The following is a 140,139-nucleotide window of genomic DNA, read 5'->3' as shown; positions in this document are numbered from 1 at the left end:
CTATCAACATCTGTCTCTCCCTCTAGACCTTAAGCCGGTCGTAGGCAAGGGACGTGCCTACCGGCTCTGTGGTACCGGGCTCTCCCAAGTGCTTGGTAGAATTCAGACAGATGATCGCTCTCCTCCCCCTTCAAAACCTTATTGAAAGTACATCTCTGCCCAGAAGCCTTCCCTAAGCCCTCCTCTCCCCTCCTCTCACTCATCTGAAGCTTGAGTTCCGCTATCCTCCTCGTCTGGACCCAGACGCTTCGGTCTCCGGAAGCATCGGACCTCACGACTGGAGACAGAGAGGTAAAAGATTGCAGACCATCTCGGTTTTTGGGTTGGTTTTTTTTTTTGGTGGGGTTAGGGACAGACACCGTTTCCACCTCCCCACGGGGCCGTGAGTCATTGATCGCCATAGCTAAGATGACTACAATGCTCCGCCCGTTGGAAGCTTAGCTGCCCCCTTCTCCGAATCCCGTGAGGGGGCTCATCCTCCAGTGACCGGACACCTGGACGATGTCCACGTCAAAACCCGCCCTCTGCTCCTCCCCGACTCACCCCTGTTTAAACGGTCTCGGACGGGAATCCGCACGACTCTTCTGCTTCTTGGGAGAGGAACGGTGGGTACGCGTGGAAGCCACCCTTTTCTGCTCCTGACCCTAGACTCCCAGAATCCTCCACTGACAGCCTCAGAATCTTCCCTTCTCCGAAAGTTAAGCACTCACCGCTCCATTCCGCATATGTGATCGTGAGCACACGGAGCTCTGAAGCGCCGACGGAATCGAGGGCCCTGGCTCTTCTCGCTCCTGTCATCGACCCAAACGGGACCGGCTCCCCGCGCGGAGCCTCGGGCGGAGCAGAGCCCTTTACCTAGAGCGGCGGCCCTGTCTTCTCTCCCCTTCCCTGGCAGCCGACCCCTCTGATGGACTCGCACTCCTCGACGCCACGTGGTCCGGGATGCCATCTCTCAATAATGAGGATGGTATTCGTTAACCGCTTACTACGTTCCAAGCACTATTCTACGTGCTGGGGTAGACAGAGTAAACAGCTTGTCCCACGTGGGGCTCACAGTCGTCACCCCCATTGCACAGATGAGGTAATAACTGAGGCACAGAGAAGTGAAGTGATTCGCCCAAAGTCACACACCTGACAAGTGGCAGAGTGGAGATTAGAACCCATGACCTCTGACTCCCAAACCCGGGCTCTCTCCACTTAGCCGAGCTGCATCTCAATCTCCGGGCAGGTGGAAGAATGGATTCAACTGGACCCATGCTGCATGGGGATGATTCTCCTCCAGGCCACGGGAAATAACTGAGTGGCCTCTGCAGGGAAGGTAATAGTCTATCACGTTCTTTCTTCCTCCAGCCATTCTACCCTGACCTGTGCACTACGGAGATCGGGGCTCCTTTCGGCATCTGATCCGACAGAACCGACTCACGCTGCCCTGTCTCCCTTTCCGGCCCCGCCCTCTCTGAAACCCAAGACTCGCTGTAGAAACCCTCACCGGGTAGGAGGCGGCAGAGTTCGGATATGAAGGAAGGAAGGTGGGACGGGAGCTTCTCGATCGACCCGACCCGAAGCCCACCTAGAGTTATAAAACATGAAGTTGAGAGACATGTGGAGATCGAGAAGCCCGAGGGGCCGGTTTCCCTCACCTTGCCCTCTGAGGTCCATCTCTGGGCTCCGGCACACCCTGTCGTCTCATAGCTGGAGAGGGACAGGTAACGGAGGGTAGGAAACATAGGCTTCCTTTGCAGAAACCACTTTCCCTCTCCCCCACCAAACATCAAACCTACTGTCGGGGGACGTGATGCGTGCAGACAGACCATCCCGCCTAACCTGATGGTGACTCTCTGGCCTCTTGACATTTAGGGGCTCTCTTACTCCGCGAGGGGTTCATTCTCCGCGGGTCCCGTACAAATGCACGACTCGATTTCTGCTACCGAGCCTGACTACTCGGCTCCTCCCGGTCCGCACCCTGCCAACTTGGCCTCAGACGCGAGTCTTTCAGATTCTGCTTCTCGACGACGGATGGACTGGATGTATTGATGCTGCCCTATCATGCTTCCGACCCTATACTTCCAAAAAGATACCTCTGTCACACTCTGCAGGGTCCCTTCTCCGGGAACTGAGGATCGACACGGGGAGATTGGACCTGGCTATAGAATTGAGGGCCCCGGCCCTCCTCCTGTCCGACGGAACCGGTTCCACGCGCGGAGGCTTGGCTTCCAAAACCCTTTTGTGCGGGCAGTGGACGCCACCCAGATATCCTTTCCCGATTTTAATGAATGAATGTCCATATCTTTCTGCGATGAGAAGGTCAGAGTGTTCATCGGAGGGGGAGATAGGGTGGAGAGATGACAGATGAATCACGCCATGCCACCCGGAGAAGGTGTCATCTCATCAGATCCTTAAAGATGGAAGCCAAGGGTCTGCCGCACAAGAAAGCTGGGGGTGGGGGGAGGGGGGCTCAGAGATAAAAGGATGAGCAAGGGAACACTGAGAGATGAGAGAGAGACAGATGAAAGGATGAGGTGCAGACACAAGGAGTAGCTCACCTCAACTGTGAAGCGTAAGGGCTGAGTTGTAGATGGAGCAGTGAGGCTAGGGACTGAGAAGCTAGAAGACCATCTGAAATCTAAAAGAGTGGGGATAGCATAAGAATTGAAGAGTATTCATTTGATCGTTTTTATTAATTACTGTGTGCAGAGCACGATACCGACTGGTCGGAAGAGTACGGTACGACTAGACGGGTACACGTTCCCTGCTCACGGCGGCCTATCGCCCTACCCGCCACGCCCTCCCCCCACCCCATATCCCTGTCATGCACCACGTAGTTGTCCCAGCCACTGCCTCGGTCCTCACCCTTGCTCTCTGGCCCGACCCATCATTTCTGCTCAATTCTCACACCGTACATGGTGGCACTTCCCCTCTCGGGATCACACCCGAAGGGTTTACGATTACAATCTCTACTGCGAGACAGAGTCAAGTGGAGGCATATCCATTCCAACCCCAGCTTCAGCGGTGGCGACAAGAGCGGAAGGGGAGATACCATACGTCATAACTCCCCCGAGCCGGGCAGCAAGGCAGAGCGTCGAAAGCAGAGACTCGAGTTTATCGTGCGGAAGGTGGTGACGGTAAACCTCTTCCCTATTTACTACCGAGAAAACTCCACGGATATGCTACCGGAATCAATGCAGGTGAAGGCGGGGCGTTCTGGGAGAGATGTGTCCGTGGCGCCACTGTGGGATGCACAGACGACTCGACGGCATAAAATGAGACGAGACACGGCACTTGAGAGAATACAAAACAACGGATTGACAGCCACACTGTTGCCCATTGCGGGCTACGGTGGGAGACGGACATTGTCACGCGCAAACAAATTCCAGAGCCACATGGCATTGGAGCGGGAAGGTAAACAGTTCTATTTTAGACATATTAAACCACGAGGGACACCGGAGATCTTCATCGCACGCTGACAATCTTCGCGGCCGTGGTGACTCCTCACGGTCTGTGCCGAGTGGAACGGTCGGTAGCGGTCAGTCACGACCTCGTCCGCACTCTGGGCGCCTTCCCTCTCATCGCGGCTCCCCTGGGAACGCAAGTGTTGTTTGGTCAAAAAGGAAGGCTCAAATGACAAGCGCGGTTAGAGGGTGGCCCGGATAGGACTCTCTATCCTGCCTCCTCTGGGTCAACCAACAAAGACAAGACCAGCCCTTTGGGGAGCAATACTGTTCATCCCACATATGTCTCGGTACTCACCAGCACACACTGGGCCTCCTCAGCGTGCACAGACACACGCACCCACATGCCCTCTGCCCCCCACCCCCAACAGCTTCGCTTTGAGATAGCACTACAGACCATGGCTCTCAATAGCAGTGCAAGTCAGAGAATTGGCCTGACAGTCTACAGTGTGGAGGGATTACAGTGTGGAGGGATAGTCCTCAAAGCTGGAGAAATACTTAGGGCAGCCTCTGTATTCATTCAGTCGTATTTCTTAAGCACTTACTGTGTGGAAAATACAGTATTAAGCGCTCGGGTAGTACAGTACAACAACAAACATATACCCTGCCACGGACCTCACAGTCTAGAGGGGGAGGCAGACATTCATCTACACAAACAAATTATATATATATGTATATATATATGTGTGTATATATATGTATATACATATATATACACACACACACATATATATATATATATATAGGTGCTGTGGGGATGGGACAAAGGATGAATGAAGGCAGTAAGTCAGGGTGATGCAGAAGGGAGGGGGAGAAGAGGGTTTAGTCAGGGAAGGCTTCTTAGAGGAGATGTGCCTTCAGTGAGGCTTTGAAGTGGGGGAGAACAATTATCTGCCTGATATGAAGAGGGAGGGAGGATGTGTGTAACAGGTCAGTGGTGAGATAGACAAGATTGAGGTACAGTGAGAAGGTTAGCATTAGAGGAACAAAGTGTGTGGGCTGGGTTGTTCTTGGAGGATAGCACAGTGAGATAGGGGTGGTGAGGAGCTTTTCTTTGTTGTGGAGGTATACGGTAAACCGCTGGAATTTTATGAGGAGTGGGGAAACGTGGTCTGAACATTTCTGTAGGAAAACGATCCAAGCACACATACTGGAGTATGGTCTGGATGGGAGGTCAGAGAGGAGGCTCACACAATCATCAAGGCGGGAAAGGTTAAGTGCTTGCATTAATGTGGTACCAGTTTGGATGGAGTGGAATTTTAGCCAGGTCAAGAGAGAGGACAGTCCTCTCTGTAGAGAAAGTAATAGCTAATCAGGGTTTTCCCCTCAGGCATTCCACCCCAGCCCGTGGACTGTCAGGATCCGAGGCCGCGGGACCGCCCCCCGTGTATCGGAGCCGTTTGGAAACGCGACTCGGGGGACTTGCCGCCGAGGCCTCCTCCGGTGACACGATACCGGAACCCGGAGCGTCAGACCGACAAAGGTGGGGGACGGGCGGAGCCGCTCCGCCGGTCCTGGACGACGCGCGACTGAGATCTTGGCAGGCACGTCGCCTGGATTCATGATCTCGAAGGCTTGGCTTTCTCGCCCTCCACTCTGTCCATAGCTGAGGACCGCATCCAAATCGCTGGATGTTAACGTCTCTGGGAGGATCGCCGGTCTCGAAGCTGGGGAGAGAAGGGAAGGGGTTTCGGATGACTTTTTTTCTAAGCAAGCATTTGATTCTCCTGCCTCCCAAAGACCTCAACACCGTGAGAGGTGAGGTCTCCAAAAAACAGATCAAACACAAATAAGCTGAATGCAAAACTCTGCCCAACTAATACTAGAACCACCCACTCCAAATCTCTTAGTCCAGAAATTGCTTGTACTCCAGAGACCGGAGGTCCTACCTAAACCGGATTTATTTCAGTTGTGAGTACATGCCCGTCTTCTATACTCCCTGTTCACACTTGTGACAGCTCCATTGTGGAACTCTGCTTTTCAGAAAAGAAGAAAATGGATACAGTAATACTCTTCCTGATGCACTATGGACACTGGACTCATTCATTCAATCTAAGCCATCCCTGGCAGTCCCAGACAGGTCTCTTCTCCAGGGCCTGACAACCTGAGAGTTCACCTGAAGACAGGACTGTGGGTGAAGGGAGGTTCAACCCACCTCTAGAATTAAGAACCCCACAGCTTCTCACTCCAACGGTCAGGTCAAATAGACCAGTTCCCAGGACAGAGTCCCAGGTCCTCTTTCCTCCTTACCAAGAGTGGTAACCTCCTCCTAATTATCCTTCCCCAAAATCTAACCCCATCACACACACACACACACACACACACACACACACACACACACACTAAATAAATAAATGAATAAATCCTTCCCTTTGTGGTGGCAACATGTCCATACAGTTCAATCCCTCATAGATGGGGCAAGCCTGGAGATTGACTTGACTGTGCCCACACTGTAAGGGGATGGTCCTCAGGGCCAGGGTAATTCATTCAGCAGCATCTGTTTGAAGAGGAATAGCTGCTCAGATTCCTCCCTTGGTCAGCCTACCCCAACTTGGACTTCGCCGGGCTTGTTTCTGTGTCTGATTTGGCAAGTTGTGGAGCCGGTAGGGATGTGCGCAGAAACTTGGGACTCGCCGAGAAGCAGGGAGCACCCTTCCGATCAAAATCGATTGTTACTGGAGCTTCTCCTCTGGTCCTGTCTGAAACCTACTTGGGGTGGAGGAAGCTGACCCTGGGAGAGACAGGTGGATTACTGAGCCTTCTGAGGTTCTCATCTGTTACCACAACACCTCAGTCTTCAACAGCAACAATTCTCACAGGTGGAGAAGGAGGAGAAGGAGACTGCAAACAACCTAGGCTTTTTGTTCATTTTCTTTGTGGTGGGGCGGGGGTGGGGGGGTGGGGAGGCAGGGCAAGCATTGTTTTCCCCTTCCCCGCAAAAAAACAGTCACCACTCCAGCTAAGCTGACAACTGCACAAGTCAACTTCTAGTCCCAAGCCTCACGGCTCTTCTCCTCCCATCTTCCTGCTGAACTGGACTTGGTCAGTAGTCCTCATGGCTCTGCTTCTCAGGGGTGAATGGAATGGACGCGATGATGCCACCCTTTCGGGCTCTGGAGACTAGAGCCCCAGAAGCTACCTCTTTCAGACACAGAGAGATCCCTTTCTCCAGGGGCTGAGGATATGCTGGGTAAACCCGCATACAAGATTGTCAACATAGGGAGATTTGAACTGTCTACAGAATTAAGGGTCCCGACTCTTCTTTGTTATGTCCAACAGAATCAGATTCCGGCACAGAGTCTCAGCTTTCAGAACCAGCCTCTGTACCAAGAGTGGCAGCCCCTGCCTCACTTTCCTAGCCCTAAAGCTAACCCCATCACACACACACACACACATTCATTCATTCATTCCATCGCATTTATTGAGTGCTTACTATGTGCAGAGCACTGTACTAAGCACGCTCGCACGCACACACACACGCACGCACACACACACACACACACACCCTTCCTTTCGTGGGAGCAATGTGACCCTCCACTCCATCGCTCATTGGTGAGTGAAAATTGAAAATTGATTTGATTGTACCCACACAGCAAGGGGATGATCCTCAATGCCAGGATGAAGTGTTGAGTGGCCTCTGTTTAGGAAGTAATGGCCGGTCTGCTTCTCCCCTCAAGTCACTGTATCCCGAGCTGTGCATCGCTGGGGGTCAGTGCCGCGGGATTTCCATCTGCGTCCGAGCCGATGGGGCGCGGGCCCGATGCAGCGGGGGCCGGGGGGGGGCGCGGGGTAGCCGGAGACGAGGGAGACGTCGGAGCCGAGAGAGATGAGAAGATGGAGCCGGAGCCGACTGAGGCGAAGGCGACGCTGATGACGGAGACTTCGGACATCCGATATATCTGCCGTGAGAAGTGACATACGCATGTGGGTCTGAAACCACCCCCCTTAGCCTATTATAACATCCAGCTCACAGGCCCCTAAAGGTCACACACCAGACTCAAGCTCACCATCATTTCATTTCAGCGTATGCCAAAGTCAAACTTATTTCACATAGAGAACACATCGGTGGCTCTGCGTTGGAGGCAGGGGAGGGTGGAACCTGTTAATAACATGACGAGAAGCAGCATGGCCCAGTGGATAGATCGAGCACAGACCTGGGAGTCAGAAGGACCTGGGTTTCAAGTCTGGCCATGCCACCTATCGGCTGTGTAACCTTTGGCGTATCACTTAACTTCTCTGGGCTCCAGTTGCTTCAACTGTAAAATGAGGATTAACGTTGTGAACCCCATGCTGGAAAATGACCCTATCCAACCTAATTTGCTTGTATCTACCCCCACGCCTAGCACAGTGTCTGGCACATAGTAAGTGCTGAAATGCTGTTATTATTATCATTATTATGAGCTTCACAGAACCCTGAAACACAGAGCTTAGGAGCAACCTATTCTGCAGCCCTGGGTGGAGTGGAGGGGTTAGGAGATCCTTTTGGTTCTCAGTTGACAAAAACACTTGACACCAAAAGGACCCTGAATCCCACATGAGTCTCCTTCTAACCATCGCTCCAATGCTTTCAGGTGAGGAAACCATTTGCACTGACAAGGCAAATTCCAGGAACCACTGGGATTCTTCCAGCCCCCGACTGATTTGGACTCAGCCCGGATTCCCTAAAATGCTCCTTCTTCTCCACAACTCATGTGCCACATACAGTCCCAGAAAACCTGGCATTGCAAATTTAACCATTCCTAATGCTGGGTCCCCTTTTTCCCCCCAGACCTCCCCCCGCCGCCCCAGAAACACCAAAGAGCTCCTTTTGCTGGGGGCCAGAGTTCTGTGTGGGACAATGCTGAACACTGGACCGTGGAATCCGGTAGGTTTGACCCATCTATAGATGTAAGGGCCCCGGGTCTTCTCCGACCCACGGTCCAGTCGGCAGAATCTATTCCCGGTACAGATCCCCTGCTCCTGGATCCAGGGCCATCCTTGATGTTGAGAGAGCGGAAGACTCCCTCTAGCACCTTCACCCCCAAAAGTCAGCCCCATGACGCACACACATACCCCACACAAGTCCATCGCTTTCTGGAGGAGGCAACAGAGAGCCCCTGGTGATACAATATTTAGCCCCAAAGAAATGGCACTGTTGGGTTGAGAGCAAGGGATGGTTCTTTAACTCAGTCTCTGGAGAGGCCCGGGGAGCCATCCAGTTGGTATCCACACTGCACGGTGAAGATCGTCCTCGTGTGGAGACCCCGGGCAGTCCGCACCCGGTGGAACGATCGGTGGGTCGTTGTCGTTGGCCTTGACGCAGTGGATTCTTCGGACACCATCCCACTCAGCTACCCTGTGAACAGTGGGGCAAAGGACAGTTTGGTTTTTTTCTCTAAAACTAGGGAAAGAGCGGGCCTGTTGGAAAGCAGTGGAGAAGGAATGAATTTGGCACAGAAGGGCTGCTTGGTGATGGTAATCAGAAAGGGAAGAAAAGTGGGTGCGAGTGTTAAGGCAATGCGAAGGAAGGGAAATCAAAGGCAAATTTGAAGGGACTGATTTTGAAACCGCACAGACGTGAGATGGCTAGGAAGGATGAGGAGTGCGGGAGGAGGATTTGGGGACAGAATAAATCCAGTGGCTCCAGAGTCTTTGGTAGTAGTGATGTACATCTTAAGTGCACAGCACAATATTAAGCACTGACAGTTGCTTCTGTAACAAGGAGGGAGTTGGAGGTTACTGGGGGGTTAAGGCAGCAGTTAAAAAAAAATCTAGAAAAAATGGTGAAGGCTTTAGGCATGGGAGTCAATGAGGGAGGGGAGGCATTGTTGCTGAGCAGAAGAGAAAGCCAATTTAAATTCATTCTCACTGGCTAAGAGAGGGTTGAGGGGGTCCTAGTGCCTGGAGTCTCCACAACAGCCCTCCGTGGAGTGAGTGGTCTGATGGTGCTCCTGCAAGTTGAGAAGGAAATGGGAGGAGATTCAAACAATGCAGTTTCCTCAAAACAGACATTCCTCCATGCCCCACCCTCTCATATCAACCTATTGCTCAACAGACATGAGAGGACAGCCTCAGGCACCCTGGATTCTCCACCCTTCCCTACCCCTGCCATTCAATCTCCACATTCCCAGGCTTTGAGAGGCCTGGCCTCAAAGGGCAAGAGGTCTCTGGTGTGCAATGGCAGACTGAACAGGGGAGTGGTAAGGCCGGTAGTCTTTGTATGCTCCCTGCAAAGACTCAGGTTGGAGGCTATGGCAATCAAGAAAAGAAAGGAGTTCTCTTTCACTCACTCACACACACACAGACCACCTTAACACAAACCCCCCACCACTCTGCTGGGATAAACCCCTTGCCGATACGGAAAGTTCCCTTCTGTGAATTCTAGAGATGTGCAAGGCAGTTCTACTCTTCATCCTGGAACCGTCTCCCTCCCGCCGATCCCCCGCCATCCACACAACTATCAGGCCTGCACGGCTGGTATAACTGAGTCCAAAGATAACCAGCATATTGCTAAAATGGACAGAAGTCAGCTTCTATAGTACAGTGCCTGCATTTTCAGCTCCCCAGCCGGTATGCTTGACCGTCATCACACCTTATTCCATTGTGCCTCACTGTGACTCGGACTACTAACATCCATCTCCTACAAAAATGCCCCTAACTCAATTTCTCAGAAGTCAATGACATAGACAGAGACAATCCCCGCCTTGCTCCTGACAGACCACCACCTACCTGGATTCCCCAGAAACCACTGTCAGACATAGAGGAGTCCCTTCTTTGGGGACTGAGGATGTGCCGGGAGACTCTGAAGGCAGGACTTCTATCCCTCTACAGAGTTCAGGACTTCGTATCTTCAGTCCCACAACCAAATCTAATGGAACCAGTGTCCCCCACAGAGTCCCATTTCCGGGACCAGCTTCTGTTTCAACAGTGGCATCCACTTGCTCACTCTTCTATCCCCGCACTTAGCTAACCGGCCCCACCGTCATTCATGCACGCACACAACCAACACTTTCCCTGTGTGGTAGTAGTACAGCCCATGGCTCCATCTCAATTGCAGGGCAAGGCTAAGAATTAACCTGACAGTCCAAACTGTGGAAGAATGGTCCTCAAGGCTGGGGAAATGAATTGGGCAGCCTCTGGAGAGACTGTAATAGCTAGTCCAAGTTTTCCCACCCCAACCTGTGCACTGCCAGGCACTCAGGCTGTGGGACTTCCTGCCAGGACCATCGGTCCGATGGAACTGGGTTATAATTGGAGCTTGTCCGCCGGTCCCAGCTGACGCAATTACGTTACCTTGGCGGGGGGGGGGGGGGGAGGGGGGGACGGGGCAGGGGAGGTGACGGCCGCGCTAGTGGTACTGAAGGATTGTGTTTCTCACCGTGCCCTCTGTCCACAGCTGGGGACCACAGCTAAATCGCCGGAGTCTCATGTCTCAAAGAATCGACGGTCTCAAACCTGGAAAGAGAAGGGAAGGAATGTCAGATAACTTTTGTGTGGCAAATATTCCATTCTCCCTCCTCCCAGTTACCACAACACCAGAAAAGGTGAGATCAGTTCTACAGACACAATCGGTCATACCTAAGCCAAATGAAAAACTCCACCCTACAAATTCTTAACCACCCCCTCCAAATCTGTTAGTCCAGGAGGGGCTTCTACTCCAGGGACTTCAGGTCCAACCCAAACGAGACAAAATTCAGTGTTATGATGCCGGCACTCCACATACCCTGTCCGCACCTGTGACGACTCAGTCTCATAACTCTGCTTTTCAGAGAGGAATGAGGTAGATTGTCAATTGTCAGCTGTGTGACTTTGGGCAAGTCACTTAACTTCTCTGTGCCTCAGTTCCCTCATCTGTAAAATGGGGATTAAGACTACAGGGACGACTTTAGGGAAATTACCTGGCCCAGAAGAGCAAGCCAGAAAGCTCATTCAAAGTTACCCAAAACTCAACACCTCCTCCCAAACCCTCTTTTTTCCCTAAACTCACCAGACACTTACATGGAAGTAAACACACTCAGCATGGAGCAGGGTGAGGCCCAGGAAGCTTATATAGGGCAGCGAGGGGCCAGCCTGGACATCACTAATACCCCTGGGTGGAAATAGCTGGGAAAGAGATTTGAGAAGCAGCATGGCTTAGTGGAAAGAGCACAGACTTGGGAGTCAAAAGACATGGGTTCTAATCTTATTCTATTCTGCCTTGATTATCGTATCAGCCTCCTTGCTAACCTCCCTGCCTCCTGTCTCGTCCCACTTCACTTGATACTTCACTCTGCTGCCTGGATCATTTTTCTTCAAAACCACTCAGGCCATGTTTCCCCTTTCCTCAAGGACCTCCAGTGGACGCCTATCTGCCTCTGCATCAAAAGGAATCTCCTTACCATCAGCTTCTCCCGGCTCTGCCACTTGTCTGCTCTGTGACCTCAGGCAAGTCACTTAATCAATCAATCGTATTTATTGAGCACTTACTGTGTGCAGAGCATTGTACTAAGCACTTGGGAAGTACAAGTTGGCAACATATAGAGACAGTCCCTACCCAACAGTGGGCTCACAGTCCAGAAGGGGGAGACGGAGAACAAAACCAAACATATTAACAAAATAAAATAAATAGAATGGATATGTACAAGTAAAATAAATAGAGTAATAAATATGTACAAACATATATACGTATATACAGGTGCTGTGGGGAAGGGAAGGAGGTAAGGGGGGGGGATGGAGAGGGAGACGAGGGGGAGAGGAAGGAGGGGGCTCCCCCTTCTAGACCGTGAGCCCACCGTTGGGTAGGGACCGTCTCTGGATGTTGCCAACTTGGACTTCCCAGGCGCTTAGTACAGTGTTCTGCACACAGTAAGTGCTCAATAAATACGATTGAATGAATGCATGAAAAAATGAATGATTCAGCAGCAGTATTGCTCAGTGGAATGAGCACGGGCTTTGGAGTTCAAATGGGTTCAAATCCCGGCCCCGCCACTTGCCAGCTGTGTGACTTTGGGCAAGTCACTTTACTTCTCTGTGCCTCAGTACCCTCATCTGTACAATGGTGATGAAGACTGTGAGCCCCACGTGGGACAACCTGATCACCTTGTAACCTCCCCAGCGCTTAGAACGTGCTTTGCATATAGTAAGCGCTTAATAAATACCATTATTATTATTCTCAGGGGAAGTGAAATGACTTACCCAAGGTCACCTCGCAGAGAAGTGGGCGACGCTGGATTTGGAGCCAGGTCCTTCCGGGATGTGGCCACCAGGCGGCGCTGCTTCCCTTCCAGATGATGCTGGGCCTCCGCGCTTCTCTATCGCCACCTGGTGGCACTTTGCTCCAACAGCGCCGGCTTCTCCGGCTCCTTTCTCCCCGCCTCCCCCTGGCCTGGATCGCCCTCCCCGTTCCACATTGGCCAGACCGCCACTCTCCAGGTCTTCAAAACAATATTAAGGTCGCAACTCCGCCAAGATGCCTTCTCTGATTAAGCCCTCTTCCCCCACCCGCCCCCGGGCTTCTTTATCCTTCTGCATCCTCGACGTCAGTGACCAGTGGACGTTCCCTATTTCCCCTGCAGAACTTATATGTATACCTGTAAACTACGCATTTGGTGTACAGAAATGCAGTGGTTGTGAGCACGGAGGGGACAGTTAATAATAATGTTATTATTATTAATTAGTAGTGGTAATGTGGCATTGCTTTAGCACTTAAAATATACCAGGCACTGTACTAAGTAATGGGGTAGATACAAGAAAATTGCTTTGAACACAGTCTCTGTCCCAAATGGGGCTCACAGTCTTCATCCCCATTTTACAGATGAGGTAACTGAGATAGAGGGAAGTGAAGTGACTTCCCCAAGGTCACACAGCAGACAAGCGGCAGAGCAAGGATTAGAACACAGGTCCCTCTGACGTCCGGGCCGAGGTTCTCTCCACTAGGCCACACTGCTTAGCGCTTAAATGCCATAATAATAATAATAATAACAACAATAACACGGCTTCAGCTACCACATCAACATGAATGACTCCCATATCCATCTCTCCAACAATATGCCGTGTGAGGGTGGCATATTTCTGAGTTTCTTTCAGGACAGTGTCATCAAATCATCAATTAAACTTCCACTCAACTATTTCCCCTCTCTGCAATTTATATTAATGTCTGTCTTCCCCTCTAGACGTGGTGGCAGCTCGTGTCTTCCAACTTCGATGTACTGGACTCCCCCAAACGCTTCATATAATGCTCTGCACCCAGCAAGCACTAGATACTATGGATTGATTAATGAGCTCATCATGATTATATAACAATTACACCACTTCCACAAAGATTTGGGTAGACTCACTGCAGCATCCAGAACTACCAGCACCCAATAATAATAATAATAATGGCATTTATTAAGCGCTTACTATGTGCAGAGCACTGTTCTAAGCGCTGGGGAATTTACAAGGTGATCAGGTTGTCCCACGTGGGGCTCACAGTCTTCATCCCCATTTTACAGATGAGGGAACTGAGGCCCAGGGAAGTTAAGTGACTTGCCCAAAGTCACACAGTTGACAAGTGGTGGAGCCAGGTTTTGAACCCATGACCTCTGACTTCAAAGCCCATGCTTTTTCCACTGAGCCACGCTGCTTCTCTAAAAAAAGTGATTAGAAGAGGGAGATTTTGCCATTTGGAATTGGAAAAACAAAAGTAATCGGAAGTCATGGTATTAGCTCCACGTGGGAGAGGGACTGTATCCAACTGGATTTGTTTGGGTCCACCCCAGCTCCTGGTACAGTGTGTGGTACATAGCTAAGTGCTTAAAACATACCATTATTAATAATGACAATAATAATAAGATGGGGATTCAATACCTCTTCCCCCACCTTCTTATACTGTGAGTTCCATGTGGGACGGTGACTGAATCTGACCCGATAATCTTGAATTTACCCAGTGCTCGGTACAGTGTTTGGCACAAACTGGACACTTAAAATGCCACCACAATTATTATTAGACAGGAAGGGGTTAGGGGCCAACTCGTTTCTAACCAGATTTCTGTCCTCTCTCTCTCTCTCCTTTCCCTGCCTTGTTAACTAAAGGAGAAGGGTTTGGCTCAGCAGATTGGACATTGCTTAAGAGGCCACATGGGAGATTAATCAATGGTGTTTATTTTATGCAGACCACCATTCTAAGTGCTTGGGAGTCTTCAACAGAGCTGGGAGACAGGATCCCTGCCTTCAAGTGTCTTCCATTCTACCAGGGGAGGCGGACCCTAAACTAAAAGTACAGGTAGGTGGGATATCTGGGGCACAACTGTGTGTGTTAGTGTGTGCACCCTACCAGTTGGGCTATGCATAAGTGTGAAGTTATTGGAGTTGTCTGCTTGTGCGTGCTTGCATGTGCCACCTATGATGTCTCCGTTCTGTGTGTGTCTAGTTACAACTTCTTGTCACGGGCCTTGGAATCAAGTCACAAGTGTATTTGTCTCTGCGTGTGTGTGTATGCACGGAATTGAAATATGCACGAAGCAGCATGGCTCAGTGGAAAGAGCCTGGGCTTTGGAGTCAGAGGACAGGGGTTCAAATCCTGGCTCTGCAAATTGTCAGCTGTGTGACTTTGGGCAAGTCACTTAACTTCTCTGTGCCTCAGTTAATGCATCTGTAAAATGGGGATTAAGACTGTGAGCCCCCCGTGGGACAACTTGATCACCTTGTAACCACCCCAGCGCTGAGAATAGTGCTTTGCACAGAGTAAGCGCTTAATAAATGCCATCATTATTATTACACCCACCCAGGTGGGCTATTTACACGTGAATAGGTATTATTTGAGTTGTCTGCTTGGGGATGCTTGCATATAGTTACCTATGATGTCACCATTCTGAATGTGTCTGGTTACAATTCCCTGTCTTGGGGCACAGAATCAGAGGGTCGTGGGTTCTAATCCCAGTTCCATCACTTGTCTGCTGTGTGACCTCACACAGGTCACTTCCCTTCTCTGTGCCTTAACTACCTCAGCTGTAAACTGGAGAAAATAATAATAATTTTGGTATTTGTTAAGCGCTTACTATGTGCAAAGCACTGCTCTAAGCACTGGGGAGGATACAAGGTGATCAGGTTGTCCCATGTGGGGCTCACAATCTTCATCCCCATTTTACAGAAGAGGGAACTGAGGCACAGAGAAGTTAAGTGACTTGCCCAAGGTCACACAGCTGGCAAGTGGCAGAGGTGGGATTAAGAAGTGAACCCAAGGTGGGACAGGGAGGATGTCCAAACTGCTTTGCTTTTGCTCCCCCAGCATTTAGTACGGTGCCTGCCACTTTTTGGGTACTTAAATACCACAAGTGATTCATTCCAGCTCTGCTCCTTGTCTGCTGTGTGACCTTAGGCACGTCCCTTCACCTCTTTGGGCCTCAGTTACCTCATGTGTACAATGGGGATGGAGACTGTAGGCCTTGTGCGGGACAGGGACTGTATCCAATCTGATGGCCTGTGTCTAACCGAGCTCTTGCTGCAGTGCCCAACCTATGCCAAGCACTTAACACATACCACAGTTATTAGTATCATCACTACTATTACAACAGGGTTAGTAGACACATTCCCCCTCTAGACTGTGAGCCCATTGTCGGGTAGGGACCATCTCTATACATTGCCAACTTGTACTTCCCAAGTGCTCAGTACAGTGCTCTGCACACAGTAAGCGCTCAATAAATATGACAATGAATGAACAAGGTGTTCACAAACTAGATGGGGAGACATACATGAATATAAATACATAAGTGATGTGTATTCTGGCATTTAAGCAATGAATACCCCAAGGATTGTATTTATTATTAGAAAAGGGGAGGGGAAAGCAGAAACCCAGAGAGATGGAGGGACACCGCTAAAGTCACGCTGCAAGTCACTTAAGTCACTTCAATATGACTGATTGATTCCCAAGTAGTAGAACCTGGGACAACCTCCAGTCTGAGCCACTGCCCTCCTCCAACTCACGCCGCCGCCTTCCTGTCTCTTGGGCCTAAGCAGGTCATGTCATCCGGCCTAGCCCTGCACAACAAGTCGATAGGGGCAGAGAGAAATCTGAGACTCTCCCACCGATGGGAGCCACATTCTTCTCGAGACACTCAGGGTGGGTATGGGGGGAGAGAGAAGGAGAAAAAGAGGGTGTCATCACCCCCTCTGCTGGCCCTCTCACATCTCCATCCCCCTTACATGCGTGGGTGAGACTGAAGGAATGAAAGGTGGAGGTGGGGAGGGAGGAGGGAGGGTGAGAGCTTGTCAATCTACAAATTAGAAGCTGGTGACATCCTCCTGCTTTGAGTACACCGCTCATACCCCCAAATTATAACCCTTCTGGGGAGCAGAGCCAGCTGCCAGTGGATCGAGGGACACAGGAAAGACAGAAAAAAATATCCATTTTATTCCATACAGATGTAGATGGGCTTACAGAGCCCAGGCAGCCAAGGGGATAGAGAGGGGAGGACGAGAGGAGGGGGCCAGACCGTGCCATTTCTGTTGGTAGGATTGGGGGGGGAAAACCATTCTGCATCTTCCCACTTTAGAATTTGCTGCTAGTCCTCTCCCCCACTATTGTGCTCAGCCAGGAGGGATGGAGGACATAGAGTAGTGACGCATGCATACAGATAGACACACACACACACCCCACTACTTCTGTCCCTGTACCCCACTCCCCCACGGGCACGCCCCTCGGTGGGAAAGAGAGTCTGTACTCTTGAAGCCAGAGCAGGCCCGAGAACTCCCAACGGACCAGAGCGGGAGTAAGTCGCACTGACTATAGAATTAAGGGCCCCGGCACGACTTCACACCCGGTCTTGAGGTCCACGGAGTACAGGCACAGGACTCTAGACCCCTGTTTCCAGAAACCTTTACCCCTCCGAAGTAGGGCAGCCCCTCTCGCCCTGCTCATGTCCCAGCCCTCGCTCTCACACAAGAAACAGACACACACACACACACACCTCCATCACCTCCTAGAGTTGCAAGAGACTGATTTGGCACCCATGATGCGGGGTTTGACCCTTGACTCCTAAAAGAAATGGCATTGTCTGGAAGGAGGGGATACAGTTGTGGGTTGGGGGGCCAGGGGGGTGGGGGGCCAGGGCGTGGGGGAGCGGTGACCAGGGGGCAGCAGCCCAGTGCCAACCGATTCCCTCATGGTGGGGCCGGCGCAATCAATCTATGAGTGTCCATAACACCAGGTGAGTAGCTGGTCAGTCCTCCACTGTCCACAGGGTCGGGTGGTCCGGTTCGGGGCTGTGCTGTGGCTTTCCTGGGGACAGATGTGACCGTTGGTTGGCCGACAAGGTATGCCGCAGCCCGGCCAGGGGGAGAGAGCCAGTCAAGCACAGTTGGGCGTGGGGAAGGCTTGGATGGGTCTCCAGTGGGGAGCCAATTCCTCCAGCCTGGGAGCAGGAAGTTGGATGTTGGGTAGCAGCCTGGTCAGGGGTCACTGCCGAGCCCAGAGGGACTCAGTCATTACTCCGGTTTGTGGACTATAAGGATGCAGTGGCGTGTGTGTGTGTGTGTGTGTGTGTGTGTAGTAGTAGTAGTAGTAGTAGTAGTAGTAGTAGTAGTGGGGGATATGGTTCCCCTTACTATACTCTCTCAAGCACTTCATGGCGTGCTCTAGACTTAAGTGCACTATAAAGCCCATCGATTCCTTCCACTTGCCCGAAACAGAACCCAGACAGCCCCAAGCTTAATGCATAAAACTCACTGTTCTGTCCAGTCCTGTCTGCACCAACACGTCCTTGGGAGGCGGGGTTGGACCAGGGGTCAGGGTCTTCCAGGATGCACCTGGGGCTCAGGCTCTTTCCTTGGCCCTAAGGAGAAATCTTGTCAGGTCTCAGATCGCGGGGGCTGCAGCCCCAGCCCCATCTGTGCCCCCATGCTGCAGCTGGACTGTCCCCTGCAGGCTCACTCACCCCAGAAGTGAGAGCGAGCACAAGAGGAAAAGAGGAAGCGAGTAAGAGAGAGAGAGAAAGAGCGAGAGCCCGAGTAAGAGCCAGAGATGAGGGGCGACCCCTCCGACACAACAGAGCAGCTGCCATTCACACACCCTGCAGGGGAGGCCCTGACTGGCTTTGTCACCCCAAGGCAGGACACCCCAGGCAGTCTGGGTTTCCCCCAGAGTCACGGCCCCTGCAGACCCCACCCACCAATTCCCCAGGGGCTTATCTTTGAACAGGATTGTCTAAGAGGCTTCTCCAGGGGGCAGAAACAAGCTGGGCTTCTGCCCTTTCTCTCAGGCAGCCAAATCCCTGAACACTTACCCAGTGCCAGGTCCTTCACCCCTGCTCCACAGGAGGCCGGATTGGGGCAGCTGACCCCAAATTTGGCCTAGCGCTAGACCACACCCCCTCAAGCACCCGATTTAGGAGACACAGTCCTTGCCCACTGGGAGCTCACAATCTAAGTCAGTCAGTCAGTTCATTGCATTGGAGTGCTTCCCATGTGCAGAACACTCTGCTAACCCGTTGGCACATACTACAATAGAACAATGCAACAAACATGCCACAACAAGCTCACAGCCTAGAGGGGTACACAATGACTTTGGAACAACATGGGGAGAATGCTTCAAAGAGGTCAGCGTTACATAGCACACATTGCCCCTGCTCTCAGGAAGTGTCCGATCTACATGACAGGCATTAAAATTGAGTTTTATGCAGGTGGAACGGCATAGACACTGTCAGTACATGAAGTTGTACATGCTGAACCCATGATAAGCTTGAATCGGCATGAAAAACAAGTAAATCAGTAGGTAGAGTGAAGGGTGGCAGTATTGCATTAAGACAGCAAGAGTGTTTATCGTACGCCATTTGACAGAGCACCGTACAAAGAGCCCGACGGGCGTGAGAGGCCTCAGTCAATCGTACCTGTCCAGCACTTACTGCAGAGCACAATATAACCATCGATAGATTCTCTGTCCACTGTGACCTTACCATCCAGAAGGGGAGACAGACTTTAATAGGAATAAATTACGTCCATTTATGTAGGAGCCGTGACAAGTGGGTGGAAGAGTCAATTGGAAATATTCTGTAGACTAGATGCCAACTCAAGGAGAGATGTGCACATCGTAACTCCATCTCCCAGGCGCGCATCTATTAAGTACTCAACGAATACTGTTGGAGACGCGGCCTCTGCTCTTACAACCGCGCTTGTGTCGGCGGTGCTCTGGGTCAGGCCGGTGTATATACTGAGCACGCAGTACTGTATTAAGCATTTTGGAGAGCACAGTGGAACAGACATTCCCCACCCACAACCAGTTTACAGTCTACTCCACATGGGTGGGGCCACTGAACCCCAACTCACTGCTGGGCTCTTGTGGGGCTCTCATGGAGTCCCACAGCGGCATAATGGGAGACTTGTATCTCAGGGTACAGGAATTGGGAAGCCCAAAAAGAGTCTCCCGACGGCGAGCTGCGGTCGGCGCAATCTGCCCTCGAGGGCTGCGTGATGGCGCTGCCACCCCACCCCTTCCCCATCGGTGGGTCTCGGTTCCCGTCCCCGGGGGGACTCACATTCTGACGCTCCAGGACCGACCCACGGTGCTGAATTCAGTGAGGAGAGTGGAGAACAGAGGGCAAGTTTTCCGTGGATGGGGGCTGGAGAGGCACCCCATTTTGGATAATGGGGTGGGGGGTTGCACAATCCCTGCAGAAACTGTGTCTGGAATCCAGCACATTCCAGGCACAAAGTCCTGTGTTGAGGTTGTGGAAGGTCACTCGCTTGGATGACTTTAGGGTCAAGTAGGCAACACTAGCTAACTGGGGCCTGGCGAGAGCACAGGAAGAGAGCTCAATGACAGAGACAAAGACACACAGAGACACTCAGACACAGTGAGCATGCACCCCCCTCATGCACCCCATGGTTTCAGCCCCATCAAAACCCTCACCTCTAGATCCAGAGCAGCAATCATCTCCCTAAAATACAAATGAACTTCATTGCATCACAACCCCTCAACTTCCTCCACTCCAGAGAACAAAATCAGAGGCCCGGCTACCAACACTGTTAACCGCACACATCAGTGTCCAATCTGACAGCACTTGGAACACATATTAAGTACCTACGAAACACCATCATCTCATCAACAGAATGGACAAGGAAATGCTATCCAACACATTATTCTCCTACCACCCTCAGCCCTCTCCACTACATACACATCATTAATCCAACTGACAATGACTATCCAGCCCTAGTCTCCTGCCTGCCCTGCTACACACGCAACTCCAGCTTTCTTCACCCCCCCTCCCCTTCCTTGGATAATTCAGTGCAGGTGATATCACTTATCCCAACCCTAGATTATCAACTCCATCGCTGTCACTACCTAGCTTGTATCTACTCCAGTGTTTAGTACAGTGCTTGGCATATAGTAAGTATTTAACAAGCACCATTATTTTTTATCAATAATACAAAATCAATCATATTTATGGAGCACTTACTGTAGGCAGAGCACTGTCTTAAGCACTGGGGTGAGTACAAACTCCTAACTGCAGCCCCCTTCACCAGGGTACCGCCGGCACCACCGTTATGTCAGTTATCCCCAGTGCGGGTCTCCTTTCTTCACCCCTTTCATTCTAACCCTGAGCCCAGCCCATTCCTCAACCCCCTCAATCACCATAATGAATTAAAAATCACTAATATCCCAAACCTAAGCATCCAACTCCCCTCACAAGCCACTCCCTAACATCAGTTAGCCCAGCATTAAGTTACCCCCAAAAAGCATCAGGTCAAGTCACTTCGGATCCATCAAAACCAAACCATTTGTCCTACCCGCCTCAGCACCACCAGGACCACTGGTGTATGAAGTAGGTAGAGAAAGCCAACTTTGGGGGACTCTTAATCCAATATATCAACTACCACAACTGAAAAAAAGATAAGCTAATCATAGGGCCATTACAGGCCCTCCTCACCAGAATGCCAGAGGAACACACTCTGTCTTCTCTCCTCAGCCTCCTTCTCTTCTCAACAGGTAAAACCCACAGGCCTTACCTCTGGGACATTAAAGGAGCAGTGCCCCTGCCCCCTTGACTGGAGAGACTAATGGAGAGACTGGGTTTTCAAGAGGCGGGGCTGTAGGAGCAAGGAAAAAAAAAGAGGCAGAAGGCTATTAAGGAGAAGGGCATTTGCAGCTGCTCAGTGTTAAAAGGATCTGGAAAACCGTCCTTAATTACAGACACCTGCAACCCATTCAAATGCTCTTCGAGGATAGGGTCTAATTCTCATCCAGGGCTTTTCCAGTGCCTAGTACAGTGCTTTGCACCAAGGAGGTTATTCAATAAACAAGAATAAACGAGCAAATGAATCAATGAAGCAGCGTGGCTCAGTGGAAAGAGCCCGGGCTTTGGAGTCAGAGGTCATGGGTTCAAATCCCAGCTCCCTCACTTGTCAGCTGTGTGACTTTGGGGAATTCACTTCATTTCTCTGTGCCTCAGTTACCTCATCGGTAAAATGGGGATGAAGAGCCCCACGTGGGACAACCTGAACACCTTGTAACCCCCCCCAGCGCTTAGAACAGTGCTTTGCACATAGTAACAGCTTAATAAATGTCATTAAAAAATTAAAAAAAAGGAATCAATCAATGACTCAAGCTCTAAAGCTCTTCCCTGAGGCCTCCCCAGCCCCCAGGCCCCACAATCCCCTCCACTCTGTCTCTCCTTTTTGCTTCCTTTTTAATGGCATGTGTTAAGCACTTTCTGTGTGCTAGGCACCACTGTGGATACAAGACAGGTTGCACACGGTCTCTATCCCACATAGGGCTCACACTTTTGTCCCTCCACTTTGTAGATGAGATGACTGAGGCCCAGAGAAGTGAAGCGAACTGCCCAGGGTCGCACAGCCGAGGGGTGGCAGAGCCGGGGTTGGGACCCAGATCCTCGGGCTCCCAGGCCTGGGCCCTTTCTGCTAGGCCGTGCTACTTCTCTCCTCCCTGCTTCTGTTCCTTTCAGCCTCTTGGGAAGGACTATTGGTGTAAGAAATAATTCGAGGAGGCCAGGTTTTGGGGGGCTCTTAATCCAAGAGCCTGGGGAGAGTGGAAGGAAAAGGCAGGGAAGGTGAAAAAGACAGGATGGAAGGGCGGGTCAGCTTTAAGGCTGGCCACTTGGGTGGCCGCTGATGGCCCTTGCAGATCTTGGATAATAATAATGGTATTTGTTAAGCGCTTACTTGGAAGCAAGCACCACTCTAAGCCCTGTTGCCCAGGGTGTCTCATGGAACACTTTTTTTATGCTATTTATTTATTCTATTTGAGCGCTTACTATGTGTTCAACACCGTTCTAAGCCCTGGGGTAGAAACAAGTGAATTAGTTCAGATACAGTCCCTGTCTCTTATGGGGCTCACTGTCTAAAAAGGAGGGAGAACAGGAGAACCGCGGCACAGAGAAGGAGAGTGACTTTGACAAGGTCACACAGCTGACGAGTGGCAGAGCCAAGATTAGAACCCTTAACCTTCTTACTCCCAGACCCGTGCATGACTGACTTTTTTGAACTTCACAACGTTGATCCTTTCCTTTCCACTCATTCTTCAGTGTGCCATTATTTTACTCAAATTCACCCTTCATCGGCACTCCTCATTTCAGGGAGGTAGAATTTAGGGAAAATGGGGGAATTTTATGGTTCTTTTAAAGGCATGTCTCCCCCGAGAGGCCTTCCCTGATTAAACGCTCGCCAAACCTGGGGAAATGGGGGAATTTTATGGCTCATTTAAGGCACACCTCCACCAAGAGGCCTTCCCTGAGTGAGCCCCCATACCCTTTTCTTCCACTTCCTTCTGCGTTGCTCTGACTTGCTCCCTTTATTCACCCCCGCCCTCAGCCCCCTAGCACTTTTGTCAAGCAGGATGTCTTGGTGGAAAGAGCTCGGGTTTGGGAGTCGGAGGTCATGGGTTCTAATACCAGCTCCGCCACTTGTCAGCTGGGTGACAGGGCAAGTCATTTAACATCTCTGAGCCTCAGTTACCTCATCTGTAAAATGGGGATTAAGACTGCGAGCCCCACGTGGGACAACCTGATCAGCTTGTATCCCCCCAGCACTTAAAACAGTGCTTTGCACGTAGTAAGTGCTTAACAAACGCCATTATCATTATTATTATTATTTCTATAATTTCTTTATTTATATCAATGTTGGTCTCCCCCTCTAGACTGTAAACTCGGTTTGGGAAAGGAATGTGTCCGCCAAGTCTGCTGTACCGTACTCTCCCAAGCGGTTAGTACAGTGCTGTGCATACAGTAGGTACTAAATAAATACCATTGGTTGATTGACTGATTGGTTGGCTTTTAGATCGAAAGCCTGGAGCCTGGATAAAGTCCCACGATGCTTTCTCATGCTACCGACCAACACCTCAATTGTGGGGAACAGTTACTGGGTCCCAAGTGGGACAGAACCTTTGAGTGAGGTGATTGTCTTCTGCTCTAAAAACTTCATATATTAGAGGCCACCCCATTTATCTCCTGTCTCATCAGGTGCACAGATGTTTGCAATTTGTGGTTAGGCTGCTATCTCTTTGAGGTGGCTTAACTAATTCCACAGAAAGTTGTTTTTTTCAGCCGGGAGAATTTGGTTAAGAGCCAAGCTGAAAAATTGCTAAGGGCTCTTAGCACTAAGCTGAAACCAATCCAGGAATTGTGAAACTGATAATTGACCTTTCAGATGTCAGTCCCAGCTCAAGCCCATGTGTATGCCTTGCTTGTCACTAATCAGTCTATCAGTCAATGGTATTTACTGAGCCCTTACTATATGCAGAGTAGTGTACTAAGTATTTGGGAGAGAACTATAGGACAGAGCTGGTAGATACCCTCAAATCGATCAATGAATATGTTATCGACAAGTAGGGTGCAAAATAGGTTAATCGGTGTAAATCGGCAGCAGGGTTCTTGTACCCAGGGTGGTGACGCAGATAGGAAAAATGACTCGGAGACATGAGTTCAGATAGAGCAGTAAAGAGGGAAAGTGGCTCCCTGCCCGTTCACCTCTCGGGAGAGGGACGAGTGACAAGCGGCCCCGATCCCATTCTCACTGTGTCTTTTATTGAGTTACAGCAACGTGGGAGCGGAGCAACTGGGAATTTCAGGAATCCAATTAGGACAGGATGTTATAAATTCTCATTATTCTCTGTTTTCACTGCCTTGTGCAGGTTGTTGTTATCTGCCCTATGGCCTTGCATAGATAGGTGTTACTGGCCTTGAAGATGTCTGTTGTTGAGCCTTGCATAAAATACAAAAAAAAAGGAGTTGTTCTCTTGGCCTGCACATAATGGAGGGTTACTGTTAGCATACACAAAATGGAGTCAGTCATGTCAAGTCCGCTAGTGGACAACAATATTAATGGTATTTATTACTCTATTTATTTATTACTCATTATTACTCCATTTTATTTGTACAAATTTATTCTATTTATTTTATTTTGTTAATATGTTTTGTTTTGTTTTCTGTCACCCCCTTCTAGACTGTGAGCCCACTGTTGGGTAGGGACCGTCTGTATGTTGCCAACTTGTACTTCCCAAGCACTTAGTACAGTGCTCTGCACACAGTAAGCTCTCAATAAATATGATTGATGATGACTGAATGAAAAATGAATGAATGGTACTTGTTAAGCACTATGTGCCAAGCACTCCTCTAAACTCTGGGGTAGATATAAAGTTAATCAGGTTGGACACAGTGTCTGTCCCACATGGGGCTCACAATCTGCATCCCCATTTAACAGATGAGGTAACTGAAGGCCAGAGAAATGAGGTGACTTGCCCAAGGTCACGCAGCAGACGTGTGGCAGGGGCAGGATTAGAACCCAGGTCCTTCTGACTCTCAGGCCTGTGCTCTATCCACTAAGCCTAGTACAGGTGGTGTCCCTTCAGCTTGAGAAGACAATAGAGCACAGACCTGAGAAGCTCAAGGACCCGGGTTCTAATCGCAGCTCTGCCACTCTTCCGCTGTGTGTCCTTAGGCAACTTGCTTCATTTCTCTGGGCTCCAGTTACTTCATCTGTAAAATGTGGATTAAAATGTGCCCCTCTTCCCCTTCTCCCCTTGCCTTCAGCCCCCCACAGCCCCCCACCCCCGTTGCCTTCACCAATTGAAAGGGTAAAAGCGAGTCAATTGAAAGGGTAAAAGCGAGTAAAGGCCAGGTCTATCCTCGTCATTCATTCATTCAATCGTATTTATTGAGCACTTAGTGTTGCGAGCCCCCAACAGGAACATGGACTGTGTCCAAACTGATTAGCTTGTATCTATCCCAGTGCTTAGCACAGTGTCTGGCACATAGTAAGCACTTGACAAATACCATAAAAAAAAAACAAAACGGTTTGATGCGAACGTCCTTTCTGCTCTCCGACCAGCACAATCTGTATTTGTTTTTCTCTCAGGGACAGCCTGCATTCAAATGGAAAAATCACTTGTCAGAGCTGGTCAGGGTGGGACCTCAAGTCACGATGTTCTGGAGTGATTTCCCTCCCTGCTGTTTCCTTCTGTGGAACAAGCTCTTACATTGCCATCCTCCCTGCTTAGAACGTAGCAGCAGGTCTACTAACGAGCCAGTACTACTAACGATGCCTCAAAATTCAATGTCCGGGACACGAGTAATTAAAATTAATGTGTGGTAGCAAGCGCGGTGTCCGCAGAGCAACAATTCACAAGCCAGGCTGCCCGGGGTTGGAGACAGAAAGAGTAACTTTTCCCCAGGCCAGCTCACTTTCTTATTGGCAGGTTATTATGTCGCCTACATCGGGTTTGTTCCATTTTGTCCCTTTTCCTCATGACAATTAGGCCAAAGAAAAGGCTGGTCATGATAAGGAGTTTGGGGAATTGGGGTGATGGCACCTCCCGTCATTCTTTGCCGTGGGTCTGCTTTTGGACACCTTTCCCGGGGGCGAATGTTAGAACGTGGCTGCAGTGCAGGACTGGCGAGGGGGACTGTGTGGCCAGCTTCCTTCCACAGAGTCCTATTTCCAGCTGGTCTGACCCCTGTCCGGGATGGAGAATGACCCTGGATGTGGAGACAGCGTGGCCTGGTGGAAAGAGCCCAGGCCCGGGCATCCCAAGACCTGAGTTCTAATCCGGGCTCTGCCCTTGGCCTGCGGGGTGACTCTGGTCAAACCACTTCACCCCTCTTCTTCAGTTTTCTTATCTGTAAAACATAAATAAGACACCTGTTCTCCCTCCTACTTCGACTCTAAGTCCCGTGTGGGACAGGGACTCTGTCTAATCCTTTTGTCTTGCATCATCCCCAGTACGTAGCACATAGTATAGAGCTTAAAAATACCCTGATTATTATTATTAAAGGGGCCGGGTTGCAGTGAACCACTCCATGTTTCAGTTTAACCCAAGCTGGTGCCCTCAGGCCCAGCCGAACCCTACAAATCCAGACTCCACATACGGAAAAAACTCAGTTATCCAGAGTTTCTGGGAGAGCCTACAGGCATGTTTCAGAGCCAAATTTTTCCACTGTCTATTTTTCTTTAAAATGGTAAATATCTCTATGAAACTCCAGGAGGACTATACTATGCAGAACGCTGTACAGTTAGGAGAACACAATAAGTGGACACAATCCCTAAGGTCAAGGAGCATACAATCTAGTGGAGGACGCATGCATTAAAATACAACACAGATAGGGGAACCGAGTATTAAGAAACACTTCAGAGTCGCCAAACTTTCCCTGCCGTCTCCCAGAGGACATATTGGCCTTATGATTTAGTTTGAGAGAAGGCAGATTGGAAGTAGTAGAAGCTTTAGCTTTCCACACCTCCTTCCTCTGTCCTTTCTCTCTTCCTCCTGATCCTCCTCCAGGAGTCCCTGCCCTCAAGCCTCCCTGGAAGAGGAGATTATTTGGGGGCCACAGGAGCAGGGGCGGTTTACAGGTGTTCCGAGCCCCAGCTCTTCACCCAGAAGAGATTAAATGCTGCGGCGCTGTCGGGAGGAATCACAGCAGATGGCTGGGGAAATTGGGACCTGACATTAAGGGATAAAAGAAACCGTAGGCGTAACTACCCGAGAAGTTAAAAACAAACTGTAAAGGTTGGGAGACGATGAGAGACATTATGTCGGTGGGAGAAAATGCCCTGGATGATGTGGTCGTTAGGTACGGTAATTGAGCTGGGATTTCTTTGTGGTGAACAGTGTGTCATCCTAAAGAGCTCAAGGAAACCAGACTGAGTCCCCTTTTTCCTCTCCTCCTCCCCATCCCCCCGGCCCTACCTCCTTCCCCTCCCCACAGCACCTGTATATATGTTTTTACAGATTTATTACTCTATTCACTTGAACATATTTACTATTCTATTTATTTTGTTAATGATGTACATCTAGCTTTATTTCCATTTGTTCTGATGACACCTGTCCACATGTTTTGTTTTATTATCTGTCTCCCCCTTCTAGATTGTGAGCCCATTGTTGGGTAGCGACCGTCTCTATGTGTTGCCAACTTGTACTTCCCAAGTGCTTATTACAGTGCTCTGCACAAAGTAAGCGCTCAATAAATACGATTGAACGGATGAATGAATGAATGAGAAACCAGATTCACCAGTGGCCATTTGGCACAAAAAATACTCTCAACGGCTAAGCAACCCTCACCTCACTGACTCCTCTCCCCGTGGATCTCAAACCAATTCATTCCCAGCTTTGTCCCAGCTGAAAGAAAAGAATAAAAATTGTGCTGTTCGTTAAAAAGCCTTACTATTTACTAAGCACTGGGGTAGATATAAGATAATCAGGTTAGGCACAGTCCTTGTGCTACATGGAGCTCGAAGTCTAAGCGGGGAGGGAGAACAGGTGTGTAATCGCCACTTTGTCTTGTCTTAGGCGGTTGTTTCTGACCCGTAGCGACTCCATGGACATATCTCTCCCAGAAAGCCCCACCTCCATCTGCAATCGTTCTGGTAGTGGATCCATAGAGTTTTCTTGGTAAAAAAATGGAAGTGGCTTACCATTGCCTTCTTCTGCACGATAAACCTGAGTCTCTGCCCTCGGCTCTCTCCCAGGCCGCTGCTGCCCAGCACGGGTGAGTTTTGAATTGTAGCAGATTGTTTTCCATTCACTAGCTACTGCCCAAGCTAGGAATGGAATGGGTAGGCCTCTGCTTGACTCTCCCTCCTGCAGCCGAGACTGGTAGAGTACTGGAAACTCTTCAGGTGTGATCGCGAGAGGGGAAATCCCCATTTTACAGATGAGAAAACAGAAGTACAGAGAAACCAAGTGACCTGCCCGAGGTCACACAACAGGTCGGGGCAGAGTTGGTATTGCAACTCGGGTCACTTGGCACCAAGTCCTGTGTTCTTTCCCCTAACCCACCACTTCTCCAGTTCCCACTCTCTTGGAGGAAAAGGAACAGCACAGATTATTGAAACCCGCAGTCCGATCAGTGGTATTTACTGAACGCTTATTGTATGCAGAACGCGGTACTAAGCGCTTGGGAGGGTACAGTACAAGAGAGTTGGTAGACACGATACCTGCCATAAGGAGCTCACACTCCAGAAGGGGATGATAGGCACAGACATTAAAATAAATTAAATTCAGGTGCATAGGTGTCCCCGAAGGGAGTGTGGGTAGGGCAGATGAGGGCTCAGTCAGGGAAGGCCTCTTGGAGGAGATGTGATAATAATAATAATTATCATCATCATCATCATCATCAATCGTATTTATTGAGCGCTTACTGTGTGCAGAGCACTGTACTAAGTGCTTGGGAAGTACAAGTTGGCAACATATAGAGACAGTCCCTACCCAACAGTGGGCTCACAGTCTAAAAGGGGGAGACAGAGAACAAAACCAAACATACTAACAAAATAAAATAAATAGATTATTATGGTACTTGTTAAGCACTTACTGAGGAGATGTGATAATAATAATAATTATGGTACTTGTTAAGCACTTACTGAGGAGATGTGATAATAATAATAATAATAATAATTATGGCACTTGTTAAGCACTTACTGTGTGCCAAGCACTGTTCTAAGCTCTGGGGAAGATACAAGGGAATCAGGTTGTCCCATGTGGGGTTCAGTTTTAATCCTCATTTTACAGATGAGGTAACTGAGGCCCAGAGAAGTGAAGTGACTTGCCCAAAGTCACACAGCTGACAAGTGGCAGAGCCAGCACTAGAACTCACGATCTCTGAATCCCAAGGCCTTGCTCTGTCCTCTATGCCACGCTGCTCCTCCAGGCCTATCCGGGCCATTCTAAGGAATTAGAGTGAATTACTTTACACGTGGACACTAGTAATCCAGAATTCTTTTTACCTCCCACTCCCACGCCTGCAAGGTACAAGTCTTTTTCCTGGTTCTTTAGCAGGCAGCAATATGAGAAATGACTGGTAAGTCATCCCGGGGAAGGTGAATTGTTATGGCACAGAAATAGCTCTGTCCCTGAGCACTTGTTTTTATCACTTGTTCCTGATAGAACAGTTTCATAAGTTCTCAGTGTGTCACCACAATACAAAAAAAAAAAATCATAAATCATCTGCGAGCCATACAGGCGATAGAGGAATCAGAGTCTTAATAAAAGGATGTGATCCAATCCTCTTGCCATGGAAAATGGTCCAAGACATCCTTTGGCTATTATGTTTACGGGGCTTGAAATAATTCAATCATATGGCTTGAAATCAATCAATCATATATATTGAGCACTTAGTATGTATAGAGCACTGTACTAAGTGCTCAATGATAATCATACTGGTATTTATTAAGTGCTTACTACGTCCTGGAGAAACAGAAAAGCATACTGGAAAGAGCACAGGCCTGGAAGGCTTTGTGAAAAGAGCACAGGCTTGGGAGTCGGAGTATGTTTGTTCTAATCCCGGCTCCGCCACTTGTCTTCTGTGTGACGTTGGGCAAGCCACTTAACTTCTCTGTGCCTCAGTTACCTCATCTGTAAAATGGGGGTTAAGAGTGTGAGCCCCATGTGGGACAACCTGATTACCTTGTATCTACCCCAGTGCTTAGAACAGTGCTTTGCACATAGTAAGCGCTTAACAAATACCATTATTATTATTATTATTCTCCCCAGTTGGCTCTGTTATCCTCAACCCTCCATTGCTTGCACCACAGACTGCCTCAGGGCCCTTACGTGCAAGTGGCCTGTTTCCCAGAGCCCCATCCTGCCCGGATCCTCTCTCCCAGATTCCCATTACAGGGGGGGCTACCAGGATTCCCAAATCACCAGGGGATCCCAAATTGGAGCAGAAACCGTGGGCACAAGCCTATTTCTCTCCTACAGTGTAAGCCAGGAAAGAGAAAGGAGCAACTGCTGGGTTTGAAATGAATTTCAAATCCAAAGGCCGGTCCCCATTTCAATGGGCACAGCCTGGTTTCTCCAAGCTTTGGATAATGAAGAAAGGAAAAGTCACGTCAGGCAGACAAACGTGGCCGGGACTTGTGATTCTCATCACCTACCCCACTGTGCCCACCAGCTCTGATGGGCCTGACAGCAAAACCTGGCTGAGAAGTCACTCTTAACCTCAAACGATCCTTTTTATTGAGCCCTTTCTCCTATCAAGTTTTAATGGGACTTGAATGATTTGAATTGAACAAATATTTTACAAATAAGTATCATCCAACCAAAAAAAACAAAAACAGTTTTACAAATCTCAGGTTCATAAAATGTTAGATGACAAGTTTTATACCCCCAAATATGTCTCTAGAGAGCCTTGCAGTAGTTGTTCCTGAGAGGAAAGAGCATGGGCTCAAGAGTCAGGAGACTTGGGTTCTAGTCCTGACACTGACCTGTTGTGAGACTCCGGGAGAGTCACGTACACTCTCTGTACTTCACTTTCCACATCTGTACAATGGAGACAAACGGGATCGTGAATCCCATGTGGGATAGGGACTGTGTCCGATCGTATAATAATTGTGGCATTTGTTAAGCGCTTACTATGTGCCAGGCACTGTACTAAGCACTGGGGTGGATACAAGCAAATCGGGTTGGACGCAATCCCTGTATCGCATGGGGCTCATAGTCTTAATCTCCATTTTATAGTTGAGGTGACTGAGGCACAGAGCAGTGAAGTGACTTGCCAAGGCCACACAGCAAAGTGGCAGAGGTGGAATTAGAACCCATGACCTTCTTACTCTAAGACCTGTGCTCCATCCACTATGCCAAACACCTCCTGTCCTGAGTCCCTCACCCTCACAGGAAGATCTAATCCTGAAAAGGCATCTCCCCGATCCCCTTATCTTTAACGGCTCCCATTTTTTTCTGACTTTACAAGACAAAACTCGCTTAGGCCTCTACTCACAGAAGGGAGGAAGTTTCCTGTCTTCCTGTCTGCTCAGAGCCCAGTTCTGTTCTCATTCCAGATAGTCCTCTGATTAGCGCTCTCCATGTCATCCGGATCTCCTCTAGCTTCCTGAAATACGAATTAGGATCATTCGGGATTATAAAGCGGAGTGAACGACGGAAAACCGTGGAAAGGTTTGGGCTTGCGGATGGTTTAGAGAGAAACCCCCCACTCAGCCTGTAGTGCCGACGGCTATACGTCTCCTACTCCTTCACCGCTCAGCAGGTCCGGAAAGCCAACTTCGGACCGACGAACACGCCTTCCTCCCTGGCAGCTTGGGACTCCCAGAACCCGCAGAAAGCAGTATAAACCTAACCCTCCCAGAGTGACCCCTCATCTTCAATGCCCAGCTTTGGGTGTGGAGGAAAACTGGGTTTTTGAGCCTCAAATCTGGCTGGGTTAGGTCGCCCGCCCCGGGGACCGGCACGTCTCTCCCGTGGGCAGGTGGCTTCCCACCTGGGGATTTGGGGATCTCATAAGGATTGTGCCTCACCCCTGGACGATCTTGGGGAATTCCTCCACCCACGCTGGGTCCCGTCCGGTGTAGGTTTGGGTGCCTCGCTGGACCGTCATACATCTCTGTCGCCCTCCGCCCCCATCCCCATTGCCCGGGGCAACTCCCTTCCTCCTCCGTCCATTTCCACGGGTCTCCTCCCTCTCCCTTAACTCACAGCCACTATAGGCTCCACGGAGGAGATGTCCGTCTTTCCCGAACGGACGTTTGAGGTGGACGGGAGATTATCAGAGACCTGGGACCGCTTGAAGTTGCCGTTCTCGGGCCAAGCCGCCCGGTACGACAGGAGGGGGGACGGGAGCCTGCACTCCCGGGGGCCGGGGGGCTTCTTGCACATGCTCAGGAGGGCTTTGAGCTCCGCCCTGAAGTTGTCATTGAGCCAGCAGTAGATGAAGGGGTTGTAGCAGGTGCTGCTCATGGCGAACCAGTGGAAGGCGAGGTACATGGCGTTGTTGGTGTTGGTAGTTTTGCTGGACAGGAGGATGACATAGCAGTTGAGGGGGAGCCAGCAGATGGCGAAGAGGACCACCACCAGTACCAGCATCTTGATGGTCTTCTTCTTCTTGCGGCGCAGGGCGTAGTATTGTTCCGTGGTCACGTCCCCGATGGCGTTACGCAGCCAGAGCTTCTTGGCCACCACGGCGTAGGCGACGGAGATGATGAGAAGGGGCAACAGGTAGAGCAGGACGAAGGTGGACAGGTCCAGGTACTTCCAGAAGAGGTCGGCCGGCTCGGGGAAATGGGGGATGCACGAGCTTCTGAACACGTGTCCTCTGCAGGCGCGGGGAAGAGAGACGGGAAAACGGAAGGGAGGGAAGGGTTCAGAATTTCACCCCAGAGATCCCTGGGACAATACCTTTTAGACTGTGAGCCCACTGTTGGGTAGAGACTGTCTCTATATGTTGCCAATTTGTACTTCCCAAGCGCTTAGTACAGTGCTCTGCACATAGTAAGCGCTCAATAAATACGATTGATGACGATTGATGAATACCTAATAATAGTACTAATGACTGTAGCATTTGCTAAGCCCTTACTATGCGCCAAGCACTGGGCTAAGAGTTGGGGCATAATCACATCAGACACAGTCCCTGTCCCACATGGGGCTCACGATCTGAGAGGAAAGGATTACAAGGATTGAATCCCCATTTTCCAGAAGAGGAAACTGAGGTTCAGAGAAGTTCAGGGACTTCCCAGGGTCTCACAGCAGACAAGTGGTGGTGCCAGGATTGGAATCCAGGTCTCCTAACGCCCAGGGCTGCGCTCTGTTGACTGGGCCACGCCACTTCCCCAAATGCACAAAGGGGTGCATTCTCCACCCCTGCATCTCCAGACCCGATTGGAACCCACCGATTTATAAGGTACGCATGAGGGAAGTGAAGACTGAGATGGCTCTGACCCAAGGCGGTTCTACCACAGCTAATGTTTATTGTTCTATTGTACTCTCCCAAGTGCTTAGGACAGTGCTCTGCACACAGTAAGTGCTCAATAAATACTATTGAATGAATGAATAATGAACAAAACACAGAGAAGCAGAGTGGCTCAGTGGAAAGAGCCCGGGCTTTGGAGTCAGAGGTCATGGGTTCAAATCCCGGCTCCGCCAATTGTCAGCTGTGTGACTTTGGGCAAGTCACTTAACTTCTCTGGGCCTCAGTTCCCTCATCTGCAAAATGAGGATTAATGTGAGCCCCCCGTGGGACAACCTGAGCACCTTGTAACCTCCCCAGCGCTTAGAACAGTGCTTTGCACATAGTAAGCGCTTAATAAATGCCATCATCATCATCATCAATCGTATTTATTGAGCGCTTACTGTGTGCAGAGCATTGTACTAAGCACTTGGGAAGTACAAATTGGCAACATATAGAGACAGTCCCTGCCGAACAGTGGGCTCACAGTCTAAAAGGACAGAGAACAAAACCAAACATACTAACAAAATAAAATAAATAGAATAGATATGTACAAGTAAAATAAATAAATAAATAGAGTAATAAATCTGTACAAACATATATACATATATACAGGTGCTGTGGGGAAGGGAAGGAGGTAAGATGGGGGGATGTAGAGGGGGACGAGGGGGAGAGGAAGGAAGGGGACTGCAAGACAGGAAGGGGACGTAGTAGTAATCACTCATTCCCAAACACGCATCTTTCGGGAATGGTGACTAGGACCGTCTGACTGTCCCCACTGATTGGGTCTCCTAGATTTTTGGGACATTTGTTCTCGAATCCCCTGGTTTCTCTCTGTGGTAGGTCAGATGGGAGAGCTCCGCACTGAGACATAGCTCTCGCTCCTCCTGATCTCTCCTGCCTGGAACTCTTTCCTGCTTCACACCCCGAAGACCACTGCTCTCCCCATCTTCAAAGCCCTTCTGAAATCCCCTCATGTCCAGGAGGCCTTCCCCACCCTATTTCACCCTCTACTGACACTTCAGTACTCACACATCACCCGAGCATTTGAGCACTCACTCCCTCTCTTCACACTAGCCCTGACATACAGCTCTTTCAACTGCTTTGCTTCCCCCCGTCCATCATTTATTTTAGCGTCTGTCTGCCCTGCTAGACTTTGAGCTCCTTGAGGGTAGCAGCCATGGCTCAGTGGAAAAAAGCCCGGGCTTTGGAGTTCTGACTCCAAATGGGTCATGGGTTCAAAACCCGGCTCCGCCACTTGGCAGCTGTGTGACTTTGGGCAAGTCACTTAACTTCTCTGTGCTTCAGTTGCCTCATCTGTAAAATGGGGCTTAAGACTGGGAGCCCCACGTGGGACAACCTGATCACCTTGTAACCTCCCCAGCGCTTAGAACAGTGCTTTGCACGTAGTCAGCGCTTAATAAATGTCATTATTATTATATTATATTAATAATTATGTTATTATGTCTGCTGCATCTATTATACAGTGCTCCATCATCATCATCAATTGTATTTATTGAGCGCTTACTGTGTGCAGAGCACTGTACTAAGCGCTTGGGAAGTACAAGTTGGCAACATATAGAGACAGTCCCTACCCAGCAGTGGGCTCACAGTCTAAAAGGGGGAGACAGAGAACAAAACCAAACATACTAACAAAATAAAATAAATAGAATAGATATGTACAAGTAAAATAAATAAAAAAATAAATAGAGTAATAAATATGTCCAGCGCTTAGTACAGTGGCCCAGTGCTTAGTAAAGTGCCTGGCACATGGTGAGCGCTTAACAAATACCATAATTATCATACTCCCCCAAATACTTAGTGCAGTGCTTTGCCTTGAGTCAAAGCTCAATAAATACTATTGACTGAGTGACTTATCAGGGCTTACCTTGGAACCCACTCCAGACCCTCACCCTTCCACTCTTTCCGAACTCTGGGTTTTGGTTAACGTGCCGGATGCTAATTAATTCTGATTGAATATTTTCTGGGGAAAATACCTTCTACAATGTAGGTTTTGTGAAGGAATTCAAAACTCTCTGCTGTAAGAGTCTTGAGAAGCAGCATGGCCTAGTGGATAAGCACGGGCCTCGGTGTCAGAAGATCCCCCTCTCCATCCCCCCCCATCTTACCTCCTTCCCTTCCCCACAGCACCTGTATATATGTATAGATGTTTGTACATATTTATTACTCTATTTATTTATTTATTTTACTTGTACATATCTATTCTATTTATTTTATTTTGTTAGTATGCTTGGTTTTGTTCTCCGTCTCCCCCTTTTAGACTGTGAGCCCACTGTTGGGTAGGGACTGTCTCTATATGTTGCCAACTTGTACTTCCCAAGCGCTTAGTACAGTGCTCTGCACACAGTAAGCGCTCAATAAATACGATTTATTGGTTGATTGATCCTGGGTTCTAGTCCCGGCTCCACCACTGGTCTGCTGGGGCAAGTCATTTCACTTCTCTGGGACTCAGTGACCTCATCTGTAAAATGTGGATTAAGACTATGAGCCCCATAGGGGACATGGAGTATGTCCAACCTGAGTAGCTTGGAGCTACTTAGTACAGAGCCTGGAAAATAGTAAGTGCTTAAATATCTTTGAATAAAGTCTTGTAATTCAGTTGCACCTATAAATTCACTTCTGGAATTTGTGGAGGGGGGGACACGGTGAAGAGGGTAAATGGGGAAGGGTTTGGTGCAGGGAATTATGTGGGTGATTAGAGAAGCAGCAAGGCTAAGTGGAAAGAGCCCGGGCTTGGGAGTCAGAGGTCATGGGTTCAAATCCCAGTTCCGCCACTTGTCAGCTGTGTGACTTTGGGCAACTCACTTCACTACTCTGTGCCTCAGTTACCTCATCTGTAAAATGGGGATTAAGACTGTAAGCCCCACGTGGGACAACCTGATCACCTTGTTTCCCCCCCAGCGCTTAGAACAGTGCCTGGCACATAGTAAGCACTTAACAAATACCATTATTATTAATATTATTATTATTGGGGATAAGGATGTACATATTCTAACACGGACTTGGCATTCCCAGATTGACCCACTCAAATCACTGAGAATAGAAGATGAGTCATTAGTGGCATTTCTGCCTGAAGATTTTAGAGCCCTGCTTGAAGTGGAAAATGCTGGAGTTCCATTCTACGATCTTGAACTGGCTATCACGTAATGTCGTTTGCATGAATCTTGTTTCAAAAAGTTTATTCCAATCGATGGTATTTATTGAGTGCTTACAATATAACAGAATTTGGGAGAGTACAACAGAACAGACTTGGTAGAGATGCTCCCTACCCACGGTGAGCTCACAGTCTTCAAGAAGAGTTAAAAGGGTTGCTCAGCAATAGTATTATCAGTGACTCATTAGCATTGCTGAGGGAACCAACTGCAAACATTGGTAGCATTGTTAACTGGAAACTGAACTTCAAGTTTGGTAGCAAACCAGGCCTAGTGGGAGTCAGGAGAGCCTGGTTCGGGTTAGGCTCACCCTCAGATCTGCTCTGTGGCCCTGAACAAATCACTTAGAGAAGCAGCGTGGCTCAGTGGAAAGAGCCCGGGCTTTGGAGTCAGAGGTCATGGGTTCAAATCCTGGCTCTGCCACTTAGCCGTGTGACTTTGGGCAAGTCACTTCACTTCGCTATGCCTCAGTTACCTCATCTGTAAAACGGGGATTAAGACTGTGAGCTTCATGTGGGACAACCTGATCACCTCGTAACCTCCCCAGCGCTTAGAACAGTGCTTTGCACATAGTAAACACTTAATAAATGCCATCATCATTATTATTATTATGAACCTCTCTAGGACTCAATTCCCTCATCTGCAAAATGGGGATATGACACTGTTCTTTCTCCTTAGATCATGAGTCCCATGGGGGACAGAAACTCTCTGATCTGATTGTCTTCTATCAACCCCAGCTCTTGGCACAAGGTAAATGCTTAATAAGTGCCATTATTATTTCCACCTATTCCCAAAAGCCCTAAAGAAGGGAGGAGGAAAAAGGTACAGAACAGAAAGGAGGTAGAGGAATGAGAAAAATGAAAAGAGAAGCAGTTGGGAAACGCCAAAGAGGGAGATGCTGTCAGAGACGGGCTCCCTGAGGCAGACAAGGAGGTGACCCTTGACCCCCGTGAGGACTGTTGTCTGCGACCATGCTGGTCAGTGGAATTGTCATGAGAAACGCGAAGTGGTCCCAGAGGCTGCCAGAACACACTGGGGGCTTCCTAGTTGGTAGTCGGCCCTTACCTGTTCTTGAGGAAAATTAATTTTTGATAGATAGCATGAGGGAGGGAGAAACAGGTTGCCATGATCCAAATGACTGCAATGTAGACAACGCCTTTGGCGGTGGACATCCGGGGTTTCAGCGGATGCATAATGACCTGCGAACCAAACAGAGATATGGGGCATTGGCCACAAGTTCCCAAGCAATGAGGCAGGCAATCAAAGTGGGCCAGTGCTGCAAGAAAATCTGCAGGGCCTGGGTTTCCCACCTGTCTTCTTGCAAGGGAAACCTGCAGGAGGGCCAGGTCATTCCCTGCCCAGGGAGGCTCCTCAGGGAGGTAGCATGGCCTAGTGCATAGAGCACGGCTTGGAAGTCAGCGGGACCTGGGTTCTAATGCTGACTCTGCCACTGGTCTGCGGTGCGACTTTGGGCAAGTCACTTCACTTCTCTGTGCCTCAGTTACCTCATCTGTCAAATGGGGATCGAGACTGGGAGCCCCACCGGGGACGGGGACTGCGTCCTTCGCGATTAGCTCGTATCCACCCCAGTGCTTAGTGCAGTGCCTGGCACATAGTAAGCACTTAACAAATACCACCACCATCATCATTGGCCTGGGGGGAAGAGGGACTAGGCTGCCATCTCTGTCTCCGGAGCTGGGAGCATGAGCTGACCGCTGTGGCCAGAGGCCTAACTCGTGGCCCTCTGCTGCTCCCTTATCCAGGCCCCTTCCATAGAAGCTAAATCCATCCCGGGTTTGCTGCTCCAACTCCATGGGTCTGGATCTCCCTGCTTGTGTCTACACCTCAATCACCAATATAATGTGGACCCCCTGTACATCTCTTCAGCCTGAAGGATCTGTATATTTCCACTTAACTTCTCCCCCTTCAAAAAACTCAATTTTCATTCATTCATTGTCGTAATTATTAAACACTTACTGTACTTAAAGCACTGCACTAAGCGCTAGAGTACAATATAACAATAAACAGACACATTCCCTACCCACAGTAAGCTTACAGTAGTCTATAGGGGGAGACAGGCATTAATAAATAAATTCCAGACATGCACATACGTGCTGTCTCACGTGCCCAACTCATTCAGCCTAGTGGAAAGAGTCTGGGCCTGGGAATCAGAGAGGATGTGGATTCTAATTCTGGCTTTGCCAATTGCTTGCTGTGTGACTTTGGGAAAGTTGCTTAAAATTATCTGTGCCTCAGTGACCTCATCTGTAAAACGGGGATTAAATCTTCCCCAAGTGGGACAGGGACTGTGTCCAACCTACCTTGTATCCACCCCTGTGCTTACAACAGTGCTTGACACATGCTTAACAAATAGCCATTATTATATATTTTTTTTAAAAAGACTGTAGTTTGGGAGCCTGAATGATGAGAAGCATTTGCATGTGCAGATACAGTTTATAGGGCTTTTCCAATGGACTGGAGCCCAGAGAAGAACCCAGGCTCCTAGGAGATGAGATTTCTCTCCTCCTAGGAAGTCCTGAAAAATCTTACGGCAGCATAAGACATCTTGGAAGCATGGCCTATTAAAAAGAGGATAGGCCTGGAAATCGGAGGACTTGGGTTCTCATCCCGGCTTCGCTGCGTACCTCCTGTGTGATCTTGGCCAACTCACGTCACTTCCTTGTGCCTTAGTTTTCTCATCTGTAAAATGGGGATAAAATGCCGGCTCTCCCTCCTCCTTAGATTATGAGCCTCATGTGGGATAGGAATTGAGTCCAATCTGCTCTATACTGTATCAACCCCAGTGCTTAGTACGGCACTTGGCACATAGTGAGCGCTTAACCAATTCCACAATTATTATAATTTCTCATTATACGTCAGCCGAGTGCCAGAGCGATGAATAAAGACAGGATGATCCTGCCAGCCAATACACTATTTCCTCGAGCTCTAAAGGAGGTAATGGAACACTACCCTGACTTATTTTGTCCCACGGAGTCCCAGGGCTACTAGGAGGATTACAAAAATGCTCAGGACCCCCCCACCCCCCAATCTTCCCTTGAACCCCACAAAACTGGCATTCCGGGCAGCGATGTGGACAAGAGGCATGTGTTGCCTGTATTTGCCTTTCATCCTCAGGACGAGGCCCCATAATCCTTTCGAATTGGGAACGCCGGACCACTGGCGCTTACCTGGTGTCTGTCCAGGGCGATCGCTGTCAGGGTCAGGGCCGAGACATGGAGGGAACAGTACTGGGCGAACCGGCTGACGTGGCACATGCCCTTCCCGAAGAACCAGGTGCTCTTCACAAAGCGCACCTAGGAAACAAGCCCCCGGTGAGCCTCCAACCAAGAAGTCTCCTCCCTCCGCCCGCCTTGACTCGTGACCTATCCCCCACACTGCCCCCAACCCCGGTTCCTATTTCTAGCCCGGCCCTGATCCTTGCATCCACTTCTCCCCAGACTCACCACCCGCTTTGCCCTTTTCCTTATGCCGGGAGATCCACCACTTTCTAAAAGCAAGAGGCTCGGAAGGACTCGTCAGTGGGCAGGGAATGTGTTATATTGTTTCCTTGTCCTCTTCCAGGTGCTTAGAACAGTGCCCTGCACACAGTAAGTGCAATATATACGATTGACTAACAGGCTCGGCTTTCCCACTGAGGACTTCGAGAAGCCCCTGCCCCAATTTCTAGGCTCCTAAGGATGCAGTCCTCAGCCCCAATCCCACACTGTCACCCCAATCTTCACCTCAGTCACAGACAGGGTGAGGGGAGTGTGGAGAAACTGGACAACCACAGTCCAGGGGAAGGACTCTGCCTTCACTGGGGGGCTGCGGGATCCAGCCGACTGCAAGGACTCCATCTAGTCTAAAGCCATATATATGCTGTTTAAATGGGAACCTAAATCAACTCTCAAAATACTCAAAGCAGCAGCACTACTTAGTGCATTTGTGAACAGGGGGCAGAAGCTGATTACCGACACATTGTTCTCCCTCCACCCCCAAAGGGGGTTCTGTCCCACTCCAAAAGCAGAAGGGGGAACCTTGATATACTGCTTCATCGGAGGCTCAGCAGGAAACGGAGTCAAATAATCTCCATCTCACGAGACCTCGTTCTGCCTCTCAAAACACAAACTACATGGTTATTTCAGGGAAAAACAGGGCAGGGGAGGTAAACCCCCCCACGATTTAAAACCCCACAGCTAACTGCCCTACATCAGTTAGAGACAAATGGGATGAAGTGGACAGGTGGAAAAACGAATGCCAGGGTAAACATTAGCATCGTGAAACACAGAAAAGGAAAGGACCGTCAGTGAGCGTGTCAACGCCTGCTCGTTCCATGAGAAAGTTCAGATCCCATTTTCCTGTCAGGTAGCACCACTCGCCATTAGCAACGTCTACAAATCACCGCTCAGTTATTGGAAAACTTGATCTTTTACCAGATCAGGAAGGAAAGCAAGTCGATAACCAGAGTGTGACGGTGCTAAAAATCGATGCGAGGTACAGTGGCTCGCCTCAGAGCTAACGCTGAAGACAGGTAAGGTTAGAGAGCCTGTCCATCACAAGACAGGGTCTGGTCAGGGATGAAAAGAGCCAAAATGACTGCCGTCTGACCTCTCTGAAGCATGCCTCCTGTTAGTACTCACCCTCCCTAAAATCCCCTCCCCTGTCAGCCTCCACACTCAAATGACACTTCAAAACCTTCTCTACCGACCTATTTCACCGTCTTACCAAAGTGAAGGGGGTGTTGAGGAGGGTTATCATGAGGTCGGCTACGGCCAGATTGACGATGAAAAGGCTGGTCGCGGAGTGCATTCTTTTGTTTTTGATCACAACGTGGCAGACCAGGACGTTTCCGAACAGGGAGAAGACGATGATGAAGGAGTACGCTACGATCAGGAGCACTTTCACTGCGGGATTTTGAGGGTCGGCCTCCTGCCTCTTCCGGTCCACTAGGTTCTGCCAGGCCGAAAAGGTGTGATTGTTCCAGGAGAAGGCTGCCGAGATGTTGGGGAACTCCAAGGTGCCTTCGACGCTTCCGTTGCGGGGGAATATCTCCGGTCTTTCGAAGGCTTGCAGCAAGGACGGGAGAAAAAGCCACGTGAGCCGTGTTATCATTCTGGAAAAGTGGCTCCCAACTTTGGATTCAGGAATTTCTCTTCTCTGAAACCCCGAAGCGGGGGGCGGCTGTCAGGCAGTTGAGAGGAGCATGTGTTCCCTTCCCTCAGGAGTGAGATTTCCGAAGAAAGTGGCAAAGTGGAAGGCGTTCGGCTCTGGAAGCAGTTCAGACCCACGCTGGCTGGGCACTGGCATCTAGACAGCACACGCCGCCTTACTGTGGCAGCACTTTTATATCGCTGTTCCCCCACAGCTGACGGACGAGCATTCTCTGCCTATTGGACTGTGCGATGTTTCTTACTGTGACGTACTAATTCTGTCAACTCCCACCAGGCTTGCAATCCTCCCTCCTCCCTCATCCCCCGAAACAGAACGCAAACACCGGTTCTCAAGCCCGATTTTGAAAAGGCACCCTCCTCCCTTCCACGCCACCCACAAATAGATCCATTTGTACTCTTGCCTCATTATAATCCACTTGAGAGGCAAGCTTCTGGTTAAACAATTTCTTGCAGGTTTTCCACTTAGGCTGTTCCCGGTGGCTTCACTGCATTCAAGGACAGACACGGATTAAGGACTACATCTAGTTTGTACATGTTTACGTTGTTGTCTGTCTCCCCCTTCTAGACCTTGAACACGCTGTTGGGTAGGGACCGTCTCTCTTTGTTGCCAACTTGTACTTCCCAAGCGCTTAGTACAGTGCTCTGCACACAGTAGGCGCTCAATAAATACGATTGAATGAATCTAGTTTCCATCTCAACTGCAGGACAGGCCCATTTTTAGTAACGAGGGAGTATCGTCGAGATGGCGAAAGTTGTCAGAAGAAAGCGAAGGGTGAAATAGAGGTTTGGGCAGGGAACTCTACCTTCCATGAATTGATGCTGTCCATTCACAGGTTGATACTCACTAATCTTGATAAATATATTTAATGAAACTGCTTTTTGAAAGCTCATCTTCTCAGAGGACCTTAGATGCAAACTTGGATGCTGCGATCCTACTTTTCTCCAAGAAATCGGCTCACAAACCAAGTCTTTCCACATGAGGAATCGCCCTATTTTTTAAGAGACCTCCCCAAGTTTATTTTCTATTTATGTGGATTTTGACACTGCTGATATCCAGGTGTCCTGTTTGAGATCATTGCCCAGAATCCCATATTCCTAAACATAGGCATTTCTAGACGCAGGCAAACAGGCTCTGCACACAGTAAGCGCTCAATAAATACGATTGATGAAGAAAAATCTCCCCCAACATACCCAGCAGAACCACTATTCCTTAACTGGCGTCTCTTCTAACTGGGCTGCCCTCTCATTTCTCTAACCAAACAGTTGTTGCAGAAGCCAGGACTACAAGCTTCCAGCTTTAGCTCACGTTCATAGCCAAACCTGCACTCATAGGCTTGACATTCTGAGGAAACTCAGGGGCAACTCCTGTTCTCCTGGCCTTGTTCATTCATTCATTCAATCGTATTTACTGAGTGCTTACTGTGTGCAGAGCACTGTGCTAAGCGCTTGGAAAGTACAATTCAGCAACAAATAGAGACAATCTCCGCCCACTTCGGGCTCACAGTCTAGAAGGGCTTGAGCCCGTTGATGGGTAGGGATTGTCTCTACCTGTTGCCGTATTGTACTTCCCAAGTGCTTAGTACAGTGCTCTGCACACAGTAGGTGCTCAATAAATATGACTGACTGAATGAATCAGTAGCATTTACTGTAAGCCAATAAATACTGTAAACACTGTAAACACCACTTCTACTTCTACCTCTATCAATTTCTAATTGCATGCTAATTGAGAGAAAATCATTTACTTTAGAGTAGACAAAATATGCAAATAATTTGTCAAGGAGCTAGCATCTTGGCTGTCCCTCCTCCTCTCTCCCTGCATACCTGCATGTTTTGCTTTGACATTTTTCCTGCTTAATTTTAAGCTTTTTCCTCTCCTCCTCCTTCCCCTCCACTCTTCCCCCATCTCCTCCATCCACTTGTAGCTCTCCAGATCAGGGCTTTTTCTTCACACTGTTCAATCCCCCCCGCTCTCTCCCCAGACGCTCAGGTAGATGATGAACTGTTCAACACAAAGGACACCAAGGTTATTTCAGTAGCAATAATGAAACAGATTGATAGCTACATCGATACATGTGACTTTGGGCAAGTCACTTAACTTCTCTGTGCCTCAGTTACCTCATCTGTAAAATGGGGATTAAGACTGTGAGCCCCCAGTGGGACAGTCTGATCACCTTGTAACCTCCCAAGCGCTTAGAACGGTGCTTTGCACATAGTAAGCGCTTAATAAATGCCATCATTATTATTATGTGCAGAACCAGATATTTGGGCTTATTTCAAAAGTAGCTGATCAAAAGTGTCACAAGTCATTTTGCAAATTCAACAATGCAATTATAATGCTAGTAATGAGTACCACGGGATCAACTGGGAGAGGGCAGGAGTTGGAGGTGCATTTGTCCTGTAGTTCTTTTCCTCCCGCCTCTGTCCATGAAAAAGAACGTCCCTACTGCATAATTTAGCGATCTTGGCTTCACATCCCCAGAGCTATCAGGTCCCTAGACCCCAGCCTGTTAATTTCAACTTGTGGCTAACAGATTGACCAGTAAATCTAATGATGCGGCTTCTCCGGACCAGACAGCAGAAGGATGCCTTTGGGGTTCAACCCAAAACAGCCCCGTTTGGGAACAGTGGATTCAGGCTATCTTCAATTTTTACTTACAATTCCTACTGTCCATGGATTTCTTTACAATTCCTAATCGGCATCCACCTCCTTCCCATCTGGAGTTCTACCAGGGCCCTGCCCACTTCCAATGCTTCCCTAAACTATAATAATTTAAATTTTTCTTATTCTTAATATCCCCACCCTGTATTCTCAAAGTAAAACATACAGTACTTGGCTGGAAAGAAAACCGTTCAAGGGCGGGTTTGCAACTGCAGAGAGAATTCAACTGTCTTTGTTCTTGAGATAGTGCAATCAACAATTTTTTGATTGACAGAGCCCTAGAATTAATTTTTACCAGACAGCTCTTCCTAAATCCTCCATGGCGTTCTTAAAAAACATTCAAGGTAGCAGCTCTGATTCTGTTCCTCAAATTGCCATCTGTTCAGTTTTTTCCTCTTTTGGGGGTGGGAGGGGTAAGCTGGGGAATTTCTCTTTCATTTCTTTGATTTATCTGCATCAGATTCCCCAGTAAGGCAAGAAGATGCAGCTGAGCTATTGTGAAGCCACTGAGCAGAAAAAAAGTGGATTTTTGTTATCAGGATTTCAGGGTGTTTTTTTTTTAGATCACGTTCTGAAAATAAATCATTCTTAAATATTTTCTTCTGTACATTTCCCAAGCATCTAGTGATAAGCCCAAGTCAATCGATACTATTGATTGCATGCCCGCTTTGTGCTCAGTATTGTATAATACAGGCAGAAGACACTTTCCTCAAGGACCTTATTATCTAAGGAGGAGATGCAAGCTAATTTATCAGTACTGTTGATACAGTTCTACAAATCCTCCTTCTGATAGAAGCTTCAACTTACTCCCTTCAAGGGTAATTCATTCTTCTCACACACAAAAGGTATTTATTATCCATCCTCTGGATCCTGTGAAAATATCATGGGTCCTGAAAGTAGACTCCAGTAATTATTATTGAGAGTGGGACCTTCAGATGGCAGATGAGAAAAGTGGCATTTGAAAAGGTTGTTTATGCTGAATGCTGAAAGACCCTAGAGAAGATACCGAAGCAGCAGTGAAGAAGAATGAAAGAGCAGCTACTGTTGCTCTGTGTTCTCTAGCTATTAGCAAACTGATGAGTACAGTGCTCTGCACACAGTAAGCGCTCAATAAATACGATTGATTGACTGATTGATGAGGGATAAGAGCTGGAAAACTTGGTAAGGGGAGACAGGATGGGCTGAGGGCAAAATAGGAGATACAATCTTTCTGGCCCTGTAAACTCTGCAGGACTTAAAACTTTAAGAGGACAAGACTTTAACCTTTTAACTACCCCTGATCATCATCATCATTATCATATCTGTTACTTTGTACCACGCACTGTACTAAGTGCTGGAATAGATGCAAGATAATCAGGTTCCATGGTCTAAGTAGGAGGGAGGACAGGTTTTGAATTTCCATTCTATGGATGAGGGAACCGAGGCACAGAGAAGGTAAATGACTTGCCCAGTGTCACACAGCAGGTAAGCGGCAGAACTGGGATTAGAAGCCAGGTCTCCTAACTTCCAGGCTCATGCTCTTTCCACTAGACCACACTGCTTCCAATGATGACAAGGTAAAGAAGTCTCTAAGCCACTGCTAATAGAATCCTAAAGAAAGGGGGGAGAAATCCATATTTCTATAAAGCTTTCCACTAGATGATGATAAGGTACAGAAGTCTCTCTTAGCCATTGCTAATGGAATCCTAAAGAAATAGGGAGAAATCCATATTTCCAAAGGGGACATTATTAATCACATTACCATGTGATACCGGCCATTTTGACACTGAGCACCAGTGTTGGAAATAAGAGGTGTAGAAAAAAAAATAAATCAAAGTAGTACGTAGGGTAAGAACATTTAATAAGCACTGTATATGTCCTAAATGCTGGGGTAGGTACAACATATTCAGATCAGACAGTCCCTGTCCAATGCAGGGCTCACAATCTAAGAGGGAGGGAGAAAAGTGATCTCATCCCTATTTTACAGAGGAGGAAACTGAGGCCCAGGGAGGTTAAGTGATTTGCCCGAGGTCACCCAACAGACCCAAACCTGGCTGTGGAACACCCAGACCCACACACATTCTACCAGGCCACGTTGCCTCTTTGTGGTCAACCCGGAAGCGGGTGGAAAATAAAAATCAACATCCTTAAACTGAAACTCACAGCTCTAGAACGCACTGTCACTCACATCGCAGTGAATCCATCCCTTCAGCGAGTGTGGGCACAGGAGATAAGCGCTTAGTACAGTGCTCTGCACACAGTAAGCGCTCAATAAATATGATTGATGATGATGATGATGATGATGAGAAGAAGTATATGGGTATATACCCTGCAGGGGTCTCTGGGAATTGACTGTGAGCCCGTTGTTGGCAACTGTATCTGTTGCCAAATTGCACTTTCCAAGCGCTTAGTACAGTAAGCGTTCAATAAATACGATTGAGTGAATGAATGAATTGCCATCCTTGGAGCCAAGAGATGCGCTGAGTATTCTCAAAGCCCATTCTTGAATCCTAATTTCCAGAAGCCCCTTCAGGGTATATGCCCACACACTTCTCCTGTGCCCACACTTGTTCTGGGAGAAAATCTGGGATACTTACCATACCATGAATGGAAAAACCCAAAAGACTGGAATCCTTCGATTTTCCCAAGCAAAGTGGGATGTATGGTCACCCTAGATGACTTCAAAAAGTTCCTTCCAGCCCTACCGCTTTAAATATTTTATGTCTAGGGGTTTTTAATATTTAATCTCCCTTCACCACAAAGCAAACTATCTTCACAAAGAGGCCATAATATTTTGTTTATATTCACACCTATGACAACTCCCGGGAAGCTGCTTATATTTAATTGCACAGCAAGAACAAGCTTCAAGCTCTATCTCATTTTAAATATCAGGGAAAGCATGGAGGCTGATTCCTTAATTTCAGATTCCAATTTAATGGTCTTTTACTGTTTACTACTGACTAGAATCACTGAGTTATGAGGTTAAAAAAGGAAAGTTCTTTAAGCTCGTTGTGGGCAAGGAACGTGTCTACCGACTGTTCTATTGTACTCTCCCAAGCGCTTAGTGCAGTGCTCTGCACATGGTAAGCACTCAAAAATATGACTAAGTCAATCAGATTTCTTTTCAGTTTCTTCCTCAATTGCTTTTTGCACTCTTCCTTCTCAAAGAATTGGGTTGTTCAGCTGGGAGAGAAGATAACTAACCATTAGTGCACCTACTGTATGCACAGAAGTGCACTAAGCAAAAATTACAGGGGTGAGACATATAAAATGTCATTAATGGTTCGGATCAATGATCCATCCAGGCCAGTGATCTGTCTCCAGGATAGGTGGCCACTTGTGTTAATCCCACCCATCCGCTCTCCTGTCAATTCAATTTCCTGAGATAAAATGTCACATGCGACGCTCTCTGCCACTCTATAGGGAATAGATGAGTTGAGGAGCTGGCAAGACCTTTACCCATCTGGGAGGGAATGTTTTCTTTTGTTTAAAATCTACTCCCTTCGGGCTTCGACGGAAGCCTTGTCCTGATACTGAGTGCTTAATAGATGTTCTGGATAAATTGATGGATGACAGACAGGCCCATAATGGATAAGCGCTTGGTACAGTGCTCTGCACATAGTAAGTGCTCAATAAATACGACTGAATGAATGATTTTAGGAAAGAATTAGGCATATTGGAAGGTATAACCAGGAGGAATTATCTAAGAGGATGAAACAGTATACTAATTTATGGATGACAGACAGGTCTCCCTCTCAGACTGAGAGGCCCCTGTAGGGCAGGGACTGTGTCTGGTGAGATTATATTTGATTCTATCCCAGTACTTAGCAGTTGACCAACACACTCTTCCTCTAAGCATTCTCCAATACTGGAGGTTGACTATTGGGGTTGGAAGGACCATTTTTCTGACCCAGTAACGGCACCGTTCAATCAATCAATCAATCAATCAATGGTTTCTATCTATTGGGTGCTTTCTATGTGTAGGACACTGTACTAAACGCTTGGGAGATCATGTTACATTGTATGTACCAGAGTTGGGAGTATGAGAAGCAGCGTGGCTTAGTGGAAAGAGCACGGGCTTGGGAGTCAAAGGACATGGGTTCCAATCCCGGCTCCGCCACCTGCCTGTTGTATAGCTTTGGGTGAAAACTTCTCTGTGTCTCATCTGTAAAATGGGGATTTAGACTGTGCGCCCCACGTGAGACAACCTGATTACCTTAAATCTACCCCAGTGCTTAGAACACTGCTTGGCACATAGTAAGCGCTTAAATGCCACTATTATTATTAATAATGAAATAATAGTTTGGGCAGAGCACTTTATTAAGTGCTTATTTTTCACGGACCCAGAAACAGAAATGTCTGGCGTTCAGGACCGAGCCAGAGTTGTGACTTGAGGTTGGCAAGTCTGAAGTGCCACCCTGAGGCATGCAGCTTGGGTAACTGACTGAGGTAGCCGGTCACCTGCCTTTTCGGAGAGAGTAGCCTTGTCCAGATGATCCATGAGTTCCTTTTTTTGCTCAACATCATGAAATTTTGTTTAGAATTTCAGATGTGACTTGATCCCTTGGGCTTCCCAAAATCAAATCTAAAAGCCATTAGAGTGCTAAGAAATGCAGCTGAACCCCTGGCACAAATGAAACAAAATGCATTTTGCTTCTCACACGGTCTTCTCATGGTCCAGATGTTCCCATCAGAAGCAGGTGAGAGAGAGGGCCCAGCAGGTTGGAGCTCCATTAAGAGCTTCTAGCAAAGGAGGGAAGGGGAAAGGTAATCTGTCTTTTAAAATAACTACTCCGGGACTGCAAATTTAATTAGACTAAATAGCCTGGGAGTTACCAAATGTTCCATTTTGGTATTAGCTTTGGATGCTGCCAGATGTATATCACATAATAAGGAGCTAGTAAACAGAAACACTCCAGGGCAACATGATCGTGGGATAGAGGTGGGTTAGCTCGTTTGAGAAATCATTCAAGGATAGACTAGGTACCGTGTTATTCATTTAGAGGCACTAAATACAATTGCTGATACTGAGAAGACATCAACCAGCAAACCCTGATTTACCAAGCTTCTGGAACCACAACGTCAGTTACCCAAAAAATCAGTACTAAAAGAAGCACTACAAAAAATTCCCTCAATGGAAATTCAAATGTGGGCTTAAAAAATGAACGACTAGGCTCTTGTGACTCATTTTTATAATTTAATATTTCATATTCTTTGCTTTTAGCTAGCTAGGAAGAGCCGTATATTTGCAATAACCGTATCACGACTACACATGACATTTTCCCGTGCTTGGGCACGTGAAGGAAGCCAAGACAATTCAAGCAGTGGGCAATGTGGTCTAGACCTAAGAGAGCTTTAAAATTTACTACCAAAATACCGTTTCTTTCCCTTTGGTTTGCAGTTCATTGATTCTAATTACAACCGGTGGTTGAAAGCCCCATCTTGTGGTTATGTCACAGCAAAGCAGAATTCCAGGAAACACGGCTTGGGAACCACTCGATAGCAAGAGCCCCCATCTGAGTTTTCTGAACCCTCATTTACGTCTTTTGAGATTCACGCGCTTTGAACCAGAGGGTGTTACACTCCCGCGCTGGCTCCCGGGAAGTTCACAGCGTGCATTAGACTGTGAAACTGCCTCTGAGGAGGACAGAACCTCAAAATCCATTAGTTCTTTAATGGGAAAGAAAATCTGGCTCTGAGGCTACTGGGTTTTCCATCAGCACCGACACACATGGCTCTGAGGAAGAGGGGGGCTTTCTTCGGAGGTGACCTCAGAGCTGAAAGGTCTGTTTTCAGAATACCTCTTAAAATGTGGCTTCCAGATCCGCTTTTAGAGGGTCTGGAAAGCAACATTTGAGGCACAGTCGAGGGAGGAGCCCTCTGAAACTTTAGAATTCCTCCAGAGAACTCAAGGTTGCCCTGAGTTTGGGGCACGGGGGAACCTCTATACAGACTGGATTTATGGCCTTTTTTGTTAACCACATCTGTTTTCAGCCAACAGCATCTCTCACAAAATACACTGTGAGAAATACGCCACTTGAGTGCTGCATGATTTTGGTCAAGTCACATAATCGTAGTAATAATAATAATGATGATAATGGTATTTGTTAAGCACTTACTATGTGCAAGGCACTGTTCTAAGCGCTGAGGTAGATGCAAGATAATGAGGTAGGACACAGTCTCTGTCCCACACAGGGCTCACAGTCTTAATCCCCAGTTTACAGATAAGGGAACTGAGGCCCAGAGAAGTTAAGTGACTTTACCCAAGATCACACAGCAGATAAGTGGCGGAGCTGGGATTAGAACCCAGGTCCTTCTGAGACTCAGGCCCAGGCTCTAGCCACTTTCTCTGTGCCTCAGTTATGTCATTTGTAAAATGGGGATCAAGATTGTGAGCCCCATGAGGGACACAGACTGTGTCCAACTCGATTAGTTTGTATCTACCACAGCACTTGATACAGTGCCCGGAATAGTAAGAGCTTAACTAGGCTGTTACCTCATTATGGGCAGGGAACGGGTCTGCTAATTCTGTTGTACTCTCCCAAGCGCTTAGTACAGTGCTCTGTACATAGTAAGCACTCAAACACTATTAGCAAATACCATAAAAAACTAAACAAAAAAAACCAGTTACCGTTAGGATAAAAAATGGATGAGGAGGCATCATCATCCTAATGCCAGTGATTGATGATGAAACCTGGGTGAAAACTCCACTCTTCCCATCAGCTAAGCTTAGGAGAAGAGAACCTGGGACATAATTTCACAATGTCATGCTGCTCCTGAAGAGGTGGGCCTGCAACCTTGGGATAACCAGGCTTGGAGATGACTATTTTCCTTGGTTGAGTACCGAACTTAACGTGTAACTGCTCTGCCTGGCCGTTTCATACGTGCAACAGTGACGCATACTGATCTCCAAAGAGTCTCTGTTGGTTATAGATAGCATTCTGCAGGCTATGGTACATTCAAGGAGGGAAGAGGCTGACAGGAGCAAAGCCACCACCCTGTTACTCACTTACCATTTCCACACATATATTTTCATCGGTAAATCTGAGTGGCAGACGGTTCCACAACTGTGAACTCTGAGTTCCCTAAGGGGTCTTGCCCGCTTGACAGGAGACTGAGCTATGAATCAATCCAAAGGCAACAGAGACACCGCTTAGTTCAACGGGCTTGCACTGCGGATCACAAAAGAGAGAGTTAAACCACCTGCAATTCTACCATATTTATGGGAAGTAAAAATAACTGCATTAATCAGTTCTGAATTTTCAGCCGGAGAATTACATGGAGGAATGGGGCACTAAGTCCACCAACACCAGCAGAGATCAAGGGGAGGATCCTATTAGCAAGGCCTAAATTGAAGAAAGGCTAGGTAGTAAAATGGGATACTCAATTATGATGACAAAGTGGAACGTAAACTAGCCCGGCTCATCCAAATACAAGTGATCAAAGCCAATTTTAAGTAGACTAAGAAAGAGTCCACGAACATTTTTATTTCAGAATGAACAAACAATAAAAAAGTACTTTAAGATTTCAATCCAATGCAGATAGAAACAATTCAATGCCACATGGAAATGCAAGCTTTGTAGCAACACTGACTGCAGTTAGAAAACATTCAAATGAGGCACTGACTGACATTGTTCTGCTGAACTGCTGAAACTATAAACAAAAGACTTCCAATTTTTTTCCTAAGGATTTTAAAAAAATAAGTCATTCCTTTAATAGACATATACACAAGTAAGGCAGTTATTTGAGGGCAAATTTATAGGCAAGCAGGCAGGGGGTTGGAAACTTGAAGTTGGGGAAATTCAGGGAATTAATACTCCAAAAGAACAAAGTCCTTTAAAATCTTTACTTCTGAAATGTATGTCAAATTCCTATCGTAATTCTGTTCTGATTGAGTTGGGAGTTCCAATTCTGAGTGGCTAGAATTAAATGTAAACGGTCTAACGTTGAAAGTGTCAGTGGTACATTCACCGCTGAGAACAGCCACTAAGTGAAGAAATAAATCTGTGCTAGTGGTGTAACTGGGATGATTTGGCTTACTTGGTCTAATTAGGAGGTAGCCTAGGATTGAAGTAAAAAATAAGAATTAGGGAGAAGAGGCATTTTGGAGGCTGCTTTTTATTTTTCCAGACCACAGTAAATATCAGCTCCTTTTACTACAAGCCTAAATGGTATGCATAATGGCAAGCCAATGAATTTTGTATGTGTTTTTTATCCTTTCTACTCTGAACTAACACTTCAGTTAGGGAAGCTCTCACTCCATCAGTGATTTAAAATGAATGGCAGGGAAACATTTTTAAATAATATTCTAAATCTTACTTTCGAGCATTTCCAGGTAAAATTAGCAGCCAAAGAGTATGAAAGGAATGACAATGCTCAATGTGCTCTGGAGCTCAAAGGTTTGCAAAGTTTATAAAATTAAGATCTCCACAACATTTTCAGAGGATACTATTTTTGACTTTTATCTTTGGGTTCAGTAATCACACATTTACCTTAGGGTGTTCGACTGCAGTTAACTGGAACATAGCAGATATCTTTAAAAGGAAATCTGACAAGAAACGAACCATTCCAAACAAAAAAATACTTAATACATTTTGTGTAATGCATCTAATTGTTTCATGAATCCTGGATATCTTCCAGATAATTATATTCAAAAAACAAACAGTAATTATCTTGGATTTCTTCCAAAAGAGCTAATGTTCTTAAATGGATCGTCATCCTCCTGAAATGACATAAAAATTATATTATTTTTTAAAAATCTTTCACAGTTCTCTGAAGCTCTAAATGAATGACAGGAACAAAAACATTACAAAAGGCAAACTCTTATTTCCTATTTTCACGGGGGTTTAGATGTTCTTGTTTTCATCCAGTTCTTAATCATTCCAATGTACGAACGTAGATGATGTAAGTACTTGCATGATTTTTTTCTCTCAAAAAAAAAAAAACCAAACACAAAGAACAGTGGAGCTTACTTAAAGAGCTATTCCTGGTTCCAAAGTGGCCCGTTCATCAGGTGGATTTAAAATCTAGGTTCACTGTACTGAGGCCACCCAGGGCTTCCCAGAAAAGTGGTTTTTTACAAACCATTCAATCAATGGTGTTCAATAAGCGCTTACTGTGTGTACAGCACTGTTTGGGAACATTTCACTGTATAGCCAAACAGGATTCCAACTAATTGGGACCAAGATTCCCTCAGAAACTAATTCAGTTACGCCAAGGTTTGCATCAGCAAACAAAATAGGATTTGACGATGATACACAGCTGGCCATTCACCTTAAAGATTTTTTAAACAGTAATGAGAATCTCACTTTACCTCATCTGACTCAAAGTCAACTCCCTTCGGATTCAGGCTCTGAGAGCCTCTTTTGCTGGTCAACCTTTAGCAATTCAGGGATTAAAAGAACACACAGAAATGAATATGATAATTAAAGGTCAGTTTCTTTGACTAGTGATACCCACCCTCACTAATATCAGGATGAAGTTGTTAAATCAGTTAACTAGTAGAGCCACAGATTCTACAGTACTACCCTTAATACACTGACGGTAATGTTAATTGTTACAGTGCAGAAATGCATTTATTAAAATTTCACTTTGGTGTCTTCTGAAAGCTTAATTAACATTTGGAAATAGCTAATCTCCCCTCAAATCTACTATAGCTTGCTAACGCATCACCTCAGCCATTTCATCTATACTGGGAAGAGGACAGAAAATAAAACCAAAAAGTATGTTTTTGCCACTATACGGTACTGTGGCATACTCTCATCTGGATTATAACGTACTCTATCAGTCCAATTACGAAAGCAGGCTCCACACAGTCCACAACCGAATTCCTGTCCAAATTTCAATTTCACTGATTCAGAAGTATAAAGATGGGCAGGAGGGACCTAACCTATAACAAAACCTGTCAACTCTGTCCCCTAGTACGGAAATAAAACCAAATGGAAGATTATTCTGTGTTAATTGTAAATGATGCCTTATGAAGCTCTGCTGTTGCTTCTGGATAGTTAAAAAGTCATTAGTACCACCACAGGGCAAATTTGTTTTTATCAGCCATTTATTAGCATAAAAATACCATTTTCCTCTACAGCACAGGAAATATGTAGACTTGAGCCCTCGCATTTTGGGTTATCAAATGGCTCTTAAAATAAATAATTGATCTTACCTTTGATCTACCTTGGAAGAAGCAGGAAAATGATCATCTTCCATGTCAGAATCATCATCCACAATCACCTAAGGACCAAGTGAACATGAAAAAAAATCTGTCTCTAAAAACAAGATAAGTTGACATGAAACCAATGTCTTGATTCCTTGTCCGGTACTGTAATCATTAACTCACAATGCATCCTAGAATGTCAGGACAATTGCTAAAAACTCTGAACTGAAAGCTAATTTCTTTAAAATTGAAGATTACATAATACCTATTTTAAAAAGCTTCCCAAACGTATCCAAACAACTCGGTCGTTTCATGGATCTCCTTTGACTATTTCAGAATTCAATAATTCTGGGACCATATTTTGTGAAGGGGAGGTGGGGGAGGTGGTTTGAGGGGGGAGTCAGCCCTATCTTTTAACTTGGCTACGCTCTCTGTTATATGAAGCAGCAGAATATTGAAAAATCAATGAAATGTACATACCGTATTTCCTCACATCTCTACCCACTTGTGAAAGTCCCAGGCCATACTTGCTTAATCAATTCTTCTTCAGGAACATTAGAGCCTCTCAGCAAGTAGCCTCTCCTTGCCTAGTTGCCCTAATTCCTTCCCTCTTTCCTCCTCCTGGCTCTTGCCAAACTAAACTGCTTAACCATTCCAACAACCTGTACCACTTCAAGGCCACCAGATCCGTCAATTACCCTTGCTCCTTGAAAAATCATGACATAGTCTTTCCTGTCTTCAAAATACTACTCGAACCCACTTAGTCTACAGTTGTTTCCTAGGCTTCTTACCCCACTTGACTTCAGCCGTCCTAATCTTTCCAGCACTCATACATATAGCTATGTAAAATACATTTATCCGTTTTGAGGTATCTAGTTATGTCACTTGCATTTCATGCTCCTTATTCTGTTTCTGCATTTGTATTTCTAAACATCCCTCCCTGTACTGTACGTTCCTTAACGGCAGGGACAACACTTTGTTCTCGTGTAGTATTTCCTTAGTTTCTGAGGCAGTGTTCGGCAGAGAGAAGGCACTCAAGACTCTGACTCACAGCCAACGTTTCAAGTGGCAACTTCGGTCTCCACTTGAAGCGGAGAGCAAAGACTTGAACCTTAAGGCTGAATATTTTGACACTAGCTGACAAAAGCACAGGAGACAAAATGCTATTCACAGCCAAGTCTGTGTGAAGCAAGAATGTTTTTCTGAAAAGAGTTCATCTAATCTAACCTTAGAAAAAGGTGGAACCTTAAGAAAGGATTAATTCATTTGGGGGCTGCTACCATCAGTCTTGTCTCTGAGCCCACCCCGGAAACAAGACAGATTTTGGCTTATCTGAAAGACTCTTTCAGGACTTTCCACCTCCTCACCCTGCTCTCGAGGAGCCCAGTGCCAATGTGGGTTACCAGTTCCTTCCTCAGAAGACTGAGGATGGGATCTTCTCCGATTCAGACCCTCTGGGCAAGACTCTGAGGACATTAACCAGGGTTAAGTTCTGAGACCTAGAGTGAATGGAGCAGGGCATATTTATCTGACACCTTCCTCTAAATGACTGCTGTTATAGATGATTTGAACACTGTCGGACAAGTGATTGCCAGTGACTGAACTTCAGAAATCTAAAATAATCCTGGTGGACTAAAAATCAGGGCTCCCTGAGCAGTCCTTCTTTCCACCGGACTAACAGCTGGTGATTCACTTCAAATAATGGAGAGGGGTGGAAGACTTGGAGAAAGTTTAGGTATGAAGATTCTAAGCTTGATTTCAAATGAAAAATGATTAATCTACCCAAAAGGCCTTTGGGGGAAAATACAAAAGAAAACATTTCTCGAAAATGGGAAGTTACAAGAAAATCAAAACCCACCCAAAATATCAATTCGTATTAGAGTTTTACCATACATTTAGAGAACAAGGTCGAAAAAAAGAAACACAATACATGTGCATTCCATAAAACAGTGTCTTACCTCTGAGTAATTCTTAGTAGCTACACTTCGGGTGGGCTGCTGTCTTGTAGATTTAAAAGCTAAAAGGAAGAATAAGAAAAGACATTGCCTTAGTTGCTAACTCCACCAGGATTCTAGGAAAGTGGGGGGATCTACTGGAAAGAGCACGGAGCTGGGAGTCAGAGGGCCTGGGCTCAAAGCCCGGCTCTGACACTTGCCTGTTGTGTGACCTTGGGCAAGTCACTTAACTTCTCTGAGCCTCAGTTTCCTCATCTGTAAATGGGGACTGACTACCCATTCTCCCTTCCTGTGAGCCCCAAGCAGTACTGGAGTTGTGTCCAGCCTGATTATTTTGCATCTATCTCGCTGCTTAGTACAGTGCTGGGTACATAGTAAGGACTTAAATATCATTATTATTATGTATTTAAATATCACCCTTATTATTATTATTATTGTGCTTTGATGATGAAATGCGATTACTGAATACTGCCTTTTTGTTGTAAAAATGGCTGGCTTTCTGAGTGAACTTCAATCTCATAAAGCAATCACGGACCTGGGCTGTAGCTTAAAAAATGTAGTTCTGAGACTTTAAGCGTCTCATTTAAACTTAACTGTTGAAATCATTCCTATTAATAAGACTGCTATTGACTTTTCAAGATTTTACCTAAGAATTTGTGAAAATTTTAGATAGAAAAAACTCAAAATGGTGGGGTTTAAAAAGAGAAGACTAAAAAAAACTAAGCACCCTTTTAGACTGTGAGCCCACTGTTGGGTAGGGACCGTCTCTATGTGTTGCCAACTTGTACTTCCCAAGCACTTAGTACAGTGCTCTGCACACAGTAAGTGCTCAATAAATACAATTGAATGAATGAATGAATGAATTCAGAAAACCCATAGGATTTCCCAGGAAAAGATTTGAGCTGATTAAGATTTCTATAATAAAAATAATAATAATGGCATTTATTAACCACTTACTATGTGCAAAGCACTGTTCTAAGCGCTATACAGCAGACAATAGCTCAGATAATAATAACTGCGGTATTTGCCTGGCACTATACTAAGCGCTGGGGTGGATACAAGCAAATTGGGATTGGGGACAGTCTCTGTCCCACGTGGGGCACACAGTCTTAATCCCCACTTTACAGATGAGGGAATTTAGGCCCAGAGAAATGAAGCGACTTGCCCAAGGTCACCCAGCAGATGAGTGGCGGAGCCGGAATTAGAACCCAGGCCCTTCTGACTCCAAAGGCCCGTGATCTATTTACGACAAGGGGATATAGGCCAGCAGGTTGTTGCTGTCCCTAGCTTTTCTGAGAAGCTCACTACCAACACTCTTCTGATTCCACATTCCTGCACTGTATTCTTGTAGGCGATCACCACTTTTCCCCTCACCATTTCTAAAACTGATCTAGATTTTGACTCTTAGAGCAGTTTTTCCCCTAGTGTAATGGCAAAAGCACACTTTAAGTACATGCCGACATACCAGTGAGATTAAGAACAAATTTATTCTAAGAAAATCAGGGCATTCCCAAGTGCTCAGTACAGTGCTCTGCACACAGTAAGCACTCAATAAATCATCATCAATCGTATTTATTGAGCGCTTACTGTGTGCAGAGCACTGTACTACGCGCTTGGGAAGTACAAATTGGCAACATATAGAGACAGTCCCTGCCCAACAGTGGGCTCACAGTCAAAAAGGGGGAGACAAGAGAACAAAACCAAACATACTAACAAAATAAAATAAATAGAATAGATATGCACAAGTAAAATAAATAGAGTAATAAATATGTAAAACATATATACATATATACAGGTACTTATTCAATAAATACGACTGAATGAATGAATTAGTGTAAAAGCCTATTTTGTTTTTCAGGGAATCGTCTATAATGGCATTTATTAAGCGCTTACTATGTGCAAAGCACCGTTCTAAGCGCTGGGAAGGTTACAAGGTGATCAGGTTGTCCCATGTGGGGCTCACAGTCTTAATCCCCATTTTACGGATGAGGGAACTGAGGCCCAGGGAAGTGAAGTGACCTGCTCTAAGTCACACAGCTGACAAGTGGTGGAGCCAGGATTTGAACCCAGGACCTTTGACTCCAAAGCCTGTGATCTTTCCACTGAGCCACGCTGCTTCCCTGGTAGGTCAGTCTACCAATATTAAGGGTCACCTAAGTAACCTCAATAGCCGTAGATCTAATGAGTTGTCCCAAAAAGTAAATGATAAGGAACGCTGCTACTACTAATTTAGACTCTGGCTTAATAATGCATATTTTTATTCAATTTCCTTATAAATGAGCAATGAGCCAACAGCAGGGCTTGGAGATTTAATTGGGGCTGAAATTTTATGTTCAGCACCTAGAGCTTCACAAGCCCTGTCCACAAAGTAAGTGTGGTTACTGTGTAGAATCAGGGAGAATGAAGCTCTGAGAATCATTAGTGACTTTCCAGGCCATTTTATGACATTATTTTGGTCCTCCGTAATTGGTCTCTTGGCTCTTTACCCTGCTTTTGATAAATAGAATCCCTGTTTACATTGTACTCTACCAGCAGTCACTGTGGAATTTCTCTGAATAGCTCAGAGGTACGTGGTCAGGTTCTGAAATGATTCAAGATAAAAATATACGCAGCACCGTTACAAAACACTTCAAAGGACAATGCGATTCACATGGAAAAAGGGCATGACTATAGGTCAGTTTTCAAAACTCGAGAAAATGAGGTCGCTGTGAATAAGTCCTTGAGTAAATTTTGGAGTCTCTTTCCAATTTGATTAACCAGAGAGTAGTGGAAAAGGTCAAATTTCTCCAATTGCCTTTCTAGATGACACTGAGTTGGGGAATAAAAAGAAAGAATAGTTTTGTAGCAGCACAACAGCCCTTTGCGGCTTCTGCTTCCTCCCTCACACACAACTTTGCAACTCCTCTTCTGCCCAAACACTAGACTGTAAGCCCGTTTTGGGTAGGGATTGTCTCAATTTGTTGCCGAACTGTACTTAGTCCGGTGCTCTGCACACAGTAATAGCTCAACAAATGCAACTGAATGAATGAATATAAATTATTTCACCAAAGCAGCGCTGTTATGGGCTGAAAACGGATGTAGAGAAAAACCGGTGACCTATCAGTCCGCACAGGGAAGCCAGACACACAACAACAAAAAATCTATATTGGAAACAGAGAGCTAAAAGCTGTCTAGAATTCTGCTACCTAGGTAGCACACCACCCAGCAATTCACTGATAGGCAACAGGGCAGAAAATTAAATCAAGGTCAGGATATACTTTAAGACATCGACAGGCAGTGTACTGCAGCATGGTACCATGCCCCAAATCGTTGGTAGTTCCGTCCAACTTTCTCCACAGCTGAGAGAACTGGAACCCCCACAGGAGCCCACGTCCAGCAACTTGAGAAGTTCCACTAGGGTCAGAGACTATATGACAAGTTGGGGTGACGAACAATGAGGTCCACTGACTAGCCCCGAAGCTCTACTCGCCTCAACACAGCTGTGCTGGCTGGGGCACCTGAGGGGGATGGACAGAGCAGGAATCCCAACTGCTGTTGTACAGTGGAGATGATATTGGGAAATCGAAGACAACTGTTTCAAGGATACAGTACGATAAGGCCTCAGATGACGTGGCACCTTAGTGAGAACTGGGTGTCAATTCCTGCAGATAGGGCAGCACAAAAGTTAAGAAAAGAGCAGCTCTTTTCAAGCAGAAACTTTGTAAAAGCAAATCGAGTGCTAGATGCTACAAACAATAAATGTCGGCATAACAAGAATGGCCTTTTAGTGTGCACACAGAATGGTAAGGATTCTGGATCAGGCTTTTCATCCCCATGCATTATTAATTTTCCCGTCTGAAGCATCCTCAAGCACAAAGGACATATACTGGTTCTATGTGGATGAATATATACAGATTTCCACAGGATACATACAAACGGAACCGGCAGGATTTGGAGACGGATGAATGCGAGAGACGAGTCGAGGGTAATTCCAAAACTATGGGCTGGTAAGACAGGAAGGATGCTGGTGGGAGGACCAGGTGTGAGGGGGAAGATGAGGAGCTCTGTTTTGGACAAGTTAAATTTGAGGTGTCAGCAGGGCAGCCAAGGAGAGATGTGCTAAAGGCAAAAAAGGAAATGTGAGACTTCAGAGAGAGGTTGGAGTTGGAGAGGTAGCTTTTGGAAGCATCCGTGTAGAGATGGTACTTGAAGCCATAAGAGCGAATGAGTTCTCCAAGGGAATGGGTGTAATGGAGAATAAAAGGGGACCCACAACTTGAGGGGACGCTTGAGGGACTCCTACAGTTACGGTGTGGGAGGCAGAGGAGGAGTCCGCAAAAGAGACTGAGAATGAGTGGCCAGAGAGATAGGAGAAGAACCCGGAGAGGACAGAGTCAATGAAGTCAGGGTCAGATCAGGTTTTAGGAGAAGGGGGTGGTCCTCAGTGTTGAAGGCCATAGAAAGAACGAGGAGGATGAAGTGTTTACTACAGTGCTCTGCACAGAGTAAGCGCTCAATGAATACAATTAATAATAATAGGCTGGAGAAGAGGCTATTGGATTTGGCAAGAAGGAGGTCATTGGTGACTCGGGAGAGGGTGGTTTCTGTGGAGGATTTCAGGGGGTCAAGGGGAGAACTGGAAGAGAGGAAATGGAGACAGGAGGTGGAAACAACTTGTTTGAGGAATTTGGAAAGGAATGGGAGGAGGGAGATGGGGTGAGAACTGGAGGAGGGTGCCATGGAGTCAAGGGAGAGTTTTAGAATAAGGGATACATGAGTATATTGCCAACTTGTACTTCCCAAGCGCTTAGCACAGTGCTCTGCACACAGTAAGCACTCAATAAATATGATTGATGATGATATTTGAAAGTGGTGGGGAAGGAGACATTGGAGAGTGAACTGCTGAAAATGGTGGTCAGGGAGGGAAGAAAGGAGGGGAACGAAGGGATGGGGTTGGAGGCACAAGTGCAGAGGTCAACTTTAAGAGGAGACAGACCATCTTCTCTTGTGAAATTGCTGGGAAGGATGGGGGAAACAAAGAGGAGGCCGGAAGAGGGTGGAACTGGAGAGGTGTGCAAGGGAGGAATGAGGGTCTCAGAGCTGGCACCTCTCTGGAGTCTATGCAAAACTGGGCTTTGCAGACATTTCAAGGGACCAGGCCACCTTTAAATTCAGCACTTTTAAAATAATATGCGGAATAGATAAACCTTTCCCCACCATACACACTAACACATTTTACAACACCTTTCAGGCTCAGGAGATCCTGGACCCCCAAACTTCAGACTTTCAAAGGTTTGCTTCCAGGACTCCCCTGAATGCAGACAATGAGGTCTAGGTATATCATTTACATAATTAAAGGTACTCTCTACCTACCATCGATGATAGACATATTTTTAGTTGGGGTAGATACTGAAGCCTTCGAACCTCTGCTTCGATTAGATGACTCTTGACTACTGCTTCCTGTGAAGATAATGGACACAGTTAATATCTGACCTCCTTCTGCACGGCAAAGGTTTCAATTAATCAGAAAATCAAATTTAAGTAAACATACCCCAAAATTAGTGAACATGGTCTTATTTCAGGATTTTGTAATCTAGCTCTCCAGACCGTAAGTCATTGTGGACTGGGCACACATCTACCAATTCTGTTGTACTGTACTCCCCCCAAGCACTTAGTACAGTGCTCTGCACACTGTAAGCGCTCAATAAATACCATTGACTGATTAACGGATTGATCAAGTGCAGGATTTTCACAAATCCATTTTGGGAAAGCCTTAGAGGTCATTTGTGGATTTTGATTTTGAAGTAAAATCCATGTGCATGTCGGGGTTACTAGACCCTGGCTAGGATTACCAAAGAGCACTGGAGAATTTTCTTGAGAATCTTTATGAGTGAAAGAGACGACTAATCACACTGGTTGCTTTAGGTTCCTGAAAGTAAGGCCATGGACGACATAACCTCTTGGGAGCCTATTGAATCCTGTGGCCTTCTGAGCCGCTGGGGAGAGAGGATTCAAAACACCACAAAGGCAGTTGATTAAAATGGATTATCTAGGTCCAAGGAGTTCAAAGACTTGAGCAATGACTTCCTCTTCATCAGCAAGATCAGGTCCACACCTAGCGTAATATTGAAATAACTTGATTTTCTAATGAAAATCATTTGTGCTTTTAAAAAGCACAACAAACACTCACGAAATTTCGGCCCCAAATTTTCTTTGCAGGACGAAAAATGCCCAGAGGGTTAAACTGACACAAAGAAAAATCAATCCCACAGTCCAAAGTATCCGCAATTTACTTTCCTTAAGAAGAAGGTCGCCCATCGTAAACTCTCTGAGGAACTGACTAGGTTAATCAAAGATTTTGAAAGGTGTTTTTTATGGAGTGAAGGAAGAGGTGGAAAGAAAATCAGGAGAACCAGAAAAGGTAATCACAGCCTGCTGCAGGGCAAAAAATGGGCTTTCTATCACTCTGCCTCCTTTCAAAAGCTTCTGGATCTCCCCCGCTACCTCCCTTACGGGCTTTCAAAGGCTCACTTTCTTTAATAGCTCATCTTTGCTTGACTAGGGACAGAAAATGTCACAGAAGTGCACTCAGGCTATACTCAGTGAGAAGCAGAGTGCTTTTGGTTTCAACACCCCCCCGCCCCAAAATCCAACATATATTACTCCAGAATGACATGCAGTTAATTTTAAAACATCTCTTTACAGGGTGCGATTAAGAACGAACTCTGTGGACGGCTATGATTCATCACAACAACCAGCAAATGCCACAGGTGTATTACGGAGAGACTTTAAGGACCGTGCCGGGTAAAACCCATCTTATCAAAGACTTTCAACTGCAGCCTTGATAGGTCAGAACCCAACGATGACCATGGCAACATTTCACTTGACTGACTAACCTCTTCCTCTTCGAGCCCCTCCTCTCGCGGCTGAGCTCTGCCCCCGAGCCCCTCTTGCTCTGCTGCCTCTTCCGCGGCCTCTTCCTTTGCTTGACATTGCTGAGATACTGTCATCGGAATCGTCGGCCATTTGTTCTGCTAGCTCGATGCTCATGAGGTCGTCAGGACTGAAGACGGAGGGAGAGTCTTCAAACTGAGATCTGTGGGCTCTGGCCCTGTTCATCGCCTGAAAGGAAGCATTATGGGCCGGTTAAAGTTTACTCTGAGTGTCGCATCTTAGAAAAAAAAGAGAAAAATTCAGAAATCCGTTTAGATATTAAGTTAGGCAATGTCATTACCCTCAAAACGCTTCTGACTGCACTTAATTGGCTATGAGTCTCCTACTCCATTCTGCATGTCAGAATGTGAAATAATGAGTTTGGGTTTTAATAACTCTCTACAGTTTATCTGTTAAACTTTGACTTCATTAAAAACGCAACCAAAGATAAAAAGTTATGAAAATATTATAAAGCGAATTGTCATGCTAAATAAAATGTAACTATACTCCTATCCGAACTGCAAAGATATCTCCACTTGCTCAAATAGACAATTTTTTAGAGACACATTTAATTCATACTGGAAATGAAGGGAAAATATTTTTAAAAAGGGAAAGGAATATTCATCAATTTCTATCTGACTGTAACCCCTAAGGTGCATGGATCATGTCCTTAATTTCCTTTGTATGTTCTCCAAACCCCTGGAGCTCTGTACATACTTTAAGCACAGTGCAGATCATCAAGCCCAGATTAAATTGAAGCCGCTCTGCTCAATAACCAGTCCATTTCCCTCCTCTAGATTGTGAGCTCGCTGACAAGAGGGAATATGTCTACCGACTCTGTTGTATTCTCCCGAGTGCTTAGTATAGTGCTCTGCACACAGTAAATGCTTAATATGATTGACTGACTAGATACCAAAGCACCTAAATCAAATCATGTCCCAAGACAGGATCTCCTTTTAACTAGTCAGGAGTTGTGGAGCTAAAAAAGTGGGTCATTTATTCAAATCAATTATTCAATCAATGGTATTTATTGAGGGCTTAGTACTGTGCAGGGCACTGTACTAAGCATTTGGGAGAGAATACAACAGAATTGGGAAACATGCTTTTTGTCCTCAACAAGCTTACAGACAAATATAACTAAGTTATGGACAGTTATGGGGCTGACAGTCGGGTGAATAACAAATGCAGTGCCCAATGTGTAAAACAGGTTTTCAATAAATACCGATGATGCAGGTGATGATATCTTGCTTGGCACTCGGGGTAACTGCATTTCAGCGAGGCAATTACTATAATCTCTTGGAGTTTGGGAGATTATTTGCTTTTCTACCCTGACACTTAGTACAGTGTTTGGCACAAAGGAAGTGTGTAACAAATTCCACAGTTATTACTATTATTGTTTTATTCTACAGTGACAAATTCGATTCTTCTGACAAGGGCCACAGCCTACGTTTGCTTTCCACCTTCCTTTTTAACTGCAAGGTCTGGCCCATCCTCTCTACACATCTAAATGTCAATACTGTTAGTCTTCAACAACTCACTCTGGGAGAACAAGTCTTACTGATTATAGACAGTGACAATTTCTCTTTCCCTTTCTACGCTGTTTGGGAACAGTTCAACCTGCTCTTATATTTTCAATGACGATACACTGCATAAGTCAGCCACCTACCTAACCCCCCGAACTCAATGAGGATACAGTGGGTCGGCATGGATCTGCTCTCAGTTCTTGTGCTTTTCCCGAATGCTAAAAAGGGCTGAAAGGAAATTTTATGGGTTTTCCCATTACCTCTCGCACTTCATCCTCCTCCTCAGCAGAATTCTTTCTTCTGGTCTCTCTGAAGCGACGCACCTATAAAGCCCATTGTGCACAAATTACAACTAGAGAAAGGTAAAGGGATAAGTAGAATGATGCTAGACTTCATTCTAAAAGGAACTAAGTGCCGTTTAGTTCTTTGTGTTACCCTGCAGCATCCGGTACCTAAAGCATCAATTTTGTCAATCTCGCCCAGGCTGATGGCTCACGCGCATCTCCCACTCTGATGTCAGCTGTCAAAATGGAGAGAAAACATTCCCTAGGTGTTTCCCAATCTGCTAACCCGCACCCCCCTGCCCACACTGTGAGACCAGAATCCACTCAACCCTGCCCACCTGATGCCACCTGAGAAGAGTGAGGATTGATCCAGCCACTCTGGGATCATGCTGAATAGCAGGTTCTTAATCCTCAGGGGCTCGGGAGAATGGAGAAATCTTGGGGCTCAGGGAAAACAAGGCTAGAAGGACACCAATTCTTCAGTCTTCCATTATACATGTTCTCCGTCCGACAGCCTGTGAGCCCTAGGTGGGCAACCTGATTATCTTGTATCTCCCCCAGGGTACAGCACTTTACAAAAAATGTTATTATATTATTAGCACTGATATTCGTTACAATAAATGTCTTCTTCTACCTCTAAATGAAAGCTCACCATGGGAGAATTAACTGTCCTGTTTTAAAATTATTCCCGGCCTTTGGTCTCACTTTCTCTCTTTCCTACTTTTGTTCCAGCCCCCATTTATTTTTACTCGCCTTTGTCTGCAAATTAGGTCATAGTTCTCTGACTCCTCTCTTGGCACGCAGATGCATACCCAGAAACCTGAATCGGACCTCTCGCCTGCCTGAAGCCCAAATACAGTTCGAAGGGAAAAGAGGACAGAAAAGAAACCTGGGGGAGCCTTTTCAAATAACCCAGCTTAGAAGAAACAGAAAGGGAGAGAAAACTGACTGCCTTCAACATGCCAAATCAGGCACATTGTCCAAACAAACCAGAACGGCACGGAGTTGTGGGAAAAGAGGAAGCAAGCTAAACACTCGGAATGTTTGCGACTCAGTGGAAATCACAAACCAACCGGCAAAATGACACTGAGGTTCAGTTGCCTCTTCCCCTAATTGAACCGCTCCGTTCGGGAGAAAAAAAGGCCAGAAACCTGGAGCACGGAGCGTTCCTTCTGTGCCTCTGCTTATACAACACCAGGTCGTAATGACACGAACTTCTTCAATGTTGCTAAAACCAGATGGAAGAATTTAATGATTGAGAACAGAAGTGCCCAGCTGAGCAGAACGGGGCCAATTTTCCCTCACTGTTGTTCAAGAGGGTACTAATGCAGGGTCTTCTGGGCGCAAAGACAAGGGCAGTAAGGACTGTGCTGGATTCTCACCCCTCTTCAGCCACAGTTTTCTTCTGGGCCTGGCCACTGAGGCGACAAAATGCAGCTTCTGACAACGAGGGTGAGATTGAAAGTCTTCACAGACAAGATGCCAGTGAGCGGAGAGTCCGGGAAAGGCGGGGGCCAGGGCAGCTAAGAGAAGAGCCATTTCAGCGAGAATTCTCAATTTTCCCATTTACACCTCAGACCCTTGGGGCGAGGGGTTGGAAGGAGAGGTTGATACTCCTCACAGAGATTTGAGCAAAAAGGAGTCCAAGAGAGGCCGTCTCAAATACACATCAGGTGGAGACTGACACATCCCAATCTCTGCCATGCAAGTGACTTCCATTGCACTGAGGGGGCTGACGCTAGAGCTGTTGCAGCTATTTTTCTGTCATGGGATATGGGAACCAGAAGCAGCCCCTGCATCAGTCCAGAGTTGGAGCCAGGAACCAGATTTTGAAGGTGAATGGGTGGGTGGAGAGATGCCGTGCCCCGTCATGGTCTTCTCCTGCTTCCTGGCTCTATCCCCTACCCTCGGGCCCCCCAGAATCTGTCAGCGGGCCGCATACGGCCCGTGGATTTGGCGTGCCTGGTCTGAGACCACTCCACACCCACCTCTTCGTCGATTTTGTCTTCTACTGCATCGATGCGATGTTCCTTGAGGAACCGCTGGGTTTTTTCCAACTGATATTTCACCAGCTCCTCTATGGCATCCTTCTCTTCTTTGTCCACAAACTCTTGTACTGCTTCTCCCATTCCTCTTTCCGTTAGGAGCGAAAGCTGCACGTTCTGTAAGAACATGAGACTACTGTAGAGGCAGGGACAAACATCGTCCGTTGAAAAAAAAAATACATCACACTCATGAGTTAAATAGCTAATGGAGTATGGCCCGATGGAAAAAGCATGGGTTGGGGGTGAGGGGGTGTCAGAGGGCACTGTACTAAGTCCTATATCTTACTTTTCCCATTTCTACATTAAAACATGAACGGGAACCCACGCTTGGCCCAAAGGGACAATGTGAAAATTAATTTGATTAGTCCATTAACTAAACAATAAAATTAGAGTTTTTTTTAGAAAGGAATTAATTTGCAGGAGGGTAGCTTCACATTTTTAAGAAGACATAACATGTAAGAAATTACCTTTTCTGCGGTCTGAAAATACTGCTTCACAAGGTCTTCGACTCTTAAAGTCATTCCTTCTGAAGCAGGTTTTCTGATGAATTTGCCAAAATTAATGTCCTCGTCTAGAAAAACAACCCATCAAACTGTCAGCTCATTATACTGTTCAATTTCATTATCACACTACCCTGAGCTCATTGTTTAATCACATATGCTAATACTCATATACAGATAAAAACACAATATTTCTCAGATTCACCCCTTCCTCTCTATCCATCCTGCTTCAAACCTTCGTCACCTCCCCACTGGACTATTAATCAGCCTAAAAGCTAATTGACTACTTACAATTCATAGTGTAGAAGGTAAACTCTCATTATAGAAGTTGTTTCTCCTATAATGTGCTAAGAAAATTATCTAAAGGAAAGCTAGACTTCTTAGGAGGAAGAACTTAGAAAGCCATTCATTTTTATGAAAGGTTTAGTGTTAGCATTCATTAAATTCAACTGCAGAGGAATGCCTTGGATCACTAGCAATATGGAAGGGTAAGAAATCTCCAATTTTTAGAGATTGAAATATTCACAAAGACATAGAAAAATGGCTTAATATTTATATTTTTTGACATCTCAACTATTCCTTCTAATATCTCATGAATATTTGCTTCAAAAATCTTATTCCTAAAATGCATCAGCACTGCTATGTGGCAAAATGCATCAGCAGATGGACAAGACAGACAATTCTCCTCTCTTCAGTGATTCTGATGATACACAGTACTCAGATACATATTACATTGATTACTTAAGGTCCTACCTTAGCTTCTCATTTCCCTGCAATATCAGAGTACAAAAATGCCCACAATCTTGCTATTTTTTCTACTTACCCCATTAACTGACTTTAACCAGAACCACATATGTATTTCTTAATTCACCAAAAAAAAAAATGGCTTCTTACCTGTTTTTTCCTTTTGTTCTCTATGCCTGAAAAAATGTATAATGTCTTTTGGATTAGCTATCCGGTCTACAAACTTCTGGCTGAAGCGAAGTACGCTGAAAGGTTCGAAACCTCCGCTATAGTCAACCTATAAATGCAGAATGTGTTACAATGCCCGTTAAGCTTCCTGCCTTTAAAAACAGGACCAATATAGTTCTCGGGACTTTCATTTCATTTGAAAGTTAATTTCTGCAAGCAACCTGAGGGATGATTTACTGCCATTACCATTTTACGGATTATAAAATGGAAGTAGGGAGCATTCAAGGGCCCTGTACCAGGTATTAATCAACAATCAGAATCAGCACTAATGCTAGGGGTTAAAACAATGCAAAGATGGCTGGGCAGACAAAATTTCTGTGAAAAGAAAGGGAAAAACTGACCACAGTCTTAACATCCAATCTGATTAACTTGTTTCAAACTCAGTGCTTAGAACTGTGCTTGGCACATAGTAATAACAATAATGATAATGATGGTATTTGTTAAGCGCTTACTATATGCCAAGCACTGTTCTAAGCACTTAACAAGTACCATAATTATTACCTAAATTAACTGCGGGGTGGGGGGGCTGCTTTAAATTTATTAGAAAAAATGCAAAACACCAATCCAAACTAAGAGTCTAATGGAACCAAAACCACTATTTATGCTAAGACTAGGAAAAGTGTTTTTAGACTGGGAGGGAGAGGGGAAAATGGGAGACAAGATCCACTTAGGAAATTAAGCCGGCTTCATTTGAACAGCTGGGTTTCAAAACATTACATCCAATTAGTGACTACGCCCTCATTGATGCTGGTTCTTTATGAGGAGGCAGGGCACAGCGACAGACATTGGTATTTCCCAAACTCAAATACCACATTCATCCACCTCTGAGATAAAGACGGCTTCTCTAAACTGTAAGATCCTGCATTATTCTTTCTTGTGTGCCAGCCTCTTATAACTCTCTTATAGGCATTACCGTGATCCTGCCAAAGCCAGAGTGAGGACAGAGTATAAAAGCAAATTTCTGATACCCAGCAATCTAGGTCCATTCAGCAGCTTCTTTCTCTCTCAGAAGTAACTATAATTCCTTTCACACTTTTCCTCCTGCCCCATTTTTGTGAATGTGAAAAAAGGATGTCTTTGTGTTAGTGAGGTTATCAAGTAGGTCGACCTACCTCGCTGTGTTTCTATTCATCTTTCAGTTTGCCTGCTTGTCAGCTCTAAATGATATATATTGAAATACCAGAAATAAGCATTGGGTTGGGGAAGTTTAAGGAGAATTAATGAGAAAAGGGAACGGTGAAAAGCATGAGAGTGTCTGGAAGAGATTAAAAGAAAGGAAAAAAGATCTTCCTTTTCATTATATTCCTTCCACATACTATTTTTCTCTTTCCTGGAGGATGCCATATGGAGTGCGTCACCGGCTAATAAATTAGAAGAGCCAATATAAGTGATGATTGCAGAAATTACCAGACAGGTCCTTAAAGCTAGAGCTGAACTACAAAAACCTTACATGTAAAAGTTAATTTTCATAAGGAAACAGCAGTCTGGTATGATGATAAAACAAAGAAAAGCTTTCCAAATGTGTTCTGTTGAACAGCCAGGGCTGTGTCAATGCCTAATCCACATGAATAGATTTATTACACTATTTATTTTACTTGTACATATTAACTATTCTATTTATTTTGTTAACAATGTGCATCTAGCTTTATTTCTATTTATTCTGATGACTTGACACCTGTCCACATGTTGTTTTGTTGTCTGCCTCCCCCTTCTAGACTGTGAGCCCGTTGCTGGGTAGGGACCGTCTCTATATGTTGCCAACTTGTACTTCCCAAGCGCTTAGTACAGTGCTCTGCACACAGTAAGCACTCAATAAATACGATCGAATGAATATATGAATGAATGTCTTACTCGTAGTCGGATGAGGGGTTTTTCCGGTCGCTGTGGATTCCCGAGACGTTCTCTTTCAGCTGTTTCAAGCATTTCTTCAACCTCAATAGAGAAGATTGCAGGATTAACCAACAGAAAGTCAGGTTGAGCTTCGGGTTTTTATAGCTTTAACCGCTACTACTTGATTACATCTCTTTTCCTTAAGTGGCCCACCTTCCTTCCTATTTTACCCAGCTCCAACCCATTCCTCCCCAACAAAACTCTTCAAGTAGCACTGACCTCTAAAGCTACTCTTTCAAAAGATAACACTTTTAGAAATGCTCTCCCGCTCCTTTCACCCTCTTCCCTCTTCAAACTAAATCATCTCCTTCAGTAATTTCAATCATTCTTACAGTCTGGTTTTGTCATAATTTGCTATAACCTATGTGGTGAACAGGCGGCCACCTTCCTGTGGGTCTGGCAAACTTCCTTCCCAGACATCCAGAATTTCTCCCAGGAGAGTGAGAAAGTGAGGAATGGCAAAAGACCCCTGAGTGGAGGAGTCAATGGATGGCTGAAGGGGGTGGACAGAGACTGAAAGTCCAAGGACTGCAAGGAACCAGCAGAGCTCATCAATGACAAATAATAATCATAATACTAATAATATTTGTCAGACAATTACTATGTGCCAAGAACTAGATTAAGCGCTTGGGTAGATAAAAGATAATCTGGTTGGACATCAACCCTGTCCTACTTGTGACTCACAATCTGAGTAAGAACGCATGTTTAATCCCCATTTCAAAGGTGAGGAAAATGAGGTACAAATTAACGTCATTCATTCATTCAATCGTATTTACTGAGTGCTTACTATGTGCAGAGCACTGTACTAAGCGCTTGGAAAGTACAATTCGGCAACAGATACAGACAATCCCCACCCAACAACGGGCTTACGGTCTAGAAGGAGGAGACGGACAACAAAACAAGTAGACAGGTATCAATAGCATCAAAACAGATACACAGAATTATGGATCTATACAAATCATTGATAAAATAGAGTAATAAATTTGTACAAATATACAGGAGTGCTGTGAGATGGGGAAGGGGGTAGAGCAGAGGGAGGGTGTAGGGGTGATGGGGACGGGAGGAGGTGCCCCCAGGTGCCCTGACTCCCAGGCTGGAGTTCTTTCCACTAAGCCATGCTGCTGTGGGACGTGATGGTCCTATATCCCCCTTAGCTCAAAACTACAGGCATCCCAACTGACCATGTGTATACCAAATACCTACAGAAGTACGGGCTTACCCAAGGCTTGTCTTTCAAACCCTCAGAAAATGTGAGCCAAACTAATAAGTCAATGAGCCACTCATTTCCTACAAAACTGGAGGGCACACGTCTGTTCTCCACCTTCTATTGGTTTGTTCATTTCTAAATACAAACGGCCTAGCTGACCTGAATTTTAGGAGATCACCTCTATGCCCTGGCACAATCACAGTGATCTTCTCGACTGTTAACTGCCAGTAAAATGTGTATCTGTATCAGGATTTATATCTAAGTCCAAAAAGGAAGCAAACAGTCCCTCTAAGCATTTACTGAGGTCACTTTTAAAGAAGGGATACTGGGCTGGATGGGTCACCGATCTGACTTAATTTGGCATTTCTTAAATTTCTACATTGGAATGTGCAAAGGCAGACATTACTGTCATTATTTTTCCACAACTGATTCTGGATTTTCTTACTGGGTACGTTTTTTGGACCATTGTACATTCTCCTAGACTCTAAGGTCATTAATGGACAAGGAATGTGCCTGCTAATTCTGTTTTACTGTATACTTTGTACAGTGCTCTGCATATAGTAAGCACTCAATAAATATGATTGATTGACTGAGAGACACACAGAAGCACCTTCATTATTTATAGAAAGAAAGGGAAGGACAAAGAGGCCAGTTACTGGCAAAGCAGCATGGCCCAGTGGATAGAGCACTGGCATGGGAATCAGAGGGCCCCGGGTTCTAATTCTGACTCTGCCACTTGCCTGCTATGTGACCTTGGGCAAGTTCACGTAACTTCTCTGTGCCTCAGTTATTTCATCTGTAAAATGAGGATTAACACAGGCTGTTTCCAACCTGATTAACTTGTGTGTTCCCCAGAGCTAAGTGCAGTGCCTGACACACAGTTAATGCTTAACAAATACCATTTTAAAAAGCTAGCAACAGAAGTCTCCGGATAGCCAATGTTATCAAAAAAATAAATAGATTCCATTCCCCTCCTTCAACAGAAGATGAACTGTATTTACTGAGCACCTATTGGGTGCAGAGTACCATATTAGGTGTTAGAGGAACACACAAAATAAGGAAAAAATGCAATCTTTGCCAATGAGTTTTATGTTCTAGCAGGAGAGACAGTACATGAACTTAACAAATTCATGTAGATCAACTACCTTCTCCACCCAGAAGTTTTGAAATAGGGAGACAGTAGAAAAACTAACAAATTCATGTAAATGAATTACCTTTTCCAAACAGAAGTTTTGTATTGCTTGAGATACTTTAGGATTATCTGGATTAAAGATGTCTGGATGATTAGCAAGAACAACATCGTCCATGAAGAACTGGCGTACCGTCTGGAGCGGGATTTTCTGCATGTTCATTTTTTTCCCTTTAATACGCAACAAACCAACATGCCTAAAATGACATGCACGAAAGAAAACGTAAGAGTCTTCAAAGAAAAATGCCCACCTCCAAGGCTTTTACACTTTAACCTCATATCCAGGGGTTTTACCGGGTTATTGGCCATCTTAAAACTAATTCTTCTGAAGATACAATTTTAGGACACAATTCATGTCACAGGGATAAAAAGACTTGGAAAGATGCTTTTGGGCAAAAATAAAATTTGTCTGATTACAGCTTCCTGGTCATTCAAACAGCAGAACACTGAGCAAAATATTTTTATCAGAATAATTTCAGGTCATGTAGTGACATTTATGGGGCATAAGGGTCATAAGTTTGCAAGAGTGTTGGAGCCAGGATGTTAGCCCAGAGCAGCGTGGGGCTCCATTTTACTTTAGATCATAAGCAGGAAAAGAGTAGGGAGCTGCGATCCTGTCAGCCCTGAAATGCCCTCTGACGACAATGTAGTCTAATATATGTTCAGGACATTTAGCAGGTGGTTTTGACTTGCACTGCCAAGCAGAGTTGTACGTGTGTGTGATACCATTGGGGATTTTGACAGTTCTTTCAGTGGACCACAATGGAAAAAATTGTCCCTAGAGCCTTCTCCCTAGAGACAACCAAGGAGCTAAAAAGACTGTAAGCTAATCAAAACAGATTTAAAGAAAGGAACCTCTAACGCCCGAGGAAAGAAACCAACCACAACTTACTTCTTTACAGCCTCTCCTGGGGACAGAGAGGTAACCACTGAGCTTCCCGGCTGAGATACGTAGAAGAGCTGCTGCTCGTTTTTGGTGGGGGCTATTTTACATTCGTGTTCGTGTCCCCAGATAACCAGATCAATGAAGTCATCCAAAAACTGTTCGGGAATGTAGTTAGTGGCTCCGTGCTTACTCCTATCCCAAAGGTAAAAGAGACATTTACCAAGGCAAAATGCTCAGAACTGAGGGAGATTCTAGCTGGAATAAGAGACGCCTGTTCGGTGCCTTCATCCAGCACTTGACGTTGAGCTAGATATTTTGCCTTATTATGTGTGGCCGTGATACTTTGGTTCTACTCAGTTTGAGGGGCATGTGATGGCTTTAACAGGCCCTCTGGGGAGGCAAGGCAGGAGGCCCATCTTAGTTCTGATCTGAGATCTTGAAGCTTCAATGATGGATAGAAAGTTGGGAAACGACGGTGAGTGGGAGAATGGGTAATTATTCTTCAATCAATCAATCAATTATATTTACTGAACACTATATGTGTGCAGAGCACTGGATTAAGTGTTCGAAGGAGTACACTGTAACATAGTTGGCAACCACGATCCCTGCCCACTAGGCGCTTACATTCATTCAATCGCATTTATTGAGCGCTTACTATGTGCAGAGCACTGTACTAAGCGCTTGGGAAGTACAAGTTGGCAACATATAGGGACGGTCCCTACCCAACAACGGGCTCACAGTCTAGAAGGGGGAGACAGACAACAAAAAGAAAAAGGAGAAGCGACATGGCTCAGTGGAAAGAGCCCGGGCTTCGGAATCAGAGGTCATGGGTTCAAATCCCGGCTCTGCCAGTTGTCAGCTGTGTGACTTTGGGCAAGTCACTTCACTTCTCTGTGCCTCAGTGACCTCATCTGGAAAATGGGGATGAAGACAGTGAGCCCCCCCGTGGGACAACCTGATCACCTTGTAACCTCCCCAGCGCTTAGAACAGTGCACATAGTAAGCACTTAATAAACGCCATCATTAACAAAACATGTGGACAGATGTCAAGCCATCAGAATAAACAGAAGTAAAGCTAGATGCACATCATTAACAAAATAAATAGAATAGTAAAAATGTACAAGTAAAATGAACAGAGTAATAAACCTGTACAGACATATATACAGGTGCTGTGAGGAGGGGAAGGAGGTAGGGTGGGGGGGAGGGGGAGAGGAAAAAGGGGGCTCAGTCTGGGAAGGCCTCCTGGAGGAGGTGAGCTCTCAGTAGGGCTTTGAAGGGAGGAAGAAAGACAGCACAGATATGTTCATAAGTGCTGTGGGGCTTAGGGTGGGGTGAATAACGGGTACAAATCCAAGTGCAAGGGTGACACAGAAGGGAGTGGGAGAAGATTTGTGGTCCCAGGCCTAACACAGCACAGTCCAGTCTTTTACCTGTTCTGATGAATCACAAACAAGTTAAACCAACTATTTTCTTCTTCCTTTGGTCTCAACATTGTAACTTGCTTATTGACAAACATACGATAGAGTCTTTCATCTGGAATAGAACCTGAAATGTGCATGATATTTTAAATGTTTTATTACTGCTAAGTAACACTATTGAAATTTTCCTAGGGGGGGAGAAAATCAGGTAAATTAGCACCGTGAAAGCACTGCATAGAAAGCGGACTTTAAAGTATGGTGAATTTGTTCTAGATTTATGACTCAATTCATTCTGTTTGCATCCACATTTTGATTAATGGTTTTGCACTAGTTTAATTTACTTTTGTTTTATTTAATGTAGGCACTTAATTAAAAAGGTGTTCACTGTCGAATCGAGACATAATGACATACTAAAGTTCTGAGACCACAACTGCTGTGTCAAATTGGCCCCATCTCCTGGGGAGCCATAGAAAAGAGGCAGCAACAGGGGTAGGTGACACGGCCTAGGGGCAAGGGTTTGGGGATCAGAGGACGTGGATTCGAATCCCGGCTCCGCCACCTGTCTGCTCTGTTACCTTGGGAAAGTCACTTCCCTTCTCTCTGCCTCAGTTACCTCATCTGTACAATGGCGATTAAGACTGTGAGCCCCATGTGGGACAGGGAATGCGTCCAACCGGATTATCTTGTAGGTACTCCAGCATCTGGAATAGTGCTTGGCACATAGTAAGCCCTTAACAAATACCATTATTATCATTATTGTGACGGTCAGTCTGCCAGTCAGTCAGATGGCACAAGCTGAAAGTGTCACTGATTGATTTTCGATCTTCCTGAGCCCAATTAATCAGGGACAGCGTAAACTGAGTCATGGGGTGGTGAACAGTTACCAGCCCCAAATATGGCCAAATAGGAAATCGATTTTTTTCTTTAAATGGTATTTGCTAAACACTGTGTGTCAGGCAATGTGCCAAGCCCTAGGATACATGTAAGCTAATCAGGTTGAACACAGTTAAGGTCCCACATGAAGCCCACAGCCTGAATGCCCATTTATAGATGAGGTAACCGAGGCACAGGGAAGTGAAGTGACTTGCCCAAAGTCACCCAGCAGACGAGTGGCAGAGGGGGAATTAAAAACCAGGGCCTTCTGATTACCAGGCCCATGCTCTATCCACTAGGACACAATGTCTCTCAATTGTGAGCAGAAAAATGTGGTTAGAGGTGCCTGTGTCATTCTTTCATTTTTAACTAAAGTAGCCAGTTTGCCTCACGGAGACGTGATGAAAGAGATGAAGAGAAGAAGAGATCTGATTTCTAACTCTGCTATTGGGTCTCTGAGTCACGATACAATATACTTCTCAAAAAAATAGGGTCTTTGGGGAATGTCATCATATAATTAGATCAATATTGTCTATTCATTTTGAAAACATATGAAGTAAGTGCAAATCAAGAGATTTCTATAGCCGTTCCTTGGTAGTAAAATAAGCTGCTCATGTGATGAAAACAATATATATACCACTAACAAAATATAGGAAGGTAATCTAAACATGAATTACGTTAAAATTTTATCTGGAAGAGATGCAGCAAATAAAATGACAAATACCTTTGCATTTACTGAGTAATTTCTGCTCTCAAATGCATTTTAGATATAAAAAATACTAATTGAAAAAAGTCCAGGTGCATTTTTGGGCAGGAAGACTTTTCACTCAGCCTTTCTTCACCTTTCTTTGTACAGACTGAAAGCCCAGAAAAAGGAATTGCACTCAAAGGGCACTCATTGACTGTAACAATGATGATGGTCATGATGAAAGCAAGAGAGATACTCTTTAATGGTTTACAAGATCACTCTGCCGGCATCCCTAAGAAGTCATCTTTTTGTGCAACTATATCTCTTTCATGGACTAAATTGCTTCACTAAATCATTTTTTTTACTCTGCATTAAAGGTTAGCTTATATTTGTTTTATCTTCTTCTTTGTTCCCCTTACATAAACACACTTTCACAGCAACCCCTTAAAAATTATATTTTAATTTACACGTTTTAGCAACTACACAGGGATATAACAAGGGAAGCAGAAAATATTTACGTGAAAGAAAAGCATCTTACCTAACCCATAGAGAGCAATTTTTGTTTGGCCTTTGTGAAGCAAAACAGGACTGATATCTATCTTCTCCACGGACATTGACCGTCCAAAGTGATTCACCAGTCCCGCACAACTCAAAATATCCAAAGCGCAGAGTGCGTCTGCCTGAACAAAATATCAAAGAATAAAAAATTAATTTGCTGCTAAAGGGTTTCACCCATACAGTTCTAATTTTACTGAAATCTTGCGAACTACGATAAAGCGCGTCCAAATAGTACCTTGCCCAGCTAAACTGAATCTACCCAAAATGCAATTAATTCTTTTGATCTGTAAGAAAACGAGCATATTTTTCGTTTGGATTATTATGCTACAGGCTGATTGAGTGTCCTTTGTGTTTGGAAATGACAGAACTGATGGTCTGTGGGTACAAACCAAAAAAGATGATCCTTTAATTCTGCGCTTGCTAACTGCAGCACTTGAAACTTCTTTCCATTTTCCTCACTTTCACTAGCCTTCTGCACAAACAACTTCAGAACTGTGATGCCAAAGGAAGGTTTAAAGCTGCAAACAAAGCAGCAGGAGTGCCCGCTGCCCTTTATAAAATAAAACCCACCATAAAAAATGAGAAACTACTCTTGTAAAAAGAACCAGCCTGATTAGATTTTTAAAGCTGTCCTTAGAGAGAGTCCACTGTTTTGGAATAGAAACCAATCGGATGACTTCAAAGCTAAAGCCTGAGATTTAAGCCCTCATCTTTACCTCCACATCAAAGAGGACTCTTGGGATACTAATTTGAATTTGAAATTGTAAGTGGAACCATCATTTTTTCCTCCCAGAAGAGGCTCTGCTGGCCTCCCGCCCTTAGCATTGGCATTATGAAGAGATTCCAGCAACAGACGCGGCTTCTAAGGACAGTTGTTATTCTAGTTACAAATCATTACAGAGGAAGAATGTTTTTTGATTCAGAGCAAGACGATAATGAGGCATATATATGCCCAGTTAATTCAAAGTTGGGTGTCATTTTTGAAACCTTCTCCAACGGAAGGGTTTTTGTAATTACCCCTGTGGGATCATCGTGATTGCCGTGTACACTAAAAACCGGAATAGAGATGTTGAGATTGCCATCCTGGTAGTTCACCCAAGGAAACCTGAGAGGAAGGAGAGTTTTGATTAAAATTACTGTGTACGAATACCACCACTGTTTTTCCCTAAAGAAAAATGACATTTCACCAAAGAATACACGGGTATGAAACACATTACACATATACTGCGCTGCCAGACAAATCACACTAGGTCCAAAAACCTACCACGTTCCTGAAGAAAACCAGACTGGCAGCTGGTTATAATTTGAATATAAACTGAAGAATGCTTCAATTTACTAATACTATGTTTCTGTAGGCTAATAGCAGTCGAAGCCATTAGATGCATAGTCATTTTGATTATATATGCTCACTGTGGGTAGGGAACTTGTCTTACCAACTCTGTTATAGCGTACTCTCCCAAGGGCTTAGTACAGTGCCCTGCACACAATAAGGGCTCAATAAATATGACTGATCGACTGATTTGATCGGAAGCCTTGGAAAATGTGCATTCTTGTCTAATAAGGTCTTTTTCTTAATTTATTTGCTGCTGGTAGGCCTGCTGCACTGTGCAATAGTGTTTAAGAGAGAGGGAAGGAGCCTGAGGGTTGTGAGAGGTTAAAGATAAAAGTAAAGAAGAGGAGGGAAGAATAAAGTGCTTTTGTTAGATGAGCGATTATGAAGTCATTAGCATAAAAAAAGTTAGATTTTAAGATAGGCAAGAGACTGCCTCAAGAATGCTGCAAGTGTATGCAGGAAATGTGTCTGCCAACTCTGTTGTACTGCACTCTTCCAAGCGTTTAGTACAGTGCTCTGCACATAGTAAGCACTCAATAAAAACCAATGATGACTGAAGAAAAGACTATGGAAGTGGGAACAGAAGAGCACTGAGGAGGTGAGAGTGATCCTAGCAGAGTTTCATACTTGATGGCCACAACTGACAAGAAAGTAGTTCTGAGAAGTCACCTTGGTTCGAGTGGGAGGGGGAAAAAAAAAACCTGAGGGCACTGGGGCTTCAGGAAGAAATCGAACACCTGAAGTCATAGCTAGGGACTTTGGGTGCGGAAATTGATAAGAGGGGTGGGGTAGAATTATTTAAGAACGGAGCTCTACCGAAACAGGGAAAAACTGAAGAGACAGAGCTGGTTTCTGGATTTTCACCAATGACACTGATCCATACGAGTGCAAAAGCGGAGAGTGAGCTGGTGGGGTGATTCAGGAGTAGGGGGAGGTGGTGTGAGAGCAATGGAGAGACAGGGAAGTTTAGAAGGCAGTACTGAAGGGGAGGACTTTTGCATCTGGGGAGGGAAGATTGGCAAGGCAATCCCTAGTCTTCTTTCCCAGAAGCCTTTGATCTTACCAATTACAATCTGACTAAACACCATGGATGGCGCACGAAACCTAGGGGTCTATGTCTATATAAATATGGGAATTGTGTAACATGAATGATGGGTGAGTATCTTCTATAAAGTATGATTTACTTGCACTAAAGGGCAGCCCCACTATTTTCCTGTTCATAAACAGATGTCCAAATACGCTCAGAGCACAGAATCAAAATCCTAACAAGATATCCACGGCAACAAGAAAGCAGCCCAGAGTACCCTCCCCAAAACTTCTAGATAATGGAATCTGCCTTCTAAATTTTCCAAATATCTAACATTTGGAGAAAATGAGCTGCATTAGCTATGAACACCAGAATTCAGAAAAGATACATGATTTCACTACTTATTAAGTTCAATCATCTTTTAAAATACACTTACTTACTAAAACCAAAGTTGACCGACTGGTCACTGACAATTTCAAATTGAATGGGACGGTCACCCATGCAGTATTTTCTTAAAAGTTCAAGGCAGGTGTGTAATGATTTCCTTGAAGGCTTGTTTTCATGAAAAAGGTCGCCTCCTAACAAAATAAAATCCACCTACACAACAAATAATTTGATTAGTTAGACTACTTTGTGATGACTCACAATATCCATTAACAGTATGAAATATTTAAATATTTGCAGTCAGGAATTTTGGAAGAATGTACCATTTCTTAGATCTAAGTTGCTCATATTCCTAGCAGGATAATAATAACAAGAATAATAATGACAGTAAAGTCTAGAAATCTCACAGGGAAGGTAGTTAATTTCACCTAACCATGTTACAATTTATCTAAAGAAATGATTTCCAAATCAGTAGCCTGAGAAGCCAAAATCAGAGTTTATATCTGGCTTTTAAAACTCCACCTTCCAAATATTTTGCAAGGGTATGGCAGACATTTCTTTTTAAAGATGAGATATTACAATCTCTAACAACTCCAAACTCATTTTTCTGTTTTTGTCATCTCCATTAACTTCCAAACTACTTTATATTCTAACCATTCCTAACAACCCTGCAAGGGTATTAAATGAAAATTTCCAAACATATTTTCCAGGGATGAATCCAAGACCACTGTGAGCTGCTTGGAGTTCCAAAAGCAGGCAGGGGGTGGGGACGAAGTGGTTGGATTTAAGGTGCTTTCTTCTTAAAATCCCATGGTTCAATTGATCCCCACAGAAGCCCCTGAGAGGTACACGAAGAGTAAATCTGAAAGCTTACTTCATTTTCTTGAGCTAATTTCAGAATTTCATCCAAAGTGGCAAATGTATCATTTCCTCGGACTGCATCCTTTTCCATATACCCAAGGTGAATGTCTGTTGCGACCAAGATTTTAAAGGTATTTTCATCGTCTCTGCATTGAAAAGAAAAAGGAAATTAATCATGCAATAGTAACTTGGAAAACCATAGCTTTTAGAACAATTATCCGACAATCCTTCACTACTACCGGCTAGAAATGGCTGGCGTGAAAACTGCCTCCATACTTTCAACAGGGTTAGAATGAACTGAATTTTGCACTGTGCCTTTTTGGGCAGCAATGGAATTCCTAGATTGGTTCAAATAAATACTCATTTCATCAGTCACATGGCTAAAATCTCTGCAAAGTGATGCTTTGGGACTGATGGGCTGGATGAGAATTATTCCGGGAGGTTGCTTTTTCTAAGTGGCAGGAGGGAAGCAGAGTGGTCTAGTGGATAGAACACAGGCCTGGAAGTTGGAAGACTTGGGTATCAATAAATACGATTGATTGATTGATTGATTGGGTTTTAATCCCAGCTCCACCACTTGTCTGCTGCGTGACATTGGGCAAGTCACCACTTTTCTGGCCCTCAGTTCCCTCATCTGTAAAATGGGATTAAGACAGGGCACTCTATGCGGGACAGGGACTGCGTCCAACCTGATTAGTTTGTATCTATCCGGCGCTTAGTACAGTGCCTAGCAAATAATAAGCGCTTAACAAATACCACAAAAAACAGTAGTTGAATCAACATATGCTTTACAAACTCTGGACTGTAAACTTATGGGCAGAGAACATGTCTACCAATTCTATTGTACTGTACTCTCCCAAGCACTTAGTACAGTGTCCTGCACACAGTACTAAACAAATGTCATTAATTGATTGAATGATTTACAAATGAATAGGGAGCTGCCATGGGAAGCAACATGGGCCTGGGAATCAGAGAACTTGGGTTCTAATTCCGGCCCCACCATGTACCTGCTGTGTGACCCTGGGCAAGTCACTAACTTCTCTGTGCCTAAGCTCCCTCATCTGTAAAATGGGGATACAATACCTGTTCTCCCTCTTATTTAGACTGTGAGCCTCATGTGGGACCTGATTATCTTAATTCTACCCTGGTATTTACTACGGTGCTTGGCACATATTCATCCATTCAATCGTATTTATTGAGCGCTTACTGTGTGCACAGCACTGTACTAAGCGCTTGGGAAGTACAAGTTGGCAACATACAGAGACAGTTCCTACCCAACAGCGGGCTCACAGTCTAGAAGGGGGAGACAGACAACAAAAAAAAATATTAACAAAATAAAATAAATAGAATAAATATATACAAATAGAATAGAGTAATAGTAAGCAGTTAAAAAACCCAATAATAACAATAAGGCTCAACCTTGAGGTTACTTCCACCTCCAAGAATTTCCCTAAACCATAATCAAATATCTGTGTTATCTATTAAGCGCTTGAGCCCACTGTTGGGTAGGGACTGTCTCTATGTTGCCAACTTGTACTTCCCAAGCGCTTAGTACAGTGCTCTGCACACAGTAAGCGCTCAATAAATACGATTGATGATGATGATGATGCAGAGTACTGCTTAGAACAGTGCTTTGCATATAGTAAGCGCTTAATAAATGCCATTATTATTATTATTATTACTAAGCACTTGGGAGAGTACAATACAAGAAGGTTGGCAGACACATTCCCTGTCCACAACTGGCAAGACAGAAACTGCAGACTATTCACAAAGTTAACCACTACCCACACAAACATAAAACTATTATAATGTCAAGTTGCATTAAGAAAGTCAAGTTGCATCCTCTTTCAGTTAAGGGGATATGTTTTTTGGCGAATTAAATACGATCGAATGGCTCAAACTTCAACACAAAGGCAGTCGGTCAATTGTATTTACTGAACGCTTACTGTGAGCAGAGCACTATAATTGGGAGAGGAAAATATAATAGCAGTCACTGCTTTCCAGGGGTTCTTTTCTATTCTAAAAATTCCCCCTTCTAGACTGAGAGCCTGTTGTTGGGTAGGGACTGTCTCTGTTGCCGAATTATACTTTCCAAGCGCTTAGTACAGTGCTCTGCACACAGTAAGCACGCGATAAATACGACTGAATAAATGAATAAAAATAAGATGAAAAGCTTGAAAAGTAAACAATTGGCATGCAAGAAGATTGAGAACTTACAGTGTGTCAGCAGGCGTCATCTTTACGTTCAGGCAAATTGCTGGGACTAGGATCCCTCAACCAAGAACCAGGACTCTGGCTGCAGGTCACACAAGGCTGGAAACTCACTCCTCTGATATTCTAAAGGCAAAAAATATGCTTACAACTTGCACTTTAAAGGTGCATGAGCATTCTTATAAATAAATCCCTTCTAATACAGATCTTGAATTGAAAACCATTTCCAAACTCCAATTCACATTTCATATGTGTAATATGGGATACTCATTGGGAGGAGGGGTGTTTTTATTTTTTTAAGACAAGTGTAATTTGTAGTGTTCCAAACTGCATTTGCAAGCGTTCTAAATGTCACCAGGTGCTATTGATAGGGCTTCAAAAGCATGAATCCCAAATACTGCAATCTCTAATTTCCATGCTCCAGCTCTTCTCTATCCAGCCAACAACTCTGGTCCAAGCCTCCATCCCATCCTAGCTAGATCAGTTTACCAGCCTCCTGCCTCTCCCTTCTCCAGTCCTGTACATAACCCTGTGGCCAGGTTTGTTTTCTTGAAGTTATTTGACACACATCAGCCCAGGTCTCAACAGAGTTCACTACCTATTCCTCCCCTCATCAGATAGAAACCCCTGACCTTTGGCTTTTCAGCACTTCATCAGCCCTCTCTACCTCCTCCTTATCCACTCCTCTCACTGCAACACAGTTTGCATTTTTCATGCTTTCCAAACTAACTTACTGATGAGCCTCATTCTCTCCCATCACACCCTTTCCACTATTTGAAAATTCTTCTCCCTGCGAATCAAATCCACCAAACCACAGGGCTCCCCATCACGAAATCCCTTACGAATGCCACCTCTTCAAAGAAGCCTTCCGTGATTTTTCTTCTCAAGACATAGCCTCCCAATGACCACCTTGCATCTTATCTACTCACAAACCCTCGAAGAACTATTGCCCGTAAAGTTTCACCTACTCTACTTTTTAAGCCCTTTGCTCTTCCACTTATCCATCTTTCCTGCCTTCTCTTCTTCCTATCTTTAATTTATTCAGGGGCTGTCTCCCCCATTAGATTCCGAGTTCCTTGGTGGCAGGGAGCATTGTCTTCTTTTTCTACCGTACTCACTCAAATGCTTAGTTCTGCACATGATAGACATTCAGTAATTGGGAGGCAGGGGACCTAGGTTCTAATCCCAGTTCTGCTTCTTGTCTGCGTGGCCTTGGGAAAGTCACTTGCATTCTCGGTTCTCCCTCCCTCTTAGATAATAATAATAATGATGGCATTTGTTTTACTATGTGCAAAGCACTGTTCAAAGCGCTGGGGAGGATACAGGGTGATCAGGTTGTCCCACATGGGGCTCACAGTCATAATCCCCATTTTACAGAGGAGGTAACTGAGGCCCAGAGAAGTTAAGTGAGTTGCCCAAAGTCACCCAGCTGACAATTGGCGGAGCCGGAATTTGAACCCATGACCTCTGACTCCAAAGCCCGTGCTCTTTCCAATGAGCCATGCTGCTTCTCTAGATGCTAAGCCCCATGTGTGACAGGGACTGTGTATTGCCTTGCATATAAAAAATATTTAATACCCCAATTATTGTTGCATTATATTGGTTCTACACAAATTGGATGTTTTCTGGAAAGCACCATGGTTTAGTGGGGGAAGCAGCATGTCATAGGGGATACAGCACAGGCTTGGGAGCCAGATGATCATGGGTTCTAATCCCGGCTCCGCCACTTGTTCGCTGTGCAGTCTTGGGCCAGTCACTTCTTTTCTCTGTGCCTCAGTTACCTCATCTGTAAAATGGGGATTAAGACTGTGTGTCTGACTTACGGCATGGCCTGAGTCCAACCTGAATGAACTTGGATCCACCCCAGCGCTTAGTATTCATTCATTCAATTGTATTTATTGAGCACTTACTTTGTGCAGAGCACTGCACTAAGCTCCTGGGAAGTACAAGTTGGCAACATCATCATCATCATCAATCGTATTTATTGAGCGCTTACTGTGTGCAGAGCACTGTATTAAGCGCTTGGGAAGTACAAGTTGGCAACATATAGAGACAGTCCCTACCCAACAGTGGTCTCACAGTCTAGAAGGGGGAGACAGACAACAAAACAAAACATACTAACAAGATAAAATAAATAGAATATGTACAAGTAAAATAAGTAGAGTAATAAACACATACAAACATATATACAGGTGCTGTGGGGAGTGGAAGGAGGTAAGGCGGGGGAGGGGGAGAGGAAGGAGGGGGCTTAGTACAGTGCTTGGTACATAGTAAGTGCTTAACAAACACCATAAAAAAAAAGCACAAGTAACCAGCATGGTATAGTGGACAGAACCTGGGGGTCATCAGTTTTAATTTCACTTTGCCACTTGTCTGTGGTGTGGCCTTGGGCAAGTCACTTCATTTCTCTGGGCCTCAGTTCCCTCATCAGTAAAACGGGGATGAAGACTGTCAACCCGATTTGCTTGTATCCACCCCAGCGCTTGGTACAGTGCCTGGCACACAGTAAGTGCTTATCAATAATAATTAATAATGATAGTATTTATTAAGCACTATGTGCCAAGCACTGGGGTAGATACAAGGCTATCAGGTTGTCCCACGTGGGGCTCACAGTCTTAATCCCCCCTTTTACAGATGAGGAAGCTGAGGCACAGAGAAGTGAAGTGGCTTGCCTAAAGTCACGCAGCAGACAAGTGGCAGGGCTAGGATTAGAACCCATGCCTTAAACAGCATGGCTCAGTGGAAAGCACCCTGGCTTTGGAGTCAGAGGTCATGGGTTCAAATCCCACCTCCTCCAATTGTCAGCTGTGTGACTTTGGTCAAGTCACTTAACTGCTCTGGGCCTCACTTCCCTCATCTGTAAAATGGGGACGACGACTGTTAGCCCCCTGTGAGGCAACCCGATCACCTTGTAACCTCCCCAGCGCTTAGAACAGTGCTTTGCACATAGTAAGCACTTAATAAATGCCATTATTATTATTATTACTTAACTTCTCTGTACCTCAGTTCCCTCATCTGTAAAATGGGGATTAAGATTGTGAGCCCCCCGTGGGACAACCTGCTCACCCTGTACCCCCCACCCCCCACCCCAGTGCTTGTTCTAAGCGCTGGGGAGGTTACACAAGGTGATGGGAGGTGATGGGAAGCGGCGTGGCTTCAGTGGAAAGAGCCCGGGCTTTGGAGTCAGAGGTCATGGGTTCAAATCCCGGCTCCGCCACTTGTCAGCTGGGTGACTTTGGATGTCACAACTTCTCTGGGCCTCAGTTACCTCCTCTGTAAAATGGGGATCAAGACTGTGAGCCCCTTGTGGGACAACCTGATCACCTTGTAAACTCCCCAGCGCTTAGAGCAGTGCTTTGCACAGAGTAAGTGCTTAATAAATGCCATTATTTTAAAAAAAAAACCTTGTACTTCCCAAGTGCTTAGTACAGTGCTCTGCACACAGTAAGCACTCACTAAATACGATTGATTAGAGCAGTGCTCTGCACATAGTAAGTGCGTATGTTGCCAACTTGTACTTCCCAAGCGCTTAGTACAGTGCTCTGCAAACAGTAAGCGCTCACTAAATACGATTGATTGATTAGAACAGTGCTCTGCATAGTAAGTGCGTATGTTGCCAACTTGGACTTCCCAAGCGCTTAGTACAGTGCTCTGCACACAATATGCGCTCAATAAATGCGATTGAATGAATCAATCAATCGTATTTACTGCGTGCTGTGTGCAGAGCACTGTACTAAGCGCTTGGGAAGTACAAATTGGCAACATATAGAGACAGTCCCTACCCAACAGTGGGCTCACAGTCTAGAAGGGGGAGACAGAGAACAAAACCAAACATACTAACAAAATAAAATAAATAGAATAGATAGGTACAAGTAAAATAAATAGAGTAATAAATATGTTCAAACATATATACAGGTGCTGTGGGCGATTCTTCTTCTTCTTAATTCTGGTTATTGTTATGGGGGGAGGGAGTCGGGGCAGGGTCCAATCAATCAATCGTATTTATTGAGCACTTACTGTGCGCACAGCACTGGACTAAGCGCTTGGGAAGTACAAGTCGGCAACGTATAGAGACGGTCCCTGCCCAAGAGCGGGCTCACAGTCTAGAAAGGGGAGACAGACAAAACCAAACATACTGACAAAATAAAATAGATTTGTACAAGATAGAGTAATAAATACGTACAAATGAACAAATGAATGAACAAATACCATTATTATTATTATTAATCAATCAATCGGATTTATTGAGCGCTTACTGTGTGCAGAGCACTGTACTAAGCGCTTGGGAAGTACAGGTCGGCAACACATAGAGACGGTCCCTACCCAACAGCGGGCTCACAGTCTAGAAGGGGGAGACGGAGAACAAAACCAAACATACTGACAAAATAAAATAGATTTGTACAAGATAAATAGAGTAATAAATATGTACAAATGAACAAATGAATGAACAAATACCATTATTATTATTATTATTATTCCGACTCCCAAGCCCACTGTTGGGTAGGGACTGTCTCTATGTGTTGCCAATTTGTGCTTCCCAAGCGCTTAGTACAGTGCTCTGCAAACAGTAAGCGCTCAATAAATACGATTGATGATGATCGTCCCGGGGGTGAAGCTTGCCAGCCCCACGTGGGCCAAGCTGGTTAGCGTGGATCTACCCCAGCGCTTGGCCCAGTGCTTGGCACCGAGTAAGCGCTTAGTCCAGTGCTCTGCACACAGTAAGCGCTCAATAAATACGATTGATGATGATTGATGATGAGTAAGCGCCTGACAAGAACCACCATTATCAGGTAGGTTGGCTGAGGCGGCCCGGCTTGGCCCCACCTATGCTAAGACCCAGAGGCCTTTGCGGCGCCATGGGCCGCACCCGCCATGTTGGAAGGCAGGGCCAGTTGGGCTGCCAGTCCTGGCGAACTGGGAAAGCCCCTGGCCCGCCATGGCTGCCCACTCGCCCAGGAGGGCAGGAGGATGGGTGGAGGGAAGGAGCCCGTCCGAGGGGAGGAAGAACCTTGCAGGAGGCGGCGCCCACCGAGTTGGCCCGCCTTGGCCGCCTTCCTCTTGCCCCCTCACAGCCAAGACGGCCCCTAAGGTGGTCGCCTCAGGCGCCGAGAGAAGGAAGGCCGTGCTCTCGCGAGAACAGCCCCCGCCTCCCACCGCCTCCGGCCGTCATTGGCTGACGAGAGCGGACGGGGCGGGGACGGACCAATCAGAGCGGGGCGGAGTGGCCGAGCCGAACCGAGCCGAGCGGAGCCGAAGGCAAGCCGAGGTTGGCCGAACGCCTTGGCCAGTTCCTCGGCCTGGCCTTTCTTCCTCCTCTTACATTCATTCGCTCATCTAGACATTCAGTCGTATTCTGTCTAGGTCTATAATTCCATTTATCTATTTTGATGGCATTGACGCCTATTTGTTTCGTTGTCTCCATTATTATTATTATTATTGTCTGTCTCCCCCTTCTAGACTGTGAGCCCTTCTAGATCTATAATTCCATTTAACTATTTTGATGGTATTGACGCCTCTCTATTTGTTTTGTTGTCTCCATTGTTATTATTATTGTCCGTCTCCCCCTTCTAGACTGTGAGCCCATCTAGATTTGTAATTCCATTTATCTACTTTGATGGTATTGACGCCTCTCTATTTGTTTTGTTGTCTCCATTGTTATTATTATTGTCCGTCTCCCCCTTCTAGACTGTGAGCCCATCTAGATTTATAATTCCATTTATCTACTTTGATGGTATTGACACCTCTCTATTTGTTTTGTTGTCTCCATTATTATTACTATTGTCTGTCTCCCCCTTCTAGACTGTGAGCCCTTCTAGATCTATAATTCCATTTATCTATTTTGATGGTATTGATGCCTCTCTGTTTTGTTGTCTCCATTATTATTGTCTGTCTCCCCCTTCTAAACTGTGAGCCCTTCTAGATCTATAATTCCATTTATCTATTTTGATGGTATTGACGCCTCTCTATTTGTTTTGTTGTCTCCGTTATTATTGTTATTGTCTGTCACCCCCTTCTAGACTGTGAGCCCATCTAGATCTATAATTCCATTTATCTATCTTGATGGTATTGACGCCTCTCCATTTGTTTTGTTGTCTCCATTGTTATTATTATTGTCTGTCTCCCGCTTCTAGACTGTGAGCCCATCTAGATCTATAATTCCATATATCTATTTTGATGGTATTGACACCTGTCTATTTGCTTTGTTGTCTTCATTATTATTATTATTATTTTTGTGTGTCTTCCCCTTCTAGGCTGTGAGCCCATCTAGATCTATAATTCCATTTAATACCATAAATAAATTTATAAATAAATTTAATACCATTATAGATCTATAATACCATATCAATCTTGATGGTATTGACGCCTCTCTGTTTTGTTGTCATCATTATTATTATTATTGTCTGTCTCCCCCTTCTAGACTGTGAGCCCTTCTAGATCTATAATTCCATTTATCTATTTTGATGGTATTGACGCCTATTTGTTTCATTGTCTCCATTATTATTATTACTGTCTGTCTCCCCCTTCTAGACTGTGAGCCCTTCTAGATCTATAATTCCATTTATCTATTTTGATGGTATTGATGCCTGTCTATTTGTTTTGTTGTCTCCATTATTATCATTATTATTATTATGATTGTCTGTCTCCCGCTTCTAGACTGTGAGCCCATCTAGATTTATAATTCCATTTATCTATTTTGATGCATTGATGCCTGTGTATTTGTTTTGTTGTCTCCATTATTATCATTATTATTATTATTATTATTGTCCATCTCCCCCTTCTAGACTGTGAGCCCATCTAGATCTATAATTCCATTTGTCTATTTTGATGATATTGACGCCTATTTGTTTTGTTGTCTCCATTATTATTATTATTGTCTGTCTCCCCCTTCTAGACTGTGAGCCCATCTAAATCTATAATTCCATGTATCTATTTTGATGGTATTGATGCCTGTCTATTTGTTTTGTTGTCTCCATTATTATGATTACTGTCTGTCTCCCACTTCTAGACTGTGAGCCCTTCTAGATCTATAATTCCATTTATCTATTTTGATAGTATTGACGCCTCTCTATTTGTTTTGTTGTCTCCATTATTATTATTATTGTCTGTCTCCCCCTTCTAGACTGTGAGCCCTTCTAGATCTATAATTCCATTTATCTATTTTGATGGTATTGACGCCTGTCTAATTGTTTTGTTGTCTCCCTTATGATTATTATTGTTGTCTGTCTCCCCCTTCTAGACTGTGAGCCCGTTGGGACTGTCTCTCTTTATTAATGAATTGTACTTTCTAAGCACTTAGTATAGTGCTCTGCACACAGTCAACACTCAATAAATATGATTGAATGAATGAATAATCTCTAGACTGTCAGCTCATTGTGGGCAGGGGATGTACCTGTTATACTCTCCCAAGTGCTTAATGCAGTGCCCTGCACACAGTAAGCGCTCAATAAATATGATTGAATGAATGAATAATCTCTAGACTGTCAGCTCATTGTGGGCAGGGAATGCACCTGTTATACTCTCCCATGTGCTTAATACGGTGCTCTGCACACAGTAAGCGCTCAATAAATATGATTGAATGAATGAATAATCTCTAGACTGTCAGCTCATTGTGGGCAGGGAATGCACCTGTTATACTCTCCCAAGTGCTTAATACAGTGCTCTGCACACAGTAAGCACTCAATAAATACGATTGAATAATCTCTAGACTGTCAGCTCATTGTGGGCAGGGAATGCACCTGTTATACTCTCCCATGTGCTTAATACGGTGCTCTGCACACAGTAAGCACTCAATAAATACGATTGAATTCATTCATTCATTCAATCGTATTTATTGAGCGCTTACTGTGTGCAGAGCACTGTACCAAGCGCTTGAAGTACAAGTTGGCAACATATAGAGACGGTCCCTACCCAACAACGGGCTCACAGTCTAGAAGGGGGAGGCAGACAACAAAACAAAGCACATAGGTGTCAAAATCCTCAGAATAAATAGAATTATAGCTATATGCACATCATTAACAAAATAAATGGACTAATAAATATGTACAAGTAAAATAAATAGAGTAATAAATCTGTACAAACATCTACAGCTGCTGTGGGGAGGGGAAGGAGGTAGGGCGGGGGGGTGGGGAGGAGGAGAGGAAAAAGGGGGTTCAATCTGGAAAGGCCTCCTGGAGGAGGTGAGCGCTCAGGAGGGCTTTGAAGGGAGGAAGAGAGCTAGCTTGGTGGATATGTGGAGGGAGGGCATTTCAGGCCAGGGGAAGGACGTGGGCCGGGGGTCGACGGCGGGACGGGCGAGAACGAGGCCCGGTGAGGAGGTTAGCGGCGGCAGAGGAGCGGAGGATGTGGGCTGGGCTGGAGAAAGAGAGAAGGGAGTTATGAATCAGTTAAATCATCTGATAATCAGAGGAAATAATGGGGTATGACTTTTGAAGATGTCCTTAGACCCTGTCCGATCATCCGTGTTGGCAGCATAGGCCTAAATTACGATTTGCTAATTGCTTTCTTTTTACCTGTTGCCTGGTTCCAGAGCTGAACGAGACCAGGTCACCACGAGAAGAGTCACTGGAAGTTAGAGAAGTGCATCGATAAGATGGATCAAAGTGGGAAAGCAAAGGAAGAGGAGATGGAAAGTGGCACACACGCCCCAAAAGAACTCCTAGAATTTCCAGAGCATTTCAACCAACTTGAATTGTTGGAAACTCATAGACACCTAATTCCCACCGGCACCCAGAGTCTCTGGGAAGGAGATTCTGATGAGGAAGAAGAGCAGGATGAGAAAACGGAAGAGTGGTATCAAGCACAAGAAAACAAATTGGAAAAAGAACCGGAGAAACTGCTGCTTTGGGCGGCTGAAAAAAATCGGGTAATAATAATAATGGTATCTGTTAAGCACTTACTATGTGCTGGGCACTGTACTAAGCGCTGGGTGATTACAAGTCAATTGGGTTTGTCACAGTCCCTGTCCCGCATGGGGCTCACAGTCTTAATCCCCATTTTATAGATGGGGGTCATTGATGCATAGAGAAGTGAAGTGACTTACCCGAGGCCACATTCATTCAATCGTATTTATTGAGCGCTTACTGTGTGCAGAGCACTGTACTAAGCGCTTGGGAAGTGCAAGTTGGCAACATATAGAGACGGTCCCCACCCAACGGTGGGCTCACAGTCTAGAAATAGCAGACAGGTGGTGGAGCTGGGATTAGCTTGGGTTCCACAGACCTTAGTTGATGGAGCGGATTTGGAATTGCAGCTTACTCAAAATATAATGCCCTGAAAAAGAGATTTCTTTTACGTCTTTATTTGATCTCAATCGTATTTGGATCTCAAGAATAGGTAGCCAAATACCTTCTTCCCTCCAGGTATTACATCTCTTTTAGGATCCGGGAGGTAGTTAGGATCTGTCATCTCCCCACCCTGTCCCCCTCTCCATCCCCCCATCTTACCTCCTTCCCTTCCCCACAGCACCTGTATATATGTATATATGTTTGTACATATTTATTACTCTATTTTACTTGTACATATCTATTCTATTTATTTTATTTTGTTAGTATGTTTGGTTTTGTTCTCTGTCTCCCCCTTTTAGACTGTGAGCCCACTGTTGGGTAGGGACTGTCTCTGTATGTTGCCAACTTGTACTTCCCAAGCGCTTAGTACAGTGCTCTGCACACAGTAAGTGCTCAATAAATACGATTGATTGATTGATTGTCATAACTCTCCCCAGCCCGGAACGATTAGAGAAGCAGTGTGGCTTAGCGGATAGGGCACAGGCCTGGGAATCAGGAAGACCTGGGTTCTAATCTCCACTACATGTCTTTAGTGTGATCTTGAGGAAGTCACTTCACTTCTCTGTGCCTCAGTTCCCTCATCTGTAAAATGGGGTTTAAAAGAGTGTGAACCCCATGTGAGACAGGGATTGTGTCTAACCCGATTAGCTTGAATCTACCCCAGTGCTTAGAACCATGCCTGGCAAATAGTAAGCGCTCTTCTGACGATTTTGACACCTGTCTCCGTGTTTTGTTTTGTTGTCTGTCTCACTCTCACTCTCTCACTCAATCGTATTTATTGAGCACTTACTGTGTGCAGAGCACTGTACTAAGCGCTTGGGAAGTCCAAGTCGGCAACATCTAGAGACGGTCCCTACCCAACAGCGGGCTCACAGTCTAGAAGGGGGAGACAGACAACCAAGCAATACATATTAACAAAATAAAATAAACAGAATAAATATGTATAAGTAAAATAGAGTAATAAATATGTACAAACAGATTCATTCAATCGTATTGAGCGCTTACTGTGTGCAGAGCACTGTACTAAGCGCTTGGAAAGTACAAGTTGGCAACATATAGAGACGGTCCCTACCCAACAGTGGGCTCACAGTCTAGAAGGGGGAGACAGACAACCAAACACCACATATTAACAAAATAAAATAAACAGAATAAATATGTACAAACATATTCATTCAATCGTATTTGTTGAGCGCTTACTGTGTGCAGAGCACTGTACTAAGCGCTTGGGAAGTACAAGTTGGCAACATATAGAGACGGTCCCTACCCAACAGCGGGCTCACAGTCTAGAAGGGGGAGACAGACAACCAAACAACACATATTAACAAAATAAAATAAACAATAAATATGTACAAGTTAGAGTAATAAATATGTACAAACATATTCATTCAATCGTATTTGTTGAGCACTTACTGTGTGCAGAGCACTGTACTAAGCGCTTGGGAAGTACAGGTTGGCAACATATAGAGACGGTCCCTACCCAACAGTGGGCTCACAGTCTAGAAGGCGGAGACAGACAACCAAACAACACATATTAAGAAAATAAAATAAACAGAATAAATATGTACAAGTAAAATAGAGTAATAAATATGTACAAACATATTCAATCATATTTGTTGAGCGCTTACTGTGTACAGAGCACTGTACTAAGCATTGGGAAGTACAAGTCGGCAACAGCCCCGTGAACCAGATAAATGATAAAAAAGCCTATTTTTGAGAATGTGGCATATATACAGGTGCTGTGGGGAGGGCACCTGTATTTTCCAGATGAGGTAACCGAGGAGCAGAGAAGCCAAGTGACTTGCCCGAAGTCACACAGCCTTCTAGACCGTGAGCCCGTCGTTGGGTAGGGACCGTCTCTGTATGTTGCCGACTTGTACTTCCTAAGCGCTCTGCACACAGTGAGCGCTCAATAAACTTTTAGACTGTGAGCCCAATGTTGGGTAGGGACTGTCTCTATATGTTGCCAATTTGTACTTCCCAAGCGCTTAGTACAGTGCTCTGCACATAGTAAGCGCTCAATAGATATGATCGAATGAATGAATAAACAGGATGGAACGAATGAGTGAACAAATGCCGTAATTATTAGCATGATGACCTTACGACGTCTTCCAGATGGCCACGGTTCAGAGGCTGCTGGCGGAAGAGGCCGCCCGCGTGAACGCCAGGGACGAAGACGAGTACACGGCCCTCCACCGGGCCGCCTACAACGGCCACCTGGCGATAGCGCGAGAGCTCGTGTCCCGGGGGGCCGACGTCCACGCCGTCACGGCCGACGGCTGGACCCCCCTGCACAGCGCCTGCAGGTGGGACCACGCCAGCGTGGCGGCCTTCTTGCTGCAGCACGAGGCGGACGTCAACGCCCAGACCCGAGGCCTGCTCACCCCCCTGCATCTCGCTGCCGGCAACAGAGACGGCAAAAACACCCTCGAGCTCCTCCTCATGAATCGGTACGTCAGGCCGGGCCTCAAGAATAACGCGGGCGAAACGGCCCTGGACGTCGCCAGGAGGTCAAGTGTCTACCACTACCTCTTCGAGATTGTGGAAGGGTGCACCAATTCTTCACCGCCGGAGTCTTAAGCGTTCTGCGGCCTTCTCGAAATAAAACGTTTCTCCCCGCTCCTCTCCACCCGTGATTTTTTGCCGGGGAGGGAAAAAAACCTTCCAGAAGGTGCCGTTTAAATAAAAGACGGCTGGTGTTGCTAAACTGCTGATAAAGGATTTCCAATGACTAGAGATTTGCTGTCTGGATACGTGTGATATTGGGCTGAGAGGGGTTTGGTTCTTTGTTCAGATATAACACTTGTACACAGTAGGCGCTCAATAAATACTATTGAATCAATGAATAGCATCAAAATAAATAGAATTATAGATAATGATGGCATTTGCTAAGCGCTTACTATGCGCCAAGCACTGTTCTACACACTGGGGTAGATACAGAGTTATCAGGGGGTCCCGGGTGGGGCTCACTGGCTTCATCCCGCCTCGGCCAACTGTCAGCTGTGTGACTTCGGGCAGGTCACTTCACTTCTCTGGGCCTCAGTTCCCTCATCTGTAAAATGGGGATGAAGACTGTGAGCCCCACGTGGGACAACCTGATCACCTTGTATTACTCTATTTTATTTGTGCATATCTATTCTATTTTATTTTGTTAGTATGTTTGGTTTTGTTCTCTGTCTCCCCCTTTTAGACTGTGAGCCCACTGTTGGGTAGGGACTGTCACTATATGTTGCCAACTTGTACTTCCCAAGCGCTTAGTACAGTGCTCTGCACACAGTAAGTGCTCAATAAATACGATTGATTGATTGATTGATTGTACAACACTGATCCTTGGGACATTCATTTGAGATGTGCGGAACAAGTAAAAAGCTTAAAAAAGCCAACTGTAGCAGAGCTCTTTCTTACAGATTTAATTGAGATGCATTTTTTGCCTCTCTTTGCATCCCTCTGTCCATAAAATATCCTTAAAGTCTTTATCCAGAGACAACCCTGGTTAAATAATCCCCTTCAGGGAAGCCTCCAGATATATTTCTAGGACAATCTCCTTTTTTACACGTAATTTCTTACACTTTCCTAGATTCCATCCCTAAACCGAAGTCGGGCTCTGGCTGCCACTACTCTAAGCATCACCCGCACATACTGACCCCACAAGTTTAGGGAAAAGTCTCCCCCAAAAGCCAGAAGCTGTGAGGATAGTAGTATTAAAATAAAATAAATTGTGGCACTTGTTAAGCGCTTTCTAAGTGCCAGGCATTGTTCTAAGTGCCGGGGTAGATACAAGACAGTCAGGTTGGACATAGTCCCTGTCCCACATGGGGCTCACAGTCTTCATTCGCATCTTACAGATGACGGAACTGAGGCACAGAGAAGTAAATATTTATTTATTTATTTATTTTACTTGTACATATCTATTCTATTTATTTTATTTTGTTAGTATGTTTGGTTTTGTTCTCCGTCTCCCCCTTTTAGACTGTGAGCCCACTGTTGGGTAGGGACTGTCTCTATATGTTGCCAATTTGTACTTCCCAAGCGCTTAGTACAGTGCTCCGCACATAGTAAGCGCTCAATAAATACGATTGATGATGATGATGATGATGATGATAAAGCGATTTGCCCAAGGTCACACAGCAGACAAGTGACAGTTGGGATTAGAAGCCAGGTCCTTCTGACTCCCCAGGCCCGTGTTCTAGCCACTAGGCCATGCTACTTCTCTAGTAGTAATAGTAGTAACAGTATTTATTAAGCACTTGCTTTGTGCAGAGCACTGTACTAAGCGCTGGGAAAGAATACCCGGGAGGGAATTAGACGTCGCCCCTCTCCTCGAGGGGCTCATTTTGCTGGTTGCGCTCGGGTCTTGTGTCCACCCGTCTGGTTTCTCGCAAAGCCAAAGATATGACCGAGTGCCAGGCGAAGTTGGCGTGGGGCTGCTAGCGCGCTCGGGCTGGGATGCTCCGATTACTGACGTCATCATCATCATCATCAATCGTATTTATTGAGCGCTTACTATGTGCAGAGCACTGTACTAAGCGCTTGGGGAGTACAAATTGGCAACATGCAGAGACAGTCCCTACCCAACAGTGGGCTCACAGTCTAAAAGGGGGAGACAGAGAACAAAACCAAACATACTAACAAAATAAAATCAATAGAATAGATATGTACAGGTAAAATAAATAAATAATCTGGAGCAGTGTGGCCTAATGGAAAAAGCAGTCCTGGGTTCTACTCCTGACTGCCACTCATCTGCCGTGTGACCTTAGGTAAATCACTTAACTTCTCTGGGCCCCTTACATCATCTGTAAAATTGGGATTAAATCCTACTCCCTCCTACTTAGGCCCCGAGTCAATCAATCAATCAATCGTATTTATTGGGCGCTTACTGTGTGCAGAGCACTGTACTAAGCGCTTGGGAAGTACAAGCTGGCAACGTATAGAGACAGTCCCTACCCAACAGTGGGCTCACAGTCTAAAAGGGGGAGACAGAGAACAAAACTAAACATGCTAACAAAATAAAATAAATAGAATAGATATGTACAAGTAAAATAAATAGAGTAATAAATATGTACAAACATATACATTTATACAGAGTCCCATGTGGGACAGGGATTCACTTTTTTTTTTAATGGCATTTATTAAGCGCTTACTATGTGCAAAGCACCGTTCTAAGCGCTGGGGAAGTTACAAAGTGATCAGGTTGTCCCACGGGGGGCTCACAGTCTTAATCCCCATGTTACAGATGAGGTAACTGAGGCCCAGAGAAGTAAAAGTGACTTGTCCAAAGTCACACAGCTGGTAATTGTCAGAGCTGGGATTTGAACCCATGACCTCTGACTCCAAAGCCCATGCTCTTTCCAACTGAGCCACGCTGCTTCACTTGTATCTACTCCAGTGTTTAGAACAGTGCCTGGCACATAGTAAGCACTTGTCAAGTACCATAATAAATTCTTACTGATTTCCACTCACGCCCTACACCAGCCTTTCCTTTGCAAGGCTGCATGGCAGTTGAGCGTTAGCTCAAAAAACACCAGGGGAATTCCAGTCCTCCAGGGTTTATTGGCCTACGTTTTTCGGCAAATTTGAGGGGCGTGTACTGCCAACGGATTAATCAATCAATCGTATTTATTGAGCGCTTACTGTGTGCAGAGCACTGTACTAAGCGTTTACACTAAGGATTACACGTTAGAGAAGTTACAGCTTTAAGCACCTTCCCCACTCCTTTTATTAACAACTCTTAGAGTCAACGGACAGACTGTGGGAGGATACTGGCTGGATTAAATCCTGCTCACTTTAAAGAGGACTGGATTGCTAACGTGTTAGTCTGTTGCCACCAGGAACTGGAAATTTTCCTAGTTGGATTTTTCAGCTGGGAGATGCTATGCCAATTCCACCCTGGGTTTTTCTGAACCTTTATTCCTTCCCCTCAACCCTCTGCTGCTTTGTGTGGCACCAGGATGCCAGAGGAACCGGTGTCCCAGGCAGGCTAGAGGAGCTAGGAAGAGGGTGGCACGAACTGTCATATCATCATCATCAATCGTATTTATTGAGCCCTTACTATGTGCAGGGCACTGTACTAAGCGCTTGGGAAGTACAAATTGGCAACATATAGAGACAGCCCCTACCCAACAGTGGGCTCACAGTCTAAAAGGGGGAGACAGAGAACAAAACCAAACATACTAACAAAATAAAATAAATAGAATAGATACGCGGGCTACCAGCCCCAAACGGATGCTAGTCCCAAGAAACAGGCACCCCACACCCGCTGCTTAGTTTCACAAACCCCATCTGATGTTATCAAGGTAAACAGTGCTGAATTACAACAAAAAATACCGTATATCCTTCCTCTTTCGTTGGATTGAAAGCAATGCAGTGACCACAAAGGCAGAAAACAGCAAAATAGGGTCTGCTTGCATTTATTTTAAAGTTGCAGGCCCATTGCGTACAAAGGCTCTGTATTAAGTTTTTGGGGGTGTAGTAGAGATAGAAGACACTTTTTTTCCTCAAGGATTTTACGGTATAACGACAAGCCACAAAGTACGGAGAGGAAGTAGAAGATACCATGTGAATATTTTTCCCTGTCCAGAAAAATAAGAGAAGCAAAGTGGCTTAGTGGAAAGAGCCCGGGCTTCGGAGTCCGAGGTCATGGGTTCAAATCCCGGCTCTGCCACTTGTCAGCTGTGTGACTTTGGGCAAGTCACTTCACTTCTCTGAGCCTCAGTTCCCTCATCTGTAAAATGGGGAAGAAGACTGTGAGCCCCACGTGGGACAACCTGATCACCTTGTAACCTCCCCAGCGCTTAGAACGGTGCTTTGCACATAGTAAGCGCTTAATAAATATCATTAAAGAAATAGTTTGCTCACTTCAGTATACCAGAAGACTAAAGTAGCAGACATGTTATTGACCCCTGAGTGTGAAGAATGGAATTTTCATTCCTATTTGAAGACCCAATTTTTATCATCATATATGTAGGATCACCAATGATCTCCCTGTCAAATCCTACGGCCAATTTGTTTATATGAATGTACGTCCCATCCTCTAAACTCATTGTGGGCAGGAAATGTGCCAACTCTGTTGTACTTTCCCAACCATTTAATACAGTGCTCTACACACAGTAAGTGCTCAGTAAATATAACGGATTGATTGATTGGTCTCTTCCTCTGAAGTAAATGGAACTCAATAATAATAATAATGGTATTTTTTAAGCGTTTACTATGTGCCAGACACTGTTCTAAGAGCTGAGATAGATACAAGATAATCAGGTTGGATACAATCCCTGTCCCACTTGGGGCTCACATTTTTAATTCCCATTTCACAGTTGAGGGAAGTGAGGCACAGAGAAGTTAAGCGACTTTCTCACGGTTACACAGCAGAAAAGTGGCCGAGCTGGGATTAGAACCCAGGCCCTCCTGACTCTCAGGTCTGTGCTCTATCCACTAAGCCATGCTGCTCTACGGGTGGGAAAGGCATTCGCAAGGGCAGTAGGAAAACAGCATTTAGCTAATAAGAAATAAAGATAATCAACGTGAAACACCAGAAAAGTTTTGGGAACTAGTTCACTGTTCTGGCTCTTGACTTCCTTAAATTTAGCAGTGAAGTCTATTGTTTAGCACCACAGATTCTCCCTATTGTTTGCACACTTAATAATAATAATAATTGGCATTTCTCCATCAGACTAAACTCACTACTCAATCCGACTAAGATCTCTTATCATCTTTTCCAACTCCCTTCGGCTTCACCCTGACTTTCATCCCCCCTCCCAGCCCCTCAGCACTTATGTACATAACTGCAATTTATTTATATTAATATCTGTTTCCCCCTCTAGACTGTAAGCTTGTTGTGGGCAGGGAATGTGTCTGTTTATTATTATAGTGTACTCTCCCAAGCACTTGGTACAGTGCTCTGCACACAATATTTATATTAATATCAGTTTCCCCCTCTATACTGTAAGCTTGTTGTGGGCAGGGAATGTGTCTGTTTATTATTATAGTGTACTCTCCCAAGCACTTGGTACAGTGCTCTGCACACAATATTTATATTAATATCGGTTTCCCCCTCTATACTGTAAGCTTGTTGTGGGCAGGGAATGTGTCTGTTTATTATTATAGTGTACTCTCCCAAGCACTTGGTACAGTGCTCTGCACACAATATTTATATTAATATCGGTTTCCCCCTCTATACTGTAAGCTTGTTGTGGGCAGGGAATGTGTCTGTTTATTATTATAGTGTACTCTCCCAAGCACTTAGTACAGTGCTCTGCACAAAATATTTATATTAACATCGGTTTCCCCCTCTGGACTGTAAGCTTGTTGTGGGCAGGGAATGTGTCTGTTTATTATTATAGTGTACTCTCCCAAGCACTTAGTACAGTGCTCTGCACAAAATATTTATATTAATATCGGTTTCCCCCTCTAGACTGTAGGCTTGTTGTGGGCAGGGAATGTGTCTGTTTATTATTATAGTGTACTTTCCCAAGCACTTAGTACAGTGCTCTGCACACAATAAATGCTCAGTAAAAATGATTGACTGACTGATTAAAAGCCACATTAGGAAAACACAACTACTTGTTTTGAGATTACCATGTTGAATTTTGGGAAGCTCAGGTTCATCTAATCATGGCTGCAATTAAATTATCAGCAGCCTCCGGACGGCTTCACAATACGAAGCACGGGGAATCTGAATAATGAAAGGACTAATCAAAGTGCAATCTAAAAGAAAATCAATCGAAATAATTTGCTTCCTTGGTTCCTTTCCAATTACACTGTGAACAGCAGCCTATGACTGTTTCACAATATTGGAAAACTGGAAGAAATAATGGCGAGTTAATGAAAGACAATTGGCCCGATCATTTCAGTCTGAACATTTTCCCCGGAGTTTGAATTTCAAGTTCAGCAACAGGAGGACAGAAGCACTTCTTCTACAAGGAGTCTGATTGTGAGCAGGCATTGTGTTCTGTGAACCGAGCTAAATTGGGAGTAGATAGTAAGAGGTGGGCATACAGTCAAGGAGTCTGAAATCACAGAACTTTTTACATCCCAACTTTTAGACATGTCACTTCTATCCTTTTATATTATTTTCACGACATAAAAACGTCCATTTTTGTCTTCAGTTGCTTTTCTAAATGGAATATGATTGAACTTAATTACAAAGGTTTTTTTCAGAGGCAATACTTCGTTGAGTAGAATTAAGCCCCAATATGGCCAATTATTTTTTCAAAGAACATCTTCCCATCAGCATCAGTACTTTCCATTTGCATTAGTTCTGCCAAAACTAAAATCAAATCTGGCTGAACATGTCATACTAGTCAACTCATCTAATAATTACTTTTGCTTTTAACCGAATCACGGAGTGGAATTTATTCATTATGAAATATGGATGAAAATCAACTATCTAAATTATAGTTTAGTCTCATTCTATTTGCTCGTCTATAAGAAAAAATCTTAGAAAATCCCAATCCTCTCTAGGTTGAGGCTGTTGTTAAAGTACTTTATTAATGCATCTATGGTAATTGTCCAGACCACCCATTATTACATGTTGAATGTGTTGCTATCCAAATGCACAGTGACAACTTGGCATAATTTCAAAACTTAAAAAAAATAACAATGGATTTTACCCACTAGTCATCCCATCCATCCCCTGAAAAAATTTCCTCATATATAGTCTGGGCCCAATCATTCAATCTATGGTATTTATTGAGCGCTTACTGCATACAGGGCAGTGTACTAACCACTTCCGAGAGTACAACAGAGCTGATAGAGATGTTCCCTACCCACAATGAACTTACCGTCTAGAGGGGGAGACAGACAATATGAGTAAATCATTTTTAATATATCATTTACATTACATCACTTCCTCTTAGGGCAAATTCCTGCTCCTGGGATTTTCCATTCATCCTAAAATGCCCATCTCTGGTATCCTGCTAAGTGATACGTATCCCTTCCTAAGAGCTGTCCTCATGAAACCCTATAGCAGTATTTATTCTCTCTGTTCTGATGTACTTTCCCTCTCCTAAAATAAATCCTTCCCAAAATACCACTCTCTTTCTCTCATATGCCCCTTCCTGGGACACAGATACATCTCTTCCTCCAAAGTCGTTCCTTTCCGTCAAAAATTAAAACATGGGCATTTCTCAAAGTGCTGCACATCTCCACGCTCATTCTTTAATTCACTGCAGTCAGTCAATCAAATTTATTGAGTGCTTACAGTGTGCACAGCACCGTACTAAGACTTTGGGAGAGTACAATATAACCATACAACAGACACAATCTCTGCCCAATCCTGATAATAATAATAATAATAATAATAATAATAATAATGGCATTTATTAAGCGCTTACTATGTGCATAGCACTGTTCTAAGCACTGGGGAGGTTACAAGGCGATCAGGTTGTCCCACGGGGGGCTCACAATCTTAATCTCCATTTTACAGATGAGGGAACTGAGGCCCAGAGAAGTTAAGTGACTTGCCCAAAGTCACACAGCTGACAATTGGCGGAGCCGGGATTTGAACCCATGACCTCTGACTCCAAAGCCCGGGCTCTTTCCACTGAGCCACGCTGCTTCTCCAATATAATATACGCTGCTGATATAATAAATAAAAGAGATATAAATAAATAAAATTACAGATATGTACATAAGTGCTGTGAGACTGGAAGTGGGGATGAATAAAGGGAGCAGATCATAGTGACGCAGAAGGGAGTGGATTCTAATCCAGGCTCTGGTCCTGCTGTGTGCCCTTGGGTAAGTCACTTCACTACTCTGGGCCTCAGTTCCCTTATCTGTAAAATGGGGATTGAGACTGTGAGCCCCACCTGGGACAAGGCCTGTGTCCAACCCGATTTCCTTGAAACCACCCCAGTGCTTAGTTCAGTGCCCGGCACATCGTAAACGCTTAGCAAATGCCATAATAATTATTATTATCTGAGTCCCAGGCCCGTGCTCTATCCACTACGCCACGCTGCTTCTCAATAAACACGACTGAACGAATCATGTCGATTTTATTATTTTTTTTTTAAAGAGAGATGGAATTGGTTTTTGCAATGATTCATTGACAAATAAAAGAGACAACTGAAAACATGCCTCAGTTACTTCATTTGTAAAATGGGGATCGAGACTGTGAGCCCCACATGGGACAGGGACTGTGTCCAGACGATGAGCCCCATGCGGGACAAGGACTGTGTCCAACCTGATAACCTCATATCTACCAGGAGAAGCAGCGTGGCTCAGTGGAAAGAGCATGGGCTTTGGAGTCAGAGGTCACGGGTTCAAATCCCAGCTCCGCCAACTGTCAGCTGTGTGACTTTGGGCAAGTCACTTCACTTCTCTGGGCCTCAGTTACCTCATCCGTAAAGCGGGGATTAAAACTGTGAGCTCCCGGCTCAGCGGAAAGAGCATGGGCTCTGGAGTCAGAGGTCACGGGTTCAAATCCCAGCTCCGCCAACTGTCAGCTGTGTGACTTTGGGCAAGTCACTTCACTTCTCTGGGCCTCAGTTACCTCATCCGTAAAGCGGGGATTAAAACTGTGAGCTCCCGGCTCAGCGGAAAGAGCATGGGCTCTGGAGTCAGAGGTCACGGGTTCAAATCCCAGCTCCGCCAACTGTCAGCTGTGTGACTTTGGGCAAGTCACTTCACTTCTCTGGGCCTCAGTTACCTCATCTGTAAAGCGGGGGTTAAAACTGTGAGCTCCTGTGGGACAACCTGATCAGCTTGTAACCTCCCCAGCGCTTAGAACAGTGCTTTGCACAGACTAAGTGCATAACAAATACCATCATTATTATTATTATTACCCCAGCGCTTAGAACAGTACTTGGCCCTTAGTAAGCGCTCAACAAATAGCATCATTAATGCCCTCGCCTCCTTCTACCATCATCATCATCATCATCAATCGTATTTATTGAGCGCTTACTATGTGCAGAGCACTGTACTAAGCGCTTGGGAAGTACAAATTGGCAACATATAGAGACAGTCCCTGCCCAACAGTGGGCTCAGGGGCCTTGACTTGCGGGATCGCCCAGGCCCAGACTGGCCTTCCCACTCCATCACTTGTCCTTCCCAAAGTCGGGAAGCCAGCTCGGCCTGCCACGTGAGCCTACCTACCTGGCAGGTGAGGCTTCGGGGGGGCGGGGCCTCGGCGGTCGCTATGGCAACAGATGATGCCTTCGAAGCCCAGCCGTTGCCAGGGATGCTGGAGGCGGCGGAGGGGATGGAGGAGGAAGAGGCCCAGAAGCAGCAGCCGGCGGCGGAGGAGAGGTTGGGGTGTGGGCTGCCTGGGGAGCTGACCCCCCCGGAACCCAGCAAGCCCTGTAAGTGAGGCTCCTCATTCCCTCCCACTCCCCACCCCAGGGACCCCCTGGGGACCCCAAGCCCTGGGACAAGAGAAGCATCCCGGCTTAGTGGTAACAGCCTGGGCCTGCGAGTCAAAGGACCTGGGTACCGCCACTTCCCTCCTGGGTGACCTTGGGCAAGCCGCTTGACTTCTCTGGGCCTCGGTTCCCTCATCTCTAAAATGGGGATTAAGACTGTGAGCCCCACGTGGGACAACCCGATCACCTTGTATCTGCCCCAGTGCTTAGAACAGTGTTAAGTAAGCACTTAACAGTCATTATTATTATTATTATTCTTTGTGCCTCAGTTCCCTCATCTGTAAAATGGGGATTAAGACTGTGAGCCCCACATGGGACAACCTGATTACCTCGTATCTACCCCAGGGTTTAGAACAGTGCTTGGCCATAGTAAGCACTTAACAAATACCATTATTATTATTATTATTGATATTCTCTGGGCCTCAGTTTCCTCATCTCTAAAATGGGGATTAAGACTGTGAGCCCCACGTGGGACAACCCAATCACCTTGTATCTGCCCCAGTGCTTAGAACAGTGTTAAGTAAGCACTTAACAATCATTATTATTCTTCTTCTTTGTGCCTCAGTTCCCTCATCTGTAAAATGGGGATTAAGACTGTGAGCCCCACATGGGACAACCTGATTACCTCGTATCTACCCCAGGGTTTAGAACAGTGCTTGGCCATAGTAAGCACTTAACAAATACCATTATTATTATTATTATTGATACTCTCTGGGCCTCAGTTTCCTCATCTCTAAAATGGGGATTAAGACTGTGAGCCCCACATGGGACAACCCGATCACCTTGTATCTGCCCCAGTGCTTAGAACAGTGTTCAGTAAGCTCTTAACAATCATTATTATTATTATTCTTTGTGCCTCAGTTCCCTCATCTGTAAAATGGGGATTAAGACTGTGAGCCCCACATGGGACAACCTGATTACCTTGTATCTACCCCAGGGTTTAGAACAGTGCTTGGCCATAGCAAGCACTTAACAAATACCTTATTATTATTATTATTGTTATTCTCTGGGCCTCAGTTCCCTCATCTCTAAAATGGGGATTGAGACTGTGAGCCCCACGTGGGACAACCTGATTACCTTGTATCTGCCCCCGTGCTTGGCACATAATAAGCGCTTAACAAATACCATCGTTATTATTATTCTTATTATTATTCTATGGGCCATAGTTCCCTCATCTGTGAAATGGGGATTAAGACTGTGAACCCCACATGGGACAACCTGATTACCTTGTATCTACCGCAGTGCTTAGAACAGTTCTTGGTACATAGTAAGCCCTTAATGAATACTATTATTATTATTATTAGCCCAGAAAAAGCTTGGGGGCTGGAATCATGGGATGGTCAAGGCACTTCACTTCTTTGGGCCTCAATTCCCTCAACTGGAAAATGGGGATTAAGAATGTGAACCCCCACGTGGGACAGCGACTGTGTCCAACTTGATTAGCTTGTATCTACCCCAGCACCCAGGACAATGCTTGGCACATAGTAAGTGCTTAACAAATACCTTTACTGTTATTATTATTATTATTATTATTATTATTATTATTACTAGGTCTCCACTGGGTTGGGTGGGGGTGTTAGGAGGGGGGCCCTCTCTCCCTTCCACAAAAAGGCTGGGCATTTGCTCCCCTTTACATTCATTCATTCATTCAATTGTATTTATTGAGCACTTATTGTGTGCAAAGCCCTGTACCAAGCGCTTGGGAGATTACAATAAAACAACAGACACATTGCTGCCCACAACAAGCTCACCATCTAGAGGGGGAGACAGACATTAATATAAGTAAATGAATAGATAGATAAATCAAGATAAATAAATAAATCCCACTGATACAAGGGATGGTTATATAAAAGTGGAGACTAACTTCTTAATGAAGGATGAAAACCACTCCTTGTATTTTACTAAACATATCTGGCATTTGCAACTCCAAATATCAATCTCAAAATGATTATTGGCTTTCTCCCCTTCTCTTTATGCCCTTCCTCTGCCAATACACTTGAGATCAAGAGGTAATGGCATTCGTCACATGGTTCTGATAGACCTTCATGATACGGCATAAGAATTTCACCGCGAGCCCCAGGACAGACTTTCCTGTCACTGCTAATCTCTACGCATTATGTCTTTGGAGGGGGAGAGTGACCCAATGTGGTCCGTTTCCTCTTTCCACACCCACTTTAATGTGCCCTGTTGTATATGCCCTCCGCTGCCTCTGTTGCCACTCACTTGGCCTTCGACACACCACAAACATCTCTGGACTCACAAGGATACGGGTAGAGTCTAGGGCATGTTACTTTAATGAGCAGGGAATGAACCTCCAATTCAACCGCCCTAAGCTCTTTAAAAGACACAGGCCGTTTCCCATTTATGGTGACTTAGCTCAGCTGGCCTCAGTAGTAGCAGTAGTACTAATAACGCTAATAGTATTTATTAAGTGCCTAGTGTGTGGAAAGCACTGTTCTAAACGCTGGAAAAAATCCAGGGTTGAGAATTCAACAGGGCCCCTGGTCTCAGTGCGATTCACAATCTAAGAATACGGGGAGGAGAGGGGCGTGGCTACAGACAACTGATAAAAAAGGAAATAATAAAAACACAGAACAATGTAAAAGAAATGGTCAGTGGTAAATACGAAGAATAAAACAAAAAGAGCAATAGGGTACAGTGGCTAGAGAGCAGACTTTCAAGGCTCCTTGCAATCAGTCAATCAATGGTATTCATTGAGTGCTTACTGTGTACAGAGCATTGTAATAAGGGCTTGGGAGAATACACTAAAACAGAGTTGGTAGACACGTTTCCTGCCCACAGGAGCTTACAATCTAGAGGCCGGAGTCTCACAGCCCAGAATCCAAAGCTCACATCCACAGCTAAAGCAATGGCCACAGCCTTCCCAGCAATCCCAAATTGTGTGGAGACCCCAGGATGGCAAGGAGGGAATGGGGGGAGAGGGGGAATGGGATAGTTTGGGTTACCAGAGCTGTTGCTTTGGGGTCCAGGGCACTGGGCCACCACACACTGCTGTTGTTTCAATCCTTCAGTCAATCGGTCGTATTTATCGAGTGCTTACTGTGGGCAAAGCGCCATAGTAAGCACTTGGGAGAGTACAATGCAACAGAGCTGATGGACATATTCCCTGCCCGCAATAAGCTTACAGTCTAGAGGCAGAAACGGAAGAAGTTACATGTTGTACTTAGCAGGACCTCACACGCTACAAGGCCTTCCACTGCTAAGGAATGATAATGATAAAAGTAGTAATGCAAAAAGGAGCCAAAGAAGTTGTTAACCGATCTACCTCAAGAGCCTGATTGCCTCTCCTGAGAACATCCATTGGCTGTTTCCTTCTCGCTCTCTGCAATTTGTCCATTCCCAGGGGAAGGCAAACGCACGGATCCACTTTAGTGCTCAGTGGCAGTCCACCTGAGACTGCTTTAGAGGTTCGAAATAACCACAGACATACCATCGTCATTATCATCATCATTGGTATTTACCGAGCGCTTACTGTGTGCAGAGCACTGTACTCAGCCCTCGGGAAAGTACAATACAACAGAGTTGGCAGACACGTTCCCTGTCCAGTGTCACTTAGTTCTCAGAATGCTGGCAACAGGTGAGAGAAAAGGAGAACAAGTAATGGCCTTCAATCAGGCTGAAAATAAAGCCAAAGAATTATCTTCTGAGATCACAGAGTACGTATCCCACGGACCTTAAGGAACAAATTTCCTGAGGAATCCACAAAATCTTATAACTCGCATGTAAACTTCATCTTTAAATCTCCAAAAATTGCAGCTCTACCTCATCCTTTAATGTCAAGTAATAATTTTCATTCATGTTTTAATAGGGAAAAAGTTTATTTATTGTGAGCCACATAAAAGAATTAAAGAAGTACTAGAAGAAGAGCTTTTTATTCAAAGAGATGAATGCTGCATTCAAACCCCCTCAACAGGTAATCAATCACTACGACCAATGAAAAGCATGTGGGGGAAATGAAAATTACACCGCCTTTGAGATGTAGAAAATGTGGTCAAATATCGATTCATTCGGATGCAGGTGTGAATCCTACATCACTGAGGAACGTGGACCCTGGGGAGGCTAAATAAACAATGAAATAGTCAAATAAGGGTACCTACAGGGGAAGTTTTAGAACAATGTTAAAGAGCATTGAGAGGATGACATAAATCCTAGACACTTCTTGGATACTGTGGATATATAGGAACCCGAGTGGCCAAATTGGCTTCCATTTAATTAATTCATTCATTCAATTGTATTTATTGAGCGCTTACTGTGTGCAGAGCACTGTACTAAGCGCTTGGGAAGTACAAATTCAGAAGGAAAATATCACCCACCAGAGGTCGCAAAGGTATTAGCTAATTCAGTTTAGAATTTCTGTTCCTGTTATTATTATAAGCTTAGGTTTAACCTGAATCTGATAAGGCGATGCTAACAACCTCTTTAACTTGCAGTCCACATTTGTCCTCAGTCGAATTAAAGCCAAATGCTGCCATTACCCAGTGAATGCTCTTAAATATTGATTTTGAATAGCATTTGTGGACAACATTAAAACTCAGGTCTCGGATATTGGAAATACCAAAGACATTTGGATAACTAGAGTTTCTTGTGTTGGAGCTCAATTTTATTTTAGGGGATTTAATTTATATGCTTTTTGTTTGGGTTTGGGGATCATTCTTTTTTCCCAAGAAGGAATCGCTAAATGTTTCCACTTAGTGCTTAGAACAGTGCTTTGTACATAGTAAGCGCTTAATACATGCTATCATTATTATTATTATCTCACCTGTCCTTTGAGGGGAGATTCATAGGAGTTTGGATACCTTTCCCATTAAAGCAAACCGAGATGATATTGGGAAATAGAGTAAAATGCGAGTTAACATGTTAGAACGTCCTAGCCACCCTCCAAACGAAGGATTGACATGGCTTCAAGCAGATTAAAGTGAAAACATAAATCTGCAACAAAGCTAAGCAGCCTACCCTGTAAAACCCAAACTCAGAAAGAGGTAATAGCTGAATAACAAGGTGAATGAAATTTTTTTCCTTGCTTTTCTCCACTGAAACTAAGACAACTGTCAAGCCAACAGGTCACGAAAGAACATTTCTTGTTAATTTTGCCCTACTCTTTCAGATTCAAATGAGTGTCAAGATAAGCTTGACTCAGTAAAATAATTCCCAGAAGAATCTCTTATTAATTGAATATTGAGTGGCCATGGTTATGTGAGTTGCAATTTGGAAGGATTTCTGCAAACACAAGCATCTGCTTACCTTGGGGGTTTTACATTTAATAAAAGGTGAAATTTAATTTTGAACTGGCACATCTACTAGTAGGCAATGGATCTCCCCTCCTCCACCCCGTCCCCCCCCCCCCCCTTTTTTTTACCCTAATCTTGATCTACATTTGTTGTGGAAAAAAGAAATAGGGTAAGAAGGAATGGATGTTAGATTTCTTGGCAAATTTAGAAGACTCATTTTATAGCAAGAAAAAGAAACTTCTGCAAACCGCCCAAATTGCTACTTTTAAAATTCCTTAGTCAAAAGTAAAATGAGGTAATCAAATTATAATCTCGTGTTTTACCGAAATATTAACAGTGGCTCTGGAAGGGGTTTGGAGTATTAAAAAGAATCTCTCCGTGGGAGGCTTGAAACCAGGATCACAGAATAGGAACAATTTACTTCCACAACTCAAGTACTATTCCAGACATGGAGGAATAAAAAGTAAGAGACAGCTATACGTTACTTTCACCGCATCCCAAGATCTCCCAGTATAGAAAGCCAGAGGAATGTTTGATTTTTAAATTTGTAATTCACTGAGCTATCTTTAGACTACATATTCACTGAGCTATCTTCAGACTACATTCTTCTTGTTGCTCATAAAAAAGAGGGCAATCAAATTTGGGGTGGCATCCGAATTGTTTACAATTGCAATTTCATTGTGGTGTATGTAAGTTTTTACTTTACTATAGTAGGTTTGTTCATTTCTTGCATTTTTCCCCAAAGGCTCTTTGGAGAACAAGTTTGGCTTCACTGGTTGCAGAGCCCAGGACCCAGGAGACTCTGCCCTCCCCTGCTCCTGGATTTCTGGGCATTATGCAACTAGAGGGAGTGGAAGGAAGAAGAGGAGGGAATTAGCGCAAACCTAAGGTGACTCTACCCAAGCAATCAGTGGCATTTACTGGGCGCTTACTGTGTACAAGGGACTGTACTGAGCACTTGGGAGAGTAGAATACAACAAGTTAGCGGACGCGTTCCTTGCCCACAACGTACTCAGAATCTAGAGGTGCAGACTCTGTGCCCCTTGACTGGCCCGTCACTAGCCTCCTTTACCCTCCCTCATTCTCAGTTCATTCATTCGTTCATTCAATCGTATTTATTGAGCACTTACTGTGTGCAGAGCACTGTACTAAGCGCTCGGGAAGTACAAGTCGGCCACATAGAGAGCCAATCCCTACCCAGCAACGGGCTCACAGTCTAGAAGGGGGAGACAAACAACAAAACAAAACATCAGTTCTAGTTATTATCACTGACACCATTGTTTTTCATTTCATCTTAGAATAAAAGATGGTGAACGTATTCATTCAGTTGTATTTATTGAGCGCTTACTGTGTGCAGAGCACTGTACTAAGCGCTTGGGAAGTACAAGTCGGCAACATCTAGAGACGGTCCCTACCCAACAGCGGGCTCACAGTCTAGAAGGGGGAGACTGTAGATATGTATATATGTTTGTACGGATCAATTACTCTATTTATTTGTTTTGCTTGTACTTGTAGATATGTATATATGTTTGTACGGATTTATTACTCTATTTTATTTGTACATAATCTATTCATTTTATTTTGTTAATATGTTTTGTTTTGTTGTCTGTCTCCCCCTTCTAGACTGTGAGCCTGCTATTGGGTAGGGACCGTCCCTATATGTTGCCAACTTGTACTTCCCAAGCGCTTAGTCCAGTGCTCTGCACACAGTAAGCGCTCAATAAATACGATTGAATGAATGAATGAATGAACGAACAAAGACATTCGCCTCATCTTCATATCCAGACAATTACTCTCCCTACCTTCAAAGCCTTATTAAAGGCAAATCTCCTCCAAAAGGCCTCCTCTGACTAAACCCTCACTTCTTCTTTTCCCCACTTCTGCGTCACCCTGATTTTCTCCCTTTATTCACCCCTCCCTCAGCTCCACAGCACTTACGTCCGTATCCGTAATTTACTTATTTATATTAATGTCAGATGGATTTAAGTTTCTCCCCTAGCAAATCTTTGTCCAAAACCTTCATAAACAAAATGAACAGATCTGAGTTTTACTTCCTCTGCCTTTCCTTGTCCATCCTCTGGAAGTTCCAGGAATAATGAAATGACCAAAAAACAGGCAATGAAAGGTGGAAGGGGAAAAAACCCGGAACCTGGGTAATCCGGATAACCTGGGTTCTCATCCCAGTTCCGCCACATACCTGATGAGTGACCTTGAGGAAGTCATTTAATTCCCCGTGCCTCCGTTTCCTAATCTGTAAAATGGGGATTCAAATCCTGTCCTACTTGGACTGAGCCATCTGGGACAGGGACTACATCCAATCTGATTAATTTATATCTATCCCAGTGTATAGAACGCTGCTTGGCACATAGTAAGTGGTTAACAAATATCATAATAATAAAGTTCCTTAGTTCCTGGGTCCTGTTTGCTCCAATTCCTCCAGGGACCTATCCTCCCTGTCTTAACTGTAAACTCATCAGTCAATTGTATTTATTGAGCGCTTACTGTGTGCACAGCACTGTGGTAAGCGCTTGGAAGGGTACAATATAATAAACAGTCACATTCCCTGCCCATATTGAGTTTACAGCCTAGAGGAAATGTGTCTGTTATATTGTTATATTGTACTCTCCCAAGCACTTAGTGCAGTATTCTGCACACAGTAAGCGCTCAATAAATACGATTGATTGATTGATTGACTGATTCCCTCAGTTGGCCGCCTGCAAGGTAAACAGAGGCCCTGGTTAGCCAACTTTTCCTCTGATCTCTGTCATCCTGATCCCCTGCTGTTTCTTTTCCCAGTCACCGACATCAGTTAGGAGCCTTGTTTCTCTAACTACCGCGCTTCTTTGAACTAATCATTAGATTTTTTAAATGTATTGTAAAGATTAGCAATGGAGAGTCCAACTGCTTCCTTTTACTTTGCTCAAACCCCTGTATTATTTATAGATGAGGTGCAGCACTGCCAAGTTTCACAGCACGGGCCTGAGTTCTAATTCTGTCTCCGCCACTTGTCCGCTGTGTGACCTCGGGCAAGTCACTTCACTTCTCTGTGCCTCAGTTCCCTCATCTGTAAAATGGGGATTAGGACTGTGAGCCCTATGTGGGACATGGACCGTGTCCAACCCGATTAGCTTGCATCTACCCCAGCGCTTAGTACAGTGCCTGGCACATAATAAGCGTTTAACAAATACCATAAACGAAATGGAACTAGATTCAGAGGATACAGAGAATTAATGTTTGCTGTTTGATCAGAGAAGCCGGAATCAGCTGGGCCCTGATGGGAGTAAGTGGGTAGTTCACATTTGGGGTCTTGGATACCTGATCTATAGCGAGATTCATATTTTCGATTAAAAGATTTTTCAAAGATGTTTATTTCTTTTTTTCAACATTTCTTTCCTCCAGGATAAGAGAAGCCTATCTCCTCCATTGAGAAACTACTTCCATTTCATGGTTGTTCCAGAAGTTGAGAGGAAATGGAATTATTTTATCACTTTGATTATTTTCCGAGCCACGTTCGACACTGTACCACAAGCATGAACCACAGTCTAAAATACGTAAAACCATTAAAAAAAATAAAATTTCTCAGTAGTTTGACACTGGCTCTGATTCCTTTCTAGTAGATAGAGACAATATTTGTGCAGTTTATTGAGCTATCCAAAACAAAGGAACCCTCCATGAGTGGCAGTAATAATGATGACATTTAATCAGCATTTACTATGTGCCAAGCACTGTGCTAAACACTGGGCTAAATGAAGCCAATCAGATCAGACACAGTCCCGCTCCCAACTGGAGTCCGCAGTCTCAGAAGGCAAGCAGACATTTTATCCTCACTTTACAAATGAGGTAACTGAGGCACAGAAAAGTGACTTGTCTGAGGTCACACAGGAGTCAAGTGGTGGAGGCAGGACTAGAACCCAGATCTCCTGACTCTTACTCTCGTGCCCCCGTGCTCTTTCAAGTAATAATAATGATGGCATTTGTTAAGCGCTTACTATGTGCAGAGCACTGTTCTAAGCGCTGAAGTAGGTCACACTGCCAAAAATACAATACAACTTTATTGATTTATTATACGATAATGTCAAATTCGAATATCCTTGTCGTCAGTCCCTTTTAATTACAATGGCCATAGGTTCACATTATTTCACATTTATTTAGGAGAGCTCGTAACTCAGATTTGCCTATACTAAGGGAAGCTATTTGTCAACTAATCTCTGCAGAAGCAATTGACATCGATTCCCAAACTCAAATTATCCAACAGTGCTAGACAGAGGAACTGTTAAGACAAAAAAGGATAAGAACGGTAGTCATGGAAAGAACTCTTGTCACAGAGAGTCTGTTACAGAAGTCATCTTAATGCTCAAATTGTTTTGCTAAGGGTGGCATAATCAGCATACCTTAGGGTAGAGTAAAAATAGTACTTGATCAATAATATTGAGTTTTCATAACGTTCCCCCTTTCCCGCGAGGCTACCATAACTCTCCACTTTCTGCTGCTTGGATATGGTGTCGTCTTTTTCTCTCTAGACTGATACGAGTTCAGCTCTTCCGCTATTTGACCCAAACAGCTGTTTACAAATGCATCTTCCTCAGGAGCAGCAATTAGGATTTATCGATCACCTCCCGTGTTCAGACCGATCTTCATTCATTCATTCAATCGTATTTATTGAGCGCTCACTGCATGCAGAGCACTGTACTAAGCGCTTGGGAAGTACAAGTTGGCAACATAACGTGGCCTTCTCACGCCTAAGGGGCAACAGTGTGGCCAGTGGGAAGAGCATGGGCCTGGGAATTTGGTCGCCGAACTTCTCCGTGCCTCACTTCCCTCATCTGTAAAATGGGGATTCAATACCTGTTCTTCCTCCTACTTAGACTTCAAGTCTGATGAGGGGCAGAGATTGGGTCGGACCTGACTGTCTGCATCCACCTTAGTGCCTAGTTCAGTGCTCGTTACAAAGTAAGCACTTAACAATTACCATCATCATCATCATCATCAATCGTATTTATTGAGCGCTTACTGTGTGCAGAGCACTGTACTAAGCGCTTGGGAAGTACAAATTGGCAACATATACAGACAGTCCCTACCCAACAGTGGGCTCACAGTCTAAAAGGGGGAGACAGAGAACAAAAATTATTACCACCATTATTAAGATCCCTCTGCTCTACAAGACTCAATATTCACTCAGTTTGGGATTCAAAAGTTTCCAGATTCGTGTGCAACTTTCCGTTTAGCTGTGTGCATTGAATGAACTCCTGGCTCTGAACCCATTTGCAGGCTGAAGCTGGCCAGTGCTGTGTTTATTGAAATCCATCATCGCTGACATTAACTGGGTCTATTTACAAGTAGAAAAACTGTAGAGAGAAGTTTGTTTCCTATAAAGCGAATCAGGAAAAAAGGATGACTGCAGCTCTCGACTTGGGGGAAAAACATTTGCTATTGCTGTAATTAATGCTTTTCCTACCAAAAATTCTGGCTTCTGGGTCCAAACCTTTTAGAGTTAGACGTGTGACGATTCCTCAGTTATAATGTTAACCCTGCATATCGGTGATATTAAGGCAAATTGGAGAAGTGAGGGTTATGTGGTTCTCTGAAAACCCCCGGGTCCTCTTCTTTTTTTAAAAAAAAATGATATTTGTTAAGCTCTTACCAGGCACTGTACTAAGGGCTGGAGTAGATATAAACTAATCAGGTTGGACCCAGTCCCTGTTCTGTTTAATCCTCATTTTACAGACGAGGTAACTGAGGCATGGAGAAGTTCAATGACTTGTCCAAGGTCACCCGGCAGGTAAGTGGCAGAGCTGGGATTAGAACCCACGTCTTCTGATTCCCAGGCCCATGAGTTCGGGATTCCTGGCACCCTGGTTGAAAACGACAATACTGATTTTCTTTTTACAGTATTTAGGTAATGAAGCACATCATGTATAAGCCCACTTTAAAAATTAAAGGCCACAATAAAATTTTAAAACATCTATGGGGTCTTTTACATCTTCAAAGTGTCTTCCAATATTAAGTCACACGATTCTGACTCATTCCCTCTTCTCTATATAATGAAACATTTGTTTCAGTTATTTATTTACTTATTTATTTACCCCTCTGAGTTCCAGGAGTGCTATTTGACATCCTTTGATGACTTAGGGAACTGAAAATCCCTAAAAAATAAATAAAAGACCTTCTGTTTTACCTTTAGATGGACGTTTTAAAAACAGCCCTGGAAAATCCCGGGGAAAGGAACGCAGTCAAGACTGTGGGAAAACTAAATAACAGCAAGGGATTGGATTTTTCCCTTTACTTACAATTTACACATTTTTACACTTTCAATTCAAACATTCATTATGGGTAATAGAGAAAATAACTAATAGACTCACTATTTATCATTATTATCATTACTAGTAGTAGTAGTAGTAGTAGTAATAATAATAATAATAATAATAATAATAATAATAATAATAATATATAAAGCTCCTTGTAGGCAAGGAATGGCTCTACCAATTCCTCTAGATTGTAAACTCATGGTGGGCAGGGATCAGGTCTACCCACTCTGTTATATTGTACTCTCCCAAGCGCTTAGTACAGTGCTCTGCACACAGTAAGCACTCAATAAATACCACTGATTAATTGGTTGGTTGTCTGTCAACTCCGTTGTACTGTACTTCCCCAAGCAGTCAGGACAGTGCTCTTCACGAAATAAGCATTCAATAAATACTACTGATGATGATGATGTCCTAGAGTACTCTCCCAAATGTTTTTTTTTTTTGATGGCATTTATTAAGTGCTCACTATGTGCAAAGCACTGTTCTAAGCGAAATGTTTTGTTCAGTATTTTCTGCACACAATAAGCACTCAATATGATGACTGATTATTAATGATAATGGGCTTAAACAGATCTGGGCATGGAGCTTTGCCCCTTAGAAATCAATCACATTTTTTGAGCGCTTACTGTGTGCAGGGCACTGCACTAAGCGCTTGGGAGAGTACAAGGGTTATGTACTAGAGTCACTTCACTTATCTTGAGCCTCAGTGACCTCATCTGTAAAATGGGGATTGAGACTGTTAGCTCCACGTGGGACAGGAACTGTGTCCAACCCAATTTGCTTGTACCCGCCCCAGTGCTCAGTACAATGCCTGGCACATAGTAAGCGCTTAACAGTCACTCAATTGTATTTATTGAGCGCTTACTGTATGCAGAGCACTGTACTAAGCGCTTGGAAAGAACAATCTGGCAACGAATAGAGACAATCCCTACCCAAAAACAAGCTCACCGTCTAGAAACAAATACCACACTACCACAATAATAAAATCATTCTTATTGCTCTTATTATTATCTTAAAAGGCGTGGCAAGTGATCTCAAACTAAAATGGACTTTTATAAAACAGCTCTCTCTGGGGCAACACTCCTTCCGGGAGAGGACATTGTCAGCCACCTCAGAATGATCCAGCCCCAGAAGGGGCCCACTAAATGCTAAATAAATAATAAATGATGGCATTTATTAAGCGCTTACTATGTGCAAAGCACTGTTCTAAGCGCTGGGGAGGTTACAAGGCGGTCAGGTTGTCCCACAGGGGGCTCACAGTCTTAATCCCCATTTTACAGATGAGGTAACTGAGGCAGAGAGAAGTTAAGTGACTTGCCCAAAGTCAGACAGTTGACAATTGGCAGAGCCGGGATTTGAACCCATGACCTCTGACTCCAAAGCCCGGGCACTTTCCACCGAGCCACGCTGCTTCTCTGTGCTAATGGTGCTGCTACGTGGCTTAATGGAAAGAGCACGGGCTTGGGAGTCAGAGGTCATGGGTTCTAATCCTGACTCCACCACTTGTCAGCTGTGTGACTTTGGGCAAGGCACTTAACTTCTCTGTGCCTCAGTTACCTCATCTGTAAAATAATAATAATAATGATGATGGCATTTGTTAAGCGCTTACTATGTGCAAAGCACCGTTCTAAGCGCTGGATGGGGATGAAGGCTGTGAGCCCCATGGGAGGCAACCTGATTACCTTATATCAACCCCAGCGCTTAGAACAGTGCTTTGCACACAGTAGGAGCATAACAAATACCCTAATTATTATTATTATTATTACTAAAGGGGAGGAAGAAGTCCCTTTAAAGAGAAGCTGTTCCACACCCACAGACAGGCTAGGGAGGTCCACTGCTTAATCTCCCACCATGGAGATTCATTCAACCTTATCTTAGAGAAGCAGCGTGGCTCAGTGGGAAGAGCCCGGGCTTTGGAGTCAGACGTCATGGGTTCAAATCCCGGCTCTGCCGGCTGTCAGCTGTGTGACATTGGACAAGTCACTTCACTTCTCTGGGCCTCAGTTCCCTCATCTGAAAAATGGGGATTAAGACTGTGAGCCCCACGTGGGACCACCTGATCACCCTGTATCACCCCAGCGCTTAGAACAGCGCTTTGCACATAGTAAGCACTGAACACATACCATCATTATTTATTGAGCGCTTACTGTGTGTAGAGCACTGTACTAAGCGCTTGGGAAGTACAAGATGGCAACATATAGAGACGGTCCCTACCCAACAGTGGGCTCACAAAGAATAAGATAAAATTCCTGCTTGGAACGGCGGAGATGCCACCCGACTTCGACGGCCTGGGTGTGTTGGCGGTGCTGGGAGGTTAATGGGTTAATTTGGATGCCCTCTCCGGTTCCAGATCCAGCCAGCTTTGGGGGAAAAGAATTGAATTCTGCTCCTTCCTGCCGAAAGCTCCTTGAACTCGTCAAACCTTCGGACGCTCTGCCAAGTTTAGCCAGCCTGCAGATGGAAAAGGCTTCGTTGTACAAACAGCTTCCCGCCTTGGATCAACACTACTGCACACTGGATTGCTGTCCGGGATAAATGAGAGTCCAGGCAGGGTTTTAAGATGGGTGGGGAGCAAATACTAACTTATTTATTTTATTGGTACATATCTATTCTATTTATTTTATTTTGTTAGTATGTTTGGTTTTGTTCTCTGTCTCCCCCTTTTAGACTGTGAGCCCACTGTTGGGTAGGGACTGTCTCTATATGTTGCCAATTTGTACTTCCCAAGCGCTTAGTACAGTGCTCTGCACATAGTAAGCGCTCAATAAATACGACATATTTATTACTCTATTTATTTATTTATTTATTTATTTTACTTGTACATTTCTATCCTATTTATTTTATTTTGTTGGTATGTTTGGTTCTGTTCTCTGTCTCCCCCTTTTAGACTGTGAGCCCACTGTTGGGTAGGGACTGTCTCTATGTGTTGCCAATTTGTACTTCCCAAGCGCTTAGTACAGTGCTCTGCACATAGAAAGCGCTCAATAAATACGACTGATTGATTGATTGATTGATTGACGATGATGATGGAAGATTTTCCACGCCTGAGCCCCTTCCTTCCTCTCCCCCTCGTCCCCCTCTCTATCCCCCGCATCTTACCTCCTTCCCTTCCCCACAGCACCTGTATATATGTATATATGTTTGTACATATTTATTACTCAATTAATTAATTTATTTATTTTACTTGTACATAGCTATTCTATTTATTTTATTTTGTTAGTATGTTTGGTTTTGTTCTCTGTCTCCCCCTTTTAGACTGTGAGCCCACTGTTGGGTAGGGACTGTCTCCATATGTTGCCAATTTGTACTTCGCAAGCGCTTAGTACAGTGCTCTGCACATAGTAAGCGCTCAATAAATACGATTGATGATGATGATGATGATGAAAACTGACAGCAAGCCAGTGCCAACTCTCCTCGGGTCGCGGAGTTGCTCCGGAGAAAGAAGGCAAAGTGATCGGGTGAATCAATCAATCAATCAGTGAGTGCTTGCTGGGGGCAAAGCAATCAATCAATCAATCAATCGATCGTATTTATTGAGCGCTTACTGTGTGCAGAGCACTGGACTAAGCGCTTGGGGAGTCCAAGTTGGCAACATAGAGAGACAGTCCCTACCCAACAGTGGGCTCACAGTCCAAAAGGGGGAGACGGACAACAAAACCAAACATACTAACAAAATAAAATAAATAGAACAGATACGTACAAGTAAAATAAATCATCATCAATTGTATTTATTGGGCGCTTACTGTGTGCAGAGCACACAGCAAAATAAATAAATAAATAGAGTAATAAATATGTACAAAGCACTGTACTATGCTCTTGGGAGAGTACAATATAATCATAACCTACTATAATAACAATTAATATATAATAATCATTATATTATAGTATTATTATTATTAGTATAATCTATAATAATAAATACTCTATTTTATGTGTACATATTTATTCTATTTATTTTATTTTGTTAATACGTTTTGTTTTGTTCTTTGCCTCCCCCTTCTAGACTGTGAGCCCACTGTTGGGTAGGGACCGTCTCTATATGTTGCCAACTTGGACTTCCCAAGCGCTTAGTACAGTGCTCTGCACACAGTAAGCGCTCAATAAATACGACTGAATGAATGAATGAAATACCATCGTTATTATTGTTATTATAATACCCCGGCTCTTAAAGAGTGGTTGGCACATAGTAAGCGCTTCACCCCCCCTTCAAAGCCCTACTGAGAGCTCACCTCCTCCAGGAGGCCTTCCCAGATTGAGCCCCCTTTTCTCTGCTCCTCCTCCCCATCAGCCCCACTCCCTCCCTCTGCCCTACCCCCCTCCCCACCCCACAGCACTTGTGTACATTTGTACAAGCGCTTAGTACAGTGCTCTGCACACAGTAAGCGCTCAATAAATACGATTGATTGATTGATTGATTGATTGATTACTCTATTTTATTAATGATGTGTAGGGGAAGAACCCGGGCTTGGGAGAGGTCGTGGGTTCTAATCCCCACTCTGCCACTTGTCAGCTGTGTGACTTTGGACAAGTCACCTCACTTCTCTGGGCCTCAGTTCCCTCATCTGTAAAATGGGGATAATAATAATGATGGCATCTGTTAAGCGCTTATTGTGTGCGAAGCACTGTTCTAAGCGCTGGGGAGGATACAATCAATCAATCAATCGTATTTATTGAGCGCTTACTGTGTGCAGAGCACTGGACTAAGCGCTTGGGAAGTCCAAGCTGGCAACATATAGAGACAGTCCCTACCCAACAGTGGGCTCACAGTCTAAAAGGGGGAGACGGAGAACAAAACCAAACATACTAACAAAATAAAATAAATAGAATAGATATGCACAAATAAAATAAATAAATAGAGTAATACAAGGTGATCAGGTTGTCCCACGTGGGGCTCACAGTCTTCATCCCCATTTTACAGATGAGGGAACTGAGGCCCAGAGAAGTGAAGTGACTTGCCCAGAGTCACACAGCTGACAGTTGGCCCAGGCGGGATGAAGCCTGTGAGCCCCACGCGGGGCACCCTGATAACTCTGTATCTACCCCAGCGTGTAGAACAGTGCTTGGCGCATAGTAAGCGCTTAGCAAATGCCATCATTGTTATTATTATCTTTAATTCTATTTATTTCGATACTATTCATTCATTCAATCGCATTTATTGAGTGCTTACTGTGTGCAGAACACCGTACTAAGCCAAGTTGGCAACATCTAGAGACAGCCCCTACCCAACAGCGGGCTCACAGTCTAGAAGGGGGAGACAGAGAACAAAACCAAACATATTAACAAAATAAAATAAATGGAATAAATATGTACAAGTAAAATAGAGTAATAAATCCGTACAAACATATATACATATATACAGGTGCTGTGGGGAAGGGATGCTATGGATGCCTGTCTACTGGTTTTGTTGTCCGTCTCCCCCCCTTGTAGACTGTGAGCCCGTTGTTGGGTAAGGACTGTCTCTCTCTGGTGCCACTTTCCAAGCGCTCAGTACAGTGTTCTGCACACAGTAAGCGCTCAATAAATACGATCGAATGAATGAATGAATGATTCGAATGAATGAATGAATGATTCTGCTTCTTCTTAATTCTGGTTATTGTGATGGGGGGAGGGAGTCGGGGCAGGGCCCAATCAATCAATCAATCATTCGTATTTATTGAGCGCTTACTGTGTGCAGAGCACTGTACTAAGCGCTTGGGAAGTACAAGTTGGCAATATTTAGAGGCGGTCCCTACCCAACAGTGGGCTCACAGTCTAAAAGGGGGGGGGGGGTCCAGCGCCAGGAGGGAGAGGCGGGGCTTCCCTGGGAGGGTCCGGGACTCCTGGGTCCCTCCCGCTGCAGGGAAGGGACGAGGAGGCTGCAGCTTCAGGGCCCGGACACTGATTCCTGCCACCCGCAGCGGCTGCAACGATTGCACCGATTGCAGGGGTTGCAGCTATTGCAGAAGCTGCAGCGACTGCCGCGGTTGCACCGATTGTAGGAGCTGCAGGGCCTGCAGGGGCGGCGGGATTGGCAGGGGTCGCAGCGGCTGCACCGATTGTAGGAGTTGCAGCGGCTGCACCGATTGTAGGAGTTGCAGCGGCTGCAGCGGCTGCAAGGGGGGCGGCGGTTGCAGGGGTTGCAGCGGCTGCACTTATTGTAGGAGTTACAGGGGCTGTAGCGACTGCAGCCGCTGCAGGAGCTGCGGCGGTTGCAGCGGCTGCACCTATTGTAGGGGTTGCAGCGATTGCAGAGGCGGCGGCGATTGCAGGGGTCGCAGCGGCTGCACCTATTGTAGGAGTTGCAGGGGCTGTAGCGACTGCAGCCGCTGCAGGAGCTGCGGCGGTTGCAGCGGCTGCACCTATTGCAGGGGTTGCACCTATTGTAGGGGTTGCAGCGATTGCAGCGGCTGCACGTATTGTAGGAGTTGCAGGGGCTGTAGCGACTGCAGCCGCTGCAGGAGCTGCGGCGATTGCAGCGGCTGCACCTATTGTAGGGGTTGCACCTATTGTAGGGGTTGCAGCGATTGCAGCGGCTGCGGCGATTGCAGGGGTCGCAGCGGCTGCACCTATTGTAGGGGTTGCAGCGGCTGCAGGGGTCGCAGCGGTTGCACCTATTGTAGGGGTTGCAGCGGCTGCAGGGGCTGCAGCGCTTGCAGCTATTGTAGGGGTTGCAGCGACTGCAGGGGTCGCAGCGGTTGCACCCATTGTAAGGGCTGCAGCGATTGCAGGGGTTGCAGGGATTGCAGCGGCTGCAGCCATCGCAGGGGTGGCAGCCATTGCCTTGGTGGCAGCCGCTGCAGCAATTGCATCGGTTGCAGGGGTCGCAGCTGTAGCAGGGGTTGCAGCGACGTCCCCGTCCCCGTCGGGGCTGGACGGGTCGTGGGTCCGGAGGAGGGGGCGGCGGGGCCGGAGGGGGCTCCGGCTCCGGCTCCGGCTCCTGCTGTTCCTGCTGGGCGCCGGGCTGACGGGCAGCGTACTGGCCGCCTCGGCCTGGCTGGGGGCGTCTCCCCCGCCGGCCGGGGTCCGGGTCCGGGCCCGGCCGGAGCCGCTGACGGTGCTGCTGTGGCGGGAGCCGTTCGGGGGCCCCGCCCGGCCCGGCCCGGACTGCAGCCTCCGCTACAACCTCAGCGGTTGCCTCCTCCTGGCGGACCGCCGGGCTTACGGCCGGGCCCACGCCGTGCTCTTCCACCACCGGGACCTGGTGCGAGGGCCCCACGACTGGCCCCCGCCCTGGACCGGCCAGCCTGATGGCCAAACCGGTGGCCAACCTGATGCCCAGCCTGATGCCCATTCTGATGGCCAACCTGATGGCCAGCCTGATGCCCAGGTTGGTGGCCGGACCGGTGGCCCCATCGGTGTCCAGATTGGTGGCCGGACCAGTGACCCCATCGGTGCCCACGTTGGCGACCCGATCGGTGGCCAGGCCACGCCAGGCCCTCGCCCCCCGGGCCAGCGCTGGGTGTGGATGAACTTCGAGTCGCCCTCGCACTCGCCCGGCCTGAGGGAGCTGGAGGGCCGCCTCTTCAACTGGACCCTCACCTACCGGGCCGACTCGGACATCTTCGTCCCCTACGGCTACCTCTACCCCCGGTCCGGGCCCGGGGACCGGCCCGCCGCCTCCTCCCCGCCGCCGGCCCTCAAGAAGGGGCTGGTGGCCTGGGTGGTGAGCCACTGGGACGAGGGCCAGGCCCGGGTGCGCTACTACCGCCAGCTCAGCCGCCACGTGCCCGTCGACGTCTTCGGGGCGGCCGGGCGGCCCGTCCCGGCCTCGGGCCTGCTGGCCACGGTGGCCAGGTATAAGTTCTACCTGGCCTTCGAGAACTCGCGGCACGTGGACTACATCACCGAGAAGCTGTGGCGCAACGCCCTGCTGGCCGGGGCCGTGCCCGTGGCCCTCGGGCCCGGCCGGGCCAACTACGAGCGCTTCGTGCCCCGAGGCGCCTTCATCCACGTGGACGACTTCCCCGGCCCGGCCGCCCTGGCCGCCTACCTGCGCTTCCTGGACCGCCACCGGGCCCTGTACGGCCGTTACTTCGCCTGGCGCCGCCACCACGCCGTCCACCTCACCTCCTTCTGGGACGAGCCCTGGTGCCGGGTGTGCCAGGCGCTGCAGGCCGAGGCCCAGGCCCGCGGGCCCCGGCCCGTCCGCAACCTGGCCGCCTGGTTCGAGGGCTGACGGGTCGGGGGGCGAGGGTCGCGCGGCGCGGCTCGGTGGAGTCAAAGGGGTGCTGACCCCGCTTCCACCGCTCGTCTGCCGCGTGACCTTGGTCGCTTCACTTCTCTCTCTGCCTCGGTCCCCTCAGCTGTAAAAGGGGGACGAAGACCGAGCCCCAACGTGGGACAACCTGATCACTGGGTAGCTGCCCCGGCGCCTAGAACGGTGCACGGCATCTAGCAAACGCTTAATAATAGTGCCGGTATTTGTTAAGCGCTTACTAGGTGCCAAATGCCGTTCGGTGTAGATTCAAGGTAATCGGGTTGTCCCACATGGGGCTCGTTTTACGGATGAGGTAGCTGAGGCCCAGAGAAGAAGAATAATAGTAATGATGGTATTTGTTAAGCGCTTACTACGTGCCAACCACTGTTCTAAGCGCTGGGGGCATACAAGGTGATCAGGTTGTCCCACGGGGGGCCCGCAGTCTTCATCCCCATTTTACGGATGAGGGAACTGAGGCCCAGAGAAGTTAAGTGACTTGCCCAAAGTCACACAGCGGACAGGTGGCGGAGCTGGGATTAGAACCCGTGACCTTTGACTCCCAAGCCCCTGTTTTTTCCACTAAGCCACGCTGCTTACCAAATATCATTACGGGTCGGGTGTCCCCACCCCGGCTGACGCGAGATGCACCTCTCCCAAGCCTCCGAGGTGGGCCTCGGGCAGCGAGAGCCGAGACCTCGGCCTCCTCCGGAGGTCGGCGGCCCGACGGGCCTCCGAGTCCTTGGGCGGGCGTGACGGTCGGACCCAAGTGGCAGCCCCTGTGCCGGTGGCCAGTGTCTCCTGACCCGAGCCCTTGTCAGCACACCGACCCCAGAATTCCCGATTTTATCCCGGGACCACAGCCTCCCTCCGGTGACCTCCGGAACCCAAGTGCCTTGTGTCCCTTTCCTTCAGTGATTGAGCCGAGAATGTGCCCTCCTAATTACCAAGTGCCTGGAAGTCGCCGACAGAGGAGACCTGCTGACTGAAAAGGGTCGCTGTCTGATGGCTGCTCGAGGGATGGAAACAGTAAAAAGGTGGAAAAGTGAAAATAAGGCGGAAAAGTCCCTCCTCTCTAATACCAGACAGTTTACCGCAAGTCCCATTAGGCGTGGAAGTCTGTGGCTACCGGGGTTTCACTTCCACTAAAGCATGACTTTGAGAACTGTTGGAAAGTTATATTGGCTAATCTTTAAATGACGGATCGATCGATCGATTACCTACCAGAAGGGATTACTGTATCCATTCTTAAACCCCGCATTACCCGCAGTACATAAAGTTTTATTGGGGAGCATTATGGAATCGGGAAGCCAAAAACATTTTATGGTTGTGGGAGATGGTTTATGTTTTCTGTTATTTATGATGTTAATTTATTTAGATATTAAACATCCTTTACAGAGAAGAGCTTTGAGCGGGAAAGAAACCCAACTAGTACTTAACAGCTGATTTACAAGTCTATTTTTGTAGCTAAACTGGTTTACCGGAATCTGATTTTGGCTGTTCTCTTTAGGGCCAACGCCTTTCCATTCAGCTAGAGCGCGACTAATCATTTCTTTTGCACAGCCCATTTCATTAGTAAGCGGCCTTCTGAACGTTTAATATTTTGCAGAAGGATAATAGACCAGTGGTTGCAGCAACATCAAACGGGAGTCTTGGTTCTATTTAAATGTTCGTTAGGGGCGGGGAACGTGTCTACCAACTTTGTTGTACTCTCTCAATCGCTTAGTCCAATGCTCTGCACAGAGTAAGCGCTCAGTAAATACCACGGATGAGGTATCTAATAAATTCACCTGGACGGTTCCCTCAAATCCATCAGAAGTATTTATTGCATGCCTACTGTTGTGCAAGTGCACTCTACATTAGGCTTAGTCGATATGATCCCTTTGCTCAAAGATGGGCCAAGCAATGAGCTAAGATCTGAAGTTGATCCAAGACAGGTCAGACACAGTTCCTTTCCCGTACGGGGCTCCTCGGAAGTATTTCACCTCCGCTCTACAGATGAGGAAAAGAGGTACAGGACGGTTAAGTGGATTTGCCAAATGCAGAACTGGGATTAGAGTCTAGAGTTAGTGACTTCCACTTCCATGTTCTTTTTCCACTAGTCCACGCCGCCTTCCTAGTAGCTACAGTGCGGGATCCAGGAATGCACTGGAGCTGTGGGAATGATTGTGGGGTTCCATTTGGCTCTGGGCAGATCCTTAAGAAGCTTGGACCGGATTGCAACCCTCCCTTCCTTCCTCTTCTCCTTTTCCAAGTCAGTTGGAACACCCAGAGGGGTCTTTGGCACCAGCAAACTGGCAACTGGCCTGAGCCGGAGAATACCGTCATCCTCAGCGTGACCGGTTCTGCCACCTTAGGCCTAACTTAAATCTCCAAGAGAGCCCAAGGGGCACTGAAGCCTAGAAAGTAATGGCAGGGTGAGATGTGGGCGCTTAGTACAGTGCTCTGCACACAGTAAGCGCTCAATAAATACGATTGATGATGATGATGATGATGTGGGCCAAGAAACCACACAGCAGGCTGCAAAGGACACCTAGTAAAGCCCAAGGCTTGTGACTCCTTTAGGGGATACGCTGAACGAAGGGCGGGAGCGGTGGGAGAGAACTTAAGTCGACTGTATTTACTGAGCGCTTACTGTGTGCACAGCACTGTACTAAGCGCTTGGGAGATTACAATATAACAATAAACAGACACATTCCCTGCCCACGATGAGCTTACAGAAAAGAGGGAGAACGTTCCGAAAGCCAACGTCATATTTAAATTGACCGTGGTGGCTATCGACCGTTAGCACTTGGCTTCAGTGATCAAAGTTTGAGAAAATCGGAAAGTCTACCAAATCACACGCTAACCTTGAAGTTTAACGGTCTGGTTAAATGATTGCTTTCATTTATACAAGATCAGTTGTTACTATCTTTACTGTGAATTTCCTAATTGTCCTTTTCTAATAAATCCAACTATTTTTACTTGTGCGTTGTTTTCTTTGTCAGTTTTTCCCTTTGGCTAAGGTTAAGTAGGAAGAGAAAGATTATTTGCAGTTGATCGTTTTATTGTTTCAATTTTTATTTTCCAAATCAGGTTCGTTTCATGCAGATATTCTAGGTACTCCCGAACTGCAGTATTCGACGAGAGCATTTATTTCTATGTTACTATGGTAATAAATACCCCAAATTTTGTACACTCTTTTGTCAGGCGTTAAATTTAAAAACAGCTTTTGAAGTTAATTTACTTAACTCTTTTTGAGACTGTAAATTGGAGATTTTAGAGACACTAATGCTCCTAGAATACTTGCATAGGAAATGTTGTGATAAAATACCACCGGTCCTCAGTTGTTAAATAGATAACGCACACCTTGCCGGCAGTAATTATTTCAGTTGTAAAATGAAATGTATTTCAAGAAACCATGTGAGTTAAATCTGCAAAGTGGGGCTAAACTTTAAAATGAAATGTTTATAAACCATTGACAAATTAAGCCAGCGGGTTTTCATTCTGAATTAATGGCCTCTATTCTTCCTGTTTCTTAAATCACAGGTTGGCCTCAAAGAAAATACAGTGCTTAGAGGGAGCACAAGAAAGGCACTTAGGGAACTTTGTGGCAAATAAAGTTGCATCTAACTTCCAAGAAAGTGCAATACGAATGGAAACGGAGCCAAAAGGACCTGGGTTCTAATTCGGGCTCCACCAGTTGTCTGCTGTGTGACCTTGGAGAAATTACTTAACTTTTCTGTGCCTCGGTTAACTCATCTGTAAAATGGGGATTAAGACTGTGACCTCATGAGGGACAGGGACTGTGTCCAACCTGATTGTCTTGTCTCTACCCCAGGGTTTAGTACAGTACCGGACACACAGTAAACTTTTAACAAATACCATAACCCTTCCCTCCCTCGCGCCCTCCCCAAAACAAAACAAACCAAAACACCCTTAAGAAGGCATCTGACCGAGCTCTGCTTCCAGGCAACCATCTGACCTTTTTTAAAAAAAATTCTCCAGGGTTAGAGATTTTAAACTTCCCTCAGAAACCGATTCCAGTGTTTTCTCAATCTGACGGTTAAGATGCTTCTTACTTATGCCCAAGAGCAAGCTCTCCTGCTTTAATGTGGACCTGAATAACTAAATCGTATCCACATAAAAAACCTTTTGTACTTCCAGACAATTATTGTCGTTCTTAACTTTCTTTCTCCAGGCTAAATACTCCCATTTACACTACTTCTTTCATCATGTAATCTGTTTTCCATTCCTTTAATCCTTTTTCGTTTCATTTCTCTGGCCATTTTCCAGTTTTTCTATAATCCCTTTGACAGTTTGACCCAACCTGGGCCCACCAGTACGATAATTAACGGTAGGCTGCTCAGTATTTCCCAGTCAGCACGCTGGGGTGACCTCGGTGTTTGTAGCATTTTGTTGCCATGTTATATTTTACATGAATGAGCTTGGGGGAACCACAGAACACAGTTGCTAGCTGTTCTGTTTGTGGTTCCGGAGCACACTGAAAACAGGAACAGTTTTTCATTCCACTCATCCTCCCGCCCCTTCTGCTCCCATGGGACTGTGCAGTGGAAAGAAAGCGATGTTCCCAAGTGCTCGCCTTTGGTGGGCTTTCCGAAGGAAAGGACGGGGGCACAGGCTCCTAGAGGCCTGAAGGTTAATATGCCTTTCCAAGGCTTCCAGCCTGAGAGATTTTAAGAGACTCCAGTTTGATTTTTTAAAAAATAGATTTGAAGTCTCTCGTGTCATAAAAGAGTTCAGGCAATGCCGATATGTCTTTTGTAATCTGTAGGGTGAGTCACAATTTAAAGTTATAACAATAACTATGGCATTTATTAAATGCTTACTACAGGCCAAGCACTGTCCTAAGCGCTGGGAGAGATATAAAGTATTCAGGTTGCCCACAGACCTCGCCCCAGCCAGGGTTCGCATTCTAAGTGTAAGGGAGAAGTATTGAATTCCTATTTGTACAGGTGAGGAAACTGGAGCACAGAGAAGTGAAATGGTTTGCCCAGGGTCAGACAGCGGGGAATTCGCAGAGCCGGAATTAGAACCCAGGTCCTCTCACTCCCAGGCCCGTGCTGTTTCCACCAGGGCACGTTGCTGCTGAATCTGATTTTATAAGGCTTATGCAATGCTTGTATTCTATCTCAGGGAATTTAAACAGCCCAAATAATCCTAACATCAAATTGAACAATTCTAGCCCAAATTAAGCACTTAGAACAGTGCTTGGCACATAGTAGGTGCTTAATGAATACCCTCATCATTATGATTATTCAGAACGAACAATGTCAATAAAATTATTCATGTAATATGATTGAGGGTTACACTTTTCCCCTGTTTACTGTGTGGAAATTATGGACCTGCTGTTTAAAAGTGGCTTTTTGGAAAATAAAACCTCTTTGTTCCAGTTCGAAATTTTCAGCCTACCTACAAGAGAGTCATGGAAGCAAATCCAGAGTGAAGTCACAGGACATGGAAGTGAGGAGCCTCACCAGGAGAGAGAGAGCATTTCGGGAGAAATATGAGGCGGTTCCCCGATTCATTCCAAAAGGCTCTCAAAGTCCATGAATGCTTCTTTTCATTCTGGAAAAACACAGGAAGGACTCGTTTATAAACAATTTTGTTCCTGGAATAATTAGGCTCATCGTCCACTTTTGGGAAATCTGGTTATTTGAGGAAAGGCATAACTTCCAGGGTGTTACTTTTAATTCTGAGCTCCAGTGCAAATTTGGGGAAGCGCTTGGAGTGAGTGGAGTTTTGAGGACTTGCTACGTCCTGAGACAGATGCTCTATCCAGGCTCAAAGAAATGGTCATCTGGCCACAGTGCATGATAGGAGAGAAGAAATACTCCCGAAAGGCTGCCAGAAAGGCCGGCAGAGACTTCAAATAGACCCCAGTCAGTCTGACTGCTCAGTGACAGTGCACGGAATCTTTTTTGGGGCCTCGCGATCATCCGAAGGTGAGAAGGAGCTCCCGGCTCGCTTCCATAACCACCACCAGGCTTCATGGTTGGGCTGAGGGGACAGAACCTCAAACCCGCTCTCGTGATCCGGTCATTTGGCCACCATAAGATGGGGAAAAATTGGCCACCCCATCTTTTTCTTTGTCATGTCATATGGAAGTCAGCCCACATCTCCCAGCCTACAGCATTTCTCTGGAGGGGCCCTGCATCAGGGAATATAGAACCATTGTATTCCCCTCCCAGGTGCCCCTGTTTCTCAGGTGGAACGGTGCTGGACGCTTTCAAATTTTCTACTGCCGCTGTCCTGTAGCTGCCCTTTTACCCTTTAATGGTAAGCCCTGAAGCTGCTGCCTCACACTCTGCAACTGGCCCTGCTACTCTTGGGCTGGAAGTACTCATCAATAGTATTTCCTGAGCGCTTACTCTGAACAGGACACTGTATTAAGTGCTTGGGGGAGTCCAGTAGAGTTAACCACAGAAGCTGCTCTGCTTTGGTGGGGGAAGACTTGTTGAGGGAGGGCTTATTGGGTGTAGGGGATACAACAAGAGTCTGAGGACCTACCGGGGGACAGAAATTCCCAATTCCGAGTGCAGGAGCAACAAAAACAACATTCACCCTCATTTTGCGGGCTACAAAAGGCAGGAAGACATAGTTAAAAAAAAAACCCTGGTATTTCTCAAGTGCTTACTATGCGCCAGGCACTGTTCTAAGCACTGAGGCAAATGGAAGGTAATCAGGCTGGACACAGGTTAAGGGTCAAACTAAAAGAAATGAATTTTCCATAGCTCAACTCTAGATAAGGAGTTCTGTATCATCAGTCAAACATCTTAGGTATTCAGCTTTCAGTTCATTCACATTCTAGAATAAAGAATGCAGGTAGTCAGGGAAGGGAGGAAAAAAGTACAGTAAAATAGGTTATTTTAGCTTCTCGTTCAATTTCAGATCTTCAATCTTAGAATCTGGGTAGGGTGGCCAGTCATCTGGTTTCCACAGGTCTGCCCCCTGCCAGCTACAGACCTAGCGATGAGTGCTTCGATGGTCCGAATTTTGATTTCAGAGCCCAACCTCTCTCCGCTCCGGCTCCCTTTCCAAACAAGGTCCATGGCTTAGAAGCAGTGCAGTGTTCAGAGGGGAACTGGGAGGGGAGGAGAATGTTTGTCTCTGGGGCAAAGTGGGGAAAGAATCAGAGGTATCCCTGGAGAAACATTCTAAATACCTGTTCTCCCTCCTACTTAGACTATGACCCCATGTCACAGAGATAGGGAACACCAGATTGTCTGATATAAAAATGCATGCCTGCCCAACCAGATTGCTAAGGAAGGCTTCCTGGATGACCTTTAGTTTATGGAGTCTTCTTCCCCCCGCCCAGCAATTTACCTCTTAGGAATGCACCCATTCCCAAGGGCTTCGATCATAATTTGGATTTTAAAGTATGGAGCTGGGAAGTGACTGGTTCCTCCTCGTACAGAATTTTGCCTTTGTACTCAGTTCAAACTCAATAAATATTCACGACAGAGAAAATTTGCAGAGTAAATCTGTGATAATGGCTTTAGCTCTGTTGGCTTCCTGGAAGCATTGCACATATAATAATAATAATGATAATGATAATAATAATGGTATTTGTTAAGTGCTTACTACGTGCAAAGCACTGTTCTAAGTGCTGGGGAGGTTACAAGGTGATCAGGTTGTCCCACGGGGGCTCACAGTTTTAATCCCCATTTTACAGATGAGGTAACTGTGGCCCAGAGAAGTTAAGTGACTTGCCCAAAGTCACACAGCTGACGGCGGAGCTGGAATTTGAACCCATGACCTATGACTCCAAAGCCCGTGCTCTTTCCACTGAGCCACGCTGGTTCTCCTACCACGCTGCTTCTCACATATCAGATAGTCAAGTAGTTGCTGAATGATGGAGTGAAATGAAGCACAGGAAAGTTGAGGGGGCAGAATTAACATTTCCTTTGCAAAGTGAAGCACAGTCTTGAATAACCTGTTTTAGCAGACTTTTAGATCACTCCAGCTAAAAACAAACACCTAAACCATGACCTAGCTTATGAGAGCGGTTGCTTTGAAGACGCAGAGGCATGAGGAAGACAAGAACCAACAGACACCTCCCCAGTGCTTAGAACAGTGCTTTGCATATAGTAAGCACTTAATAAATGCCATTATTATTATTATAAGGGAGGGACAGGCACCACAAGTCACAATCAATCAACTGAATTTAGTGAGCACTTACTGTGCGCAAAATACTGTTCTAAGCATTTAGAAGAGTACAATAGAATACGTAGATTGCCCTCAAGGAGTGTATGATCTAGTGGGAGAGACAATAAAATAAATCGCAAGTAGGGGAGGCAATCAATCAAAAAAGCGATCAGTGGTATTTACTGAGTGCTTAATGTGTGCAGGGCAGTGTAGTAAGCACTTGGGAAAGTTCAGTACGACAGAATTGGTGGATGTGCTCTCTGCCCACCAGGAGATTACAGTCCATAGAGGGAGACAAACACTGAAATAAATTATGGATTGGGGAAATAATAGAGTACAAGGATATGTAAAGAAGTGATGAGGAGGTAGGGGTGAGGGGAGTATCAGAGTGGCTAGTGGGTATGGAATTAATTAATTAATGATAGTATTTATTAAGTGCTTACTATGTGCAAAGCACTGTTCTAAGCGCTGGGGAGGTTACAAGGTGATCAGGTTGTCCAACGGGGGGTTCACAGTCTTAATCCCCATTTTATAGATGAGGTCACTGAGGCCCAGAGAAGTGAAGTGACTTGCCCAAAGTCAAACAGCTGATAATTGGCAGGGCCGGAATTTGAACCTCTGACTCCAATGCCCGGGCTCTTTCCACTGAGCCACGCTGCTTCTCAAATCGAGTGCATAGGTGAATAGGGTGGGGAGAGGAGAGATTATTAGTCAGGGAAGGCTTCCTGGAGGAAATAATATTTTAGTAAGGCTTTGAGGGAGGGGAGAGTGGTGGCTACAAATACATCAGTGTGGCAAATGACAAACTCTACCAGTGGTCAATGGACCAATCTCCATTTTCCTATCCTTCACCCTTCACCCTGTAGGCCAAATCCCACCCTTAGTTCATTCATTCATTCAATCATATTTATTAAGCCCCTACTGTGTGCAGAGCACTGTACTAAGCGCTTGGGAAGTACAATCAATCAATCAATCAATCGTATTTATTGAGAGCTTACTGTGTGCAGAGCACTGTACTAAGCGCTTGGGAAGTACAAGTTGGCAGCATATAGAGACGGTCCCTACCCGACAGTGGGCTCACAGTCTAGAAGGGGGAGACAGACAAGAAAACAAAACATATTAACAAAATAAAATAAATAGAATAAATATGTAAAAGTAAAATAAATAGAGTCATAAATATGTACAAACATATATACATAGTGACTTGAATATAAATAGCACACCCCTCTAAATGTTTATCGCAACCAAAAATTTGGTAACCCAGTTTTCTGGCTATGCATATGCTAGGTATCCAAGCATGGGGACTTTCCTTTTTTCAGAGCAGTCGTTGCCCAAAATCAATCAATTAATCAATGGTATTTATAATAATAAGAATAAGAATGGCATGTATTGAGCCCTGGGGGGGAGGGAAGGGTTCCAGGAGGGAAAAGCCCTGTTCTGAGGGCTCAGCCCTCAGCAGCAGAGCGGAGTTAAGCCTGACTAGATCTTTCTTCCTGTTGGCCCGGCCCATTTTCTAAAAATGTAACCCAATGCACCTCAAGGGAGTCAGTGACCGGGCTTGACACTTGCAGTTCAGCTGGGATTCTTTTGTCCCATCTTGCTGAGCTCGGTCTCAAAAATCTGCCTGCAGTTGCCGGGCAGACCTCGCAGGGCTGCTTGTTAGCAGATGGGAGTAATTACTGAATATTTATGCTATCGAATGGCCCGCACTGGGAGAAAAAAGTGTAGGTGGGGAGTTTTAGATGATTTTTTACGAAGTGGCCCATTTCTAGCAAGTCTAGAGAAATCATCATGTACCTCTATATGATCCTGGACACTCAAGCTCTCGATACAAATGATTATTTGACTAACTAGAGTGACAGTCATGTAAAAAGTCTTTTCAGCTTATGAGGATGATAATGCTGACAATGATGATGGAGTTTTACAGCAGAAATAATGGACAAACCTGGAGACTGAAGAACACTGATATGATAACACTCAGTACATAGCACCCTCAGTAGCATCATCTCTGAATACCATTATATCAGTGTAATTTAGGTCAGCTATAAACACCCACACAAATACATGTACTTTTTAATGCTTTTATATACCCCAGCGCTTAGAACAGTGCTTTGCACATAGTAAGCACTTAACAAATGCCATCATTATTATTATTGTTATTATGTAAATTCAGTACTTTGCATGCTGAAATTCTGTGACATTTTTAAATGTCCAACGAGCCATTCTTGACGTATTTCTGCACTGCATAAATAATTAATCAGACTAACAAGAGTAAATCAATTATCATTAAGAGCTTCCAATAAAAAGGACGTGGCATCCATCTGGTGTTTCATTTTGTTTTCATTCTTCACTGGGATTCAGAAATTCCGAAATTCTCATGCAACACTGAAAAAATGAAATGTTTTTCCAGGTTTTACTGCCTTCGGAAAGTGGCCACATCCTGCCAGCCAAAAGAATGGGAGCAGCAGGAATTTGAGCTACTTTCCCCATTCCTGTGCCCCTCCTGGAGCCCCGCCGGTTCACCCGTGGGAGTTCATTCATTCATTCAATCGTATTTATTGAGCACTTACTGTGTGCAGGGCACTGTACTAAGCGCTTGGGAAGTACAAGTTTGCAACATATAGAGACGGTCCCTACCCAACAGCGGGCTCACAGTCTAGAAGGGGGAGACAGACAACAATCAATCAATCGTATTTATTGAGCGCTTCCTGTGTGCAGAACACTGTACTAAGTGCTTGGGAAGTACAAGTCGGCAACATCTAGAGACGGTCCCTACCCAAAAGTGGGCTCACAGTCTAGAAGGGGGTGACAGAGAATAGAACAAAACATATTAACAAAATAAAATAAATAGAATAAATATGTACAAATAAAATAGAGTAATAAATACATACAAACATATATACATATATACAAGTGCTGTGGGGAGGGGAAGGAGGTAAGGCGGGGGGGATGGGGAGGGGGCGAAGGGGGAAAGGAAGGAGGGGGCTCAATCTGGGGCTCCTTACATTAGTGCAATTTATCCCTCCAAAGCTTCCCATTTCCCTCCGCATCAAGCCAGATCTCTTCCCAGCGAGCTTCCTGGTTTTCCATCGACTCTCCCCATCTGAGAGCCCTCTTCACTTACCACTGCCCACCTCGCTCTAATTGCTCCACACGCGCCAACCTCCTTCCCCACCCCACAGCACTTGTGTATATTTGTACATATTTATTACTCTATTTTATTAATGAAGTACATATTTCTTATTCTATTTATTTTATTAATGGTGTGTGTATATCTATAATTCTATTTATTTTAATGTTATTGATGCCTGTCTGCTTGTTTTGTTTGGTTGTCTGTCTCCCCCTTCTAGACTGTGAGCCCGTTGTTGGGTAGGAACTGTCTCTATCTGTTCCCGAATTGTTCCCGGGAGTTGATGCCTGACGCCTGGCACGCTGCAGCCTGGCCCGTACCGTGGCCTTGGGCGAGGACTGGTGTCTCCTCAGAGCCGAGCCCAACCTTTGGCAAACACACTCCCCGGCACCGCCACAGAGTCCCCGAGTCCAACCGGCTCTTTTTGTCATCAAGGAAAAAAGCCATTCCCAAAGCACCTGCCTGAATGGGCAATCCGGCACATTCTTTTCCTGGTATTCCGTCCCAAACTGCTCTATCCCTGACTATCCCAGCTTGGGAGAGCACAGGTTTGGGAGTCAGAGGTCATGGGTTCTGATCCCGGCTCCGCCACTTGTCTGCTGTGTGACCTTGGGCAAGTCACATTTTTATTTTATTTGTACATATTTATTCTATTTGTTTTATTTTGTTAATATGTTTTGTTTTGTTGTCTGTCTCCCCCTTCTACGCTGTGAGCCCACTGTTGGGTAGGGACTGTCTCTATATGTTGCCAACTTGTAATAATAATATAATAATAATGATGGCATTTGTTAAGCGCTTACTATGTGCAAAGCACTGTTCTAAGCGCTGGGGGGGGATACAAGGTGATCAGGTTGTCCCACGTGGGGCTCACAGTCTTAATCCTCATTTTACAGATGAGGGAACAGGCTCAGAGAAGTTAAGTGACTTGCCCAAGGTCACACAGCAGACATGTGGCAGATCTGGGATTCAAACCCATAACGTATGACTCCAAAGCCCGTGCTCTTTCCACTGAGCCATGCTGCTTCTCTAAGTGCTTCCCAAGCACTTAGTACAGTGCTCTGCATGCAGTAAGCGCTCAATAAATACAATTGAATGAATGAATGAAAGTCACATCTTCTCTGGGCCTCAGTTCCCTCATCCGTAAAATAGGGATTAAGACTGTGAGCCCCGCATGGGACAACCTGATTACCTTGTATCTACCCCAGTGCTTAGAACAGTGCTTGGCACATAATAAGCACTTAACAAACACCATCATCATTATTATTATTATTATCCCCTAACTGGCATGAGCTCCGGGAATTGAGACTAAGGGCTAGCCCAGGAAGTAAATCAATCAATCAATCATATTTATTGAGTGCTTACCGTGTGCAGAGCACTGTACTAAGCTCTTGGGAAGTACAAGTCGGCAACACACAGAGACAGTCCCTACCCAACAGTGGGCTCACAGTCTAAAAGGGGGAGACAGAGAACCAAACCAAACATACTAACAAAATAAAATAAATAGAATAGATATGTACAAGATAAATAGAGTAATAAATAAATATGTACAAACATATATACATATATTCAGGTGCTGTGGGGAAGGGAAGAAGGTAAGATGGGGGGGGATGGAGAGAGTAAACAAGTTTTTTTTCAGGATGGCCCTCAACCTCATCTTTTCCCCTAATCAGGAGTTCCTGCCTCTGATCCTAGGCATAGACTTTCTTCACTGAACTCCTCACTATTGGCTTCCAGGCTGTCCATCCCCTCGCCCCCTCCTACCTCACCTCCCTTCTCTCCTTCTCCAGCCCAGCCCGCATCCTCCTCTCCTCCGCCGCTGACCTCCTCACCGTTAGGCCTCGTTCTCGCCTGTCCCGCCATCGACCCCCGGCCCACGTCATCCCCCGGGCCTGGAATGCCCCCAATCCCTCTGCCCATCCGCCAAGCTAGCTCTCTTCCTCCCTTCAAGGCCCTACTGAGAGCTCACCTCCTCCGGGAGGCCTTCCTGGACTGAGCCCCCCTTTTCCTCTGCTCCCCCTCCCCATCACCCCCACTTTCTCCCTCTGCTCTACTCCCCTCCCTGCCCCACAGCACTGTGTGTATATATGTACATACTTATTATTTTATTTTATTGGCAATGTGTCTATGTCTGTAATTCTGTTATATTGATGCTATCGATGCCCATTTACTCTCTTCCCCACAGCACCTGTATATATGTATACATACATATATATGTTTGTATATATATAAACATGTATATATATATACAAACATATATATATGTTTGTACATATTTATTACTCTATTTATTTATTTAATCATTTTACTTGTACATATCTATTCTATTTATTTTATTTTGTTAGTATGTTTGGTTTGGTTCTCTGTCTCCCCCTTTTAGACTGTGAGCCCACTGTTGGGTAGGGACTGTCTCTACATGTTCCCAACTTGTACTTCCCAAGTGCTTAGTACAGTGCTCTGCACACAGTAAGCGCTCAATAAATACGATTGATTGATTGATTGATTGATTTTGATGTCTGTCTCCCCCCTTCCTAGACTGTGAGCCTGTTGTGGGCAGGGATTGTCTCTGTTGCTGAATTGTACTTTCCAAGCGCTTAGTATAGTGGTCTGCACACACTAAGCGCTCAATAAGTACGATTGAATGAATGAATGAACTTCATGGTTTTTTTAAAAAAATGGTATTTGTTAAGCGCTTACTATGTGCCAGGCATTGTACTAAGCGCTGGGGTAGATGCAAGTTTAGCAGGTGGGGCCCTCTCCCTGTACCACATGGGGCTCCAAGCCTTACTCCCCATTTAACAGATGAGGTAACTGAGGCACAAAGAAGTGAAGTGACTTGCCCAAGATCACGCAGCAGACAAGTGGCAGAGCTGGGATTTGAACACAGCTCCTTCGGACTCCACTAGGCCACACTGCTTCTCACTTAAGCGCTTAGCACAGTGCTCTGCACACAGTGAGTGCTCAATAAGTACGATTGAATGAATGAATGAACTAGGCTATGAGCCTTACAGCAGTTTCCAAAATCATTTCCAGAAAGGAAGCGGTATTTGGGGATCCAGATGATAAATAGGCAGACACCGCCAGGGATGCTTTTATTTCCACATCCTGAGGTACTGAAATCAATCAATCAAAGGTATTTATGGAGTGCTTACTGTGTGTAGAGCACTGTACTAAGCACTTGCGAGAATACAGTAGAGTTGGTAGAATCTTGCCCACAAGCAATTGACCTCTCGAATCAGTATTTAGGCTTAAAATATGTTTTTAAGGCAGGCTGATGGGTAGTGCGCTTTAGAGCGTCTTAAGCACAAACTTTAGTGTTCTCAAATAGTGACAATTCTAGACCTATTTTAGTATTTTAAATCTCTATGTTATGATTTCATTAGTTAAAAATGCTGCTAAAATAAAAAGGCACTTAATCTTTGCTGAAATAAATCCCAAAGGCACTGCTGTCACTGATGCATATAACTCACAGATGTTTCAGCCATCCCATTTTCTATCTGGGGAACTCATTTTGTGTCAGCAGGTATTGCCAGCTCTGAACGAAACAAAACGCTAATGAGAACATGTCCGCACTTGTAGGTTTTCATCATGCACTCCAATGCACATATTATTCTACAATTTCTGATTAAAAACACCTCTGAAAGGCACTGTTGAGAGGCAGTATTTCTTACATCTAACATAATTGAATATCACTCTTTTTCTGAGAACAGTTGGAAAGGATGACTGTACAAGCGAGGTAACTGTTGTAGTTTTCTCTTAAAAATGAGAATGAGCAAACTGTCATATGGCGGCACTTTGAATTAACTCACATTCTTGTGCTAAAATTGACCCATAGAAGAAAGGGTATGAAATAATACAAAATACAATGCAATCACATAACACATGAAAGTCAAGCCAAACTGTTGACTCAAAGTGGGCTCTAATGCTACATTTCGAGGGATGCTATTTCCACAGCTTTTCAGGGAAATCTGAAGAGATAGGGAAATTATGATCTCTCACTGGAAGCCCTTAGGCTTCGCACATCAACATAAGATCAACACTGTACTAACCACTTGGGAGAGTACACTATACCAACAGACACATTCCTGTC

At 45.4% G+C, this 140,139-nt stretch overlaps 4 protein-coding genes, 2 long non-coding RNA genes and 1 other non-coding gene across 11 annotated transcripts; 2 read left to right on the top strand and 5 right to left on the bottom strand.

Annotated features, from left to right (window-relative positions):
• Positions 1-16,775: 16,775 nt before the first annotated feature.
• LOC119941654 lies at positions 16,776-21,470 on the bottom strand. 2 transcript variants are annotated; one of them, XR_005455247.1, is made up of 4 exons: positions 21,308-21,470; positions 20,290-20,317; positions 18,112-18,217; positions 16,776-17,664 (listed from the first exon to the last, which is right to left on the bottom strand). It is a non-coding gene; the product is annotated as an uncharacterized LOC119941654 (long non-coding RNA). The 2 variants fall into 2 exon arrangements; XR_005455246.1 differs by lacking the exon at positions 20,290-20,317 and having other exon boundaries at positions 21,308-21,456.
• A 4,216-nt stretch (positions 21,471-25,686) lies between these two features.
• On the bottom strand, positions 25,687-28,340 carry LOC119941478. The gene is made up of 2 exons (XR_005455217.1): positions 28,302-28,340; positions 25,687-26,509 (listed from the first exon to the last, which is right to left on the bottom strand). It is a non-coding gene; the product is annotated as an uncharacterized LOC119941478 (long non-coding RNA).
• Positions 28,341-28,385: 45 nt separating this feature from the next.
• LOC119941704 lies at positions 28,386-28,523 on the bottom strand. The gene has a single exon (XR_005455288.1). It is a non-coding gene; the product is annotated as a small nucleolar RNA SNORA7 (small nucleolar RNA).
• A 2,895-nt stretch (positions 28,524-31,418) lies between these two features.
• GPR83 (G protein-coupled receptor 83) lies at positions 31,419-42,043 on the bottom strand. 2 transcript variants are annotated; one of them, XM_038761925.1, is made up of 5 exons: positions 41,461-42,043; positions 39,924-40,049; positions 37,801-37,934; positions 32,317-32,932; positions 31,419-31,714 (listed from the first exon to the last, which is right to left on the bottom strand). In XM_038761925.1, exons 1-5 carry the CDS (start codon positions 41,845-41,847, stop codon positions 31,637-31,639), a joined length of 1,341 nt encoding a protein of 446 aa, XP_038617853.1. In that variant the 5' UTR covers positions 41,848-42,043; the 3' UTR covers positions 31,419-31,636. The 2 variants fall into 2 exon arrangements, with proteins under 2 accessions (XP_038617853.1, XP_038617854.1); XM_038761926.1 differs by having other exon boundaries at positions 31,419-32,932.
• A 9,968-nt stretch (positions 42,044-52,011) lies between these two features.
• MRE11 (MRE11 homolog, double strand break repair nuclease) lies at positions 52,012-88,507 on the bottom strand. Of its 2 annotated transcripts, none has more exons than XM_038761749.1 (20): positions 88,422-88,507; positions 83,420-83,539; positions 81,216-81,348; positions 80,394-80,554; positions 78,615-78,702; positions 77,578-77,719; positions 75,491-75,605; positions 74,067-74,252; positions 73,200-73,371; positions 70,740-70,820; positions 68,811-68,937; positions 67,884-67,987; positions 67,360-67,533; positions 65,348-65,410; positions 63,528-63,753; positions 62,005-62,091; positions 56,656-56,714; positions 54,707-54,774; positions 53,858-53,921; positions 52,012-53,266 (listed from the first exon to the last, which is right to left on the bottom strand). In XM_038761749.1, exons 2-20 carry the CDS (start codon positions 83,437-83,439, stop codon positions 53,213-53,215), a joined length of 2,124 nt encoding a protein of 707 aa, XP_038617677.1. In that variant the 5' UTR covers positions 83,440-83,539; positions 88,422-88,507; the 3' UTR covers positions 52,012-53,212. The 2 variants fall into 2 exon arrangements, with proteins under 2 accessions (XP_038617677.1, XP_038617678.1); XM_038761750.1 differs by having other exon boundaries at positions 88,443-88,497.
• Positions 88,508-88,572: 65 nt separating this feature from the next.
• Positions 88,573-95,536, top strand: ANKRD49 (ankyrin repeat domain 49). 2 transcript variants are annotated; one of them, XM_038761751.1, is made up of 3 exons: positions 88,573-88,679; positions 91,941-92,276; positions 94,810-95,536. In XM_038761751.1, exons 2-3 carry the CDS (start codon positions 92,004-92,006, stop codon positions 95,272-95,274), a joined length of 738 nt encoding a protein of 245 aa, XP_038617679.1. In that variant the 5' UTR covers positions 88,573-88,679; positions 91,941-92,003; the 3' UTR covers positions 95,275-95,536. The 2 variants fall into 2 exon arrangements, with proteins under 2 accessions (XP_038617679.1, XP_038617680.1); XM_038761752.1 differs by lacking the exon at positions 88,573-88,679 and adding an exon at positions 88,751-88,774.
• Positions 95,537-104,824: 9,288 nt separating this feature from the next.
• C20H11orf97 (chromosome 20 C11orf97 homolog) lies at positions 104,825-113,887 on the top strand. The gene is made up of 5 exons (XM_038762163.1): positions 104,825-104,987; positions 108,877-108,981; positions 110,634-110,759; positions 111,042-111,185; positions 113,696-113,887. Exons 1-4 carry the CDS (start codon positions 104,825-104,827, stop codon positions 111,182-111,184), a joined length of 537 nt encoding a protein of 178 aa, XP_038618091.1. The 3' UTR covers position 111,185; positions 113,696-113,887.
• Positions 113,888-140,139: the final 26,252 nt, after the last annotated feature.

This window comes from Tachyglossus aculeatus, chromosome 20 (genome assembly GCF_015852505.1).
Source record: "Tachyglossus aculeatus isolate mTacAcu1 chromosome 20, mTacAcu1.pri, whole genome shotgun sequence".
Lineage (NCBI taxonomy): Eukaryota > Metazoa > Chordata > Mammalia > Monotremata > Tachyglossidae > Tachyglossus > Tachyglossus aculeatus.
This window is presented reverse-complemented; position numbering and strand designations above follow the sequence as displayed.

Excerpts from the sequence above, each read along its gene's own strand:
- GPR83 (XM_038761925.1), bottom strand. The coding sequence starts at position 41,847 with ATGATAACACGGCTCACGTGGCTTTTTCTCCCGTCCTTGCTGCAAGCC. Across the intron at positions 37,935-39,923 it reads TCGCCCTGGACAGACACCAG|GTCATTATGCATCCGCTGAA; the intron begins GTAAGCGCCAGT and ends TTTGGTTCGCAG. Across the intron at positions 32,933-37,800 it reads TTAATTTTCCTCAAGAACAG|AGGACACGTGTTCAGAAGCT; the intron begins GTAAGGGCCGAC and ends CCGCGCCTGCAG.
- MRE11 (XM_038761749.1), bottom strand. The coding sequence starts at position 83,439 with ATGACGCCTGCTGACACACT. Across the intron at positions 80,555-81,215 it reads AATTAGCTCAAGAAAATGAA|GTGGATTTTATTTTGTTAGG; the intron begins GTAAGCTTTCAG and ends TTTGTTGTGTAG. Across the intron at positions 73,372-74,066 it reads CCAGGAGAGGCTGTAAAGAA|GCATGTTGGTTTGTTGCGTA; the intron begins GTAAGTTGTGGT and ends ATGTCATTTTAG.
- ANKRD49 (XM_038761751.1), top strand. The coding sequence starts at position 92,004 with ATGGATCAAAGTGGGAAAGCAAAGGAAGAGGAGATGGAAAGTGGCACA. Across the intron at positions 92,277-94,809 it reads GGGCGGCTGAAAAAAATCGG|ATGGCCACGGTTCAGAGGCT; the intron begins GTAATAATAATA and ends GACGTCTTCCAG.
- C20H11orf97 (XM_038762163.1), top strand. The coding sequence starts at position 104,825 with ATGGCAACAGATGATGCCTTCGAAGCCCAGCCGTTGCCAGGGATGCTG. Across the intron at positions 104,988-108,876 it reads CCCGGAACCCAGCAAGCCCT|GGAAAAAGTTTATTTATTGT; the intron begins GTAAGTGAGGCT and ends ATGTTTTAATAG. Across the intron at positions 108,982-110,633 it reads CATTCAAACCCCCTCAACAG|TGGCTCTGGAAGGGGTTTGG; the intron begins GTAATCAATCAC and ends AAATATTAACAG.